Raw genomic sequence first — 144179 nt, 5'->3', positions numbered from 1 at the left:
TCCAGCTTCTTCGTACTGGAGGGCGAATGGAGGGCCACCTCACTGTGCCATGCCAGCCTTTCACGGCAGTCTTGGCCAGCTGTAGGGTAAACCATGTTCACTAGTGGCTACCCCTGGAGGGTCTTCAAGCTGAGACCATTGTATGGAGCAGAAAAAGAATCCCTTTTCTGGGGGAGTGGGAGGAAGAAAGACAAAGGCTTTTGTTCACATGAAACTTCATCATCCACTCAAAACCCAGCAGATTCTGCCTGAAGAGAACACGGAGAACAGCCATTTCTATGAAAAATACAGGGGGTGGGGTAAAACAAACCTTTTATTTGCCCTCAGGCCCATCCTTCTTGGAAGGGAAGTGGTAGTGGAGTCATGCTTGATGATTTTAAGAGTTAATACATTCCCTGGAGTCTTGGTTTCTCCTGATTCAGTGGCCAATGGCACCTAGCTCCACATTTGTTTCCAGAGAAGTTCCTTCACTACTCATGGCTCAAAGCCCAATCTCAGCTGAAGCACACCAAGGGAAACATCAGTCATGACTTGACACAGTGGAAGAAGAGAAAGATAGAAGCATGGAAAAGGAGTCTGCCAACATGAGGATGAACCAAAGACTAGGAAAAAAAGTTGATGAGCAATAAGGCAGCTGCCGGGCCTTCCCCTACCTCCTGCTTCACCATCACCACCTTTTGGGGAGCCACCTTCCACACTCTCTCTCCAGCCCATACTGGGACCTACGCTCCTCTTTCCCAGGCAGCTAGGGCCTGCCCAAAAGCCAGGCTCAGACCTTGGTCCTTCAGTGAGGGCCTTTCTCCAGTGAGGGCCTGTGGCCACCTCAGATGAAGGATGAAAAGGAGCTGCTAGAAGTAACTGGGATAGCCCAGGGAAAGGATAAGGTCACAGGAGATCATACATGGGACCCTAACATAAGTATCCATGAAGACCTCATGAAGGTCCTGGGTGCTCTGCTGGTGCTCACTCAAATATCCAACTTCACATGACACACGAGCTCTAATGCTGCTCTGCCTCTTACATCATTTACTCACATATTCTGCTAAATCTCACTGAATTGCATTAACTCTTTACTGTCCTCATGCTGGGAAGAAGTGGGGAGAGCACACGAAACTTGAAACCTTTGCCTCTGTTCTCATCTTCCTGTTCCTCTTTGAAGCCAAACATAAAATTTTTTAGCTCTTTCGAAGATAAACAAAGAAAACTGGTTTCCTAGCAACAGAAATTGCTGCAGAGTTCTCTGAAGTCTCTCCTGGGTGTTTTCAAGGCTTTGCCCGTTTTCTAACATCTGACTAAAAGTACTCACATCATGTTATCATGATTTGTTCAAACAAGGACAAACCTATATTGCTTTTCAGCACTGAAGATGGGGTAACACATGGAGTTAAAAGACTTCATATTCATATATTCCTTCAAAAAAATAGCATAGAATTTCCTTTCAAAATTGCAGAAAAAAAAACAAGTAGATACCATATATCTGGAAGGCACAAGCAGCTTTATTTCATTGAAGCATAGCGTACTACCATGATCTACAAAACCAAGCATGCTCTATTTCAAAACACAAACCTAGCAATACCTTGAATTACTGAACAGATAATTTTCCAAATTGATGAAACTCCATTCCAGGTGTATCATTACAGATATACTGTTGTCATTGTCATGAAAAAAAAAAAAAAAAAAAAAAAAAAAAAAAAAAGCTGACTAGGACTGTCTGAAGGAAGAAAAGAATTAAATAGAAGTATTTTATTTGACCTGCTTCAGATGCTTTATGACCTTTGAATACAACATATTTAAACATATTGGGGGATATAAAATTTTGATTTTTGCAAAATAGTGCTGTCTTGAGGATTTAACTGCCAGGAGATGCCACTGAGATTAAGTGCTTAGTAACACTAAAATAAAATGAAGAGAACCTGTGCAGTTATATTAATCAAAGTAATAAAAGGAGGTAAGGTGTATTCCTTAACGTATCTGTAGGCCACTTCTCGTCAAAAGTTGCAAAGGACACTCCAGAAATGGCCATTACAGGATGTAATTAGCCTTTTCAAAAAAAAAAAAAAAAAAAAAAAAAGTAAATCAATTTTAGAATAAGAAACTAAAGTGTCTATGAATCTTCTCTAGTATGGAAATAAGATACCCATACTTTTTTTTTTTTACTGGAATTATATGTGCATATGTGCATAACATATGCACAAAGAAATATTTGCACACTTCCTGTTTTAAGGACATCTTTGTTTCCCCACCTTTTGATTATTTAATATCAAGAAAAAGCAAACAATTATATAACTCACAGATAAAAGATAGAAGCAACTGCAAGTTTTATTTTCCTTCGGGGAAACAAAATGTGTGGAATCACAGGGGAAAAAAACAGAGAACAGGAAAAAATTTTGCAAAGGTATACGACCGTGACACAATTACTTATTGAGCATGAAGTTTTGGTCCCTTATTCCAAGGGAAAACGTAACAGGACTAGAAAAAATAGACAATAGGAATAAATAGAGGTATAACAGGTTTTTCATATAAACAGCAGGTAAGAAGGCCCATCTTCTACTAGACATCACTATAAGAAGTTCATAAGAAAATTACAGGCTGTTTTCTTCATAACACATTCAAAAATACAGCTTACTCTACATATTAAAACTAGAGGTTGCAAAACCATCTCTCACTACTTCTGTCATTTGTCATTCTGAAAGGTTCCCCTGAGTATTCAGATAAAAGCCATCCACCAGGACTAGACTACTCCAGTCACCTCATCAGATACAAATTCCTAAGACCCTCCTTTATTGCACCCATCTTTAAGATTTCTATGAATCTTCCTTGAATTGCCCTATATATCAGCTGACATTGTTATAGACTTTTATAATTACATTAGAGTAGTTAAGAGTGAATTGGTGGCCTCGCAAGCTGTTTTCAATTAGCAGTTGTCAGGTACAAAGACATTTAACCCAAATAAGCTCCACCAGAAGTAAATATTTACCAGCTGGTTGTAGCTGCACATAGTACCAAATCTGAAGCTTGAAGAAGAAACAGAGATTATGCTGTTTGGCCATTCTCAGTGTCATCTCCTTCAGAGGAATTGCTCATGCTTATGTTTTTGAAGTCACTGCACTAGTTTTATATCCAACTTCATAGTTATGATTGCCCTTATCTACCACACTGTGCAGCTAGGACATGGATCCCATCTGCTTGGTTACTCACTATCTAATTAGAAAACTGTAAGCGAGAGTGATCCCAGAGTTTCTGTCTTTATGATTAAGAAACATGTCTGGCAAAGTTCAATGTTTTGTAAGGCTTGGCCTGATTGAACAGCTAAAAGCTTATTAAATGAAATAAAAAGAGCTTGTCACTCACTGGCAGCTATACCAGTCTGGCCTCTTTTCTATAAAATCACAGTACCATAAGCTGTCTTTAATTATGTATTCACGTTCACTATTTGTTATACAGGGAAGAACAGTTTCTTGCTGACCACAGTTAAACTGGCCATAAAGTTTTATTCATGAGTCATAGAAATAACAAATTTTTACCTAAAATGCTGCATAGTGTTTGCCTTAAAAATTCATGATGCAAATGTGGCACATTTATGTTAACACTAAGTTAACATAACTTAGTTAACACTAAGACCCAGTTCAGAACAATTCTGTTGTGTTTTCCACAGAATAGGCAATTCAAATTCCCTTCATTACAATTCATTGACTCAGCTGCCGACAATGAAACTAAATCCACTTTGTTCAAACAGTATTAAGCCATACTGGCAAATTGACACCTGGCATTAAAGTGTGCTGTGCAAAAGTCTGGCTGTCCATTTCACTTATCAAGTAGAAATTTGTCACAAAACAAAGAGAAGTGCTTCTAGGATCTTCTTAAATAATGATGGAAGGGGGAGGGGAGGATGGCCAAAAGTTGCCTCTGATCCAGACAAGTGTTTAATTTCCTTTTTGAATTTTTTTTTCTAATTTCTTTGTATGGAATGTAGATATCTTTCTTCTTAAAAAAAAAAAATAAAAATAAAAATAAAATAATAGTAGAAAACTAATATCTTGCTCTTTATAAATGTGTACATAGAACAGCATTTCAATAAAATTGTTTCCTTAAGGAAGGAAGGCAAGGAGAACTCACTCAAAATCATGCAACAATATCAACTCATATTTGCTAATGCTCCTAGTCAACATGAAAACATTTTTGGACAATAAAATATTTGAACAAAACCATTTCACATGGCTTTGGGTATCAGCACAGTAGCAAATTCTTGGTCTATCTCTGACTATGATGTATCCAACATATTTTTCTATTTTTGCAAGATTTTTCACCATTTGCACAATTTACACCATTTGTACAATTCACTTCAAAATATTCTGCTGTTATTTTCAGGAAATAAAGAAATACAGTCACATCTTAGTAAGATGAGACTGCTTTCTTTTCTTATTTTTATAATACATAGATACCTATGAGGAGACTGGTTAAGTCAGCTGCAACACAAACAAGAAGAATAAATTAAAATAGGAAATACAGAGAATAACTAAGTAAGGAAAGCCATACAATATCTTAATTTTACAGGTAGTAAACTGAGTCCCTTCAGTTGAAATACTTGAGACTCAGTCTGTGTCTGAGCTGTTACTTGAAATAAGTGAATACAATAAAGGCCCAGACAGGTAAAATGTATAATGGTGTTCTGAAAGCAAGATTAGCAATCTAGACTTATATGCCTGCTGTCGTGCTGCTATGAGTATTTTATACTTGCAATTTGACTGTTTAAAATACCACATTACAATGTTTTTTTGATACCTTTTTGAAGAGCAGTAATCAATATTTTTTTCATGCTGTATACCAACAATATTGCTGTCTCTGAAGTCCCACACATTGGTTATGCTTGCAAAATGGAAAGAGACATGATGTGAATGCTGAGAGCAACTCATCTAATCAGAAGAAAAAAGTAGCTTGCATTCATATAAACTCCTGCAAAGCCATGCCACATTTTCAATTTTTTTTTACCCTGCATTAACATTTCATGGAAAGGCAGCACAAAGATAGAAAGCAAACAAACAAACAAAACAAACAAACACAGTGATTCTTGAAACAAAACAAACAAAACAAACAAACAAAACAAATGTAGTGATTCTTGAATAAAAAATGTTATTAATTGTTATAAATGGAAAATACTAAGACAAAAAGTTAACATTATTCAATACAAATTCTGAACTTAATGTTTTAAGTGGCTTAGAAAGCAGGCAAAAGGTACACATTCCAATGTGTACATTTATGTAATATATGTTTACTGATAATATGTTGTATTTGTATTTATAGAAATAGCCACAACTTAAAAGAAGGAAATAATAAAAATACTTTAAAAAAAAAAAAACATGTTTTAGAAAGAAAAATGTGTAATATCTACTATATTGTTATTTTGATCCCTATTTAAAATTTTAGACAGAAACCATAGAAGTTTTATATTGTTCCATGGGAGACAATTTTGTGGCTTGCTAGAGGCATATACATATTAATACCTTATCATTAACACCATCAGTGGCTGTTGAGATCAATACTGAGCACTTCTGGGAAGCCCCCTAATCTTTGATGGCAAATGTGTGTCCCCTGACCCTTCCTCTGTAGAAGTCATATTTCCCTCTAGCCTGGAAGTGTACAGCTGAAGATAAACAATTATAATTTCTAAATCCTACTTTCCCTTTGATCATAATCTTCTGTATCCCAAGAACCTTGAAAATATACTGTATATACTACATGAAGAAAATTAGTCAAGGTAAGAGCAAAAATTTAAAAAGAAATAAAGAAAGAGAAAAAAAAAAAAAAAAAAGAGAGAGAGAGAGAGAGAGAGAGAGAGAGAGAGAAAGAGAAAGAGAAAGAGAAAGAGAAAGAGAAAGAGAAAGAGAAAGAGAAAGAGAAAGAGAAAGAGAAAGAGAAAGAGAAAGAGAAAGAGAAAGAGAAAGAGAAAGAGAAAGAAAGAAATGTAAGTCTGAGTATAAGTTGCAGTCTGAGTATAAGTTGCAGAGTGGTTTCCATGAGCATGTTTGCTGTACATCAATCTAGCTGAATGAATCTGGCTGGTAGCAGAATCACATTGAGCAATTGCACTTGCGCAAAGGAAAAGGGGGCATAAAATTTGGCTTTTGGCCACTTACCTAACAATTATTTAGCATAGATTTCTGATGTCATTTCAAGGCACTGCCCACCTGCTTCTTATCAGGTGAGTTACAAAACCAAAGAAATTCATAATTTTTATATTAAAGTACCTAACATCTAGTTCTACTTATTCACTCCGAATCATGTGGTATTTATGTCAACCCCACACAAGCAGACAGTCTTTCAGCCTTCTAGACCACTCAGAAAATATGCTAGTATTTTTGGGAATCTTTACAGAATGATACCATAGATTGCATTCCCTTCTCTACTGCAATAGGACACACACATGCAATGAAGTTACTGAAGAGCCTTCAGCTCTTTACAGATGAATAAAAGTCTTCACATTAAACTCAACAGACATATTGATTCTTCTTTGTTTTACTTTCCTGACACTTTGTAATTTTGCCGAGAATGCATGTCATCCATGCATTCCAGACAAAATTACAAGTGTCAACTGTAATAAGCAACAGTAAACACACTCAAGCAAATTCTTCTCTGATTTTAAAGCTAATGAAGAAAAAAAGACAGAGGAAAAAATGTCACAAAGTCAATATTCCATATCCTTGTATTCTTGGTGGGTAGCATACTGAATTTAGCTTTCAGTGGCATATTATGACATCTTGTCATTCATTTTTTTACTTCCATATCATAAGAAAAAAATATATATTGGCACCTAGAAAGGTGCAAATTGATTTATTTTTTTTTTTTAAACATGGAAAATGTCATATTTTTAATGCATCTTCAGCATCTTCAGAAAGAAGGGATAGAATAACTGGAAACTAAGAGAATGGACAATAAGCTGCTTCTTTTTGCTAGGGTTGTTACAATTTAGTTTGATAATGAGAGCTAGTTTTTCTTTTGTTTTCTTTTCTTTTTTTCTTTTTTTTTTGTTCACTTTAGACAGGTACATTGTAACCTCCTTCAAAGTTTTTATTAGGTAGCCTATTATTCCCTTGAAATAAACTGTACTGTATGCATTATTCATTAGGGATAACAAATCTTCACAGTAGCCACATAGGCTGCAGTATCGCAGAACTGCTTAAAATTCTGTAACTTCCTTTTCCATTTCTGTTGAATTCAGGTCTGGCCTAATCTCCATGTATAATGCTATATCTCTAGCTATTTCAGATATTTCAATGCTGAATGAAATGTGTATTCTTTACTTTATAAGTGCTGAATAAAGTACCCTAATTTTTATTTATCAAATGCTTGTAGTTCACTCTATGTATGATAGTTTCTTTTCTCTTTCTGTTACTGATGTATACATGTCTACTTCCAAAAGCACTGTAAGTCTAAATACAATATTTTAGTGATATTCTCTTCTCCTAAAGTTCTTTTTTTTTTTTTTTTTCTCATTAAGACTACACCTATATGTTTCCCTCATAGTTTCCTAACCAGCTCATATATTATACTCTATGAAAGGAACACGCGTGAAAAAAAAAAAAAAAAAAAAAAAAAAAAAAGACAGAAAATGAAAAAAATCCTTTCATATGACAAATTATATTGAAAATGATGCAGATAGTGAACTAATAAGTCAAGTAGCTTTCTTGGGTCTTCTGATTTCTCTCTCTAACCTCTACATGTTTCATCTAAACAATGTAATGTAAGAACAGTCAAAAACAGTATAGTTCAGCAGAAAGGCCACCGCAGAGTGGCACAAACCTTAACCCTGTTCATGACTGCACTATTGACCTTCCATGAGTCACTTTTATTTTCTATTCTACTCCCTTCATCTAGTGCTTTTTTGCATCATTTCTGCTTAGTGCATAAATAAGAACATCCAGACTGTTGCTTTCTAGCAACAGTCTAGTTACAAACACTAGCAAAATCCTCATCATACCAACAAACTCCAGAAACTAAAAAGAAAGTCATTAAAAAAAAAAAAAAAAAAAAAAAGCTTTTTTTACCTCCAGTCACTCACCTCATATATCTTGCTCTTCATTTCCCCTCTTACTTTTTTTGTCACCGTCTATTTTCTGACACTACTCCCAGTTCAGCTTTAGTAAAGACGTATAGAATTCTGGAAAATCAGAAGTATAGACGTTTAGAAAAGAATGAGAAAATAACTTGATATTACAGAATGAGAAAGAACTCATTATTACAGCCCTGGTGATTTACACCCCTGCAATCTTTCAAACTAGAGTATCTTTGCTACATTAACTGCTGCTGTAGTCCTGTGCAATTTTTCTGCCACTTTTGAAGCCAAATATACTACCACGAATTGTCCCAACTGAAAGTGTCCTTCTTTACTTGACTAGCTTTTACATAAATTATGAGACATAGAAGTTCAAAACATGTCTTCTGTAATATTGTTTTTCTATTTTTATCTCTGTTTCTTTTTGATCTCTGGGTGAAGAAAAGCTTTTTTTTTTTTTTTTTATTTAAAGAATTCAGATTCTAACTGGTACCACTATGTAAAAGAAGATCATAAGATTTTCACTTAACCTATATTTTATTCAGAGAGATGGAGGACTATCTATAGCTTAGATTATGGGACTAGAATATGAGCTCTTGAACTGACACAAATGTTTAGTATTTATATTCTGCAGAGGATAAATTTTCACATTAAATATACAGACACTCATACTGAATGTCATTAGGGATTAGCATAATATTTCTGTTAGCAATAGTAGCTTATTTAACTGAGCTACACAGTGTAGTCAAGTGCAAAGCAATGTGATGGTGAGAATGAGCTTAAAGCTCATTTTCAGAATGGGTTAAGGAGGGAGAACGACCACTTTCAGAGCAACAATTTTTACCTTAACTACTTTATTTTCAATAAAAAGTACCTGTTTGTAACTACTTGCCCTCCCTTCTATATTCCAGGCTTTTCTCCCTTTCTCTCTGATGCTCCTCACTGCAGATTCTTCACCAAATAATATGTAAGAAACTAAAATTCTGCACTAGAGTCGAGGAAAAATTAAAATGTTGTATTTTAGGGTACTTGATGGTGAAAAACAGCCATCTGTGTGTCAGATATACTTTTTTCAATGTTATGTAACTCTCAAACAACAAATACAGTATTTTATGTTATTACTATTGTTATTTGCTATTGCTACTGCAACTGAACAATTAGGGGAAAATATCCCTTTCTTAAACACTTCAGTATTAATTCTATATCCACGATTTCCATGGTTGTTAAGTATGTTTTGTTTTGTTTTTTTTTTTTCAATCCAATCCCACTCCTTACATTTCCAATAAATGTATGAATGTTATATGAGCAGTGGAGATTAATTTTACACAGAGGATCAGAGAAGGAGACTGTCTTTGATGTTCAGAAAGATGTTGTGACTTTGGTAGAAAGCATAAAAATCAATGTATCTTTTGTGAGCAATGGAGTTTCATTTGGAAAGATGTTTCCACAAGGAAGATCTGGTGTTCCTTGCATATTTTCAAAAAAATGCTGCTATCTCTATTTTTTTTTTGGTTTGAATCAGTCGTCATTCTTATTATAAAAGCATGTTTACCTGAGAAAGGCCAAGACTGATAAGTTGAATACAGGAGAGAGGAAAAGAAACAAATTAATCAAGGGAGCCAGGACACAAATTGATCTGTCTTTAACAGATAGCTCTAAGGTGGAAAATTCTTTTTGATCTCTGCCTCAATTTTACTCTAAATCATATAGAGAAAAACCTAGAGACTTCATACTGCTTTGTAACCCTATGTAAATACAGTTGAAGCGATGGAGAGTTGTTCCATGTGATAAAATACTGACAATAGTATTTCTCTATTTGGATATGCAATTATATATGCATATAACTATTACACTACAGATATATTTTTCAGATAAACTTACTAATTCATAGTTGGAGGAAAGGAAGCAAAATATGCACAAAAGGAAAGAAGATGAAATATTCCGGGTTGAAATTTGCTTCAGGTAAGTGCAACATGGAACAGGCTGCCCAGGGAAGTGGTGGAGTCACCATCCCTGGAAGTCTTCAAAAGACGTTTAGATGTAGAGCTTAGGGATATGGTTTAGTGGAGGGCTGTTAGCATTAGGTTGGAGGTTGGACTCGATGACCTTGAGGTCTCTTCCAACCTAGGAAATTCTGTGATTCTGTGAATATGAATTATTTTAGTTAAATAATGATAGAGAAAACAAAAACAAAAAATTTAGATGTCAGTAGTACCCATGAAAAATTAATATTTAGTGACAAAACATAATGAATTGATACAGCACATAGACCCCACTATGCCATATAGATTTTGTGTCAAATTAAGTCAAATCAGAAGGAGGGTGAATATGAATAAATATTCTAGATTCCCAGTTCATGGATACGGATTTCAATTATTTTGCAAGTTCACTGCAGCATAATACATCCAAGCTGGTCTTCCTTGCCTGAGCAGCAATTTCTGATTACAGCAGACAGAATATCAGAATTTCCATTATGTTGGGAACAGAACAGGAAGGACGGGAGAAATTGTTTGATTTTGTAGCAGAAAAAAGTTTGAAATTTCCTGATGAGCAGAAGATTCATTTGATGTAACTGAGCACCATTTGCTACATTTTCAACAAAACTGAGCTTGTCAGTAGCTGTCCCCCTGGTTCCTTCCATACTCAAGAATATCCTCATGTTGGTAGCTGAAAGTCATTATCAAGATGACTGCACCGATGGGCTGAGGTCAACTGCATGAAGTTTAACAAGGCCAAGTGCCGGGTCCTGCACCTGGGGTGCAATAACCCCAAGCAGAGCTACAGGCTGGGAGAGGAATGGTTGGAAAGCTGCCAGGCAGAGAAGGACCTGGGAGTGATGGTGGATAGTCAGCTGGATATGAGCCAGCAGTGTGCTCAGGTGGCCAAGAAGGCCAACGGCATCCTGGCTTGTATCAGGAACAGCGTGACCAGCAGGGCTAGGGAGGTGATCGTCCCCCTGTACTCAGCTCTGGTGAGGCCGCACCTCGAGTACTGTGTTCAGTTTTGGGCCCCTCGCTACAAGAAGGACATGGAGGTGCTTGAGCGGGTGCAGAGAAGGGCGACAAAGCTGGTGAGGGATCTGGAGAACAAGTCCTACGAGGAGCGGCTGAGGGAGCTGGGCTTGTTCAGCCTGGAGAAGAGGAGGCTCAGGGGTGACCTTATCGCTCTTTTTAGGTACCTCAAGGGAGGCTGTAGCGAGGTGGGGGTTGGCCTGTTCTCCCACGTGCCTGGTGACAGGACGAGGGGGAATGGGCTTAAGTTGAGCCAGGGGAGTTTTAGGGTAGATGTTAGGAAGAACTTCTTCACTGAAAGGGTTGTGAGGCACTGGAACAGGCTGCCCAGGGAAGTGGTGGAGTCACCATCCCTGGAAGTCTTCAAAAGACGCTTAGATGTAGAGCTTAGGGATATGGTTTAGTGGAGGGCTGTTAGCGTTAGGTTGGAGGTTGGACTCGATGACCTTGAGGTCTCTTCCAACCTAGAAAATTCTGTGATTCTGTGAAGATTCCCCAACAATTAACATTATTTATCCCATGAATGGATGACCAGTCAGAATCATTTGCCATATTATTTCACACAGAAAAGTTTTGTTCTCTTTCTTCCAATGTTGATGATCACATGACCTCATGCACAGATTTTCACAACAAACAGGAAAAGTCCATCTCCTTTACTTGCACTACTTACTTTACCAGTAGTTCAGGTCCTCAGAAAGCCTTTTTCTCATAATTTCCTTTCCCTGTTCCATCCTATGAATTATTATTAAGCTTTATGACTATTGCCTTCACATTGAAAGATATTCTGAAGACACTATCATCTGCCTTATCATTCGTTGCATGTTTTTCTAGTGAAGAGCATTATGCTGAGGCAGTCTGTCATCACAGCAATTCTCTCAACACCACTGCTTTAAATATCTCAGCTGGCACAACAGGAGTGTCCACCACCATTGTGTATCTCATCATCTTAGCAACAGGAGTTCCTACCATGACAATAGACCCTTTGATGTTTGAACATTCTTCCCCATATAGTTTTCTCAGATATTTTTACTGAATAATCTTCTGTAAAATTACTAGTCTGCTGAGGGCTCATTATTCTTCTATCTAATATATTATGAACATGCATAGATTTACAAATCCTTATCACCTAGTCCAAAACTTAGCAAAGATTTTTCTCTAAGACCTCGTCTGTGTTCCCACAAACATTCTGTTGATAAATTTAGATAAAATTTTAACAACAAAAAGTAAAGTAGATAAGAATCAATTTTTCCTCTGAAGCCTAAAAGATGTCTAAGAAAATTTAATAAAAATATTCAATTGATACTTTCTGTTTGACACAATAATAAATATATTTATGTATTTTGCATACTAGCTGTACATTTTTATTAAGTGCCCTATGGCTATAGCTTTGATCCACATTCTTTATATATATTTTGTTTGTTTGTTTGTTTGTTTCCAGATTACTGTAAGTTAAACAAAAAAGTGAGGTTTGGCACACATAAAAATAATTAGCTCTTGCAAAATGTTTGCCCCAAAAAAACACATTATACTGGAATCAGAGATATTCTTTATTTAATGCTAAAACCATTTGTCACTTTTTTGATAACTTTTTTTTTTTTTTTTCAGGAAGAAACAATAACCATATCTTAATCCTAGGAAATCCAAGGAAATTGTGTTATTGTATGTAACAAAAAACATTACTTGCATTTTTCCTTTCACAGTAACATTTATTTTTCACATAGACAAACTAATCCTGTTTGAAGTTCATAAAATGGCTAAGAGATGTTGAGCAAATGTACAATTATTTAATCAAAAAAAAAAAAAAAAAAAAAAAAAGCCTTATTTTTCAAAATAAAGGCACCTCTGAATATTTCCCAATCATTGTATTGGGAGTCAGATTACAAAATGTGAACTGGCATTCAATATTGCCAATTGCAAGACTGAGCAATAGCTTCTATTCAGCCCATGTGACTCATGAATAAACATGGATTGACTTAGAAAAAACACCAGCTCCAGGGTGTTTAAACCTTATTAAATAAAAACCTTAATTAGATCAGAAACATCTGTGATACCAGAACAAAAAGGCACCTTTACACTGAATTCATTTTTTAATAGGAGTGATTGAATTTTTCATTGTTGAGTAAGACATTTTGAAATGTCATAATTTCTCATAGAGTCAAAATTCTTAGTAGAACAATATTGCAACTTCACCAGAGAAATCGCTGTTCTATGTATCTCAGTTCTAGGTGTTGATGTTGAGCACAGGTCACTGAGATCAGTGTGTTGCCAATATTTCTTCTTTAAGTATACATATTAAGTACAGCCCTTGTAAGTATATAAATCTCTTTTTTTCTTTCTTTCTCTCCAGCATTAATTACGTTTCACTTCTCAACAGAGAACTTCATATAATACTTTGGAGGACACTAACCTCCAGAAATGGCTAAGAATTATGAACCTCTGAAGAGTGAAGGTACCTTCCTGACTCAAGGAACAGTGTACCTTACTTTCTGCAAGGTGCAAGATTAAGTAAGCCATACTTGTTGCCATTTTAGTATGTAATTTGCCATTTAGTGTGAATCTTTGGCCAATACACCTAACATTCCAAAGGACTGTTTCTTGGAATTTTTCCAACTGACAAAATGGCTAATAGTTTAATTTAAATATTGCATCATCTAACTTATATTATAACCTATTCAAAATCTATCATGCCTAAGCTTCTCTGTAAGTCTTCTGGCTCATAATTATCTTGATCTTGAGAATTCAACTAAAAGCAGCCAGGTCTGAAAATTATAGCTTATTGTACCAGAAAATAATTTTGGTAATATCCATTAAATTTCTAATATTTATATATTGGAGAAAATAAAAATAAAAATCATGAACCAGTCACAAAAAAATATCTTTATTACATCCTCATATTCATGAGGGATATAAATTTCTGTTTTCAAGAACTGTGTACAATATTTAAAAAAATCTTATTTTTCTAAGATCAGGATTCCTTCTAGAAGGGATAATTAAGATTGAAGACCATATTGAAAAAATGATTTAACACTCCTAAGCATTTGTAGAATTTCATTAATTTTCTTATTGTTTTCTTTTAATTTTTTTTTTTATTATTTGTTGGTTTTCCTCATATTATCATTTGTTTCATCTCATCCAAAGCTGTTTTTACTCTATCCATGAATGCCTTAAAGAAGGCTAACAGTCTTGAAATGCTGATATACAGAACTTGAGTATTTAGTTTTTCTGTATTCCAAAGTGGTTAGAAAAAAATAAATATATCAAAGTATTCCAAAGTATGTTTTTAAATACATGATAACATAAGTCTTTATATATATATACACATATATATATTATTTTAGATGAGTTTATGGAAGAGCAAACTAGCTTTGCTTTCTAACTTTCGTTAAGATATATGATTTTTACAGCCCTAACAGGGTTTATCTGAGCAGTACCACAATGACATCTTGTGGCTACTTTAAGCTAATATTGCAGTGTTTTATATGGTGAAAATTTCAACTGAATTTCCTAGAAATCTTCCTTGCATAAATAATAATAATAATAATAATATTAAAAAAAAAAAAAAAAAAGTAAAACTTGGCAAAGAGTCTGTACAAACCATCTGCCTATGACAGCAGGTCCTGGTCCATCTAATTCATGAGCAACCATTCCAGCTCTCCAATTTTTCTAACAGTGACTAATTAACTTTTAACTTTTTAAGACTAATTAACTTTTCACATAAACCACCTTCTGTGAAAGTGGCACTACACTGAGTGAGTGATGGCTGACTGAGATAGCTGATAGATGAGTATAAACCTGCAACATTTTTAAAAGAATTGTAGATAAATGGAAACTTAACATGAGAGAGTGATTTACAAAGTTGGGACAAAAATAATGCCTTGCACAATCTTTGGAAAGTTCCTCCATTTTATTCTTTCTGTGTTTTGAGATATACGACTGCTATGCTCTTCAGCTGTTTGCACTTTTTAGTTTTCTGACAGTCCTCAGATATTTGATCAGGTATCCATTCTCATTCACTTTCCTTTCTGCATATATGAATTGCAATAAATATGTTGGTTTATGTTTTAACCTAGAGATATAGACTGAATGTTGACATTTGTATGACTATGTTTTCTGATGAGAAATTTATCTGACTCCTCATACATATTTCACTCCATTTCTATATCTTCAGTGGCTTCTAACTTTCAAGTGAACAATTTCAGTGACAGTTGCATTTTTTTCCACAAAAATTCACTTGCTAATAATTTGAGAAAAGCATAGTGGCCATGCAGTTAACTTAGTTTTCTCAATTTATTATTGCTAAAATATGGTAGCCCATAAGTCAAGAAATGAGAAGGCACACACAGATCTTTTTACAGCAGATTACAATTACAGTATTGCTTGTTCATTTATGTAAACTAACATCCAAAACAGAATGAGAGTAGAGCAATTTTGTCCAACTCTACACTGGGAGATGCCTTAGATATCCGCTGGCACCCTTCACCAAAACACCTGAAATTCTGCTACTGTATATGCCAGAAGGTGCCACTTTCTTGGCAGAGGTAGGAATCCAGTTGCCTCAGGCACTTTGAAATTCAGGAAATGAACAGTGTCACACCTCAGTTCCCTAAGGAAAATGAACCAATATGCATGCTTGGTACACTGACATACAGCAAGAAATTCATTTCAAATTGCCTGATTAGGCAGAAAAAGGCCACATTTGCAGAAGAGCCTAATGCAAATTTTGCAAACTAGACATGTGCAACCCACCTCTAGACATAAACAATCACAGGCAGGTCTTGACAGCAATTGTGCATATGTTTTGGGTTGCTGGACAATAGATTGTTACTGGCTGTAGACTGGCAGGTAACATCAATCAACTCATCAGAAGCTCATGTCTCTCCCAGACATGCTTCTCACAAGGTCTGGCTAAAAAACGCAGACAGTTCTGGACTTAGGTCCCCGCTCAGGACACCAGAACAGGACCAAGGGAGCCAGTACAGTGATGTTGACGTGATAAAAGTTACAAGAGAGATTTAGATGAAGGCGTGGTTTGGGATCCATTGCAGTCAAGAATAACAGGAATGAGGAGCCGGGAAAGAGCATGGAATTGGATTATTGTCACTGTTAGAGAGGGTGACTAGCATCATGTACACAAACTCCAAGACAAATTGCATTTCACTATATCTTATCAACCTTTTCCTCACTAAGAATTAAAAAAAAAAAAAAAAAAAAAAAGGAGAGAGAGAAAAAAATAAAAAGATAAAACAATGGGATTATCCTAGCCACCAAGTCATTTCTACAGTGGAAAGCATTAAAGCATTCTTTCTGTGCTTCCTGTTGAATCTAGACAGAAGTGCAGCAGAAGTGCAGCCAGGAATATGAGAGTCACAGGCCTAAGCATGATGACCTTAGACACCTCTACAGCACTTACCTGAGAAGACAGAAAAATAGAGCCCATTTCTGCATTTCTAATGTTTGTTCACATTAGATTTTTGTTTTGTTTTGTTTTGTTTTGTTTTTTGTTTTGTTTTTTAATTTTAGTTAGATAGAATCATGTATAATCCTAAGATCATAAACAGAACACAGCTTGAACTCTGTTTCAACCCTTGACAAGATTTCTTACAAAACAGAAATTTCTGTTATTTTCAAAATCATTATATCCTCCCTAGGAGGCCTCCCTATATTCTAGAATTCAGGTCCTCTCTCCAGCCTTAAAACAGGCAAGTCCTTTTAAAGCAGTCCTGTATCTGTTCATTGTAATGGATGTCCTATCCAAGTCCTATTCAACTCATTTCAATATTTCATTGATGGGACAATCTAGGCTTCTGCAGAGGTTCAAAATATCACTGCCCCAGAACCACATCACCTATGGGAAACTGTTTATTTTCTATATGTTCCTTCTAATCTTTTGAGCGCAAACTATAAATGCCATACTAGGACAGAATGGCCCCTCTTCACTACCCAGGTGTTTGATATCATAATCTAAAGTGAACCTTTAAAAGAAAAATTGAATAACATTAAACTTTATTGCTTCTGTAAATTGTCCTGTAGTGCGCGAACTATCCCTTTATTACTTTCTTGCTTACAACTAAATTGCACTTCTCTGTTGTATCAAAGTTAATGAACCAATAGAGTTAATGGAAGTGCTACGAGCTAATAAAAGTTTTATTAAGTTATGTGTGCAATTAAATAGCTTTAATTAATGTGTTTGTCTTACTGTTAATAAAAGTACTCTGCCATCTACACTGAAGGGTAAGAATTGCTGAGATTGTATAATAACGTATCTTTTTAGTAATAGAAATTCTCCAATATAGACCATGTTTCAGAGGATCAAGAGCAATACTTTCAAAAGCGAGCATGTAAGCTAAAACAAGGCCTGAAAAATGCGTGTACTTTTTACTGGAGCCATGTTATTGATTCAGTCTTGAGTATGTAATTTATAAACAGCTTCAATAACACTAATGAGAAGGATATTTATTGGCCCCAAAACTTATGGAAGTATGCAATGGACACATGCAGTGTTACATGGAAAAGTATATAAAAACAAATGTAATATGTGTATCTATATGGCCTTAATTAAACGTGGTGCTGGTTTTGACTGGAATTTGAGTATCTTCTTAGCATCCAGATAAGAAGCATAAAACCAGTAGAAATGGCATGATAGAGACATGATAATACAGGCTCGTAATTAGATGAGGAAATAGATGTAGGAAATGAAATGTCCTTGATTTAGGATCCATAGCTCAGATCCAGGATGCTGGGTGTCTGGTTAAATGGTCACCAGTACACACACCAGTCAGTACACTTCTTACCTATTCTGATGTCCTACTGCAAAATAGTGGATGGCAACAGTCAGGCAGAGTTTAGCTGTCAAAACACTCTGACCTTCTGAGAAGTCAAAATTAGAGCCGACCCAGGAGCAAATAAATTTAGCCAATAGGTTTGTATTCTTCCCAAGGTAGTCCTCAACTTGGAGACTCTGAGTCTGAAGTCAAACTCACATCTTATTTAAATTACTTTATTTCATTAATCAAGGTTTGGAAACCTTAAGAATCCAGGTCTGCTTAAGAATCCAGGTTGCCTTTTCTCTGTTAATTTCTTGCTCCCTCCATTACTTGGCTAAGTTACCACCAAGTAGCAAGACAGGAAGAAATAAAAGACAGAGAACATCAAAACATTTTGTGTGTGTGTGTGTGTGTTTGTTTGTTTTTAGATTTTAGCTGAGGTAGCTGAGATCTTTTTAGCTAGGTAGCTGAGATCTGTGAACAGAAACACAGCAGGTTAGTAGCATCAAGAGCTGAAATAATGAACTCAGAACTGGTTTTAACAAATAGAAGAAGCCTCGAGTAAGCTGGCACAGGTGATGTGCTCATGAATTTCATGGAAGAACACAGGGAGTGACTACAATTACTTCCCTTAGCAAAAAAAGAGGACTAGTGTGTGGCCTTCGTTTTAGATAAATGTCTGTACCAGTTGAATGGATCAACTGGGTGTGTAAATGGCCTTCCCTGTGTTAAAAAAAAAAAAAAAATAGGTGTGAGTGTCTTCATGAGATAGGCAGGCTAGCAAGGGAGAAACATATAAGTGTCTTAGCCCAACAAAGTGAATAAGAACTGAGCAACCAACAAAATTAACTTAGAAGAAGACTAGGGGCTTGACCTGTCTTCAACCTATGTATTCCTCCCAACTGATCAGGATGTCTAGTGTTGTGACAGTGAGCAGAGATTGGTAATAGAAAACAAGCTTTTATTGTGATACAATTTCTATATTGTGCTTGTACTGTTTTTTCAATACATTGCTGTATTCTGCTAATTCAAAATCCTTTGTGGAGTCAAACAACTTTGATTAAGTAAATTGAGTATTAAAGCATTAATCCCTCCATGTGTGGAAAATCTAACAGAATCACAGCAGAGGGTATTGGGCCCTGATATAACCTGGCATGGTTATGTAGAAATCATTGAAATTGGATGTACGTGTGCTTAGCTTGCAAGCAAGCAAATGTATGCAAGCCTCTTCTTTACTTGATTGAGGCATATTCAGTATTTCTTCCATGTCTAGATGGTGTGTAAATACAGCACATAGTTAAATTAACAAGATTTATTAGGGCTTGGGTCCTAATACCATGCATTTTCTACTTCCTGTATAATTACATCTATCTCTTGATCAAGCCAATGCTTATCTTACTCTTTAATAAACAAAAGCTTTTAAAGTCTCTTTCAAATATGTAAGTGGACCCGCTCTGAAATCTTTTGTGTCCCTTTTGAAATAAGATTACTACACAAATGTAATAACTAGGCACAACATTCTAGTAAGAGAATTCATTAAACCATGAATATGTAAAATCTTTTATTCCTATTATACTGAGTTCATAATTTCCTTAGTTCTGATTAACATGTTGTTTTTTTTTTTTTTTGGTTTTGTTTGTTTGTTTGTTTTGCATTTAATTTTCTCTCATATTATTCTGCAACAGCCATTCTTATTTGGATTCAGCATTACAAGATGAATTTATAAGGCAACATGTTTTTCCATAATTAGAAAACTAGAAAGTTAGAATTTAAATCTAGGGTAATATAACATTAGACAAAGGAAGCATAAGATCAGTTTTAAGTCTAACAAAGTAGAAAGTATTGACCCATGCTTACTAACCCTTAGGATTAAGTTATTCAAGTTATTAAAAGAAGTCTGTCATATATTATACCTCACTTTGAAAAGATAGTGTTTTCATGACTATTTTATTTGAATCCCTGATTGAATTGAAATATCTATTCCATAAATTTTGCAGAGTACAAACTATAACCTGAATCCTGTAAAAAGCAAACCTTGATAAGAAACATCACTTCATCCCCACCTTGTGGAAATCTTCTGCATACACTATTTTTAGTATAAAAATGAATTTCTTGACATGATCTAAACCATGTCAATAATGTATCTGTAATATTTAGTATATTCAAATAAATCCTCTTAAATTTGTCCTATTATGGACTTTACAGATCCAAAAGTGAATTCTTAGTTAGATGAGCCTAAGCTCATCACCAAAATCACCAAACGAGGGGATAAGAGGTGAGGAGGGGAGATGACAGCAGATCAAAATTCATACCCACATTATTGAATGGAAAGCTAAATCTGAAACACAGCTACTAAGAGTTGAAATGTAGTGAATAGATATCATAGGATATCTACCACTATATTTCTGAGCATTAATCCTATCCATACTCAAAACAATTCAGTGAAGCACTGAGTATCTCATTTAAGTGGAAAGAGACATGGATAAATAATAATAAAAAAAAATAAAAATAAAAAAATCAACAACAAAAAACTTACCTTGATCTGAAGATAAGAGAACAGCTGTGTAAAACTTGTTTAACTGACAGTTCCCCTGTAAAATCCTCATCTCCTGTTTCTCTTCTGGCACTGAAAATGCGCTTTTCCTCTGATATTGGAAATGAAGGCAGAAAAGGAGACCTAGAGAGATCCCTGCATCCCTAAAGGGATCACTGCATTCAGTTCTTTGCTATCATTAAAAATAAATAAATAAAATAAAATAAATAAAAGAAGCAACCAGATTTTCAATGTGTAAATTCAGCTTTCACCTCAATCAGAATGCAATCTTAAGTGCAAAACATATAAACTGGCTTCCTGCAGGATGTTTTAATTAATATTTTTGAATAAGGAAATTAAATTTTTATTTGATGTGTTTCAATGTGTCTCAAAGCTTGACAAATGGTGTTGGGTGCAGGCCTGATGACAAAAAGAACTTTAGAAGCTTAGGGCAGCAGTAGTCCTGCATTGCATCAGAATGCCAGTAATCAACCTTGTTTGGGTTTTTGGTTTCTGTACTAGAACTCTTATGGATGTTTGTTTGTTTGTTTTGTTTTTGTAATAGAACTTAATTAAACTATCCTTATCTCAACCTATGAGTTCTTTACTTCTTCCCCTCTTCATCTAGGGAGGGGGAGTGAGAGTGCAGTTGTGGTGTTTAGCTGCCTAGAACAGTAAAACCACCACAATTCTCATTCATGTGAGGCACAGCAAAATAATTTATCGAATTAACAAAACATTTCAGTTTCAGAAATAGAAGGTAATAAAAATACAAAAGGATGTGTTCACACAATACAGAAATCAATACACTTTTAGGGTTTTCTCTCTTTCTCAACATATTCATTTCATTTACACACACAGTAATATTTCTGCATTTTACTAAGTTCTGACAGCCACTTCCCTCCACTTATTTTAGTATCCTCCAGCTAATTTGAGTAAACCATTAAAGGATGGGCCAGAAAAACCTGTATGACACTAAGCAATCTTTCATAACTTTGTTTGCTATCATGTAGCATTCTCAGGCCAGCATATTTTTGTGTTTTGTGCTTATTGCTAAACAAATATAGGATTAAAAAAAAAAAAAAAAAAAAGCATAAAAAAAGCATTCCTGAGAGCTGGAAACTTGTGTAAAAGAAGATGCAGCAAACAGAAGGAAACTAGGAGATAAGACTAGATAACAAGAAAAGCTGTGGACACTTTACCACCTACATTAGTCAGAGAATCCCACCATTTGAATGAAATATTCCAGTCAGGGAACATACGATTCTTATCACCCCAAATAATTATAAAAACATGAAATAGAGAGTCAGATTAGGACAACTAGAATGATTAGATAACAAAACAAGCAGATATTAGAAGAAAAATATTTGTGCTGCCTTGTCTTTCACCTCTTATCACAGAAATTTCTCAAGTGAATTTAGAAGGTTTTGAAAATAGCCAAAAAATATATTAATAATAATAATAATAATAATAACAACAACAACAACAATAACTGGATAAGCTTTTTGAAAGCTGGACAAGCTGTGTGTTTCTTGGGAGATCAGATTGTCCTGCCTGGGCAGTGTTGTAAGCAAATTCATTTGCCATAAAGGATATATCTTGCTGGTAATGTGAAAATATAACACCTTCTGAACCTGAAAGCAGGCATTTGCACTATTTTTAATTTCCTTGGTTTTGTTGGGCTAATCTTTTCCATTATGACCACTATTTTTGTAAAGAAAAGTAATTAGCAAGTGGTACCAGCCTAATCAGACAGTCTGCATAGCCCTTAGTGTTCAGTGGTACATTAGTAGGTTTTGGAAATGTGAATACTCAGTCTCTATAAGACTTTTTCAATTTCTGAAGTCATGGGGTAAAAATGCAAACTACAGGAGACTGATTAAACAATAGTATCAAGTAAATTTGCATTCTTAAGGAAAGAACTTGCTTGTTTTATTTGCTCTAATTATAAACTGTATAAATTCTTAATACTCTACCCATCTTTTCTAGAACACAACAAAGAAATTCCACATATATGTGGTGGTTTTACTCAGGTAAAGGAGCCAAGCTCCACCACAACTACTCTCTCACTCCCCCTCTCCTCAAAGAGGAAGAGGGAGAAAATACAACACAGAGAACTCAAGGTTTGAGATGTGAAAGGTTTAATTAAAGGGAAAGGGAATGGGGAGAAAAAGAAACAAAAGAAACAGTAAGTCCACACGGAAACACAGAGAGAAGGGAAAAAAATATTCTCTACTTCCCATCAACAAGCGATGTTTGGCCACGTCCTGGGAAGCAGGGCCTCAAAACGCATCGTGGTTGTTCAGGAGGAACAGCCCCCTCCCCCATGAGAGCCCCCCTTTTTATTGCTGAGTGTGACATCAGGTGTTATCCCTTTGGTTGGTTTAGGTCAGCTGCCCTGGCAATGTCCCCTCTCCATCACTTGCCCACCCCCAGCCTGCCGGCTCTTGGGGGCTTGGAAGGAGTCCTGATGCTGTGCCAGCACTATGCAGCAATAGACACAACACTGGAGTGATATCAGTGCTGTTTCAGCTATGAGGGCAGAGCACAGCACTGTGTGGGCTGCTGCAGGGAAAAGGTGACTCCAGCTCAGACAGACCCAACACAATATAAAACCTTTTGCTGCTTGTTATAATTCTGGTCTTATAAATAAATTTGAAATTCTTATTTCATTCCATTCACCACTTCTATGTGATCCTCTTACATGGTGTCAATGACTGAGTCACTTTGCAGTGACTCACAGAGTCCTAGATCTTTCAGCTTTCTTTTAGCTTTGTATTTCTTTTAGATATTCCCAGACGTCGTACTGTCAAGGGATACTTATTATCTCTAAAAATGAACTCTTTATTTCTTACTTGTAAATTGTCCACAGCTTTTTTCTCTCAGGACTTGTATCTGGGATCTACAAACACTGCTAAATAGTTTCACATCTCATCTAAACTTCTTCTTCCATGTGTTGTACCCCCCCCCCCCCCCATCTCCCACTTATTCAGCTCTGCCCTCCAGTCTCCTATTAGAATGTGATTATCACCTCCTTGGCTATCCACTCCATCCCTTCTTCCTGGCATGACTTGTCCCTGCCCTTATTCTCAAGGCTCCCTGCTACACTGCATCAATTTCTGATTCATTTTCATCCCTTTAAGGCCTTTAGTTTTTTTTACCCTGCCATCTTTCATTTTGTCTTGTCTTTCCATTGTTTTTTTTTTTTGTTTGTTTTGGTTTGTTTTGGTTTTTAAACACATCCTCTTTATCCTAGTAGCAATACCCATTTGCCATTTTCCCATTTTTCCCTCATTTAATTTGCACATCAATTCATCTACCCCAATTCATCAGAATTGTTTGCTTTCCACCAGCTCCTGTCTCTCTCTGGCATAGGCCTACACAAATCATCAAAACATCAACATCACGCATCACGTATGGAAGCACTGGTGGTTATGTGGCAGCTAAGGAGAGATACTGTCACCATCAGCATAAGTATTAACATGTGGAAAGTGCAATGAACCAGAGGGGAAAAAAAAAAAAAAAAGAAAGAAAAAAGAAAAAGAAAAAAAAAAAAAAAAAGCTCAGATAAGTATATTTTAAAATTAAGTGCCGACAGTCCCTTTATCTGCATTTAAGCTCAGTTCCAGGTCTCTTTCCAGACTACAGAGACTGACAGAAGTAACATTGAGAGGAGAGCAGGAAGATGTTTCACACATTTTTTATGACATTAATGTCAGACTTTCACAGCTAACATGCTTTAAACTCTGCCAACATTTCCACTTTAACTAGAAATCCAACTGGAGATATTTTGCCATTTAAGTTTATGTAGTCCTTTATTCTGGTGCCTTATCCTGTACATAGAAGGCTGACTTTCTTTGCAGCCAGTTTTTAATTACCTTTAAGATAAAATGTTTGCCAAGAAGCCTATGTCTAACAAACTTCAGAAAGGAAATCCAGGGTTCAGGAACCCAGGCAGGATTCCTTCTCATCTCACATTCACTGATTTCTCTCCCTAGCTATCTTTTCTGCTTAAACTATACAGATCCAAATTCTGTACTGCAGTCCTGCTGCTCTGCTTCATGTGCTCCTATTCCAATAACTTCTTTTCTCTAATATAAGGTACCTAAACTTCAGCCTTTTTGCCTCTTTCTTTTTGCTTGTATGAATTGCCATGTGCTGCTCTCAGGAAAACTCCTCTTCCCTGTGCTCTGTGCATGAAAATTATGTTAAGGAGTTTATCTTTGGACTTGTGTTTATTTCATAGTGTAACTTTTCCTTTCAGTTCTGGCCTTTAGGCTTCATTATAAAACCTTAAAAATACAGCCCCATCACATTTGCTGGAAGAATGTATGCCTGAGTCTGGTGAAATAGGACTTCTGAGAGGGAAAACAGCTCCAGGCATATCACTAAGATATTACCTCTTATATTTAGGATTTGTGTGCAAAAGGAAGCAAACAGTATAGCAGACCTGGTTCTAACATGCAGGCAGATAATGGGATAATGTGCTGTACATCAAACTCCACCTAGATGGAGAGAGGAGATCTGTATCCCAAGTTTTCTTGGTTACCGTGTTCTAGTTAAACTAGCTCAAATACATAAGGTTGTGTGTTTCTTGGCTTAGGCTGGGCTTGCTATAAGAAAATACTTAACATTAATAAATAAATAAATAAATAAATAAATAAATTAATTAATTAATTAAACCCCTTACTACTCCTTTGTCTCTGTAGTTTTTGATCAAGCATTTAGTCTCCAAATAACGCTCCTACCTCTGGAAAATTCTGAAGTATTAGAATGCTTATACACCTAAATTTAGGTGTTCGTATATAAGCAAAATTTTAAGATCTCATTTAGAGATTAGAAGCCAGTTAGATCTTAGGCTCAACTCAGCATCTAAACATATGTATATGAGATGATGCCTTAGAATATGCATAGGGCTGGCAGTTGTCTCAACAGATTTGGCACAAAACCTGCAGAAAGCTTATGCCTTTCTGCACTGGCAACTGGAGGCCAAGTGGGATATCCTAGAACTCCTCAATAAATACCTATGGTTAGGCAATTGAATTGAGTAATATCAATAGCTGATGGAACTTGCAGTGTTACAACTGGCAAATTCCTGGGCATTATCTTTCACTGTTCTGAACTGCTTAATAGACTCCACATGATAGATGGGAACTTAGGCACTAAATAGAGCACATCCAGACCCCCATGCATAAGGATGCATGTAGTTGTCATATTGTGGATCTGAATCCCACTCTTATCTCACTTAATAGCAATACATTTGAATAATTTCAAACAATATTTTTGTTCTAGCCTAGAAGTTTCTTCCTGGAAGTAACTGTTCACTGTTAAACTGAACTAGGGAAAAGCTAAGAAAATTACATGTTTGGCAAGACATTCCGCTAAATTATTTATTTTATTTGCAAAGGTTTTTCTCCTCTTTCCAAAATGTTATTCTGATGATGATTTAATTTCTGAAAAGCTTCCCTTTACTTGAAAATAACATAGGTGAACTGAATTCATGTGTTTGTTGTTTTTGTTGTTGTTTTTTAGTATTTTTTCTTGATATTAAATTTAATTAAAATTTTCCATTTCAGTCACTAAGTATGCCTTTACAAAGGTACCAGACCATGAAGGGTTAAGGTTCTCATCTGCCCTAAAGAGCAACCCTTTATTAATAACCCTCAATTATTATTTTAGTAATTAATTTTGTTCATATTTGTAATAGTCATAACCACTAATGAAAATTTTATTACTTCATATCTGTACTTTAATCATCTGTTAAGGGGAAATGTTCTATCAAGAGCAGTGCTATATATGCAATGTATGTACACGCTGTTCCACTGCCTGGGATCCTGTGAGAGCTGGAAGAGCCACAGATGGGTTTGCTTTTGTTGTCTTGACAAAGAGCCCAGACTAGAGGGCTGAGCCAGAGACAGCAGCAGCAAGGTTGGCTCTACAGCCTTTCCTGTGCTGAGAAGCCAGAGCCAAAACACTGGGGATCAAAAGATGTAAGAGTCAATTACCTAAATCTAGTAACTTAGTGTCATTGCGCATGTTTTAGCATAACTGATACCCTTCACAGTGCTAACAGGTGGAAGATATATCCTGTCTGAAACCCTATCTAGAGTGGCAGCTGAAGACCAGAAGAGAGAGCCTAGGGCATCCAAAATGACCATAGGCATCATCTGGTCTAGTCCCCTTAATGTTTCAGGTTCTAGTTATAACTCAACTTGTTTTTGAACAACTGTTTGACTACCTAGCTGTCGAGGTAACATGTAATTAACTTCCATGTCTGTGAAGGTAACACCACTTACTGCAATTCTTATGAAGCAGAGTTTTCTCATGGGATGTCACAATCCCATCACTTGTGAACCAACCACACCCACTGCTTCAAGTGAGTCTAGATTTTTGATTGTTGTTTTAATAGAAAATAGGGTTAGATAAAATAGTGGATAGTGCCACACATTGATTTAAAGTAAATGTATGTTTATTCCAGAAAGTGATAAAATAATTTTTCAAAAGCTAGCATCCTTGCTTCCCATCAGCTAACATAAGTAATTATCATAAATACCGTTTTTTTATAAAATTTACCTGCAATATTTAGAAAAAAGAAAAAAAAAAAAAAACACATATAAATTAATACTTTTTTTATTTTCAGATAATTTTCCTGCAACAATAACTATTAACAATTGTTATTTTTAAAGTAGGTGGGAAAAAAATTGCTAAAAAATAATAATTAAAAAAAGTAGAATAATAAGAAATGACAAGAAGTGAAGTTCACCACTGAAACTCTTTTATAATTCATTTCCTGAAAATTTACCAATTATGACTAAGACTTAAGGATAATTCTACCTATATACTTGTAGAAAGAAATACTGTTTTGACAGTTATTCCAAATTCCAAATATACAGAACTAGAAAAGGAATAGATTAGAATAATCTACTGAAAGTCATTATTCCAAGTCATACTCTGAAAGTGACTAAATCTTCAAGTAAACACAGCTTTCTGCTTTAGGTGTTTTCTTCCACCAGGTGTCAGTATTTTACAAATTTTATTGAGATTTAACAGTCTCCCATTTAGCCTCCTCATTATCATTAAGTTGCAAAATATTACCTTACATGGATAATCTCCTTGTGCTGCTTTTTCTATGTAAATCATATGTAAATTTAGTATTGAATAAGCATGAAGATCAAAGACTTTACCTACAATAGTGTCTTTTATTGCTTTTACTGGAACACTCATCTGTCATAAGGACAAAAAAATAAATATATGAATTCCATAACATTTTTACTGCTTTTAAGGAATTAATTGATGGTTATTTAACTTACATCAAACAGAGTGATCATCAAGGGAGAAACTGCCTGAATTTCATAGGAAGGTTGTTTAAACAGCATACACAAGCCAGCTGCACCGAACACTGACATGTAGCTCAGAACAAACTGTCTAGAATTTCTGTACTGCCACTGTACTTTTACTTGATTGCATCCACTTTTGTGTAAATTAAATCATTTAGGTGAAAGATTCACTTTGAACTTCGGACACCTGAAAATTGTAATGCTTTAAAAGGAAATGGTAAGCACATTTAGTTAGATTTCTCAGAACAAATTCCTTGAAAGAAATAGACCTGAGATTCTTGATTTTTCAAAAATGTCATGTAGAAAAAAAAAAATCTATTTCAAAAATAATCAAAAATGGTTTTAAATGATGAGAAACTTCAGTATCAAACAAATGGAATCCCACTGAAAAAGTCTCCCTACAACCTAGAATAAATTAAATCAGGTCAGTATATGAAATCAGAACTGCAACTGTCAAAATGAAAAATATAAAATAAGGGAAGATACCTTCTTGCAGGAAAATGAGATTTCTGACATCATATTTTCAAGGCAATATAGTCTTTTATTCTGGTTGAACATGGTCTTTGCTTCATAATGAAGAAGAATAATCTTCAAAACATTTAAACATACAAAATGAATTGTAATATGAGGTTATGTATTTTTTGTGTATTTTTTTCTGAAAACAAATTTGTTTTCACACAGAAGACTCTCTATAATTTATTTATTTATTCATTATTTTTTAGGAAAAATTATTTTAGGAAAAATAATTCATTATTTTTTTAAGAAAGAGCATGACTACAAAGAATGGATGACTGTGGAGTTAAACCTCCTGGGAAAATCTATACTGCTGAATTTAACAATAATTTTACTGCAACATTTTATTTGCACACAGTCTCAAGTTCTGGACCATAAACAATCAAACTGTCTGCATGTCTATTCATAAATACCTGTTTTACAGATCTGGCCCATATCCTAGTCCAGGAGCTGAGTAGAGTTGTTTATCAAGAACTAAACCCTGTAAAGAGATTAACACAGATAAAAACCTCTCCATGAAACACAAAGAAACCTTAGGTAAGAGGAGATGACTTTCACGAAGTTTGATGGCTCCTTCGATGCATATGGTTCTCTATTCTATTTTAATGAAAGGAAATAGAAATGGATGTATGAATCTGTGTATTTATTGTTAAAATGCAAAAATATCATCTCCTACACAATTTATCAAAACATTACAACGTGTGTAATTCCTGAACACTGTTATCCAGTTCTGTATTTTAAACGGGGAGATTTTCTTCTTTTTTTTTTTTTTTTGCCTTTTATATAAGTATTTTTCTGAGATAAAACAATGAATATCTACTACTATTCACTTAATTGTCACTTAATATATCACTATACTGTATCTTATATCTTGTGGTATAAACTCACGTTGTTACTTTCAACTAGCGTATTTTTTTTCATGAAAAAAAGTTTTGTTGTTTTGATTATCAGTTGCTTTGTCCCAGTGTAACTCTCCACCCAGTTTTATGAAAATAATCTATTTTCAAATCAAACAAAATCATACCTAATAATGACCTAATAATGTTAGAAAGAAAAGCAACAATAAATCTTGAGTACTGTTTGAAAATTATTGCATAGCACAGATTTGTATAGTACCTAAGGTTTCTCTATTCCCCTCCTTCCTGACTTTCCCATGTTTTTACCTTAAGAATACTGAAGGACGATAGAAATTCCTTTAAGAGGCTCAGCTTTTTCTCCTTAGTTAACAGGTTCTCCATAGCATTCACAGGGTAACAACCTTACCATACTGAGCATATTCCCCAAATCTAAACAGTCAGAATAAGAACATTCAGGAAAAAAATATGATGAATAATTATGGCAGGGTCTTAACTGGGCACAGCTTCACATTTGCTCAGTCGGGTAACATCAGTCTTGATACCATTTTCAGGTACCTGGGGCAGACCTTACTTGCACAAATGAAGGTGACAGACAGGCACAGCAATGGTTTGCCTGAGGACAGTGATGGTTTGGTGAAGGAGCTACCAGGAAAAGGACTGGACATAAGTAAGCATGAAGTTCCAGCACCCAGGGTTACCCCCCAGAGACTGTGAGGGAAGGGGAAGAACAGCATTTAGCTGGTTAAATTAAGACAGAAAAAAAAAATTATGCTCATGCACATACACATTAAATTCTGGGAGAAATCCTAAGTAGTGGCATGCTTAACATAACTGTCAGGTGGTTTGGAAGAGCTAAAGGGGAAAAAAAAGAAAAAAGAAAAAAGAAAAAAAGAAAAAAAAAAAAAAAAGCATGAAGGATGAAGGTCTAGAGGCCTGCTGTTAGCAGAAATCAAATCAAGCTGAATAGACCCACAGAGAGCCAAAGCTGCTATTATTTTTATAGATGATCATATCATTTGCACAAATATCTGATGATTATAATAGAGTAAATGCTATTTTTAATAAGAAAAAAAGTTCACTTTATCATTGAATTTTCTATGGCAATAGAAACGGCGGGTCTTCAGTGATGAAACTGGTTGCTGCTCACCACCCATAACACAAAGAGATCAAGAATGATAAAGATAAGACAAATTCAAACTAGGAACTACGAAAAGAGAACCACGCTACCCAAAAGACTGAGAAGTCCAAAACAAACATCATTGTAAAACAGAAATGAATACTCCTTCTGAGAGGGAGGAATGTGTCCATGCAGCTGCAGGAATAACAATCCTCAATGATGAATCCAGAAACTGAAGTCCAGAAATAACCTTCCTCTCATTTAAGAACTGTCTGATTTATTACCTGTTAACATTTAATTTTTTTTTAACATGTATGAGAACTTTCCTATGGATAATTAATATTAAAATACTTTTGACAAGAAACCATGTGAAAATGATGTTTAAATAAATTGGGAATTAATCAGACTGTTGATATCCACATGGTTGTTGACATCTTCAAGGGACTCCAATAGGTTTGTTAATAGACTTCAATTTATAAAAAAAAAAAAAAAAAAAAAAAAAAAACATGCTTTATTTTCTCAGGTACCTGATTTATTCAGGTACCCATTAATTTTACCCATTTTTTGCTGTAGTTTCTAGAAAAAAATGAAACAAACAAACAAACAAACTGATAACTGACCACTGGTTAATTGCATACTAAAAACAAATCAAACAGACATGTTTTATCAGACAATGTATTGTGTATCTATGTAAATTATATGAATACGTAATCACTTAACTTTTAACTATTACACTGCGAAAATCCTAATATTTGTTTTTCAGCAAATGATATAAAAAACAGACTTCCCAGACTGCTGACCCTGAAATTCTGACTTTATTCATGTCTGTTCAGAAAATGGACCCTTGCCACAGTGCGAGCAGGATTATGTCTGTGCAGTAGTAGCCCTCTTCTGCATCATGCACTGATCTGCTTTAAATGACACAAGCTCTACCTGCTTGTTTCATGTTGCTGCACATGCAACACATCTGCTATGCCATCACATTATTCATGCTGGGAAGGAAAACCAAGAGCACACCACAGGGGAAACCATGGCCACACCACCAGCTACTTGGTCCTACTGTGACAATTAAAACTACAACTTGCAGCTACAGGTTTCTCTCAGCCATCTGTTCTTTTAAGGATAAATATGCATTATATCTTTTATGGATAAATATGTACATTCAAATCTGTGGGATAAGGCTAGAGGTTTTTTTTGTTTTTGTTTTTGTTTTGCTTGTGTTTTTTTGTTTGTTTGTTTCTTTTCTTTTTGCCTTTTTTTTTTTTTGAGGGGGTGGGGAGTCATTCATCATTTCTATTTTTGCTAACATGAAATTAGCAAATTTCAGTGTCTCTTGTTTTTAACTATATAGACAAACTACATGATACATTGCAAGGCTGGCTTAAAAATCACCATTCTCTCCATGCTTGTTATGGACATTCATCCCTGCATCTGCGGTGAATTTCATCATTGCCAAAATCATGATGATGTAGATTTCTGTGACTTTGCTGAAAACAGAAACACTGATATGATCCTGTTGATATATAAAATACCTTGGAAGGTATTCTTCCCTTCTGGGAAGGGAAGGGAAGGGAAGGGAAGGGAAGGGAAGGGAAGGGAAGGGAAGGGAAGGGAAGGGAAGGGAAGGGAAGGGAAGGGAAGGGAAGGGAAGGTGATAGGGATAGAGATAAACAGGTGGGAAGGTTTTGTAACTCAAGCAGTTTTTGCATCTATTTTTTAACATGCTATTAGCACTATTGATTATCCATCAATAGTGCTAATAATCAATAGTGCTAGTATGTTAATAATTGATTAGCGATGGTACTAATAACACTAATGGCAAACTATGATGAAAATAAGAAACTGAGGACCTAGGGTTGGGAAATTCTTAAACTGGAGCCTTCATTGAAGTGCATCCTTTTCTGCAGCAAATAAAATATAATAAATCAAATAAAATATTACTGTACCAAACATTTATCTACAATTGATTTCCTCATTTCTGAAAAGCACAATAGTCACAGTTTGACTAAGCACAGAAGTGTCTATAGAAATCAAGATCCACGAAACCTACCACAAGATAAGTTAGCCTTAGCTGCCAGGAAGCAGAAAAGAGTTTGGAATAAAACAAATATGTGTACACTTTGAAGTGAATCAGTTATGACTGATGTGCTGTGTTATGGGAAGCTCTGCTGCTTCCTTGGCCTGTGCTACTGATGAAAAATTGCTATTATGGAACACGCTCTCATCAAGAGCACAAAAAGAGCTAAATAACAGCTAGTTTAATGAGAAGTAAACACATTTGGGATTTATATCATAATTACTTTTCCTTGTTATCATGTTAATTGACACAGACAGAGACAACATTTTCTTAACCATTTAAATTACATTACATGCACGCAAGTAATGCAGAATTGTTATCAAGGTTATAAAGTATTAGCCACTGTAACTTCCAGGTACCAGTATCTTCAGTACTCTCCATGTTGATGCCAGACCAACTTCTTGTAAGCTGTTCCAAATGAGACCTCAGTAATGCCAATCTTGTGCACTTCTCATGACTAACAGGTTAAAATTACAACAAGTATGCCAGTGCAACCTTACTCTTCCTAGACTATGGTATTCTGCTCTTTTATATATACATATATTTACTCTCTTATTCTTAGTATATATAATTTCTGATCCTAAATGTTCTTTAAGACATTTGAAGAAATTTACACATTGGGAACGGTCAGGAATTTTAATGAAGTACCCATATTACCTATAACTGAATTTCACATCATGGGAAAGTTGCATATTTTACTTTTACTGTATGTGATTAGACAGAGGTACAGTCCAGAGAGAATTTAGAGTCAAGAAAGGTATGAAAATATCACTCTTGGTTTTGGATTTTCTTCCATTGAAATTATTATTTTTTTAATCATAAATTTGACAAAGACATGTTCTATAACACATGCAACATCTCCAGATTATTTTTTCTAATTTTATTTTTTGCTCTCATAATTTCTGCCAGAGGATCTATATCCTGCAACATCTGAAAGTGGACTGTACAAAAAATATATACAACTGAGAATACTGTTCCACTATAGCAAGGGCAACAGAAGGAACTGGCTTCTTCCACTTCTGCTTACAGTGATTCGGTAAGTATAGGCAAAGAAAAAAATTACACAACACGAACAATTAATAAGTACACAAAGTACACAAGTGTGTTTATTACATTTTTGCAAGCACTTTGTTCTACATTTCAAAAACGCCACCATCAAGCTGTTGGCACATTTATGTACAAAACAGATTAATTGTAATGCCTGCTACAAAGCATTCTTTGTGAAAATACAAACTCTAATACCAGAGAAGAGCCAAAAGCATTAACATCATTACATGAATTTAAAAGACATAGTTTTAAAAATCAGCACAAACGTTTTAAGACACAAAACTGAAACACTACAATATAGAATCCAAAAGAGAGGTTCCTAATATTTTTTGCAGAACTGTAATACTGGTACTGCACATTATCAGAAAACTGTTGACCCCAGTTGACAAAAAAAAAAAAAAAAAAAAAAAAAAAAGAAAAAATATATAATAAAAAAAAAGAAAAAAAAATCAATCAACTAATACTACTTATTGCATTATCATGCCACAAATAACTATAGTATTACCCTCCACTTACTACAAGAATTGTTAAAAATTACTGATGATGCATGACTAGTAATAGTACAAAGAAGAGTTTTACTCAAGAAATTTTATTAGAAATGCACTTACACTGAGAGAGAATTCACAATGGTCCAATAAGTGCACAAAACTACCTAAGATTTTTAACACTGACAAAAATGTCTTGTCAGGCTACATCACTTTAAAAGACACTTTACAGCATTCTTGTAGCATTAGAAATAGGCCAAAAAATAAAAAAAAAATAATAAAAAAAAAATCCACCAAATTTGGTCCAATAATACAGATTTTGTTTAAATAGGGGTTTTTGTTTCGTTTTTGATACAGGTAATTCTTTCAAATTAAGATGACCTATCTTTCTGATACCATTTTCCTATCAAAATAAATGTTCAAATATATTACTACACTTTCAAATAATAAGCTCTGTAGTGGTCTTTCACCTTACTTTAACATAATACAGGTAAACAAATATGTGTAGGAAAGCTAGAAGCCAAGCTATAACATTTATGGAAGTATTCTTTAATATATCTTGTACAGTTCAGACAGGTGCAATCCATTTAAATTTTTAAAGCAGGTAAAAAGACTTCTGACTCCTACGGTCACTGTATTTTTGATATATTACTTTCATAAATGTAGCTAAGCAGTAATTTCTCACATCATCACATGAACAGCTCCAATTTAGCATAACCATCATTGAATTAATTAAAGAGAGATCATTCTGTAAAAAACTATGGATAACTATATCACTTAATTAACAATTGTCTATATACCATAACTCTTTAACAGGTAACCGTGGTATTGAATTCCTTCAAAAGGCAAGTGGCCATGCATTGTTAGCACCACGGTCTGCATGCTCACAATACAAACAGGAATTATCACCCATGGAACTTGGAACAAGAGAATATTCTTTAAAAACATCAATAATAATACCATGTTAACAAAGATAAGAAGCACTTTTTTCTTTTTTTTTTTCTTTTTTTTGTCTTTTTCCTTTTTTTTTCAATTTTTTACCCACTATTACAAATTTAGAAATTGCACCTTTGATTGTTTAAAACTTTCTTAGGACCTTCATTCACGTTGATCAGGGTCCACCTGGCAAGATTTCCAAATATAAAGGAAAGTCATTAGTGTTTTCTTTATATATTGTGCATCATGTACAATGGTCCCTTTGAAGTATACCTGTAGTTAAAGTAGTTATTGAACTCAAAACTAAAAAGTATAAAAAGCTATCTTTTTTTTTTCAAAAACATATAAGAAACAATGCAAAAGGTGTTATGCATAACACATACAAAGTGATTAAAAAAATCAAACACATATTTGTATTTGACAGTAGTTTAGTATCCTTCATCTAGCAGTACTAATTAGCTTAAAAGGATTCAGGAAAGGCTATTTAGGAGCTCTGTGGTAGAGAATGGTCACACAAAGTAAGAACTAATTAAGAAACCAAGTGCTAGACAACCAAGAATTGTATATGGGTGATATGTCACCCAGACTATCTTTTGTGAGAAGCACTTTCAATTGTTTTTAAAATGGTTGAATGACCTTTAGTTAAACAACAAAGCATTCACATGTTAGAAAGTAAGAGAATGTTTCTTTTATGTGTAAGCATTGAGCCTCTCTTTAGAGCGAGTAGAATGAATATCATGAAGCTCTTGCTCTTCCTTTGACTTAATATCCTCATATTTTTGCATTCTGCAAGCATCTTTCACATAGGCCCAGTTGGCAGACAAGACCATGAGATAATGGACCTGTAAGAAAGGTAACATGGAGTTAGGCACCAACAAACTTAGTCAGAATACATGTTCATGCTTCAAAAACTAGAGGATCGAGTTTGGGATTTTATCAGAAGGGAGGCATTGCTAAGTCAAGACCTACTAGTACAGCAATATGACACAAAGTTCAACCCTGAGGTTTGTTAATCTTAGCTCATTTAATCAATGCTCAAATAATCAATGCTCAAATAATCAATGTTAATTACTTAGCTCATAGCTGAGTTACTGTTAGTGTGACTAGCAGTTGGTAGCAATGAGTGTAAAAATTTAAAAGAATTGAAATTCAACAAATTTCACCAACTTAGTAAGTCTGTAAATCTATGTGGAAAAATGCATTCTGGTAATTTCTTTCAGAGCTTTACCTACTTAATTACTATTTGTTAAAGCAGTTGCTTAAGACTGAAACTTGCCATAGATACTCTGCAGCCTTATGACTACATAACCAATATAATTATGGAGATATCTGCATTTTTCTTAAAGTTAGCATTGCCTTTCCATTTAGCCACAATTTCTTTCTTCCACCTATAGCTCTAGTTATTTCATCAACCTTTATTTATTTATGTATTTATTTATTTTTACGGGGAGTTTTCCAAGTGTTCCATCCAAAAACTAAATACAAAAAGATCTGAAAAGAAAGGGAAAACTTCCCCTTCTTATAGTGGGTATTGGAGATTGGATCTGACTTGCTTGCAGCCATCACAAATCACTAGATGAGCTACAATGATATATCCACGAAAATCTTGGTTTATTTATACTAGCAAACAGGGAGGACAGGATGTCTATGAATACTTTTCAGGATTAAACACCAGTTAAAGGATATTGGCAATTATGTCACATCAATAAATGTTTTCACTCAGCTTTGAGTAAATTTAATCTGAGAGTTAGTGAAAGGTGTTTTAGCAGTAGAAAAACTACATTGTGCTCTTGTTTTCCATTACAAATAGAGGATGTAAAATAGCCAATTCCTTTTGAGATGGAGCTTAGTTGTTTTAAAAATCACACAGTATGGATGTCAGAGCTTAATGACCTGATGATGTCCAGTCTTTTGAACAGTGGCAATTAATAAACAAATGAGTGAAAAATTCTAACACAAAGTCACTAAAAAGGCTGAAGCTGTGGTCTCCAAGGAACTGCTGCCAAAAATACTTTTTTTGATGTTTCTCCTTCAGAAGCTATCTGCATTCAGTCCCTTTTGTAGTTTTCTTAGTCTTCACAGCTGTGGCTGTCTACAGTTTAAATCTACAGTTTAAATCTACTCCAGCTATCTGTTTGAGCAGCAAGCTGCTCTCCTGTTCTTCATTTGACACCTATCCGAGGAAAATGATCTGAGTTGCAGTGTCATAAAATAGAAACAACTGTTCAGAGAATCTGTCCTCTAGGGAAAAAAAAAAAAAAAAAAAAAAAAAAAAAAAAAAAGGTACACATATCAGTATTTCTGTGTATCCTTCAAAGCTTCTTAATATCTATAGAACAATACAAGCAGCAAAACGTGACAATAGTGCAAGTGCTGGAGATGGTAGTGTACGCTGTGTTTCTGGTCATCATTTAGTGCACAGGAAAAAGAAATGCTTTGTATCAAGCTAAACTATTGAACTATTGCAAAAGTTATCACCATGACTAGTATCTGGGTTCTAAATCAAACGAGAGACACTGTTGTCAAATCCCCATTAAGATGAATGAAGTCCTTACCTTACCCACTGCTACTTCCCCTCCTCCCTCCCCAGTAAAACTCTTGACAAAATTCCAAAACTCAAAGAAACAGGCTGGTAACCCTAATCATTTTGTATTCTCAGAGAATTACAATTTGCAACGGATGAAAACAGATGCTATTTTTTTGAGGGCAAGATTTCAACTGAAAATAAAATATGAACCTCGCAAAAATAACATCTAAGTACACAGATGAGAATTCTAGAAGTGGAGGGTATCTGAGCAGTGCACTTACATCGTCCTGACTTTTTAAAATATATAAACCAGAAAACTTTGCAGCTTAAGATTATGATGAAAATGGCATGTAGGCCCCATGTGGGGAAAAATTCTTGTAGACTCAAAATATTTGGTAATATCCCAGTATGAGTCAAATTTAAAACTAATGTCTTGTATTTTCACTTGGCATTTTTCTTAAAAAAAAATTAAAAAAAAAAAAAAAAAACACAAGTACATTGAAAGTACATTGACCATTGATCAAAACTCCCATTTTGTTGGAGTTGTTGGAAACAACTATCTTAGCCTATATAATAATGACAATCTCAAATACATATTTATGATATAATTACCTATATATTAAAGAACCCCACCACTTTTTTTTTTTTTTTTTTTTTTTTTTTTTTTTTTATTTAACACCAAGTTCCTAGATAACATTATCACACAAAGGAGGTCATCTCTAAGTGGCTGTCTAATTGCATTTCACACTTCCCTGACCTGACTAGCCTGAAGCTAGCGGGGCCCTGTCAAGGCTTATTCAAATTGAAGCAGGGCAGCTTCCACACTCTGCCTCGGGATGTTCAATTACAGACATACAAAAGACAACGCAGGGTCCTTCCATATTCTATGAAATGTTCCTGCTTAGACTTCTTCCTGAAGATAAGGTATGCTTCAACTTTTCAAATCTGTAGAATTTGCACCCAGTCTAGGAAGGGTTTGTTTGTGTTTTTCCTTTTTTTTTTTTTCCTTTTTTTTTTTTTTTTTAGGGTTGCGTTGGGTTGGCTTGGGTTTTTGTTTTGCTTTGTTTCTTCCTTTCCTCAGCAGGGCAAAAGTCTGAAGAACTTCTTTTCCCCTTACCTGCAGTTAATATCTTTCAAAAGAACACAGTTACACCTGGAGGGGAGGAACTAGCCCACTTATACATTTCCCTGCTTCTTTTTTCAGGATAATTGATCACCTCTTCAGAGAACCTCTAGAGGACATAACTAAACTCAGTTTATGTGGAATTTTAGGCAGAAGAATACTGCTCAGATACAAACTTTCCCTTCCTTGAGAAGGAAAAATGTATATGTTATAATTCAGTTTTGGTGTAGTGGTGTAGTATATCACAGGTGGGATACTTGATAGCCAAGCAACCCTTTGGGATGGCAGTGTTTACGTTTAAACAACTCTAAACCGTCTGGTTTCTATCTGGCACAACATTGAGAACAATAAAACTAATATGCATTACTTCAATGATCATTTGTGTATCCTGTTATTTCTATTCAGACACAAGTAAAAATAGTAATGTTCATAATCATACATAACCCAAATTTAGTATAGTTCAAAATCCTGACTAACTTTTCTGTGCTTAAGACTCACATATAGCACCTACAACATAAAGAACACTTTTAAGGATTTTTTCATGTCCTGCTGAAGTCTAAGAATGATAATTTTTCAAAGTAAAATATTTGACATTTTCCTTCTCTGCAAAATCAAGTTTCCCCTGCCATATAATCTTGAAAGTATGAATTTTTCTATACTTCAACTAATTTATAGACCAATTCTCTTTTTGAACCTAAAATAGCATTCTCTCTTGGAGACTAAACAGGTCTCCAATTAACTGTCCAAAAAAAAAAATAAATAAATAAATCAACATTCCTATACAAACCTGAGACCAAAAAGGTTTAAAGTAATAGCTATGCAAAAATTGTTACTTATAACTAAATGTCTTTGCAAATTCTAACAATTTTTTGGTTGTTTTTGCAATAAGCATTTTCTAATATGTTGTATTTTAAAAATACAGACTAATGAAAAGTATCTTGCTGATAGATGGTCTTAATGTGTATGAGCAAACTGATTTCTTTGGTAAATTTTATGACGTCTATATCTCCAGAACTGATGATAGAGTGAAGTATATCAATGTAATGACCAAATGTCATTTAAAAGACATAAAATGGTGATTTTACCATTTCAGTTATTCAGCAGTTTCATAGATGGTGCAGTATTACTGCTGGTTGATAACAGATACAAAATGCTTACTACTTCAGTCAGATGGGCTGTTCTTGTTTAAAGAAAATGTCTGTAAGAAATATTTTCAAGTTGCAATAAATTCACGCGCTTTCCTTTTGTAAAGGACAGGTATTTTAATTTCAATTTTCTGTTAAGAAATCTCATTAAAATTCACAGACATGGAGACTTGCTACTTTTGTGAATATATACAAAGACACTAAACTAACTTCATCAACTTAATATATTCGTGTTTATTTTTGCAATAGCACATACAGGGAAGGACTTTGTTTCTCCAGTGACTTAAATGGCCTCTGCACACTTTGTTCCTTACCCTAGCCACCTGTTGACACCTTCTGCTGATTTGAGCACAGGATCTTTCTCCTTGCTATATGAGGCATTTAGGACACAAAATACATTCAGCTGCTTGTTGTGATTTAGACTGGTGGGCAGCCATTTGCTCACTCCCCTCCAGATAGAGGGGGAAGAGAACTGTGGGGAAAGGGAGGATAGTAACCATGGGTTGAGGTGAGAATAGCTTAAAGAAAAAGAAATGAAAGCAATAATAATAATAATAATAATAATAATAATAATAATAATAATAATAATAATAATAATAATAATAATAATAATAATAATAATAATAATAATAATTTTATTATATATTTTATTTTTAATTAATTTTAATTTTAATTAATATTTTATTTTTTAAATATTTTTTAAAAAGAAAGAAATGATGCACAGTGCAATTTCTCACCACCTGCTGACCAATGCTCAGCCAGTCCACTGAGCAAGAGCAGCCCCCCTGCTAACATCTCCAGCTGTTATTGCTGAGCATGCCACCACATGGTGTGGGACATCACTTTGGGCAGCTGGGGCCAGCTGCCCTGGCTGCATCTCCTTCCAGTTCCTGGTGCTGGCAGGGCAGCATGATGAGCTGGAAAGGCCTTGGCTTTGTGCAAGCACTGCTGTGCAATAACTAAAACCACTAGTGTGTCATCACCACTATTTTAATCAAAAATCCAAAACACAACATCATATAAGCTACTAGGAAGGAAATTAATTCTGTCGCAGCTGAAACCAGGACACTGCCCTAAATTACTTCTTTTGAGAAATTAAACTTCCCTTAAAGAAAGGGAACCTGTTAATACCTGCTTGTCCAACTAGATTCTGAGCTCTCCCTTTTGTTTTGTCCCGTCTTTTGGCTACCATAGAGGGTGAAGCACACTGCCCAATCTATAGAAGCGGTCTTGTTTTAAAATTATGACCATTGAAAAGTAGAATGTGCTAGTCTTTACTTTGAGCGTCAAAAACAAGGTAACAAATTCATGAACAAATAAAAATACTTACAACACAGCTTCAAACATAACGAAGGGTAAAAAGACATAAATCTTGCTAAACAAGCATTTATCAGTATTTGAACTTTACTAGCATTTGAACTTTACTAGCACTTATGTCCTTAACTTATATTTCTTCTTCTTAACTTGTATTTCTGTTGAACTCATCAGAGTGTTATCATGCTTGCTCTGTGCAGTCACAGAATCCAATAAAAAGCATATTTGGATAGGGGTAACCCTTAAAAATATGATAATAGATGGGAGCCATCAAAATGAATTCCTAGTGGATCAGTGCTTGGTGTAGCACATCTAAGGTATTTTTGATATGGTACTGTGAGCTTTTTTAAAGCTTTATTGAAAGTATCATGTATTTGAACTTACATGGCTCAATGTACATACTAAACTTGTTTCTATTGAAGGAAGGTATATTCAGTTCGTTTTCACTGAAAATCTTTTGGTAGCTGAACTGATTCAAAAATCTTATTTGAAATACATAATTGTTATCTGAACAAATTAGCATTTAATAATTACTAGTGAATAAAGTTCAAAACAATAATGCAGCACCAGAGAAATAATATTTTCTTGGACATGTTTTCATAATACTAATATATATATTACAATCATTACTATTTAGTCTTCATTTTCTTCAGCTGGAAGAAGAAAAAAAAAAAAACAGATTTAGGAAACTTGATGAAATTATTAGTATAAAGCACTATTACAGAATCACAGAATTATCTAGGTTGGAAGAGACCTCAAGATCATCGAGTCCAACCTCTGACATAACACTAACAAGTCCTCCACTAAACCATGACGCTAAGTTCAACATCTAAACATCTTTTAAAGACCTCCAGGGATGGTGACTCCACCACTTCCCTGGGCAGCCCATTCCAATGCCTCACAACCCTCTCAGTAAAGAAGTTCTTCCTAATATCCAACCTAAAACACCCCTGGCACAACTGTCACCAGGCACATGGGAGAATAGACCGACCCCCACCTCTCTACAGCCTCTAATGTACTTATAAAGAGTGATAAGGTTGCCCCTGAGCCTCCTTTTCTCCAGGCTGAACAAACCCAGCTCCCTCAGTCACTCCTCGTAGGACTTGTTCTCCAGATCCCTCACCAGCTTGGTCACCCTTCTCTGGACTCTTTCAAGCACCTCCATGTCCTTCTTGTAGCGAGGGGCCCAAAACTGAACACAGTACTCGAGGTGCGGCCTCACCAGAGCCGAGTAGAGGGGGACAATCACTTCCCTAGCCCTGCTGGCCACACTGCTTCTTATGCAAGCCAGGATGCCATTGGCCTTCTTGGCCACCTGAGCACACTGCTGGCTCACATTCAGCTGACTATCCACCAATACTCCCAGGTCCTTCTCCGCCTGGCAGCTTTCCAACCACTCATCTCCCAGCCTGTAGCTCTGCTTGGGGTTATTGCGCCCCAGGTGCAGGACCCAGCACTTGGCCTTGTTGAACTTCATACAGCTGATCTCAGCCCATCGGTGCAGCCTATCCAGATCCTCCTGCAGAGCCTTCCTACCCTTGAGAAGATCAACACACGCACCTAACTTGGTGTCATCTGAGAACTTACTGAGGTGCACTCGATCCCCTCATCCAGATCATCGATAAAGATATTAAAGAGGACCAGCCCCAGTACTGAGCCCTGCGGAATGCCACTAGTGACCGGCCTCCAGCTGGATTTGACTCCATTCACCACGACTCTTTGGGCCCACCTATCCAGCCAGTTTTTAACCCAATGAAGCATACGCCAGTCCAAACCACGAGCAGCCAGTTTCTTGAGGAGAATGCTGTGGGAAATAATGTCAAAAGCCTTGCTGAAGTCAAGGTAGAACACATCCACAGCCTTTCCCTCATCCAGCAAGTGTGTCACTTTGTCATAGAAGGAGATCAGGTTCGTCAAGCAGGACCTGCCTTTCCTAAACCCATGCTGACTGGGCCTGATCATCTGGTTTCCCTGTAAGTGCTGCATGATGACACTCAAGATAATCTGCTCCATGAGTTTCCCTGGCACTGAGGTCAAACTCACAGGCCTATAGTTTCCCAGATCTGCCCTCCGGACCTTCTTGTAGATGGGCGTCACATTTGCTAGCCGCCATTCGACTGGGACCTCCCCCAAGAGCCAGGACCATTGATAAATGATAGAAAGAAGCTTGTCCAGCTCCTCCACGAGTTCTCTCAGTATCCTCGGGTGGATCCCATCCAGCCCCACCAACCTGCATACATCCAAGTGCCGTAGCAGGTTGCCAAACATTTCTTCATAGGTAGTGAGGGCCACATTCTGCTCCCCATCCCCTTCCACCAGGGAATGGGGATGGGGAGCATTACCCTTCAGGGTAATGTGTATCCAGAGAGCAACTGGTTTTGCTGCTAAAGACTGAGGCAAAGAAGGCATTAAGCACCTCTGCTTTCTCCTCATCTTTCATAACTAAGTTCCCCCCTGCATCCAATAAAGGCTGGAGATTCTCCTTAGTCCTCCATTTTGCATTAATATAATTGTAAAAACATTTTTTTTGTTGTCTTTGACGGCAGTCACCAGATTGAGCTCCAGACGAGCTTTGGCCTTTCTAATTTTGTTCCTGCACTGCCCCATAACATCCTTATAGACCTCCCGAGTGGCCTGCCCTCTTTTCCAAAGATTGTAAGCCCTCTTTTTCCTTCTAAGCTCAAGCCACAACTCTCTGTTCAGCCAGGCCAGTCTTCTTCCCCGTCAGCTCATCTTTGGGCACGTGGGGACAGACCACTCCTGCACCATTAAGATTTCCTTCTTGAACAGCGCCCAGCCTTCCTGGACTCCTCTGCCCTTCAGAACCGCCTCCCAAGGGACTCTACCAACCAGTGTCCTGAACAGTTCAAAGTTGGCCCTCCAGAAGTCCAATACAGCGGATTTACTGGTCCCCTTCCTGGCTTCTCCAAGAATGGAGAACTCTACCATTTCATGGTCACTCTGCCCAAGACAGTTTCCAACTACCACATCTCCCACCAGTCCTTCTCTGTTTGTGAAGAAAAGGTCTAGAAGGGCACCTCCCCTGGTAGGGAGGTGCCAGCTGTGTCAGGAAGCTATCTTCCACGCTCTCCAGAAACCTCCTAGACTGCTTTCTCTGGGCTGTGTTGTGCTTCCAGGGTATATCTGGGAAGTTGAAGTCCCCCACAAGAAAAAGCACTGATGATTTCACAACTTTTGTCAGCTGCCTGTAGAACTCCTCATCAGTCTCCTCATCCTGATTTCGCAGTCTATAACAGACCCCCCACCAGGATGCTAGCCTTGTTGGCCTTCCCGCTGATCCTAACCCATAGGGACTCAACCTTATCATTCCCAGCCTCAACTTCCATGACATCAAAACTCTCTCTGATATAGAGAGCCACACCACCACCCCTTCCATGCTGCCTGTCCCTTCTGAAGAGCCTATAGCCAGGCATTGCAGCACTCCAGTCATGAGAGTGGTCCCACCACATTTCTGTGATGGCAACCAAGTCGTAGCCTGCCTGCCGCACGATGGCTTCCAGCTCCTCCTGTTTGTTACCCATGCTGCGTGCATTAGTGTAGATGCACTTCAGTTGGGCCACTGCCTTCTCTCCCAGCCTTGCCATTGTTACCCCTGGCACAGCTCTAACAAGCCTTGTTTCAGCCCCGTCCCCCTTCACACCTAGTTTAAAGTCCTCTCAATGAGCCCTGCCAGCTCCTGGCCCAGGATCAGTTTTCCCCTTAGAGATAGGGACCCGTCTGTGGCCATCAGGCTGGGTGCCAAGTAAAGCGCCCCATGGTCAAAAAAAACAAAATTTCTGTGTTGGCACCAGCCTCTGAGCCATGTCTTTATCAGGTGGGCTTTCCGTGTCCTCTCTGTACCCCTCCCTGCCACCGTAGGGATGGACGAAAACACCACCTGTAATCCCGCTCCATCCACTAACTGTCCCAGTCCCATTTTGATGGGACTTTAACGTCCCATTTGATGGTCTTCAGGCTTCTCTTTTCAATGTCATCACTGCCAGCCTGGACTATTAAAAGAGGATAATAGTCAGAGGGGAGAACCAGGTTGGGAAGCTTTCTGGCAATGTCCCTGACCCTGGCCCCAGGGAGGCAGCAGACTTCCCTACGGGTAGGGTCAGGCCAACAAATAGGTCCCTCTGTTCCCCTGAGAAGGGAGTCGCCCACAACAATCACCCTTCTTTCTGTCCTGGTGGAGGCAGTACTGAGGTGTGGAGTTTACTTCCTCGCCGTAGGCATCCTCCTGGGAAGACTTTCTACCTCTTCCTCAGCTACTGGTCTTCTCAACCTCCAGGGCCTCAAACCTGTTGCGTAAGGGCACCTGGGAAGGTGGGGCTGGTGGGGGAGGGCATCACCTGCAATGTTGAGCAGGGACCTGTTTCCATTCTTCCTCAACTCCTAGGCCCCCTGCCTCTGCCCAACAGCAACAGGGCAGGGGGTCCACCCCCATTTGGGGTGTCTCACCTCGATACCTCTCCTTGAGGCCCTGCAGGGAGTCGCTCCACCAGTCTATCTCCCGCTCACACTCCCTGATATCCCTCAACCTCTCGACTTCCTCCTTGAGTTCTGCCACGAGGCGTACCAGGTCATCCACCTGCTCACACCTCACGCACACAGTCTCTTTGCCCCCCACAGGTGGTAGCAACAGGCTCAGGCACTCCCTGCACCCGGAGACCTGAACTGCAACAGTTTTGAGCAGGCAGTCGGTCTGGGTGTGTACAGACTTCCTGGAGAGCACACTGTGCCTGGTGTACACCACTGCAGCTGAGTTAGCAGTAGACCGCCATTAGAGGAGGTGTTCGTATGGGCGGGGGGGAGCGCTTTGCCCTTCCTGCTCACCCTGCCTGCGCAAACTGCTGCGCCTCACCCTTCTGCCACACCACGCCCTGTTTGCCCATCCTGGTCGCCATGCTGCTGGTCACTCGCGCTCCCTATGGGCAGCTTATGAACAGCCGGGGAGGGGGCGCTGCTGGCTCCACCTACGCCTCCTTCTTGCCTCGTTCACCCCTCTCATGAGGGCTGCCGGGTCCTGGCGGCTCCCTCCAGTGGGCTCTGTGCCGGAAAAGTTAGCCCTGTCTGTCTGATCCCCCACTCCGCTGCAGAACGTGTCTGTCCCAGAGCCAATAGCCTCACCAAGTCGCTCATTACACTATTGTACATATTATTTATGATTTGAAACAAACAACCACAACAACAAATTTTTAAAAATATGTATTCTTCCTTCAGCTCTCTCTGCTTTGTTTTCAGGGTGTCATGTAACATTGAAAATACGGCAGGGAAAGCCAAAAAAAATCAGTAATGCAACAGGAATACTAGCTTCATTGAATATTTTCTGGCTGTCTCTTTTTATACATGTAATTCTAGGGAGAACAAAAAATGTATGGCTTTAGGGTTCAGTGAAAAAATATCAATAGCAATAGGAACAGCAATCACCACCACTAAAGGTTCTCTTACGAAATGCATCAGTGCAGAGTAATAGTACTTTTTCCTTCCATGTACCAACATGTACCGTAGCAACCTAGACCATACAGTACCGACTCTAAAATTATCTTGATGTTTGGGCTTACAAAGCAGACAAAGACTGTTAGTTTTACCCTACTGATGATGTGTTGTTGCGCTAGTAATTCTTGCTCAGGTGTTGGGAATTGGCATACAGGCCGTGGACATGAGTCTGTGGAACAATTGTTCGATCTGAGCTTGCCTTAAGCAACCAGGAGTAGGCCTTAGAAAATCTTATGGCCTGCTGTAGCTGAGCAAACCAAGCTACCAGAATAACTATGAGAAGCTCCCACGACAATGATTCCCACATCACCCAATTGAGGAATGCAGAAAAATACTGTTACCAGCAGCTGGCTTCAAGGACAAGATCTACGTGACTGCTAATCACAAGGGGGTTGTTTTCTTGACTGCTAATCACAAGGGGGGTTGTTTTCTTGTAGGTGGGGATGTTTTCTTCTAGTTGTTTGTCTGAGTGCTTTTGACCAATAATCTTGTGTGAAAACACTATCCACCCCTGTTAAGTTCACTATAAAAGTTAGGCTATTCGGGCAATAAAATGGAGCATGATCTGACTCTGCTGGTGTCTGTCGTGCTTTTGGCTGTGTGTCCTCTAACAATCAGGGCACTAGCTCACAGACTTTTTTTCTCACTGTAATATTCTCATTGGCAAGAGTGTTGTCAAATCCAAGGCAATCTTTGTTATAAAATGGCAGAAATTAGTCCTGAAAGAAAAGATGACACATTCACATGCATGTACATTACAGATAAAAGGACCCTGCTCTTAAAATAACAGCATGGTAATCCTATGAATACCCAGAAAGTATAGATCATATAAGGATATTATTATGGTCATGAGAGAGACACAGGGTTTCAGACACTTGTTTGAATACAACAAAAGAGAGGTAAAAATTCTTAGGTACTTGACAGTGTTTTGTATTGAAAGAGGTAGTCATGGTATTCTACTTCAAAGGGAATCCAACAATATAAATTAAAAAATAAAAAATAAAATATAAGAGGTAGTATTGAATTACAAAAATATATTATACTAATAGCAGGTAAATTGAGTAACTGATACTAAGCAATAATCAGAATGTATTAGTGATTCAGATGACAAAGGAAATAAGTGGTTTTGGGAAGCTTACCATAGCAATGACTGCTGCTCCAGCTCCAGCAAGTGCCACAATGAACAAGTGGAATGTCATGTTTAGCTGCAAAAGGAAGGAACTTTTATGGTGGTAACATTAAACGAAAACTGAACAAAAAGTCTGAATAACGTAGAGCAAATAACTACCTTCCTGCTACTACATAAATAATGATTGCTAATACTTTTTCCAAAAGATTGACATTACTACATGACATTGTACACATGCCTGTGTTGTTACAATACTCATATCAAGGAAAAAATGTCATAGAACATTTTAAGAATATATTATTCAAAAATAAACAGAGCCACTTTAAAAAAAAAAAAATATTTTTGCAGTACTATAGTTTCTTTAGTGGCAGTGACATCCACTAAAGCCACAGTTCAGTCATTGTAGTTTTCTAGCCTCATATACTGATTTAATTCCCTCCCAATTTTTCCAGTAAAATTTGTGCACGGTGCTTTAATAGAAACCAATTTACTTAAGTAATCAAAGTTGACCACCTTCCCCATCCCATCTCAAACTAAATAATTACATCTCTTTTTCATTTCAGTGATCTGGTTTACTCAGAAGTCAACATAGTGACTGTTGACTGAACAGCCAGGGTTACATAGATGCTTTTGGTATAAAAGAAGGCTTATTGTGTAACTTCATGCTAGGAATATTTATTCAGAGTAAGACCCAGTGAAACATTTAGTGAAGCACCTTCTGACTTCAGAGGGATTGAGATTTTAATTTCTCCTTTTGTTTTATATAGGCATTATTTTGTCTGTCCTATCTTCATCCTGATCATATGAAAACAAAACCAAAAAACCCTGCTGCAATGAAATGGGAGGCCTTTGCCTAAAGGATAAACTACAAAGAAAAATGTATGAGGAGTTATTATCCTAACACACTGCAAAATTTGGTCAAATCCATTTGAAAACATTATTCTCTTGTCACAACAGTAATCAAGATCTTCAAATAGAGATTCCATATATAGACCTCTTCATTGTGCAGCAAGTGCATTAGCTTTCAAAAACATCACAGTAAAAATATACATGACAATGGAATTCTTAAAAAAAAAAAAAAAAAGATATTTAGAAAACTAATGGCTGGAGAAACAACACTGAACAAATCCAGTACATAGTAAAAGAGCAGGAGAAGTACTTGATGACTATATTTTCCACTGGGAATTTTTTATCGTTCTAGGAAGAACTGGAATATAAAAAGTGAGAAGACATATATATCAGTTATTTCCTATACAGGTTTGACAAAAGCATCATCACATTTACTCACCTCATTAGAGTCACACATCTTGATAAAACTTTCTGATGTGGTGCAAACCTTCTTTTCCTCTCCAATTGTGACAATACCTGGAGCAGAATAGATATTCACGGTATTTAGTGTTCCTAGCGCATAGCTTTCTTGGCTTTGAAGTAGGTTGCTAAGAAATACAAATTCCTGGCTCCTATACAGAAATTATTTAACAACATGAAATTTTCCTAAAATCAGTCATCATAAAATTAACACATCAACTATTTAGTAAAAGCTTATTAAGAAACATGTAGGCAATAATTTCTTGGCCAATAATAATAATAATAAAAAAAAAAAAAAAAAAAAAAGCACCTTTATTCCTTTATTCTAGATTTTAATCAGCACAATAATCAAAACACCAGAAAATAATCTGCAGCCAGTGTAAACACTTACCATGCCAGTATATTCATAAATATTCTCTACCCTCATGTTGGGAAATGTGCTGTATATTGTATTCAGATGCGTTGATCTTGTACAAAGCTTCATTCAAAAGTTATATAAAAAAAACAGCACTACCCAAACACATACTTTATTTTAATAACAGTTTCTATCAGATAGAATAAACAGAATTTATACTGCTTACTTCAGCTAATGTCCATGTACAAAATCAAAGCATGAAGAAAAATTGCTGTAACTGGTCAATCATGAAATACGGTATTTTTATTTCTTGTTAGGGATGAGCAAATTTTACACTGAATTTATAGGAAACAGATATAGTCACAGAACTTACATTTTACATGTAAGTATACATATGTTCATTTTCAATAAAATTAGTTTTTAAAAAATAGCAAAACAAAAGCTCAGAGAGAAGTACAAATACTTTTGATGAGATCTGTGCAGACAATTACTTTTTCACCTGTCATATCGGGGTGCAGGAGGGGGCAGGCAAATATAAATAAATCTAAAAAATTCCTCAAGAAAACATCAAGAAAATAATAATTTTGAACTATTTTGTTTCAGGGTAAGTGAAATATTCAGCATGAACCAAACTCCTTCATTCTTATGTAATCCAGTAGTTTTATATCTTGAGAGCAATTAAAAACATACCACACATTTATATTAGGTGAAGGAAAAAAAGGAACGAGACTCACAGACGTGTCCGACAAGAATAAGATTCAACAAAGCTTTGTGGGCTGAGAAACCATCAAGACCAGAGTATCTAGACTTAAGTCAGTCTTGTGGCGGAACAGAACTGAGTTATCATCACCACCCCAAGAATTCTCAGACTTTTTAAGATTCCAAACCCCCTTTTGTCCAAATTCCCCATCCTTCACAAACACATGAATGCCTATATTGCAAATTTTTTTTTAAACTCCGTAGCTCATCCTGTAGCCCCACTTTCTTCCTCCAGTAGCATCACAGAGAGTTACTATATGTATTGTTCTGTATATTCATCAGGCCTGAAAATGCAGTGACTGATATAATGCCTTGATTTGTGGGTAAAATGGTAGAAACAAGCATTTTGGAAAAATTGAAGCGGATCATTTCAGATACATGGAAATAAAACAACATGACATTTTCTATTGTGAAATCTTGCACGTACCATACTGGCGAAGATCCAAGCAGAGATTAGCTCCATCCACTAAAGTGGCATTTCGGCAAATGGTCCACAGATTGAAGTACATGTAAACAGGCAGAGAAGTGAAAGCCGTAACGCCAAGCCAGGCCAACATAAAGATGTATGTCAGCATAATAAACTGTAGAAAAAGAGGGAAAAACAAAACTAGTGGTAAGTCAAAATTTAACTGACACAATTAAAAAAAAAATAAATCACAAAGAAAAAAAAAAAGGCATTTCTGATTGTTTTCATCTTTTTCTTTGTTTACATTATGGTTTGGGTCTGATAATCAAATCATGACGTGATCAAAGTGAATGACAGAGCACTAACGTGATGTTTCTGAAGAACAAAGCAGTGATACTTCCAGAAATGCAAGCTTATTCCACATCTTGTCATTCTTGGGTCTATGATTGATGCAAAGCACCACACCTAAAGTACTGACAGTATTGCATGCTTTGTGAAGCATAACTTTACATCTCTCCCATCATTACTTCTTTAAGACGAGACTACTGTGATTGGTTTTACTGCAATCTTTCATGATACAAAATAATGAAATAATGAAATACTATACACTGTGCTTGTTTTCACTATTAAAATCTGTGTCTTAACAAAAATGAGTCATCCATGGATATCACAGAATCTCACTAGCATTGAATCAGTGAGACCATCTATTTGTCACTTTGTTACTATATTTAGACATATGTGGGAAAGAAAGAAATACAAGAGAATTAGTCACAGTGAACAAACTAGGGTGCTTACTGCTGTTAGTAAGGAATACATTAAATGATACGCTTTGTAACACATATTCTCCAAAGGCTACACATTTTCTTTTTTTAGCCCTGAGCCTCCAGAGTATAGCAATCTGCATGTATCTGCCTGTAGGAAGCATTGAACTCTCTTTGCCTTCTGGGCTGGTAGTTGCTGGCATACCCTGCCTCTGTAAATGTGTAAGCATGCTACATTACTACTCTGCTGCTAACCTGAGACAACTACCAGACACATTCATCAGTAACAAATTACCTTCTCATCTTATACTGTGGAAAGCATACGAAGATGCTACATGGTTAAACGTGGAAGGTAAGTCAACTTCTAAATGTTGAATCCAAATAGCACCAAGATTTGATGGCTTCAGAAATGCTGATGAATCTAAACAGACTGCTGAAACAAAAAAATCAGCACACTGACTTTTTTGTAACTGCTTGCCACAAAAAAACATTGACTCCGAGAATAGGAAATAAGGTCTATTTTTGAAAGCAGAATAAGCCAGTCCACAATCTGCTTAAAAATAAACTTTAAGCAGTAAATAAAGGGAAAATACAAACCACTTTGTATTTCTGTCTAAGGCAAGATCTCTCACATCAGGTGAGAAAGGGAAAAGCCTAATATAAATGCAGATTTTAGTTACTGAAACCAAATAATTTCAGATGCAAAGTGCTGTAAACAGTAGTGAAAATCATTAGAAGCATAGTTTGTCCATCTGGACCTGTTCAGGCAAAACAACCCAAAGCAACAAAAGGTTTGAATTTTAGGTGAGGAAGTTTTATTACTTTGATGATATGGGATGGGCATTGTCAAGCATTATTAAAGAGACCTTAATTTGATTTATCTTAACTCACTTCCAAAGAATATTAACTAAAAGCCATTTTAATTCTGAGGAAGTGTATTTACCTAGGGTTTTAATGTAGTTTAATTAATCCATTTCCAAATTTGATTCAGATTAATTTTCTTGATTGTCCCTAGGTAGATGAGACTTTCAGCAGTAGTTTGAAAAGCTAGTGAATTTACAGCACTAAAAGTAACTATCAGAAGGATGCAAGAAAGTAAATTGTGAAGGTGAATAAAGAAGAGAAGCATTTTTTCTTCTCTCCATGTTACAGCTGATGAGCCAACATCTGGTTCAACCCAGACACTCATTTCCAAGTAATTACTTGGAAAATTACTTGGAAATATAGATTCACGTATAGATTCACTTGGAAATATAGATTCACTTAAGGGCTATGAATTCTCAACTGAAATGTTATGTCTGATCTTAATTTATTATCAAGCTAAAGAGTTGCATATAGCTTTTCTAAAGTAGAAGCAACAAATAAGAAAGAATGTTCTCCATGTGTTCTCAGAACAAACTATAAATTCTCAGTTTACTATTTTATGTTCTCAGTTTACTGTTTTCTAGCAGTAATTTAAAGGTAAAGACAGCTTCCTCAGTTCATATGCTATGAGTTTGTCAAAAGCAGGTAAATCTAAGGCCTTATTTTTGAGCCTTTTTCTGAAATTTTGGAATAACATTTAAGAAATTTAGTACAGTACTTAGTGTAGAACTTGTATGATGATTTAACAAACAGAAATAAATCCTTTATATTAGTTATATTACTGAATCGTTATTCCTGTTTATAAGACTAGGATCCACACAAGTTCAGGAATCTTCCCAGTCTGTGATTACCACCAAAAGGAGTAAAAAGATCAAGCTTAATATGAAAGTAACAATTCCAGTTTAATATTGGTAGTTCTCTCTATCTCTCCATAGTCTAGAACAGGAAGAAAAATCTGTACTGACATAATGCAAAGCACTACTATAACAAAGAGGAAAAAACAGGGCTCATTAGCCTTAAAAGAAAAAAAAAAAAAAAAAAAAAAAAAAGAACACTTCCCTGGGGCATAGAATAAGAACAACAGAAATCTGTCAGATGATCACTGCTGGGAGTCACAGGAACTGCCTACTTAGAATTGCATGCTTGTTTATTTTCCTTTAAAAATATGAGTCTTTGGTTTAGTGGCTCAGAAAAAGGGGATCAAATGTTGGTTTAATTTAAAAAAAAAAATTACAAAAAAAAGAACTTCATTTACTTCATTTTTCCCTCCTTTAGCCATTTTACTAATGAGATGGTGGCCAATTATGCACTTAATTCCATGTCATAATAAAATAAAGAAATTTCCTTATTTTCACATATCTAAAGTGCAAAACTCCATATTAAATCTATTGAAAGTTAATATCTTTCCCTGGAAGCTGCTACTACTGCTATCAGTGAAGCAATAATTAGTGAAGCAATGCTATCAGTGATCTGGGCAATAACACATTTTCTGTTCTAGAACACTTTCTGCTGTAGTAGCAGTAAAATACAAAAGGTTTACCTTGCACAAGTTATTATATTCTAGCAACAGGAGAAGTTAGCTTATAAATTCTTGTTATAGTTGAATGAAATTGTGAATATTTTTGTTTAAAAATCACAGGTGACGGACAAAAACATATATATTTTTTAATAATTTCCTTCTTAATCTACTCTCTTTGCTCCAGAAGGCATATGAGAAATACTTCAGGAGCCTGTTCATTCTAGGAATTAAATTCAGAACTCAGTCTCTGAGATTCATAGGGATCATTCTCCTTTGAAGCAGCATTCTAACATGTGACAAGCCAAAGACTCATGAAATAGCAGTACGTTATCTTTAAGAGGTACCACAGTTTGTTCTTTTCTACTCTGTGTATTTTATTTGTAGTGAAAATGACTTTCTCTGGTCAGCTCAGTTTTCACTGTAAGAAGCCAAACACACAAAATAAAGTGGAAACAATGGCGAAATTCATTTTACAAACAAGAATAACTGAAGTAGATAATCACGCTAATGAAACAAATCTTTACCCTTTGAAGCAGTTATTCTTGTATCACCTTCACGGCTGGTAAAACCCTCCCACCAGGTTTTACAAGCTTTCCATTGCTAATAACAGCTTACGTCAAAGCAAGCAAGTCATCAACCCTTTTGGAAATATTTTATTATAAAACCTCCACAGATAAGTGGAGATTTCATAGTACATTCTGAAATGATATGTATACTGCACAACTTTCATGGCAGTCACAGCTGGGTGGAATCCTGTTTCCACCAAAAACATTAACAAAACCCTGTCAGTTTTAATAACCTGATTTCAGGTACTCCTTTCTTTTTAAAATCTATGGATAATAGATATGCCCATGAAAAGCATATTGATTGACTTTCTAATACTGTCTTATTTTAGTTTTGTTAAAAATATTTTAATACTCCCTAAAGAAACATTTTATGATTGCTTCAGTCACTATGGAGACAGAGATTACAAAATGTTTAAAAATTCTGTTACTACAAAGAGATGGATTGAAATGCAAACAAAGTAAACTTCAGTTGTTACTCTAGACATTTTACTGTATGAAGACATTGCTGCTCACTACAAAATAAATGTATCGATCTATATATACAGAAACATAGCAACAAATTCAGAAGTGCCTGAAAAATTGCTCAACTCTAAAAACCTGTTACTGTGTAATTTTATCTGTTGCAAACCACTCAGTACTAACGTTTATACTTGCTCTTAATTTAGTCATACTCGTTTTATATGAACTCCCTGACATGAGCTCTAAACCCAAAGAGTTGTGAAAAGATGGATGCCTTGCTGTGTTTATATCTCGTTTAGATTTATTATCTACTGTGATACACCTATAAAATGTTCTTGTTTATTTTCAGCTTGATGATCTAAGATGTTCCTTCCAAAACTCTTCAAAGGCTTAGAAATTCTCTTCTGCAGTTTGCAGATGGCAAACCATAAGCATTATCAGAAGATCTTTTCAATTTCTTTCTAAATTGCTCTGTCTCTCTAATGTCACACTTGCATTCAATCATCTATAGGTTTGACTTCAATGCTAATAAAAACCTAATTATACAGATATCTTTAAACTCACTGATATATCAATGTTTAAGATGTTACAGATCGTTGTTTGTCATCCTAGCCATCCTCCCTTGGCATTCAAACACTTTCTTCTTAAGAAATCTAAATATGTTTAAGGACTGTTAAGGAGCTTACAACCAAATGGACTCCCCTAGTATTCTTCATTCTGTGCTAACTCGCATTTCCTATATTCATGCCTCATGCCTCATTCCTGAATAGAAGTAAAAGATGAAACACGAATATTTCCACTTGTCTCATTTTACATATAATGCTACTGGAATAAAGAGACTGATGTTTTGATAGTACTGCTAAATGTGCTATAAATCACGGAACATACACACTTGCAAAGTCTTTTCTGCTTGTTCTAGAATATCACACTCACTACTCCTAATACGCACTTGTTGGTCTTTTATTATTGCCTCTACAAAACATGTTCATCTTCTCTATCTCTGACATGTTATATTCCTAGGCAAAGCTCCAAGATTCTTGTTGAAACATGGTTACATTTCATGCTATGTTATTACTCTTGTGTAGTTGATTCTTCTTGGCTGGCATTCAAGTCAATTGTTTCAAGAAGGGAAAAAGAAAAAGAAGAAAAAAAAAAAAAAGCCAGTAATATTGCAATATTAGTCCAAATTTCTTTTAATAGAGGGGCAGACTGTAACAGCCAAAATAACTTCTCAGGTTTGCTTAATTGCAGTTCATTTACATAGTAAAGAGTTGACAATATGACATTCTCTAGATTGTTAAAATCTGTTACCAGAAAATAATCAAATCCTTGAAATTTAAACTTTTGAAGTATGCATTTAATGGGACTGTTTTTTAAACACTTATGTTTCATAAATATTTTAAATGGATGAAAAACTGATCATGATAAAATTAAAGTCAATTATCACCATTACTTTCCTCTTTTTGGCTGCATGCATTTTTTTTCTATAATTCCTTTAAATTCCTTCCCTTAAAGGTTAAAATATTCCAGACATGATGTCTGATTCTTTTAAATGAGTTAGTAGCCTATAAAAATATTTACATTTCTAGTGTACTCTGAATTGATTTACTGGTAGAAGTGGGGGAGAAAAATTACACAGCTGCATCACAAATATAAAAAGAAGATTTTCTAACAATTTCTTTCATGTTATTGAAATTTTGCTTTGTAAATAAACATAACTACATAACCATGAGAATGCACTCAGTTTTAAAAAGATCAATCTGCAATGATGGATGACTAGGTTTTCCCTGAAGATTTTATGATTTATCCCTGTGCTACTTTCTTGTAAACAATATATTTGATTTTATTATTTCTGAAATTTCTTTATTATGTTGATGGTTTTGTAGCATTACGCTACTTAAAAATTTTAGCATTAGCTAAAATGACATTAAACATGTCATTTTTTGTAGTCTGATAGATTTCTGAAGTCCTACATAGAGCATTGGACCTTATCTGCTGTTTAACAACAGCAGAATTTCCTGTCTAGTTTTGCAGTCTTCCAGATAGGATTTTATTTCTAACACAGTGATGGTTTCAAAACACTTCTTTCTCATAGTTTGTTTGACATTTGTAATTACTTTTTCTCAAAATGTGTATGCTTACATTTTCACATTCTCAAAGTTTTCCTCTTCTTTTTCTTCTTTTCAGTGATCAGCTTGAGACTGGAGAAGCCTATCAGAGAATCAAGGACTATGGAGCTTCCCTTTTTTTGTTGCCTGGCTTCCCAAGCAGTGAAAGTCAGTGACTGAGCTTTTAATCAGCCAGAAGATTCTAAAAGTGTGACCATTCACACTTTTGAGAAGTATTACCTTCCTGAGACTGCAGGATCTTTTTATTGCTGCTCATGCTACTAAGATTTTATTCATAACCACAGTATGATGGAACTTATTAGTTGATGTTTAGAAATTGTTAAAGCTCTTCAGATGAAAGAAGTATATTGTTAAAAATACTTCGTGTTGCTGACTTGGCCTAACCAGCTTAACCTGAATGCTAATCATTACACATTACTAAAAGGATACAAGCAGTGAGGGAATAAATTTAGTCCACAAAATACTACAGGTTACCCCCTTCTTCCTTTTCTGGGACAGCAGGCGCAGAAAACATTTCTCAGTTATTACCAAGAAAATACACCTATAAATTTATGAGACACCAATAGCAAGATGCAGTTCATATGAAGAACAAAAAGCTGAATATGGTTTTGGCAGATTTTGGTGATAGAAGTTTTCTGTGGGAGAACTGAGAAACAAACAGGCCAGAAAGCACAGAGAGTTTATAAAGAATGCACCTTCGACCACTGAAGTGTGAATTTATGATAATGCCACTGACATTCACATGTTTAAAGAACTATAAAAAGAGTTAGATGTCTACATGGAGTGAAAAAGACAAAGGCAGCCAGGTGAGAACAAGGTTCAGTGATGATCATCTAATGAAGTATTCAAGTTAAAACTGAGAAAGATGATCTAAACCTGGGGAAAATAAAACTAACAGCTTGACTAATTTTTGATGTCTCATAATGGAAAGACAGAGCCTGTGCAGAAAGGTTAACAGGTACCACAGTCAAGCAGACTTTGGAAACATATGACTGCACGTTTTCAGGAAACAGTTCCATTAACAAAAATTGCTTATTGACTGGGCTTACATGCCAAGGAAAAATGCTGTCCTCAAAGTGAAAGATGTACTTAGAGCACAGTTTAATGCTAAAACAATTTTGTCCAGTTTATCACCAACAATACAAATTCTGTCAGCGAGCAACAAGCACAAGAGAATCGGACAAGCTGCTAGCAAGGCATGTTATGATGCCTCAGACACTCTATTGAAGGAAACAATGAAGCCTACAGGCAATAAATGATCTCTGTTATGATCAAACAAAATTATGATTTTAAGTGTGATATCCCTGACTGTGAAAAACTGGAAATATAAAATAAATAAAAAATAACCATTAAAAAAAAAAAAAAAAAAAAAAACAGATTACAGAAATAAGACAGACTGAAGCCATCTATAAACATAAAACAATTTTTGGAGCTCATTGCAGAAGATTTCTACAAAGTATGTCAGACAGAGAAATAAAAAGAAAAAACTTACATTCACTGTTCTTTTTAAGAAATCATATCTGTATTAACAAAGAAGTTGGAAAAGTAATGGCATAAAAATGAGAGAGACACTTAATAACCACTCAGCCTTGTCCTGAATTATTGCTAGGGCTTTTCCTTCCTATTTCAAGAATAAACACAGAAGATTACAAGGAAGCCAGTCTTCTAAAGAAATTATAACACTGTTCTAGTATCCAGAACTAACAAGGCTTCCAGAAAACATAAAACCATCAATACATTTTATTTTTACTATTTCTAGAAGTGTTTAGATAGCAAGCATTATTTACCTAAACTTAAATTAGAGGGTTAAAGTGGGATATATCCTACCAAAATTCAGACAGTAGACTGAAGTGCTTAATTTAAAAGAACTAACTGATAAGAATTAAAGGCCATTATCTTTGCTGAAAAAAAAATAATATATATATATATATATAGTCACTTGCAAAAAGAAAAAAAAGGGGGGGGGGTCATTTAGCTTTAAACTAAAACAGGATAGATTTAGATAAGACATTAGGAAAAAAAAAAATTTACTCTAAGGGTGGTGAGGCACTGGTACAGGTTGCACAGAGAAGTTGGAGATGCCCCATTCTGGAAGGTTCCCTGGCCTTCAAGGTCAGGTTGGATGGGGCTTTGAGCAACTTGGTCTAGTGGAAGGTGTCTCTGCTCATGGCAGGGTGGTCTTTAAGGTCCCTTCCAACCCAAATCATTCTATGATTCTATAACTACTGAAGAAGCATAGGCCCTTATCTTTGCAACCTCAGAGGCATTCCAAGTGAGGGGGGATACATCTGTGTCGTAACATATTCCCTCTGAAAATGACTTTTCTGCTACTTTCTGGATCATTTGTGACAATAATTTGTGATTTTGGTTTTGAACTATGCAATTTGAAAGGTCAGGTCAACATATGAAGCTCACCTTATCCATTTCTTGTCAGTGGCTGAGCTATTTAAAGCATTCATTAGCATCTATGTGAATAGGAGTTTTTGTTGTTGTTGTTGTTAAATGCTTTCCATAATGAAGACTGGATTAAGGGAGTTCAGACCCAAAAATATATCTGCTTTATTAGAGAGAGCTTTTCTATTGCTATAAATGAAGGAGCATTCTGTATGAAGAAGCATTCTGCATCAGATACAGTAGTATTCAATCAGAAGGAAGATGCAGCTGTCTGACAAGTCGGTATTTTGCCATGAGAATACCCAGATATGGTATCTGATTTTGAGATATGAGCTTCATTTCTAGCATTCAGAAATGATGCAACTGTTCTGGGTGGGAAAACCAGCTGAGCCTGCACTGAAATGTATTCCTTCTGTTACACAAAGAATCAAATGTCAATATGGTGCAGTTTCACTGCCTCTAGAATAACTTGTCTGGTTAGGACAAGATGAAATGACACATTCACATCCCTCAGAGGTATTTTTTCAAAACGTTTGTGAATCTCTCATGGTTTTCCTTGCAAAGCAAAATCTGTAAATATTTCAGAAATTTCAAATTTTAGTTTAAACACTTGAAAAACATGGACAAAAAAGCACACAGACATTTAGGTAGCCAATATAATTTTCAATGGCAGAAAAATCTCTTTCACACATTTAAATACAAGGTTCCTAAACACTAATATACAGAAGATAGTACTAGTGAGTGCAACTCACAAGATTAAACATCTTTATATGGAGACTTAATGTACATCTTTTGAAAGCTAAGATACAAATATATATATATATATATATATATATATATATAAATAAAAAGTAGAAATACAACTGCTCGGATGAAACTTTAACCCAACATTTTTGACGATATAAAAAGAAATGCTTTCAAATTTCAAAACATTACATTTTTATAACATAAATTCTGACAATTCTGGAAGGGCATGATAATAAACTCTATTATTAGTATTGTTATTGTTATTATAGCATGCTGTCCAGTGTACCTTAACACCCAGAGCTAGCTGGGTGTTTTAACCATTTATCTTTCATCAGAATATATGATGTAATGATACTGATGTTTTTTGCAGAAATATCTAGGTCCAACAGCTACCAAGTGTCCAGGCCTCTCACCTGAGATGCAGAATACTCAAACACAAAAAAAAAAAAAAAAAAAAAAAAAATTGTAATAACTTACCTGATATTCTACAGGCCCACCTGGAGATCTTAAAATAATCCCAGACCCAAATAGTCAGCCATTTCACTTTGAGAAACCTTTGTTTAAGTTCAAATTAGAATTTTTTGAATGAAGTTTTCCAGGGTCATAAGTCAATAGTATCTTCAAACCAGAGATAATATAGGAGGAAATAATAGGCTGTTTCTCACTTAAAAACAAAACAAAACTTGATGACAGGACTCAACTTGTCCTAAAGAGGAATGGGCAAGATTTCTAAACTAAAAGTGAAAATATTAGTAAGAAAAATATTTCTTGCCTACTACAGATGAAGGCATTATAAACTTTTGTTTGTGGCCCAACAAGCTTATATTGCTGAGAATGCATTTTCCTAATCAGATGTTAGAATTAATTTATTCCTAAGTAACTATAGTTACTTTCTGATTAACCAGTATAGAGAGCACTTCTAATACTCTATTATCCATTGCTATGATTCTTCATAGCAATGTGCTGCTACCACTGAAGTATCAGAAAATGTTAAAGAAATAAAAATGAATTACATCACAATGCACTACAAACATACAAATCATGATGAAATTGTTGTAAGTACAAAAGTTGTCTTATCCACTTACCCAGGCACTGACACATCTGCCACAAGTGGTGATTTTGAAATCCCCATAGAGATCCTTGATGGCACCAGTTGTAAAGAATCCCTCCACCATCAGCAAAATGCCATATACAAAGAATGCAGCTGCTACACCATATATCACATACTTGAAGATGTCAATCCTGTATAGGAACAGCAAAAGTTATTTATCTGCGTAACTGTTTAAAGCTGACTCTGAAATTTCAGGGTGAATTAATCAGATTCTAAGCAGCAACATTTCTACTCTGGAGTCAGCCTAAGCACTGATTTCCTATAATAACAGCTGAAGCTGAGGGCAGGAGTGAGCTTTGGAATAAAATAGCATTGATAGAAAAAAAAAATGGGACATTTAATTTAAAAAGTTAAAAAATGATTTGTGTAGGTTAGAGACCAATTTGTCAGAATAATTTGAAAAAAATATATATTTTTCATCAGATAAAGTGGCAAAGTTAAAACAAAAGAAAAAGGAAACAAGTACCTGGAACATCCCTTGAGTCACACAGTGCACCTAGCACTGAGGTTTGACTTCATTATAGACAAGGTATTTTGTCACAGTCTTCAATAAATCTTACTATGTGTACAGGTAGTTCTCAAGTTGCAATGCCAATCACTGCTATCTTCTCCTCATTATTATTTTTCTGCTTATTACCCAACAGACAAAGTGTCTGACACATAATAATGAAGTCTTTAAAAAAGATCCCTAACTTCAAACAAGAAACATTCTTCTCAAAATCAGTAAGGTCAGATCATCTGACATTCTCATACAATGAGGCTTTAAAAACATTATTTCACGGACCCAAAGGTCAAGAAATGGAAGAATGGCTCAGAGTATACCATTCAGAGCCCAGAAGTCTAAAGATATTAAAAAGAAAATTAATTGGGCTGTGCTGATTGTCCTGCCTAGCACTGTCCAGAAGTTCATGACTTCTACAAGGAGATGCTGCCTACTAAATGTTCTCTCATGACAAAGATTTGTGTAGAGATACTTGAAAGGACCTCTCTTCTCTAAGTGTATTTTCTAAGCTTGGAAAAAACCTGTGACCTTTGCCTTGGGTCACCAGTTTTCAATATTTCATGCTTGGATTTCTCTAAAAAACTAGCCAAGGTGAGTTTTTGGTTTATCCACATGATATGGCAGCAGTAATGTGCAGGCTTAAGGTGTTAGTAATTGCAGTCATATGGTCCAGGTCAAGATAAAACAGCTTATTTAAAAGTACAATGCAAAAAAAGCCAGAGACCTGCAAGATGAATTTTGACATGCTTCAAACAACTACCCAAACTGAGTTTCTCAAGACATAAAGATCAATATCTTTGCTGTTATGAAAAGAATTATTTAATAACAGTTCTTTAGAATCACACTTTTAATTGTCACCCAAAAGATACAGAGTCACAGAGTGGTTGAGGTTGACAGGTACCTCAGGATCTATCTAGTCCAAACCCCCTGCCAAACAGGGTCTCCTAGAGCACATTGCACAGGATCATGTCCAGACAGGTTTTGAATACCTTCAGAGAAAAAGACTCCACAATCTCTCTGGGCTGTTCCAGCACTCTCTCCCCCTCACAGTAAAGATATTTTTCCTCATATCAGATGGAACTTCCTCTGTTTCAGTTTGTGCCCTTTGTCTGTTATCTTGTTGCTGAGCACCTCTGAAAAAATCTGGCCCAATACTCTTGACACCCTCCCATAGCATATTGGTATACATTGATAAGAACCATTCTCAGTCTTCTCTTCTCCAGGCTAAACAGACCCAGCTCTCTTGGTCTTTTCTCATAAAAGAGATGCCCCAGTCCCCCGACTCATCTTCATAGTCCTCTGCTGGACCTTCTCTAGTCTCTATGTCTCTCTTGTACTGGAGAGCCCAAAAATGAATGCAGTACTCCAGGTGTGGCCTCACTGGGGCTGAGAAGAGGGCCAGGTCTCTCGACCTGCTGACAACACTCTTCCTAAAGCACCCCCGGAAACCAACGGCCATGGCCACAAGGGCACAGTGCTGGCTCATGGTTAACCTGCTGTCCACCAGAACTCCCAGGTCCTTCTCCACAGAGCTGCTTTCCAGCAGGTCAGCCCCCAATCTGTACTGGTTCATGGGCTTATTCCTCCCTAGGTGCTGGACCCTGTATTTGCCTTTGTTGAACTTCATGAGGCTGTTCTCTGACGAACTCTCCAGCCTGTCCAGGTCCCTCTCAATGGCAGCACATCCCTCTGGGGTATCAGCCACTCCTCCTAGTTTTGTATTATCAGCAAACTTGCCAATGGTGCACTCCGATTCTTCATCCAGGTAATTGATGAATAGATGGAACAAGACTGGACCAAGTACTGACTGCTGGGGGACACCACCAGCTACAGGCATTCCAACTACACTGGACTAGATCACAACCCTCTGAGCTCTGCCATCCAGCCAGTTCTCAATCTTCCTCACTGTCCACTCATGTAACCCATACTTCCTGAGCTTACATATGAGAATGTTGTGGGATACAGTAGTGAAAGCTTTGCTGAAGTCAAGGTAGAAAACATCCACTGCTCTCCCCTCATTCCATCATAGAGGCTATCAGGTTGGTTAAACATGATTTTCCCTTGATGAATCCATGCTGACTAGTCCTTCCTTTCCTTCACATGCTTAGAGGTGACATCCAGGATGAGCTGTTCCATCACCCTTCCAGGGATGGCTGATTGGATCCCCTTCCTTGCCTTTTTTGAAGACTGGAGTGGGACTGTTGTTTTTTGTTGTTTTGTTTTTACAGTTCTCAGGCACCCCTTCATGACCTTTCAAAGATGATGAAGAGTGGTTTAGCAATAATATCTGCCAGCTCCCTCAGCACTCATGGGTACATCCCATCAGTGACCATGGATTTGTGCACATCAAGTTTGCCTAAATGACCTCTAATCCAGTCCTCCTCAACTAAGGTAAAGTATTCCTTTCTCCAGAGTTTCTCTCTAGTCTGGGGTTCCTGAGGGCTGACCTTAGCAGCAAAGAGAACATTGAGCATCTCTGCTTTCTCTGTATCCTCCATCACTAGTGCAAGCCTCTTCCCTCCCCAACATTCAGCAGTGGGCCCACATTTTCTCTAGTATTCCTTTTACTACTGTATTGAGAGAGATAACTCTCAACACACAATTTACAGTAACAAGGCTGGACAGCCCATTAACATATCTTTGAATTTGAATGGTTTTCAAGAGATTCAAAGTCAGATTCAAGTTTTCAGTTGATATTTCAGATGTAGAAGTGTGACAACAGTTTCAATGAATGCATCTTAAGCTTGCTTTATTCTCATAAAAACTCAGTTAAACTTATGACCTAGCTGGCGAGGGGTGGGATGGAATGTATAATAAATGAATGCTGCTAGCATCTGTTTTAGCATTTTTCACAGGGCAATAACAGACAGGTTCTAGGAATAAGAAAGAATATGTTTTTTTCTTTTATTTCCCAATAACAAAGTCCTCTCAACTTCTTTCCACATCACTACATTTTATAGACAAGTGAAAACCAGGCTAAGTTGATATTTGTATGGAATAGATACAGAAACTATTCAAGATGGTGGAATAAATTTAGCAGTGTTGACAGTATTAGATGATGCAAAGATGATATTAATTCAGCTGGTATAACACTGTTTTAACAGTGAAATGATGTTTTGAGCCTATCTTCCCATTACTGACAAAAGTTAAGTTACCGTAGGAAACCAACAGCAACTTTATGACTATGCCGTAGGATCTCTTCCAACTCTTATATTATACTCCTTATAAAGCGTGACCTCCATCAGAGGCTGAAGTATGGGGGTTATGCCACAAACAGCTCCTCACAGACCTCAGCGTGCTCAGTGCTGTAGAAAATACAAGCCAACATTGCCTTAACAGGATTAAGGCTTTGGAGAAGTCCAGAGACTATTTCACAGTCCTTGCAACAGCTCTTTAAACCATCTGTGCTGAGCCTCCCACTGAGCTGCTCATAACAAAAAGAGTACCAAAAGATCTCTGCTTTTTCCTCAGCCTTATGTGCAACTAAAGGAATAACTTTCATTTAAGCCTTCTACAAGGAAAATATAATTAGCTACACACTAACTAAATATAGAAATCAATTTCTTCCTGATATACTCTCTACAGAGACAAGTAGGAAAATCTCCACTGATCAGGCTACACGAGATGAAACAGCCAGAATTACTGCAAGGAGAAAGGATCTCACATGATGTAAAGAGAAAAAAATAAATGACAGGAGTGAAATATTCACTCCACTACCTTTTAAGAAGTCAGATAGAATTGCATTGCAACATAACTATTAAGAATGCTATATTTAAAGAAAATATATTAAAACAGTAACAAGTTAATCACATATTAGTTTTGAAGACAGTGTTGGTATTAAAGTATTCTGCAGCATCTATATTAATGCTGCACATAAGTTCACATAAACTTTGATCTTCCAGTGAAATTATAATAGTTTATAAAATGTAATTCTTTGTGAATGAACTCAGGGAGATTAATTGCCATCTATGTTTTAGTAAAGCCCCAAATGCTGCAGATGCAGCACCAGAGTAACCAGGGAGGTAAAGGGCAGAATGAATGATGAACAGAAGCCAGTGGGTGAGATGGACAAGGGCAAAGCAGAAGGACAAGCACAGCTCACAATTGTGCAGGCTGGAGTGGAAGGAAAGAGGTATATAACAAGCAAAGAAAGAAGAGAAAAAATTATAGAGGTAAATTCTGTGCTTCTGATAGTATTGGAAAGACATACGTCAGGTGAATACTAAGGATACTCTGAGAAGAACAATAAGAAATCTTGCATACTTATTCACTAAATGCTGGAGTCCTGTGGTTATTAAATAATGATATATTTATTCCTCAACTGTAGTCACTGATGGCAGCCATAAGTGCTAATATCTTAATGAACAGGTTGTCACTGAGTACATAGTAGACTATCCCAGCAGAGACAAGTCAGAGGTGAGTAAAAACATTCTCAGAGAGATGAATGTGACAAATTTCCTACTGAGTATTTTTGTGGCACTTTGACAAATACAAGATTGAAAAAGATATCAGCAAGCAATAAGATTAATTGATGAGTGATCTTGTCTTTGAGTAGAAGACTTTTTTTGTGGAGAGTGCTAAAAAAAAATAGTTATTTTGTTGTTGAGACTCCTTCAATCAAATGAACACATAAGTAATTATTCCATCTTGTTATAAGTGCATTTCAATATTCAAAACTAGCTCCCGTTTACTATGTCTAGAAGTAATGTTTTGAGCTTGAGAAACTTATTGCTTCACTGGAGTAAATCAGTACCGCTCCACTATAATAAATGTGTTTACTACCCCAACAGATAAACCAAGAAGAACAGTTAACATTGACCTTTAATTCCAAAATGAATTACAATTTTAAGAACTCTGAAGTCTTTACAATATCCAGTCTAATCATGGTACATTTTCTACCCTCAGTGCTAAAGATTGGCGCTTAACTACTGCACACCACTATATACTTTTGTATCAAAATTATTTAATATTGTTTTCGAACAATCAACATATGATCTAGGGACATTTTTCTCTAATTTAGTTAAAATATGAACACATTCCAGACACTTATTTTCAATTAAGAGCAACAACAACCACTAAAATTGATCTATCACACGTGATTCTCATGCTGTCCAGAAAACCTTTTTATTTGAACAATATATGTGTACATTTCAGCTGGAATGTATCAGAGGTTTTGAATGGTCTAGCCCACCAGTATACCAGGTATTACTGTGGAAGCAGATTTTTAGCATTTAGAATTCTGCTTCATATTTCTCTTCCTGAATCTATAACAAATTCTCCAAATATAGATAATGTCATTCAAATTCCACAGGTGCATGTAATTGACACCAAACTGTATGTATACTCAGTGAATGCAAGTACATTCAGACAATTATACATATTTTCAATATAATAATTTTAAAATAAGAAAAGTACCAAAGCTATCAAAGACACTAAAAAACTAGTTAAATTATCACAATAAAATTTCTAATTTAACATTGCAGCTTTTTTTATAGCTGGAATAGACAGTTTAGAAAGATAAGTACTGATTGTAATTATCACCACTAGTGTCAGTCAGTTTTCCTATTTTTTATTATTATTTTTTCCCATCACAAGGAACTTTAATCTTCACACCTAGAATGCGCACTAATCTCTGTTACTCTGTAAGAAAGAAAACTGGCCTTTGTGATGATCCTTTTGCCCCCAGACACACTGATCCTAAAAGGCTGAGAGACTGAGATAGCAACCTGCTTCCTCAGGCTATCTCCAGCTTTTAGAATCAGTTTTGCAAATGTGTTTTTTGAAAATAGAAAAGATATAAAGAGTATTTATTTTTATTTAAGGAAGAAATAACATTCACTAAAAAGAAAACAGGTTGAGTAGTATGTCTTCTAGTTCTGTATTTCTGGAAGAACTTCTGCATAATATCATATGCAAATTTGCTCAAAGATAAAGCACATTGTTAGGACTATATAAGGAAGAGACCATAATTTTAGAATATGCAAGACACTTGCATTCTGCAAATGTCAAGTTTTGTTATTTTACTCTGAATAGCAGCCATGTGCCACTGTTTTTAACAGATTAATTTGTGAATATATGTTGTATGTGTACAACTCAGGGTAGAATTCTGCATTCCTTTACAAAGTCATTCTACTCTAAAATTTTGTTGGTTGCTTCCTTCATAGGAAATGGATAGTTGAGCTGAGATTTCAAGGAACACTTCCAAAAGCAGCAGGATTCACAGCCTAATGGAAGAGGAGTAAGAGCAGCACAAACCATATTTCTGCCCTTTGAATACTGTAATGTTCTTGGAACAAGAAAGGATCTTTAAATGTTTATTTAAGAATTCAAATGAACACTAACTGTTTGAGACTAAAACACAAAGTCTTGACTATAACGTGGATTAGAATGGGTGTCAAAGTTGTTTCTGATAATCTAGGCTTGTTCCATCTTCTCACCTCTAGCAAAACTACTTGGAAAAAATTTTAAAGATGATTACTACAGAGGAAATCTGGAACCCTCTTTGCCTGAAGAAGGACAAAAATAGATTGGAATCAGTGCACAGCAACATGCAGACTTCCAGAAGAATTGAATATGATTCTATGATTATATGGTGTTGTACACTGTGGATATTGAATTTCCATTCAACTTTCCATAGGAACTAGCACAAAAAGACATAGCAAATCCTAACACAGGATTTCTGTTTCATTATTACAAATGTAAACTTGGAGTCATGTGCAGTAAATAGTAATAGGATAAAACCAATAACTTGATACTAAAACTCTAGATTGGCATGGTAATGGTTAATTCTACTCTTTTCAAATCTTTTGCACAAAGACCAGTTGTCTTAGTTTTTCATGGCACATAAAGGATATAGCAATATGCACATGTCCTGGTTTCAGTTAGAACAGAGTTAGTATATACATAGGTATATACATTTTCCATTTTATGTCTGTAAGATTAATTGGATAAAGTAAATTAGGACTAAATGGAAATAAAATTGCTTTAAAAAGTCATATGGAGATGAACTACCTGCTCAGAAAGGCCTATTGCAAATGCTTCAAATCACAGGCACACAGTGATAACAGTCAATCTAAATTCAAGTCAACCAAGTAAAAAATCTGCTTAACAAAAATTAAATAATACATCTGACTGCTTAAAGCAGTGGACTGTATTGGCACCGATGAAGACTAAAACATTCTTTATGTATTCTCTGCTGCTATTAACATGTGCTGCTAAGAATTCCGTTATTCAACTGTTTGATGAAATGAGAAGTGCATTTTTTCAGGTACCTTCCAAATACCACACTTTACTTACATAGCTACTGATTTTGCTTTTAACAGAACATTAGGCTACACAATATAGATGCATATGTAGCAAACATTACTTTTAATCACTGTATAATCTTGAGATGGTCATATTCTGAAGTGCTGGTGTGTTTTGTCATATTTGGAACATCTACTAATTGATACCAGATCTGGACTGCTATGTTTTGCATCTAACCCTTAATATGCTGTTTTACTTTCTACATGTGACTGAACTATTCCAGGGAAATAGTGTCCTCCTAAGTAAAGTAAACTGCATTCTTTTGAATGGAAAATGCAACCTTCAATGATATTGTGCTCTCATTGGTGGTTCCAAATTATAACAAACTAACAAGGTACATAGGTCAAAGATAGGCCTTCCTTCCAGAAACAATTACATTCTCCTACACACAGTCAGAATCCAGACACAAGACCTCACACAGTGCTGTTAGTGGTAATTCTTATCAGCCTTATTAACATTTTTACTGCTGACCTGAGTGAAGGTCAACCTTCAGCCTTTCAGCAGTAGGGATTATGAGCTCACCCCCACTAATGTTTTGGCTCAGAAATGGATTTTTTTTTTTCCTTTTTACTGTGAGTCCCTCAGATGTCCCCACTTCTTGGGATATGATTTTCATTGTGTTTTAGAGTGTACAGTATAGACTCCTTTGCAATGAAACTAAATAGGATATATGCTCCAGGAGTGCTCCTTCTGAACTCCAGCTGCTAATGGATGTTCAGTGCATTGTATCAGACATGACTTCATCCAAAATAAATGAAATGAATATAGTACAAACAAGACATTAGCACCAAGCATGGTCTACCCATCAGTTTCTGTAGGGCTGATACTACTTACAACTCCATTATGTAGATATAATATACATATATATGAATAAATACAATATATACATAAATATAATATAAATATATAATATATACATATATTATATATAACAAGCTTATAATAAATTTAAGCACTGGATTTTTGTAACAGAACAAACATGTATAGGGAAAAACAGTATTACTGCATGCTAAATAGATGACTAAAACAGAAATATCATATGATCTAATGCAAATATTTATAAACATATTTCATATTAGCTAATCTTTACTGCAGATCTCTCTGTAATATTTTTCACAGTATTCCATTAATATTAAAGCAATATTAATGACAAAAAGACTACTTTTAGTGGTACCAATATTTAACTTGTGATAACTGCAAAACCAACACAAACAAAGAGAAGATCAGAATAGTATTCCTTCATCTACCTGAAAAAACACTGTTTTCAAACAGTAAGGGGTAGATATAAAAGCTTCCATGAGTGCTCTTATTCTTCCTCAAATCAAAACATCTGCAAACACTATTTTACTAGGTAATATCCTTTTAATAAACCATGACTATACACCAGCTAGTCATTAACAACCATCAAACCTGGACACTTCGACAACCAAATCTGGGGCTTCTGCATTTTGAAAAGAAGGAAATTTTTAGCCGTAAGAAGATGGCTCCTGTGGAGTATCTATAGCAGTTCCAATAGTGAGAATAGCGAATACAAATTTACATATAGTAACTTCATTTAGTATACTGTTTGGTATTGCACCTTTAAAAGGAAGTGAATTTACAATGACCTGAATTAGTTCTACTTGTAGTAGGAAAATGTTGCTAATGATACTGTCAGGAAGGTTTCTTCATTTTCTACTCTAAGAGCATGATTCCCTTGTTTCATGGCCTATATATCACAAACATGACAGATGGCACCAGCTGGCCCTGTACACTAAAAAGAAAGAGCTGTGAAAAGTTGCTATTGGGATATACAACAAACATACCTTGTGCTGCTTATTGCCTAAAACTATCTTCTGAAATTTGCTCCAAACACCAGAAAAACATGACAATTGAGTTCATACAATATAGTTTTGGACAATTGTCCATCAATTTCTCCTGACTTTGGAATCTTATCTAAGTCAGCTATTAAGTGAACCTAGCATCCATTACTTCACAGATACATTGTTCAATGCAGTTTATTAAGCCAGCAGAGAAATGACCGAACACCACATCTGCCTGAAGCAGATTTTCCAGTTTCCGTGAAGCCTACAGAGTTGTTAAATTCCAGAGCGGGCAACATAAACCATTGACCTTAGAGTTAAAATATTATAAAGGCAGTTTTAAGGGTAAATTGAACCACCATATTTATGTTCTTAGAATCCCTCTGAATTACAAGGAGCTAAAATATCCACTCTACTTTCACTTGAAGGAATTTGCATCCCAAACACAGCTTATGACTTCTGTATTTTAATTCCCTGAACTTCTTCAGTTGGAGGAAAAAAAAATAAAAAAAGAGGAAAAAAAAAATAATGTATCCCCTAAAAAAGTTATCAAGTTGGTAGTGAAGAAGTCTGAGAATGAAGTTTCACAAAAATGATTCAGAAACCAATGAAGTGATGTAACAGAAGGTAGTCCTTATCAAAAGTCCACTCACTGACAATTCAAAGTGTTTTGATTGTTTTGGTTTTCAGTAAACATCCAATTTATTAAAGGTCCACACATTTAGAAATGACTGTAAAGAGTGAAGATCTACGCTCAGCTCTGTGATTTTTGAAGATATTCTCTATCTGTAAGGACTACCTGTTTGTACAATATGTACATGTATTTTAATACTTCTGATTTCTCTTAATTTCCAAGAGTTTAGAATATTTGATTTACCCATACCACTTTGAAGAATTTCAAATCAGTCTGTAATCCAGTACTCTGAGACAAAATTCTTTTACAAAATCCTTGTTACTTTTTAGAACCTATTGGTTTTAGAACCATATTATAGACCAGGACTGTTTTTTTTTTGTCTGTTTTCCAAACAAGTGTTCAAAAGGGAGTTCATTACTGTAACCCATTGCTATAAAAGCACTATTTCTACCCTACCTAGCATCTCTGCAGGATGTTTCCAGTATCTTAAAATATTAACAATGATTACTCCATAATTTAACTTGGGAAATCATCAACTTGAGGAAATCAGTTTAACTGTCTGGTATTTAAGGAATTTTAAAACCACCTGGAAACCCACTCTTAATCTTTCAAAATTATGAATATGTGCTACTCATTAATATTTTCAAAGCAAATATGAAATGCAGCTGATATGTACAACCTGACTGAGGGTTCATGAATCTAGAAGGAAAAAACATGTATGCTCTGCTGAGCTAGTGCTCAGACTGCCTCTTTTGCCTCACAGAGCTGCTGCTATTGGCTGAAGCCTCAAGGGCAGGTCCCTCCAAGGGGACTTGAAGGCCTCATTATAGGTTTTTAATTAATTCCACCCTCCCCAAGCATCAGAATACTATGTGGGATGGGGGCCATGAGCTGCTTCTCATGGGGCTGGTAGGGCAGGATTGTGGCCAAGGCCCATCCCCGCACCCCTGCTGGGGGCAGCCCTAGTCCCATCACCAAGTGTCCCTGTGAGGCACCAAGGGAGGTGTTGAAATGGGTAGGGTACAGGGAGGCTGGGCCCTCATGGCCCTGACACTGAGTTTTTGCTGCTGTTACTGTGACACTGACCTTTCTGAATGCTTTGTTGTACTTTGGCTTTTCTTTCCAGGCACATAAAGTGTGCTTCAGACATCCTTTGTTTATTCTCTAGAGAGAAGCTCCATTCTCTATAGGGGTCTGCTCCTTCTTTTAAATTGCAATGAGTAACTATATTGACAAAGATAAAGGATGCTTTGTGAGCTGTTATTGAGCTCAGAACAAACACAGTTGTGGTCACAGCTAAAAAAGCCCTTATCTCTTACCACCTGCACAAATAGTTCTCAGATATGGATTGATTTTTATACTGAATGACATTTGAAATCCACCATGCTAATAAATATATATAGACAGCAACCATTAGCATGATGAAACAGAATCTAACACGCTTCGCTCCACTGCAGCATTTCTCTCGCACGTTTATCACTGAGGGACGGGCTTCAGGTCAGCCTGACACAGTTCAGAGCAGCAGAAACATTAAGAGACGAAATGGCTTACATAACCTAAGTGTAATTTAGTATCACAACCTGTTAGATCTTTTTATTCTTATTATTTGTAAACAGAAAAAAAAAAATAATAATGTTGCTTTTCCATTTAAGTATGCATAGTTTTAAGAATGTAGAAACTGCACCACTTGTTTCTACTTTTCTGCCTTTCAAAAGAATAGAGTTACTGCAGGGCTTTTGCATTGCCAACTGTTAATCAATAGTTATGACAAAATACCAAGCACTGCATCACCCTACAGTATTATTTATAAAGCAGAGTACTATCTGTTTAAGCCGGTAAAAATTTGACAATTGCATATTTCCTAGAGCTTATCCAGTTACCAACAATGGCTCATCTGCTTTTAAAAATATTACCTTCTCCTCCCTTTAAGACATAATTTTAGAGATATCTTTCACAAATGAATAAACTGATCTTTTGATCCTAGTATATCTTTCAAATAAATATTTTGTTTTAGTAAGTCTTTAAGTAAACAAATGGACAAACCAAAAAGCTCCTGGAAATGCCAAAAAACTAAATGACAAGAAAAAAAAAATCACCTTTACGCTCTCTTAATCATTTCCAGTGAAATTTGAACAATATCTCCAGTTTGATATTTTCTTTATTTGATAGAGGGAAGCTACAAAACTTTCTGTAAAGAGAAAGCATCAATTTGTGGCTGTTCTGCACTAATGGCTTCCTAGGGACTAATAAAATAAGTTAGAGCCTAGTAAGAAGATTGATCTTTCATTCAGGATAACAATGAACCTTAGCTGCCAAGTCAAGTCAGACCCATTATTTTAAATGACAAGTCAAAAAGCTCAAAGCAGAAGTCACATATTTCCCATCAACCTAATATATTATCATACAAGAACATTTAAATTCCTCAGTCCTAGACAGAAGAAATTTGCATGTGGTGAAGCAGTCATGTACTTATTTAGTAAATTCCTCCTTCTGGCTACTAGTTCCACAAATATTGCTAGGGTTCACAAAGAAGCTTTGGGAAGGATGTTGACATAGCACTGCACAAGTCAAGAGATTTCAGATTCATGAAATGTGATACATCATGAAAACAGTGGAACCAGGTCAGACTGTACACCTCTCTTATTCAATTTCCTATCTCAAACAACAGATATAAAAGAGTAAGAACTGGCAAGACAATAGGATAATTCCACATTGCTCTTTCAGCATCTGGGACTTCCTGAGCTGGATAAGTCTATATGCCATTAGAAACTGTCAATGGATTTTTTTTCCAAGATTATCCATTATTTCCAAGATTTCCCTTGAAACCATATAAGATTTTGGCATCCACAGTATCCAGTTAGTTCCACAGGTCTGCTATACAATTGAAAAAACATCACTCCTTCTGCCTTTTGATCCTGACACCTGCTAGTTTCCTCTGATACCTCCTACTTCTTGTACTGGAAAAGAGACAATATATCCTTACTTCCTTCAGGACATTTACAGACCTCTTATTCACCTTTTCTCTAGCTCTAGTGTAATTAATGTTTAACCATATAGCCTCTATTACAGAACTCTAATCATTCTTTTTTGCTTTCTGTGGTGTATCAAAGTTGGGGGGACAAGAACTGTGCACAGTATTCAGGATATGGATGAAAGGATATGGATTTATACCATACATTTACCATTATAAAATTCTGTTTCTCTATGACTTTCCCAGTAATTCTTGTATTTGATTTGATTTTTGACAACAGCTAAGCCCTGAGATTACATGGAAGTATCCATTGCAAGATATCAATGTTTTGATGGATGATCAAATCACTTCTCCAAAAAACATATAAGGAAAATGCTTACAAAAGTGTGGGTAGGATTCTTCCACTTTAGTTAGGAATACTAGCAGCCAGATAGGAATTTGGATTTCAATTACCCAGGAAAATCACATTTGAGTGAGACAATAAGATTATAATGTTTAGAGTAAACTTCTTTATTAAATGCTATTAATTTACTTAAGTGAAGGAGACTCCCAAAAAAAGTAACATTGAAAATTTTTCACAAAGGCCTTCCATAAATAAGTTTTAAGAGTAGAAAAGCATGAAAGCTTCAAAATAGATGAATTCTAGGAAAACCAGAGGCAACAAAAGTTTGACACTACAAGCAGTAAGGTTCTGCACAACACTTCAGTTACTTCCCTGTTGCATTTATTCCCAGAACTGATCTGTTACTTGTTATACACACCTGCTTCATTTGCTTGGACTGCAGAGTAGAAAATTTTACACATTTCAGCAAATAATTATCACAGGATAAAAACAAACATGTTGTATGGAACAGGCCTGTCAATATGTGAAGTACTCTTAGTATTAAATGATAGTAAATTGCATTAAAAATTGCTTGTAATTAGCAAAAAAAAAAAAAAAAAAAAAAATCAGCTCTATCAAAACTTCATCTGAGCTTATCCAACATTAAATAATTCTTTCTACAATGTTCATTACAACAAAATTTCTTGAGTTAAATTTATATGCCACATGGAATTTTTCATCAGTTTTCACAGAAAATGAAAAAAATAAAATAAAGTATTAACTTACATGGTAAAGACATCAATAACATCTCCTGCAACTCTTGTCATCTCAAAGTAGGTTTGCAGAATGTTGACAGTTCCTGAAAGTGCTTCATGTCCACAACCACAGAACAGCGCAACGCCAGCATACAGCAAGATGGTAGCAATCAAAGATGCATAGGGAATACCTCCCAGGCATTTGATGCAACATTCAAAGCACCCTACATGAAAAGAAAGTTGTACGTTAACATAACAAGTAAGGAAAAAAAAATAAAGAAAAAGAAAATAAAAAAACTTTTTCTTTTGAGAACTGCTTCTGTAAAGTGAAGAGAGATTTGATCAGATATAATAATCCATCATTTCAGAAAAATCTGTGAGAGGACAAATGTTAATTGAACTTCTGAGTTTTCTCAGTTGATACTTGACCTATTAAATGTAGAAGGCCAGCTGATTAACATGAAATTTTAAATAGTGAATTCCTTGTACAGTTTCATGCTTTTTCTCAGAGCAGATTAGTGTCAGTTCCAGGTTATTCCAATATTCACAATACAGCTGTTAGATTACTGAGGAGGTTCCTCAATAATAGGGAACCACAGAGAGTATCCTATCCAATTCCTTCCATCGCCATAGATTTACTCCATGTTTTTCATTTGCACATACCGACAACAGAATTTCTCCACCCCATAGCACCATTTTGAGGGTGTAACCAAGTGTTCACTTGCTGGAATACCTCACAATAATAGATGAAGATATGCACTCAAAAGGCACAGATTAAGAAACAGTTGTAGAAACTGAACTTTCTTGCCACTTATTTACCTTACTAAGTGAGGGCAATTGCTCTTGATTTATACCAGGACAACCCTTCCTCCAGCCATTGATCTCTAAACTGATGCTTAGTTCCACAACAAACCCTCTCCCCAGCATGCATGCTCAAGTTTCTGGCACTACTTTGCCTAGTTTGACAAGCAGCTTCACAAATGCAAAATCTCTACCAAATCTCTCCAGTTCCTTAACAACTTTTACATCCTGTAGAGCCCTTCTTATTACCTTCTGGAAGGACAGAAAAGACAAAAAGGAACCTGTGGCAGAGGTAGAGCAGACAGAATTAAGTAAACACTCGTTTATCATTTATCTAGTTCTTCCACAGGCCTACTGGCTACTTACTTAATGAGTAATTCTAGAGTTTGCAGTGTTGTCAAACCAACACAAAACTAAAGAAAAGCAATGAATCTTACAAACCAGATTTTAAAATGGATATCACGTATCATTCATAAACCACAAAAGGTAATGAGCTGTAGGTAACATTTGCTCCAATTCTTTTCTTTAAGCTGTTCAGAATGTGAAAATAGCTGTTTAATAACAGAACAAAAGAAATGCTGTTTTAACTAGCAAAATGCTTTTGAACCACCAGTACAGAATGTGACTCAGCTGTACCATGTATGTATATGTCTGTATGACAGTGACAGCCATTCAGAGCTCTGAACACCATATTCACAAGGTAGCTACAACACACAGAAATAATTGCTAGAAAAGATTTTTAAAATTGTATAGGGTTTTGATGCTTGTTTTCCTCTGGAAATAGAGGCACCAGTACTTTCAAACTTTTTACTCTGCAAAATGAGCCTATTTAACCTCATACAGTTCAGCATTTATACTTACTATTCTTAAATTTACCAATATTTTTCCTCAGGCAAAAATCTAGATCTGCTGGGACTATGTATTTCTACACAAATGATAGGAAGTAATTCAAAGTACCATTCTTCTTTGGTACTTGAAACAGGAAGAACTGCATTGATCTTTTTTTTTTTTATGTCATTACACAGAGAAAATGTAATAGTTTTTGACAAGACAAGGAATTTTATTTTAAGTGGATAATGTTGAACTCCAAATACTGGCTATTTTTAGCTACCAAAATTAATGTTTCATCGCATACATCCATTATCCAGTCAGAGAAGATCTCATAGGCAGCTACCTCAGCTCCTCTCAGTAGAATCTTTACTGTCTATTATTAGTAACACTCTTGGTATAGGTATATAAAATTCTGTTTTAAAAGGCTTGTAAAGTGTTCTTTACACAGTCTTTGTCTAGACAAATCTGTGTACTATGCTTACACTTTTTGTGTGTATGTGTGCAAGTATTCTAACGTACCTCCAAGTGCACCAGCCAAACTTAATTTGACCTCATCTGTTTATGTGATCTTTTTTCTACATTAAGGAAAGAAATGATTCAGACCTTGAGCAGAAGCAGAAGCTGTGATTGTGATTTGCTAATTATCCACACAAATCGCATCATCACAATCATTTACCTTCTTGTGCTTGAGTGATATGTGAACTTTTTCTCCTTAGTGCAGGATATATAACCGACAAATAATTTTCTTTCTATTTCTAATTCTTCTAAATTTTCTTTTATGTTTGCAAAACCTCCTTGTGAAAGTGCCAACAATAGTTAAAAGGGAAAAATGTATTGGAAAGCATTTTTTTTCTATGGGAAAACAGTAGCACAGTCATCACCACAACCTTCAAAGAATTACTTTGCAAACGAATTTAAGACTACCTTTTTAATTCTAAGTGCATGTATAGATTGTGACATTATTTCTGTTCACTATTATTTTCATTGAAAAGTGTGTGAAACTGTAGGTTATAGAGCATTTTAATAGTGCAATTAGTACAAAACAAACCAAACAAACAAACCAATGCACTCCCTCAACTCATATTGATAGTCTCTTGTTCTGAGTCATGGATAACAATGGCAGCTAAAACCTAACAAGGGCAACAGACTTTGTAATTTTTGTACACTACTTAAAATTAGCTATAATTTCATCCAGAACTGTCCCTTGTTTTTATTAACTATTCAAACTTCCAGTTACAATTACACATTGGAAAAAAAAAAAAAAAAAAAAAAAAAAAAAAAGCTTTTGCTAGAGAAAAAAACCCAGACCAGTAAGATCATTAATAATCTATCACAGTATCACAGTACATTCTATATCAGAAGTATAAATTAGAATTGCATTTTCATCAGATGCCTTCAACATATTTGTTCAATTATATTCAAGGTAATTAAATCTCAAATGGATTGCTTAAATGGGTTCCAAATAATTCAGTTTTAATGCACAGTGGTACTAATATGAAATATGCTTCCCAGTCAAAAAGAAGAAATATTATTTCAAGAAGCCCACAATAGAATAACTGTGCTGTTCAAACAACTATATTTAGCAAATCCACCTGTCAGAGAGATCTATAATTTCTATGTTACCACCATCTGATATAACAAACTTCCAAAGACAAATTAAAGATGTATAATTGGGCTAAAAGATATTTAAAAGACAGTTTTCAACTAATATTAAAGACACACCTAAATTTAGTAAACATGGTTTTAATTCCTACCAAGCACACAGCATGGCAATTTACACAGCAAGCAATAAAAGGTACTTTCTTTCTCCTAGATTAGGAGTGACATATATGCCATTACTTCTCCCAGAGATAACAAACATGTTTCTGTTGTGTTCCATCCTCCTGAACTATACTGAAATCTGAAAAAAAAATGACTGCCTCTCTTCCTGGGAAACTGATACAGATTTGGATATGGGTAATATATATACATAGTTCTATCATAATTTTCAACATGGAATAGAAATAAATTTATATATATATATATATATTTATACATACACACACGTTGAATTGAATATATCTACAAAAGTAAATAGGGATTAACAAGTACATACTGAGCCCCCCACCTCTCAACCCCCTCCCAGAGGACTGTGTTCAGCTCTGGGGCCCCTGACACAAGAAGGACATGGAAGTATTAGAATGAGTTCAGAGGAGAGCCACAAAGATGATCAAGGGGCTGGAGAACCTCTCCTGCAAAAACAGGCTGATAGAGTTGGGGTCATACAGCCTGGAGAAGAGAAGACTCCAGGGAGACCTTAGAGCAGCCTTCCAGTACCTAAAGGGGGCCTTACAGGAAGGCTGGAGAGGGACACTGTCACGGAGGGTAGTGGTGGGACAAAGGGTAATGGCTTTAAACTGAAAAGAAGGTAGATTTAGATTAGGTACTCTGTCACACTAGCCTGTACTCCTTCATCAGGCAAGATTTTTCAAGAATAAATACCTTGTTGGCTTTCTCTGTGGCACCAAAATACTCTGATAAAGTATCCTAAAAAATGATGAGAATTACTAGATACCAAAATGTCAACAAAAGAGAAGGCTACATGATTTGCCCTTCTTAGCAGAACACAGATCTAAGCTATTGTGATAGCAGAGAATCAATGATTTGGCAGTAGAGGTTCATCATGAGTCATGACCAAAGGCCTAGATTTCATGTAGTGAAGATGCATTTGAAGGTTTAGCTGGGTAACATCACAAAGAGCCACTCTCTGCACCTCTTCTACTACACAAGTCTTGGCAACATGGGAAAGCTGTCTTGAATTGACTGGAACTACATGTTTAAAGCAAAATGCCTTATCAACCTTGCTAGTCAAACTGAAATTTAGCCTTTCTTTTCATCACTTTTTTTTTTCATATTATTTGACAGGTAAATGATCATCCTACATGCTGTATGCTTCCTTTAAGGTACTAGTGCCACCTTTCCCAACCCTGTCATTTGTAATTGTAACAAAGAACTTAAATAAGTGAAAGCTCCTGGCTGCACATCTCACAGCTTGTCAAGGAAATTGGCTCAGTTACCACTTAGGTGCCTACACAAACCTCCATTTGGTAAGGTATTGAGAATGTGCTTGACTGTAAACATGTGGCCTGTCTCATAAACTTAAAATCAAATTAACACTATAACTTCAATAAAAGACAGAATAGGAGACAAATATCTGACAGATATCAGAATAGGAGACAGACAGATATATATCACAACTATGTCCAAATAGAATGACCTCATCCTTGAATAAATTGTTCTTTCTAGTAATCACCTATGAAAACACTTAAAGTCCACAAATATAAGTGACAATAAACAGTACTAGTTTGTAAGTGTTTTTATGCCAATGACTTTTTTTTTCTTTCTTTTTAAACTTATTGGAATGACAAGCCCCTATAAAATACTTCCCATCTCCTTGTCCTTTTATCCAACTGCCACCATCTTTGCTGCTTTTCCTTAAGCCTATTTATATTATTTGACAGTTGTATTATACAAGTAGCTGCAAAATCTAATAAGAATGAGAACCTGGCTGCTCTATATAAAGAATAATTATAAAAGTGGACACAAACTGGACATTTCCTAACATATTTAACACACTAGGACACTTCCATTATTACCAGGTACTTACCAGCTAATGAAAACTGTTGTGTAGCTCAGAGCTCACCTATGATCTGAACTGTGCTTTGAAATTGTCTTGTTTCTATTTTTCAGAGAAGGAACAGGAGTGACTCCCATTCTTTATTCAGTGCCTGGAGTTGTAATGGAAAAAATTGAGGCCTAAAAAAAACTAACCTTAATTTTGTTTTTCCAAAATATCAAAATCAAGTCTCTGCCTCTGTTTCCTTCCAGCTTTTTCAGGCAGCCAGCTCAAGTTTTAATAATGCCTTGAAGACTACAGGCAATTTCAGTGGTGGCTCTATGGTAGACTTTTTGCTTGAGGGACAATATGTATTTGAATGATGGAATGGTTCTAGAATGATACTGTTTTATAGTGACAATATTAATGATGTTGAAATCACAGCTCAACAGAATTTATTCTTAATGTTGACTGCTGATGGTTTAGCAGAATGGCGTAGGGATCTGTACATGCTTCAGAATATTTTTTTCTTTTTTTCATTATTTTTTTTATACCTGGACAAATGCATTTTGCAGTGTGAACTAATGCAAAATTTCCAGAGAAAGTACTAATTCAAATTTTTGATGCAAATACATATAAAAACATATTCACTCACACCTTTGAATTAATCTATGAACATAAATGAAGACTCATATTTATGGGACACTGACAATTGTGACAATATACAAAAAACTGGGTTTTAATTAGCTGTTATATACTCTTCAGTACATTAGGTTTATTGCTGTTTAATGAGTCAAATCTTAATCTAACAGTTCATAAGCATTAAAGTTATGGACACAGAGCAGTCCCCTCCTGAAACACAAGCCCATAGGGTATAACATGCTCAATCTTTGTTATTTTTAAAAAATACTACTGCTTGAGCTAACACACAATTGTCAGCTTCAAAATCACTCTAAAGCTAAAGGGAATGAAGGAAAGTAATTCCCTAAAATACGATACAAACAATTTGGTCCAATTTTCACACTAACAAAGTTTCACACTAACAAAATATAGCAATTAAAATGCTTTGCCCATTACATTTACTTTTTATATCATGTAATTTAGATTTGTGTGGTGAATAAATTGGTTATTAATAAATAAGTTAAAAACTTGTTATATGTATCAGTAATGCATAGATGATGACTGAAACTATTGTAGATGCCTATAACCATGTTTTTGATCTGCTGGAAACAATAACGATTTGTAAGAGAACTGATTTTATATAACATTAAGAATTGTATTCTCATTATAAAGTGAATGGCAATGTTATGGAACACAAAACTAGAAAATAAGTATTCTTTTCATCCCTCTCACTTAGAGTTCATAGAACTAATTCCACCTCCTCATCCCTGAACAAAGGTATTTCTCCCAAATGGAAAACTACTATGTAGCATGTACTGAAATGTGTGATTCTGCACTATTTTTTCCTCATTCACAAACAGGCTGAGTTCCACTGGGCTTTAAGCAACTTTTTTTTTTTTTTTTTTTTAGCTCATTATCCAAATCTTGCAATCCAGAGAACATTCTTCCATGAATTTTCTGTGCATTCATCTGTTTAAGTAGAACATTATATAAACTTTCAGTGGTATTCATAAATTACAACTTTTAGAGAAGGTAACATCCCCTTTCTTTCAGGTGGTGGAACAGAGGAACAAATAGGGTAATTAGCAAATAACTTTTCATGGTAGTCCTCATGATAGTATCATAGAATGGCTCTGAGTTGGAAGGGACCTTAAAGATCATCTAACTCCAACCACGCTGCCATAGGAAGGGATGCCACCCACTAGATCAGGTTGGCTAAGGCCCCATCCAGCCTGTCCAGGTATGGGGATAGCTTGAATATGATTTTTCAGAGTACTTACATTTATATAAGACCTTTATGTGATCAAAGCACACTTTACTGATGTCATTTACAGTTGTACATGCTTAACATTCAGAAATAATGAAAATGCAATTAGAGGATTTGTGAATACTTTGTTCTCAGCAGCTGTTCAGGACATAGAGGAAATAAGTATATAAGGACAATATCAAATATTCAGCTGCTTTAAATGATCTCTAATTCTTTATAAACTTTTCCACTACTAAATCTGATAGTGCACGTAGGTTTTGCAGTTGTTAGCTGATAGCAGTGAAATGCTGCATCTCTGAAATACTGAGCTCTTGGATGTGGTAGTGAGTGAAAATTTCTTTCATCTGGCATCACATAGACCTTGCTTTTTATTCCACATCATGTGCAATTTCTGATCCTATATCCTCCTATTTTCCATTGTTCTTATCTCAAAATCGTCTTTTTGACTTTATCTGCTCCCTTTACCTGCAGACTGTCTCCACCCTACTTTCATCCCTTTGAACACATATTTGCCTGAGAAACAACCATAACAGATAATCGTGCTCATTCTCTGCAAAGCTGAGAGAGAGCAGGATCATCTGCTCTGTGGGATGAGTGGTGGAAATGCAGCTTCATCTCCCTCTTCTCCCCCCAGCCTTTGTTCTACCTACCTAATTCCATCACTCCTCTCCAAGGCATTGAGATACTCCTCAATGAAACGTGCACACACAGTTTGTATTTATTATCCAAAAGGACAGAATAATGTCAACTAAAACAGAAAAAAAAAAAAAAAAAAAAAAAAGTAGAAATAAAAAATAGAAAGCTCCTGTCTGAAATTTTGAATATTCTGAACATTTAGGTCTGGCAATAAAACTATAGTCTTTTAATGGAAGCATTAGGTAACTTTATATATGACTGTCATTTCAACACCTCAAGAAAAAAAATAAATAAATAAATAAAAAGATGAAGGAATAGACAATGATGGGACAGACAAATGTCAACCTTCTGTGTTGTCTGAATAATCCAGTCATGACCTGACCAGTTTTAAGGACAACAGTTCCATAAAACTAATGAATGCCATCTTGTCTATTTTTCAGAGTAAGTATGTGAAAATGTGTGAAACTTTGAATGTGTGTTACAGTCCTCTATATGACAAATAATTCTTTAATCCCATTTAACACAAACTTTTGAATCTATCAATAAACAGTTTTGCAGACAAATAAAACACAGAAATCAAAGTGTAATTAATTTAGAATAAACAATTTAAAGGTATGATTTACTCAATACAAATTTATCCATTCACTTTTTTTCAGTTATAACAACTATAACCATACAGGTCATAACCAAAGTCTCTAATGATCATATTAACCTCAAAAAAAAATCACTTGAATTGAGTCATTATTGACCAATTCCTCTACCAAGATCTTGAAATAAGTTATGTACTTCTTTTGAACAAAAACATCTGTAGTAGCCAGACATCCATTGGCTTCAAAACAGACCATACATATAAAACCTAAGCCAGATCTCACTAGAGTTAGACAACATCTATTACTGACTCCAGCAGGAACAGTAATTTCAGCAAGTACTCAGTGAAGGGACAATTTTTAAAGAGTAAGAGTATGAAAATCTGTATCAAGGAAAATGACCCTAGATGCATAAGCTCTCATTTACCATGTATCTCCTGTTCCACTGATGTGCTATACAGCATATTTACTCTGTAGATCTTCACAGTTATTCCACTGCTATGGGACGCTCTCTAATCTCATTTTTCACAGCCAAACATACCTACCTTCCTGTAAATTATTTCACTGAAGTAGTTCCAGAAAAAGAAATGAAGCAAAAATCAAGACAGTATAACATATGCAAAATAAAACCAGGGATATAATGAAGCAAATATTAGGACTTGAGCAGTGGCAGTCTTAAATTCTGTTAATAATGTGTAATATCGGTATTAGATTTCCCTTATTTAAAACATTTTCATTTTTTTTTAAGTTTTTATTTATTTATTTGTAAACCAAAGAAAATTTCCAGGTAGTGTGCCAGTCTGCCTTTGAGGTACAGATGACTTTTGCTTATTCTCTCAAAAGGTTTGAGCTTAAAAGATTTCTAATGTACTATATCATCCTATCAAACACACTGGTGATTTAAAATAAGGTCACTACAGAAAGTGAACAGCTGCTTTAGGAATACATAGCTGTTATCACCCATAGAAAAAATAACAGACATTTCTCTTTCTTACAGCAGTGATTTTTACCTAACATTGTTTTTGCAAGTCCCACGGTGAATAAGGTCAACCATTACTTGATGAGTATTACATTTGTATTATCTACATTTTATAAGTCTACTTATTCAGAAATCACAAACTGAATAATGTGAACTCCTATTTAAAATATAATTTTAATATTATGTATAGTTTAATTAAAGCATACAAATGAAACAGAAACTTTAAAATTTAAAAAATCAATGGCATATATATGTATACATATTTCCTGAAAAGGCTAAATGTTTAGTGGAAAGGAAAATATATAATTCTCTAACCTAAAATTAAAAATGTATAAGTCACTATGTAAAAACAATTTTAAAAGAAAAAAAAAAAAAAAAAAAAACTTCAAGTGTTACTGAGATCATGTATTACAGTCTCTTCAACACCATTCTAATAGCAGTATATTTTACTACTGGAAAATTTTTCTGGAAAATTAAAAAAAAAAAAGTTAAAAGGTCAACAGAAAGAAATGTTTGAAAAAAATAAAAAGATAAGCATATTTGAAAAAAAAAACTTAATGTTAAAGATATATATCTGTTACTATCGTACTTACCTGTAAGTATCTACATAATTTAAATTGTATTTTTAACAAAGAGAATGTGTGTCTTTTATGCTGTAGCATTTTTGTGCTCTAATGAAACTAAGTAACCCAAAATACTACCTGGTGAAGAGAGGATATAAAAGTTTAATCACAGGAAAAACTTTTTAATTATTTTTTAAAGACTCAAACAATATTTTAATTTATTAATTCCATAGATTTTTTCTAACTAATATTAATCAGGCAACAGTTATATAACTTTGTCAAATTCTCCATGCCAACTCAATTACTTCGTATTTTACAGATTGTTTATTTATGTATTTCTTCTACAAAGAGTACTGCCATTTTACCATTGATGATAAACAGAATATATTTTTATCAGGACTTCCTCTGCGGCAGTCCTTTTAGCTTCATTTTTTCCTCCTTATTTCTTTTTCAGCTTTTTCTATGGCTAACCTCTTCACCTACTGTTCATGTCAATTTTTTTAAAACTTCCATATGAAACTCTTCCATTAAAATGCATTATTTATAATTAGTAATTAAACTGCCTTTATATTTAATAACAAAGCAGAGGCATAGTGCTCATAATACCACAGGATTCTTATAAAATGCAAAGGTCAAATTCTGTCCTTAACTGACTTTGGTGTTTTGACTTAGGTAAACATTTATGCAAAATGTGGCCCTTAATTTACTGATCTGTATTTTTTTTCACTGTAAATACAGAAGAAAAGGAAAGAAGCCAAGTTCTGCATTCTTGTTCCTTAAAGTAATGGATAGAAACTGTAAAATCCTATGCAGATTTGGTGCAAACACTCTTGAAAAATCTGTTCATAAAAGGTCACAGTACAGTCACTGCTGTTCAAGGAAAAATAGCAAGAAGACTTACAATTGTTAGGTCTAGATTTGGGAACACAAGGATGAATCCTACCTCCAGGGATTACGAGTATGCCTCTTCATTACTGCAGGCACACACCTTTTGTGGGAATGGGAAACTCATTGTGCACAAGAACAGAACTATGTTGCACTGCCTGCAGTGTGCCAAGAGGATACAGTCAGGGCACCCACATTTGCAAATGGAAGAATGCAAATGGAAGTCTTTTCTGCCTAATATCATCCCCACACACCAAAAGTAGACAATATCTTGACTGCCTCTCGACATTATTTTTTTTAAAGTGAGGGGATATTCATAATGCCATACAGTCTGGCAAGAAGGAGTTCTGTCCATATTTAATGATATTTTAATACCTTCCCCCACCCTCTAACACTCCAGAAAATATTAAAAAAAAAAAAAAAAAAAAAAAAAGTTTGAAGGGAAAAATATGATGTTAAGATATTTTTCAGACCTTTTGTCTTTCAGGACATAAAAATTTTATATGAGGCGTACAACTCCTGTTCTCCTGTTCCTTTTATTTTAAGACACTGAGAAAACACTATGGGAACAGTTTTGGGGACATTATGAAAATATGTATTATTGGTTTTCTCTGATGATTTCTAAAACAAAGTATTAAAATTAAGATAACCTTGCTACTTTGCCTCTTCCATTACCTGTTCTGTGTGAAGATACTTAAAGAGTACTGAACTTCTCATTTGTAATTACACACATTAGCTGGATCTCAGAAAAGCTTGTTCTAGTTTACTTGCTAATACTTGGACTCCATCTTCCATGAATGGGCAACACAGAACAGAGCCCTAAACTTCACATTGGGAGGTACTTAAGAAGTTGGAAGAGGGCTTTCTGGCAAATAAAATCCTATACACATGGGAAATGAAACAGAATTTGTAAAAATCTTTCTTATTAAATTTATCGGTGCCATTGTCATTCATGCTATTTCAGAACACAACTTATTATTTTTCTTCATTTTGCTAACACCTACAAACATATTTCCCAGGACAGGCAACTCCTTCTTTCTCATGCTCTGCAGTCAAATTCTTATCCCTTTAGCTAAAGAGAAATGGTTGCAAGTGGAAGGAAACAAATAAAATCAGGTCTCATTTTATAAATGACATACAAAGCTAAGCCCCAGATGCAATGAAAAAGCAGAGACTGTGGTCAAGCAGGGCAACAATACAACATCTGAAATTTAGTCCTCATCTTCTCCAATGATGAAAAGCATTTTCTCCTTTGAAAAGAGCTAATAGTTTTCAGCATGTTAGATGTCACCTTCAAGAAATTGCTGGTAAGTCAACTATCAGTATTTTGTCGATTTGTCTAGGGAATGGTTCTTTAAAGGTAACATAGTCTTGAATTTTCAGTGAACTGTAGTTATTCTGATTAGATATCAACAACACTGAGAGCATACCAACAAGCAGAATACTAAATATGCATAAGAGAAAAAGAAAAGTTAATGGCATTCATGTTCTGACTGACAGTTTACAACAAGACATCTTAGAAGACAACAGTACACACATTTTCTACTTTTTTTCTTTTTTTTTTTTTTTGAAACACTGTTGATTTGACAATTTATATTGTATGAACAGGAAATATATTTATATTTTATAATATATTTTATAATATATTTATATTGTATCCAACATTGAAAGCTGCAAATGTCTGTTTGCTAAGATACACAAAACACAAGCAAATTGCAAACAGCTCATGCTTTAAGTGTTATGATAAAGAATATTTGAATTGTACATTCTTTGCTGATAACAATGACTTTCAGTGACTTACAAGTTTGTTTCCACAGTTTACTAAAGACAATGTCTTTTTCATTACAGACAGCCAAATCTAAGAGCACCTGAGTGCTGAAGAATGCCTGCAAGTTCTCTCCAAAGTCAGTGATCTCTCTCCCTAAGCAAGGATTTCAGATTTGTATGTGCTGCAGGCAAACATCACCAGGGAGTACTATGAAAAGTGCTCTAACTGCTATTGTAACAAGTGGAATTGACTATAATTCCACATGCTGCAGATAAATATCATCGGAAATTTTCAAAATTATGCTCAGATCACTGCTAGTCATTCCACTGCATTTTTATAAAAATTAGAATCTGATATTCAATTTTATTTTAATTCAGGGAGCATATCCAGTAAGTTACATGCAGTAGCAGAAAGGTTTTTGCAAATTGCTTTTCAATCATGCATTAATTGGAATTGGGCTAGGTTACAGCCACAAGCACACAGGGAACAAGAATTCAGCTGCCTCCAGGGATTTCATCAGTTTCCTGACCTAGCAGAATTCACGCAAAGAGATGATGAGGAAAAAAAAAGTCAATTTGTGGTAAACGATTCCATCACTGAACACCCAGAGCAGAGTCACTTTTTGAATAGCTACACAATTCCTGGTGGGCAAGTCTCAGCATGGCTGCAGAACATATGGTCAGGGAGGCAGCTATATATGTACAGAATTTTTAAAGGGAAAATATTTAGAGAAAAAAAAATGCTACAAGTTTACCTTAAAAATAACATCCCAGATAAAGTCTCCAAACAGACACTACCAACTAGTTTCCATGCTGAACACACAAACACATAGGGAAGCTGGAAGCAATATATTTCATCGTTACATAATTTCTCACATGCCTTTGCTTATCCTTGTTTCAACATTTCATGCCAGGAGGTTTATACAGTTAAAGATACAAAGAAAAAAAAAATATATATATATATATAAACATATATGTATATTTGCTTTTCTGTATATGAAAAACCACCAAATTTTTTTCATCAGACTTTGAAATCTGAAAATTTAGGCCACTAGCAGTGGACTCAGCTATATGCCCAATTATTTACAATTATGGGAAAATAATTTTGTGTCCGTTGTTTTATTTTGTTTTTAAAGACAGGTTCATGAAAATCAGATTTTTAATAAACAGTCAAAATATGCTGAGTAGGGTAAGATATTGTAAATGATGTTTTTTTCCTTAAAGAGTCAGTGATGACTGTGTCACAAAACATTTAGCAGAAATAAATGTGTATGTATATGTATATATATATATAATGTAGAAGTCATGAACTACCCAAAGTGCAATCACCACTCTAGGAAGGATCTTGTGAAGTGACTAAGTCCATTCTCAGATCCTCTAGGATAACTTGTGACAGTTATTTACCTTATATGTTCTTCTTTTTTACTCTAGTACTCTGGAGTTTACCTATTTTTGTGTGTGTGTGTGTGGTTTTTGTTTTGTTTTGTTTTTTTCCCAGAGAGCATGATAGCAAAAATTCATATTTGTTTTGTGACCCACAAGCACATGCAAATTAACAGAACTCTGTTATTCTAGTCAGTTGCTTAATGTATTTGCATGGTCAGTAGTGCTGCCTTGCATTTGACATTGCTGAATTTTCCATATCATTTAAAATTTATTTTGACAAATTCAATAAATCTAAGTTTGTTCTCCATCATCCTGCCAGTCTGGTATTAATTTTGGTATTTTCTAAATATATCAGAAAACATCTGTATCAGAAAACATCTGTGCAAAGGTGAAGGAATGCTATAAAGATAAAATATCTACTATTTTGTATGCAAGGGATCAGAGATGGTTGCAATCTAAATAAATAGAAAATAGTATAGTACAGAATTAAACTCATCACATATTTATCATCCTCAAGTGTATGATAGACATGGAACTGCACAGCCTGAGAATGTTCTCTATTGATACAGTGTAGGTATTTTTTATTATATGTTCAGTTCTCAAGCATAGATTTCCTAGCAGGCCTCACACATTTACATGTGTTATGTTTTGCATTAATGAAGAATTTTGTCGGTTTACACTATATGTAATTAAAACAATGTTGACAAAGTCCAGATATTCAAAAACTGTACATCTTAAGAGAACAGAACTAGTAAATGTTATTTGTAACAAAGAAAAGAACTCTAATGCAATTAGGAAACAAAAAACAAAACAAAACAAACAAAAAAAAAAAACAACAATAACAACAAAAAAAAACACGATTCAATCAGTGTTGTTAAGGTTGGAGGAATTGTTGTAAAGTGAATTTTAGTGATACTTTTAGTGATACTTTAAGATTCCTGTCCAGACAAACTCATCAGCACATAAATGATTTAAATAAGTAATTAAGTAGGCAAAGTATTACAATATTTAAAACTTGCAGAACCCAGACAAGTTAATGAAGTAGTACATTCATGTATAATTTGCCATCCTTCCCTATTCCCCCACTATCCTAAGCATTAGGCTTGTCTTTCTATGGAGCTGGATCAAAGCTGCTTTTTTTATTTTTATTTTTTTTTTGCTCATCTGCCAAGGTTGCAGAATGATGTGGAATAAATGAACACCTGCTCTTGAAAAGGAAGCTATCTGAAATGCCAGGCTTTGGCATGATCATTGTAGAATGTGCATTATCACCCAGAAAATCTGTTACAATGGCCAGTTGCCAAAACATTTGTTCCCAATGAAGCACAGGTCAAAATTGCTGTCAATAATCTGTCTTTATAAGACAAAGAATCAAGTAGAAACCAGCCAAAGTGAGTGCATATACATTTGTGCAAATAAATTAATAGAAAGATCTGAGATCCTTCACTCCTACTAACACTAAACAGATAGGAAATAGTGTATTTTCATTGATACACCGAGTAATGATTATGTCAGAACTGAGTCATGAGTTCATTATTCTCCTTGGGGAAGGAAAAAATGAAACTACTTTATTAAAAAATAAAAATAAAAAATAAAGGAAACAACCTAACAACCTTTGATAGCAAAAAAAAAGTGGTACAACATCTCCCTTAATTTGCAGTTAAAAATATGTATATAAAAAAAAAATGTATATAAAGTTTAGTTTAATTACCTGCTCTGTTTTGAGACATGCAGTCTTCCTTGTCTGTTCTGATACCCCATGTGTGTAGCACTTTGTTAAAGATTAGTGCGGGATAAGCTGTAAGATTTCAAAGCTTTCTGGCTTTCTTAATTCAGACAAAATGAGTTCTTACACTCTATCATTTCCTGATAGAGCACTGGCAAATAACTTCAGGAATCTTAGGAATTATATTTGCAAGTATATTTGAATTCAAAAGCTACTTCTGCAACGATGAACAGTGGTCTAGCAACTTTTATTAAAATCATACTTCTAAAGTAATGTTTTGAATGTCAGAAACTACTTAAACTTAATGGGGACATATACTTTGAGTCAATAACTAATTTATGGTTCTCAAAAGCTATGTTTTTTTAGTATACAATGACTTTAAAGCCACATACCATGTATGCTTAGAAGTCTTATATTTAATGGCTTGGATTATTCATTCAAGCAGATTAACTTAGTCAAATATATCAAAAATTTAATATAAGAACTTTTTTATCTATGGATGTTTATTCAGAAAATAATTGTGCATCTCATAGCACTCCATATTTATATTTATTTTGATCATAGTAATGGTCAAAATAAATTGACCTTACAAAAATATTGAAAACATTCCTAATGGAAACTTTAACAATAAGTAGAGCAAAACCAGGTATCCCTAAGGAACAATTTACAAAGCAACTTTCAAAGAGTAAAGGGAAAGACAAATTTTGGTATACTTATTATCAAAATTATCAATATTCAGCTAAGGGATTCATTAGGCAAGTGTAACAGATTCATGCTAACAGGATGATACTTTGTATTAACAGGGAAATTATTTTCATGGATCATTATCAAATTTCTTCTGACTTAGTATTTGTTTAAAGATAGAGTCTGCTCTGTCAGCATCTTTCAGAAATCTAGTTGTCTTGGAAGTTTGCAAAGAATACAACTTTCCAGGACCTATTTGGCATCCATAAATGTGATACAGAATCTTAAATTTTATTTTGAAGACATCAAAAGGATAAGCATTTTTCTCCCTGTTTTAAAAAGAACAGTATTAAATAAAACAGTAACTTTATTCTAAAGATGATAACAGTAACTTCTCTTCCTTAACTGAAGAAAAAAGACAGTTAAGGGTTTTTGGTTTTGATCTTGATAAAAGCATTTGCTGTATTCAAGATTAAGTGATGAGCTGGCTTAGCTGAGCATTATTTCCAGTCTTCAGCCAATGGTCTGACACTAATGCTTTAGCAAAATTCCACCAACTTTTTTTTTCCTGATACCATTATCTCTGTGTATTGGGTTGAATCTGAGAGCTCCTTATCTACTGATTTTTTTTCCACAAAACGTCTATGTCTTGATGACTGTAAAACCAGGTCATTGCAGAGTTTGGCTAAGTGTAAGACACATCATTGACATCGTTGTCATATAAACCTCTGGTAGTCTATACAAAACTTTAAAGAGAGCATAAAGACATGTACAAGAAAAGAACCTGAATGACAGTCCATCTCCATCATTTCGGGGGGGGGGGGGGGGGGGAGAGAAGTATGAGTGTGCTCTCCTACAAATAAAGGAGCTTATTATAAATGTTAGTGTTTGTCAGATTTGTTTGCTATATTAATTATTTCCTTCCCTTAATCTCTTTCCTTTCCTTCCCTTAATAGTCGACATACTATTTGTCTTGGGACAATTAATTACACGTCTTCTACCACAGAAGTAGAACACTACATTTCTCACTGACCATCAAAAATCAGTATGATAGATGTTGATTTCACAGATAATAGCTTAAAGGTATCTCAGGGCTTCCAATTGAGCAATTAGCTCAAACTCTAACCCTTATGGATTCCTAGTTGTGGCAATCTTGCTTCTTACTTGTAAATCTGATTTCATTCTAACCTCTATACTATCATTATATCAAACTTTAGTTTTGAATATTTTTTCTTTAATTTTGTTCTTGTTCAAAGGATTTAACAGCTTTACCATTCAAAACAGTTCTATTGGTCATAGCATGGACTACACAGCTATGTCTGAGTAGATGGGTTTTTTTGCTTTCTCAGCTATGGCAGCTATAAAAGCAAAGAGGTTCCTGGCACTTCACAAACTGTGAAGAGCAGATTTTGTACTAGCTTTTTACTTTTTCACACAGTTAAAAGAACCATAGTGACCTACCAAGCTTGTATGGGTTATAGGTTATTTTCAGTGCTAGCATTCTGATGATGCAGAGTTGTAAAGCTCTACTAGATGTCATGAGAAAGGTATAAAAGGAGTAAAATATGCTGATTCTCTCTTTACTCCCTAACCCTGAAGGGAACAACAGAACTGTCTGGAACATCTACACTAAGTATAGTAATATTTGGGATGTGGAGATTTTCACTCTATCATAAGATAGAAGATGAGAAAGAATACACCTCCAGAAGCCATCTAGACCATTTCCTGATTAAATAAGTCAATAAACAAGTTTTCATGTTTAAAACAATTTCTGTAAGCATGCAAATATTTCGTTGTCAGCATTTCTACATCCACTAATTTAAGGATGTTCCTGGTGTGAAAAATTGAATGTCCAAGATCTTACAAATCAACAATGAAATACAACATTTGTGGAAACTAATAACAAACACACACCTTGAAATTCAAGAAAATATTTTCATGTGAATGTTTTCATGGATATTTATACATCTAGAACAGTTAAATAACTGTTTCTTCATCACAGATGAACATAACAGTGACACACCTTCCTGATTTTAAAATGGTAAAGAATGTTCTGTAGGAATACAACTTCTTAACTTTAGATAAGCAAGAATTAAGATAATTCTTTGAAGGTCAATGTTATTCTATCACTCTTTGCTAGTATGTCAGTATTACAACAAAAATACATGAAGGCTTTGAATGTACTTTGGAGAGTAACAGAATGGAAAGCTCTTGTGTTTTTCTCAGCTGAAATGTTATAAATAAACAACCTCCTGACACCTAAATTCTAGATACGTCAAAGCTCTCCTTCTGCATTAGATGCCATTTAAGATTTTTGTTTTCATTAGCACTACTATGAATCTATTACATTCAGTGAGGTAACACAGATAAAAGATTTCATTGATACATTTAGTTTATCCGAATCTCCTAATCTATCAGTATGTCTCTTTTTCTCTATCGGAACTGAGAGAGATCTTCACAATGGCCTTCTCAAGTTTGCAAAGCTGGAAGAAAAAAACCAACCAACCAAACAAACAAACAAAAACAAACATATCCTATTAGATGATATAAGCACTACTCTGTCCTGTAAGATACAGGATGTAACAACTGAAATTTTAGCACTAGTTTTGCCTGCAAAAAGTACACATTAAATGCAAGGCAAGATCTGGAACCTACATTCATTTCCAGAAGGTCACAGAGTGCAGATATTTTCACTTGCACAGTCCAATGAAATGGGGCAGTGGAAGAGCTGTTTTATTAAGGTCTCTACAGCTGCAACCTAGAAAGAAAAAGGCTTTAATAGACAGGAGAATTCTGTTCCAGCTGTTCACTCACTTACAGGGAAATCTGCTAGCAGAATAATGTGAAAATGCTTTGAAAAATGCTGAATGAGAACTCCTAAACATCTATTGTTAGGAGAGAAATAATTCTTCAAGAGGAAGGGATAATGTGGGTTGGATTTTTGCAAGTTGGCAATATGCACATTTCAGTAATTTACTGTCCTTCTAGGAAGTTTAGAACTCTATCAAGCCTATAGTATGTATAGAGTACAGAAGGCTTATTTGTATTTCAGGGTATTTAAATAATATAAAATAAAAATAATTCTTTAGCAGGAGAAGTACAAACTAGAAAAAAAAATAATGTATATTTCTGGAAGCTGAAGACTTCAGGCTGCACTCTGTAAAATATAATAAATCACAATGCTACCTACTTTACTGCAAATACACTGCAGAACTTAAGTAAACAGTTCCTGAAGAGTCAGAAAAACCTCTAGGTATTTTCTCAACTGTCAGGAACACTGCAGTATTTCAAACTTCAGATATTTTAGTTTGAGGATATTTAAACAGCTTTTGCTGCAAAATCCATTCACTTATCAGACTCCTTCATTCTCTACCCACCTCTTCTTGGACATTCTCTTCAATCATTTCTATCTAAACTCATTGAATGCTCAGAGTTACAACAGCCAGTTTGATTTTTGTTATACTGATGGAAACTGGCATCCAACACAACCAGAATACTTTGTTACCAGATGCTTTAATGTCCTTCACTGCATCAAGTCACCAAATCATTCACATATCTAGCATCAATATATTTCTGCAACTAGCTTTTTCATGGAAATACAGCTTTAAAGAAACTTCAAAAATATCCAGTAATAATCCCAGATACTGCTATAACTTTCCCTGAATATGTTTGTTCCTTGCTTGTGCCTATCTGATATGCAGGGTATCCAAGGAAATCTGTAGAAAACAAAATCCCTCAACCCAAAATAAACCTCCCAAAGTGTTCATAAAGATTTGTGTTCACTAGGAACCTTCAGAAATAGTGGCAATGAGGAAGAACAAAATTGAAATCAACATACTTGGTTGTGTTTGTTTTTTTTTTTTTAATTCAGGAGTTGGCCTAGTAATGGTGGTAGTTTTATTATCATGCATAAAAAAACCTGAACAGTCATGATGTTTACAAAAATTACTCATGATAATATGCATGCAAATTCAATTGTCTTCGCAAATAGCAAGCTATGATGGAAACCCTGAAAACAGAATCTGTTTTTTATATCCAGCATTAATGAGAAAAAAAAAAAAAAAGAAATATTAGAAACTTAATTCTGTACTATACTGATATTGTAATCAATTTATGAAATATAAATTCCATAGAAAAACATTCAAGTTTTTATTCATATCAGTGAAGGCAGAAGACAAGACAAGCATCAGACTTTTAGTCAGTGTTCACTAACCTAGGCATAGTTTGGAAGAATTCTGGTTAATCATTAATAAATAAATAAATAAATAAATAAATAAATGATTTTTTCATGCTCATTTATTGAAATGCATCATCCTCTAATGCTTGATATATAAAAAATCAAAAGCAGTAGATACTCCTCTTTATACATAATTACTTAATGGCTAAATTCATGGACAAGCTGCAAGTAACACAGCTTTATGCCTGAAATTATTTGACCGGATTCATTTCAGCTGCCACTGGGGATATGACCAGAATATTAATTCTCTCTAACACAACCTACTTGTATGAATTTTTCCTGTAGGAGTACTTTTTCTTAAAAATTAGAATTCGGAAGTGTATTATAGAACAGTGGTAAAATAAATAAACAAACAAAATTTAAAATAGTAATAAAAAAAAAAAAGGTTTATAAATAAACAAGAGATTGCTAATTGACTGCCAAAAATGGTGGCAAAGATCCTTATACACTCACTCGATGTCAGTAGGCTTTTCTGCGTAATTCTTTGGACATCAGATATCTTTTTAATGCACCAAAGCATCTATAAAAAGGTTATAAATGCACATTGTCAAATACACAAGCATGTGCAGTTATAAGATACAAAGGATATTTGTACCTTACAAAGACTGTATCTGAGATAAATGCAGATTGGTAACTCTCAATGGAAGACATTGATATACAAACAGTATTTTATTAAATATTCATATTTCTCATGTAACATGAAAAGAGAAACTGCAACATTTTATTTCCAAGCACATTTTTGCACTTATAAGAAACTAGAAAAAATAGTCTTAATTGTTTTGATTATCATTACAAAATATGTAAATGTTTTCTTGCTTCATCAACTACCATTTAACAAGGTGAAAAAAGAAGAAAAAAAAATCTTACAGTTTGATAACATTGTGAACTGTCCTACCCATATATTCTAGGGCCAGAGGTGTGTGAACATTTGTATTTCTTCACTAAGGTGCTTCATAGTTCCAAGATTATACAATGTGTATACAACACTTCCTTCTCACTGCAGGCTCTGCAGGATTACAAGTCTGCCTACTCCAGCTTAGTTCCCCTTGAGGGAAACACAGACTTCTAGCAAGTCACTGCTCTACATTCAGTGTTCCTTTCTGGGACACGGGGACCATACACATGCATCCATCACTTAACTCTTCACCCATCATATTTTGTATTTATCCTTCTGTATGCTGGACATGCTGTTCAGAAGGGTACTGAGATTTGTTTTGATCTATAGGCAAAAGGTGAGTGTATGGCCAACACCACACCACCCTGACCATGACATAAGCAGAGAACCCTGAGGGAGGTTGCACCATGAAACTCTAGGGAAAAATGTGGGGCAGTGGTTCAGCAATCAGTGTGAGTCTAGGCCAGACTGCAGGTGGTACTATCTTAGCAGTACCAGTACCAGTCCTAGGTGGAAAAAAAATAATAATAAAAAAATCCTTCTGCTTAAACTGAACACTAACAGGTGGCACATAATTGGGTGTATCTGTGTGGGAGGGGTCAATGTCCAAAACTGAATTTTTGAACTATTAGGCAGAAGCTTGCAACTTGCCAGCTGTTGTCAGTACCAGCTGATTGTAAATTTTGATAACACCTGGACTAAAAGTGGCATGTCCCAAATCCTCCAGTGTTTACACATATGAGACTATCACAAATTAGGAGGCTGATCCCACGCACAATGGCTGCTTAGATTGGGAAATCTGGGGTCCTGGGATTGTGGGTAGAAAAGGAGGTCAAAAAGAAAAAGGAAGTCTGGAAAAGATGAAGATTCTGGCTGAAGGAAAGATCCTGGAAATAGGAGAAGATACAGGAGATCAGCAAACTGGATGAAGGCAAATGCTGGGGTACTTTCAGGGTCCTCAGTCTATGATGCCCAATATATACATGTGCAGGCAACACAGACACTAGCACAACTTTCTGCCCAACCATGATGGGCCAGCAGCAACCTTTGAATAAGGAACTTGAGATTTACTGAAAATTGTGCTGGGAGGTGGTGGGATGGACTTCACTGGGTGGACACATTACTGAGCGAGAGTGTGAGATAATAAAGCATGGGAAAAACTCTAGTCCTGCTGTTTCTTAAATAAATCCTGGTACTCAGATCCACTATGAGCTGTCTTTATACCAGTAACATGTATTCATATATCAATTTCAAGAAACACAAGTATAAATCTATGGATGTTTTTTTTAAATGCAAGTAATTTCAAAAACACAAAGCATGTACTCTGATATGAATTACAAATGGACATAACCAGAACTGTAAAATGACATAAAATAAAGGGTTTTTCATAGGGTTTTTCTGCCTTACCAACTAGGGAATTCTGCTAAAGTAAATATTGAGATGCATTTTAGTCCCATAATATATTAATTATACTTTCCTTACCAATTTTCCCTTTATATACACATTTCATCCTGAAACAAGACAAAAACAAGAGAAATTCAGGGAAAAAATAAAATCCAAGCCTTATCAGGATTCTAGTCAGGTAAACAATTGCTGCTCTGCCCTCCTGCTCCTCATTTGCAGATTTTCACAGCTGCAGGAGCTTAGAAGAGCACAGGAATTCACAATGTACAACCAGAGTATACTGAAAGCCTTCTGGAAAAAACTAGCTCAGGCTTCCTGAGATCATGGTCAGGAAAGATATTTTTATTTCCAGTGATTTTGGCTACTAGGAGGAAGATATTTCTGGTACTACAATTGACATTGCTTTCAAGGCTGGTGATTAATGGTGTTCAAAATGTCTAAATGGCTTCTGACTAATCTGGGGACAGTGACATCTATATCTCAGATGGACGCTTTTCTTTCTACTGCATATCTACAGGCACTTGAAACAAACAGCAACAACAAAACCAAACACAAGCAACCAACAAAAAATAACTCTCTTCAAACAGAAGAAACAGACAAATTCATATTTCATAGAAATTTCATTATTTCATATAAATAATGTGCTTACTTTGGGGAATACTTTTACTGGATGAGCCTGGGGACAAAATGTATGCCAGCTAAGAGCTGGTAGATATCAATCTGTTCACTTTACTTTTTATTCTGATCAGTCATCACTGTCTCATTCAGCTCAAACAACAGCAAATATAATAGGGACTTATGACAGCAGGTATCTGAAATGATGGGCTTTGTTAAAATCCATGTGCAATAGATGCCTTGCCCACCTCTAAATGCCTGCATAGCTGACCCTTTAAAATGTTCCTTGAAAAGCGTAACTAATGTCACACCCAAAAACACAGATAGAGCCATGTATTACTCGAATACAGAATTAAATATCAAAGACACAATATTTAAATAAAGTATCACAGTTGCATCATGCATCATTATATTATACTATATAAGCTCACTGTCACAAGAATCTCATTTCAATTCCAAAGACCTTCAGTTTCAATGCACATCAGAATTTGTGAAATCCAGCATGTACTGGATTTGTAATAAAATATGAGTGAGTGACACTCTCACTGCAATTAAAATAACTTTCTCATTGCCTTTAGATGATTTAGATGGAGCAAACTTACCACAATTAAGATTATAAAAGATTGTGAGCACCATCTAAACATACAGAGAAGTGTTTGGTTAAAAACCAGTTTATAAATTCTGACCTAAAAGCCTGGACCAAGATTAATTTTGCTTAGGTCTACAAAAAAACAAACAAACAAACAAACAAATAAACAAAAAACACTTTGGTCAAACTCTTCCATGTTGTGAACCTTCAACAAAATGAACAGATTAGTTTGTTAGTTCCTTTGTTCATTTTGAGTGAAAGGCAAATCTGCCTCTGAGAATAGAGGTAAATTTTCAGAAGCAAAGTTTCATTTCTAGGTCTCACACTAAGATTCAGTTTAATCAGTAAGGTGATATGGGCAATCATATTTGCCAGCCCTTTTCCAGAAACCTGCTGTGCTGTGTTTGTACCCCTGTGGCTAGTGCTTAGTTTCCATGTCGTTCTGAATAAGCTCGGACTGCCTACAAAATCAGTGGTAGGTATCTTGAATCTCTTGGGAAGGATGCAGGGCACCCTTTTGTCAATGTCAGCCCTGTGAGGCTGGTGGCTTCCTGGACATATGTGCATGGCAGAGAAGTCCACCCAATCCAGTAAACAGCAGACCTTTGTAAAGAGAAATTTCAATCAAATACCAGAGAGCCAGTTCAGGATGCATTTTCAAGGGCACATATTACAGAAAGGCAACTATTTTGTCCTTGAGGCATCCCTGGAGGCCCCTCTGCATGAGAAGTGTACACCAGCTAAGGGAGAGTGTTGATGCATCCACTGTGCCGCGATTCCATGTTCTCAACAGATGACAGACGTGATTAAGAGAGCCAACAGTGATGCATTATAATGTTGGACTAGGCTGGAAACTCATTCTGCCTTGCATAAAGCTTATTTAAATGGAAGTTGCAAGATTTATTTATTTTTCCCCACAAAAGACCACCTGAAACCATAAACAGTCCACAGTAGCATTTCAGTATATACAAAGTTTAAGCTATTAGATACACACACAGCATAATCTACCTGAGGTTGCCTGCATCGTCCATATCTACCTAACTTAAACTTGAGTTTGCTCCCATCAAATTTCTTCATCACAAATCATTGGAATCGGATAGCATTTCAACTCAACTTTAACTCTTGCAAAACATTAGGAGAGTGTCAGGAATGTATAGGTATCTTTGACTTCCCCATTCAGCAATTAATCTCTCTCAAAAAGATATTTTTTCTGATCTGCCAAGTGAGAAAAAAAAGGGAGGGGAGGGGGGAGTACAAATACTCATATCTCATGATCTTTGTATAGTTACAAGGCAAGCAAGAAAGTAAAGGCTTACTTTCAAGGTGTCTTACAAAAACTCATGCCAAAAAGCCTTCTAGAACAAAAAATACATAGCAGAGAGGAATTACAGTTCCATTTCAAATTACTCACAAAAATAATGTTCCATTGGAAAATCTGTTCCATTAAGGGGAGGAAAGAGATAATATATGCATGAGGTAGTGATGTAAAAACTGTCAGCATGCTCTCTTACAGAGCACTAATGATCTTTCTAAATACATATGTTTAACCCACTGCACGTCACCTTCTATTTTATGTCCCATGTTTTCAAATTATTTTATGATTTAAAATTATTTTATGAATAATAAAATATAAAATGTATGTATTCATATTACTCTGTGCGTGTAAAGTCAAGGTCTTGCCTACCCAAAATGCAATGTACAGCCATGTGCCCAGGCACCAGGACCTTCTGTTCAGCAAATCCACTGACCAATGACTTCGGGCACTTAGCATTCACACATGACTTAGATTGCCCACTGCAATCTAAATGCTGATGCCTTCTGGGGACATACCAAAACAGGGAGGGTATACAAATTCCCTCCTGTGACAATGCTACTGGCAGTAAGTTTTTCACTAGTGGAGGGAGTTTTTCACCAAAGGAAGAATTTGGGAAAGCAACTCAAACTTCTTTTCATGTTAAATGGCAACTGTCTCCTCCTGAAGGAAACACATGAAAGAATTTCAGGAAAAAAAAGATTAAATCAGTCAAAATCCCTGAGAAGACTTGAAAGTGATTGGCTATAAAATCTAAACACTTCAAGAAATAAAAATGCATGGAAAAAAAGCCAAAACATCTGCTAACAGTCAGGAGGGAAACAAAGCAAGTTGAAGAATGAAGAGGAAGAGTCATATGTACCATTACAGTAATAGATTAAGAGCAATTTTTGTTATGATTCTGTACACAAGCATTTTTTCTGCCTGTTTTAAGTTTGTATAAATAAATGCTTATACTTGCCTTTTTATTTACTTTGGTTTGAGTAAAATATGATTTCAGGGAATAGATAATAGCAAGGAAATTCACACAAAAGAGTTTGGATATAAGCTTATAAGCTTGATATTGGAAAACCTTAATATATCCCTCATATCCGCAGCACATCCTCCACAGTATCAATTAGGTAACAATGCAGGTCCCCACTGGAGCTGCACAGGCCATGTAAAAGCTGATATAGCAGTGGTCAAAAGTAAAAGAGACTTGAGTAAGGTTTGAGACACACTGGCATTCAATAAAATGCTCAGATAAATCCTTGAATCTCAAGTATAACAGAAACAGAATGGGGGTAAAGGGTAAGCGGTCCACAAACCACTGCAATGAGTTGAACTACACAGAAGGTCACTACCACAGGTTTTCCAGCAATGAATTACAGAATTTGTGTCTTCTGAACGTCAGCATGCCATATCCAGAATAAGAGAAAGCATATTGTAAGTTAATAATATAACTAACAAAAAATAGACTAACTTGGTTCAAATTGTATTTCTTCAAGACTTTCCCGTTTTCTCAATTTCTGCTGGTTTCCAGTAGTTTGGAACTGGAAGGTGAATACTGGCATATTAAAAAAAAAAAATTCTCAGTCCTTTCTATTAGAAAAATTAAAATAAAATAAAATAAAATAAAATAAAATAAAATAAAATAAAATAAAATAAAATAAAATAAAATAAAAAGGAAGAAGAAAAAATAATAAAGAAATCTGAGGTAAGATGTAATACATGACTGTTAATAAAAGCATATCCTGAACTCTTGCTCTGCAACAAGCTTTTAGAGCAATTCACTCAAATAACATGTCAGGAAACAAGGTGTGGAAAATGAAACCCATGAAACCCTGCATCTCCCAAAATAAAACCAAAAGCACATCTTTCACTCACATGTAAAAGCTTTTTCTTTTTTAATTTTAAGAGTTATCATCCCTGTGGGAGTTGGTGGAGAAAAGAGAGAGAAAAGGGAGAGAAAATTCAAGACCAAATTTTGTTTCAATTTTCCACAAGAAAAAGACAACGCAAAATTCAAGTGATTAACACCTTAGGATTTGGCTCTCATCCTTTTCTTTTTAAACAGCATTAATCTTACCTATTTAATATCAGTTCTAATTTCTCTTTATCTCTTCATAATTAACTAAAAGCTTTTATTTCCCTTACCTTTCCCCTTACCATTTCACTAAAATGAATTCATTTTGCTTTTATGCTCTCCTGATATTTTTTTCTTTTCCAGTTTAACTCATGCTGATATTATTTTTATTGTTACTTGGTTGCTTCCCTTTTCTTTCAGGAGCTATTTTTTTCTCAGCCTTACATCTTTAACAGTGTATCATGAAGGCACTTGGCTTTTTTCCTGTTTCTTTCATTCTGTTCACTTAGAGATGTGATCAGTCATGCCTTAACCAGTGTGCTTTTTAAGACTGCTCAACTGTGTTCCATTTTGGCAGAATTTTCTTTCTCATTTTTCACTTTACTAACTGAATTCCTCATTGCCTTTCATATTTGCTTCCCAGATTCTATATGTGACTATTTGCTATTATAGCAATTGCTTTTAGGTTGAATCCAAGATGACTGTAAAAGCTAAGAGATGTCCTAATTTCATGTTGTTTAAGTAATCCATAAGAATTTATTTTATGATCATTTTCAATAGTTTGCCTATTATTTACATATTTTGTAATCAAATTTTCCTGTGAAGTTTAATCTCCCCTTCCCCTCTCGAGTATTGTAACTTAAAATAAAGAAAGAGTAAAAAAACAAATGTTCAATCATACTACAAATACTCAGTCCTACTACCATATGCTGAGAACATGATGTCATAAACTTAAAACACGATATAAAAATAACAATTCAAAGAAATTTGACAACAATTTAAATAGTATGTAAATAAAGGAAAGGTTTGTTTAAAAAAAATAAAAACAAAAGAATTCAATTTCTGCTTCACAAACTACTTTTGTAGAATTTCTCTGTTTCTGATAGCACCATTACTGTGCTTGGCACTTTACAGATGTCTTTGAAAATGAGGTCACTGCCTTGAAGAGCTTATAATTAAAACCCCTGTGAGTTATATACTGAGTAAGTGAGGGTAGAGCATCTATCTGCCTGTGAGCTACACAGACAGCATTATTCGGTGTTACATATTACATATTTATATTACTTTGGGTTCCAGGTTTTGTGTTATCTGGCGTGAACATAAAAACAAGTAAATCATTGAAGATTTAAGAAACCATTCTAGTCAGGTTACCGTTTTCTCATTTGCTTTTTCATAGATGTAAGCAAAATGAATGGGTTACCAAGACAACCATTTGTAAAAATCAGATTGTCAAAACCTGTTAGGAAAGAAGAACTCTATAAAATGAGCCTTTGGCTAAAAGAAGTCAGCTGATATGATGTAACTCTCAAATTATTTCACAATTTCATTTAAAGCTACTTCAAGTATGCGAGTGCTGACCATTATCACAGTCCACAACTGTCATTCTCCAAATTATTAGCACTGAAAGTAAATAGTCCAAACTCTAGGGAATTTATAAAATCACAGCAGTTCAGCTATTCCTTTTTCCTTCCCACTCTTCTTCAATACTAATTTTCAGTGCTGAGCACCACAACTGAAAGCATGCTTTTGCAGAGCTAGAAGAAAAAAAAAGGTTACAATTTTCCCAGCCAGAAAGCTGAACTGAAGAGATTGTTTAGTATTCATAATATCACTTCTTCTCCTTCCTTACCCTGTCCAGGCAGCTAGGGACTTAGATCGTGTATATGTAAGCCAAAGAGAATAGGCTGAGAAATATAAAGGGCTTGCAATTTTGTCATCCTATTTTTGCTTGTCTTTTTAAAATTTTCACATCTAAAATCAGCATAAAGTTGTAACTTGCCGATACTATAAATTTGGAATCAGTATTGCTATCAATAAATAGAATGATGTACTGAGATCATCACAAACTAAATATCCAAGGGAATATATGGCATTTTTTATTTTTATTTATTTTTTGATGCTAGTTCATGACGCTGACCTCTTTTAAATGTAAATGTTTTATACATCATTTTAAATGTAAATGTTTTATACATCATTTGATGTATAAAAACACAGAAATACACACACATACATACAGAGCTTTAAAATTATGTGCTTCTTATCTTACAATGCTCAGAAGATGTTCTCCTTTAAAAATATATTTCGGCTTAACTATAGGATCTGAAACATTCTGGAATTTCTTTTGGTAGTATTTGTGGAGTCTCTTGAAAACACTAAGAGCTCCAGATGGAAGAATTTTTTGAAAAGCTTGATTCAAAAGACTTCTGAATTTTGGCAGATAAATGCTGCATATGTTGTGTGGAGGTGATCTCCTGTGGGGGACAGGAAGATGATCTCTTAATGCACATTCACCAACTGTCATAAGGCTGAAAAGAACATGCCTGTATTGTATGAAGATACTTATCAAAATTTCCAGCCCCTGTTTTTCAGTGCAAAAGCTGAAAGAAATCCTAAAAATGAACTGTCTTATTCTTAAGAGGATGTATTAAACATGCTGTTAAGCCTATACACTGTTTAAAAAAATAAAAAAGGTCTTTTTTACCCCATATTTTTCTCTTTCTCTCTAATAAAATAAAATAAAATAAAATAAAATAAAATAAAATAAAATAAAATAAAATAAAATAATACACTTCCAGCAGTGTGTTGTTTTACTAGGTGAAACAAAATCTAAGCATGCCAACATCACATGCAACAATGCAGTTGGGATTTTCAGCCTACGTGAAGGTAGTGACAATTCTAAACTAAAAGTAAAATAAGCAAACCAAATAACCTCGGACAAAAAATAAAAATAAAAAATAAAAATCTGTTTAAACATGTGTAGTACACTAAACCCTCTACCTAAAAGTTTTACCAATTTAAATATGTGTAATCCTTTAAAAGCATTTAGAAATCTGTGTGTAAACCTGTAAAAATTTCACAGTAAAAAACATCATAATTTCCTGTGGGACATTTCTATTGCAGTAATACACAGAACTCCCATTAGGACAAAACCAGATTTCAGTCTGATTCAATTGTGCCACTTCTAGATGATACACACAGATTTCCCTCCTTACCCAATAGGTCAAATCTTTAGTCAATAGGTCAAACCTCTATACCAGGATTCAGTGGCACAGCATATAAAACTGTTTTGGAAAACATTAATAAATGTGGTTTTACTTAGAAGCCACTGTATGCTCTTAGAGGATGCAGAAGTAGGAACCCTATAGCACATGTGGATCTCACTGCTCACAAAGAGACATTATTAGTCCCCAGATGGCCATCTAACTCTTAATAGTGTCCTGTAAACTCTTTCAGTATAGTCACCAAACCCTTTCCTGTTCAGCAGAGCTATACACGAAATTGGTAAATAGCTTTTGAAAAACTAAAATCATTTAATAGAGCCACCCCCACTGCAGACTTTTTATTATCACAGGTTTTTTGCTCTGCATCATCACCTTTTGAATTCATTCTGAATTCTTTGGTTTTCATTACTTCTGTAGGCTTCTGTTAGCTATTTCCCCAGGTACCCATTTCACATCTCCTGTAAGAATAAAATGCCTTTCTCATAAGTGGTCCTATGTGAAAGCCAGTTAAGTGAAAATACTGTTTTTAAGATACTTGGATTCAATATGCAGCTTTTGTTACTTGCTTTTCTTTCAGAGCACTGAGGAAAAAAACAATGGGTACTGCATGTACCCAAACTCATCTCAAAATCAAGAGCATACAAATGACCTTGAAGCAACGGCTTATGCTCCACAGAGAGAATAAACCTGATGCCTCAGGCCATTAAATGAAGCTTATACCTTACCAATTCTCTCTTAGCAAGAAACTGTACTCACAGTACAGAACCAAAACATGCAAAATTTGGAGAGTTCTTATACAGCAACTCAGTCACTGAGCAAATTTCCAGAGAAATCCATAAACTCATTACAACAAACAGCCTTACTGCCTCCTTTGCATATCACTATTTCATGCAGTATAAAGCAGACAGAAGAAAGAAAGAAAAAAAAAAAAAAAAAAAAAGCTTCAATCATCAACTTTCTGTTTAAATTCAAAACTTCTAGAGTCCAATTAGTATAACTTGTTGTTGATAAACACACTATTCCAGCATATATTGTATCTCCTATGAACATGAAGAGCATAGAAAACAGAAAAATAGGTACCTGTCATAAAAGCTTCCTCTAAGTCTCCGTAAAGTTAACATATGGAAAGAAGTCTCATTGAGAGGAATTATACCGCACATACAGAAAATTGATTATCCATTATTGTAATAGTAAATTAAATTAACAAATTATTCCCAAAATTCAGAATAAACATTTTTCATACATGAATTTTATTTTTCTCAATTTGAGTTACAATGCACGTATAGCACATTAAAGAAAGTGTTCAAAGTGAACATCCCTGAAGAATGAATGAAGATCCCCAAAGAGGTTCAGTAGCTTTATCACCTTTGGTCTATTATTATCCTGAAATTCATTGTGAAATAAGCCTGGTCAGCGTGCCTATAAGGAAATGTGCAATAAACCAGTTTGAAAATAGAAGCTGTCAATAACTGCCAATTGTACTTGAAACATGAGGCTATGGGGAAGATCCAACAGAAGATACAAGGTATTCACTCCAACACAGATTTAAAATCCATATATTTGAAAATTTCCAGGCAGCTTTAAAAGATGGTGTCATCTAAACCAGGCTCAGCTGCTGTCTTGGTTTCCAACACAGCCAAGATGACTCAGGGAGATCCATCATGGACCATAACATGTGGCAAAGAAAACAATGTCCCCAAAAGACAAACTTTGGGAACTACTTCTCTAAAGGCTACAATCCAGTACAATAAGGACCTATGTTGCAATAAAGGTTTTCCTACAAATCTCAATATCCTAAACTTTTGACACCCAGTGTGTGAAAAGTGACCACTATGAAAGATATTGTTTGTACAGGAAGGTTGAAGCAACCTGAAATATATAGTTCAATGAAATATTTTCTTCCACAACTTCATTTTAATATTTACAAGGCTAAAGTAGTATTACCATAAATAAATAAATAAATAAATGCATAAAACTTTTATGAAAAATCAAGATCATTCAACAACTAGGCATACTAGGCATATGACACCTTTACTAAATACATCCAAAAAAAAAAAAAAAAATGAATCTTAAGTCTCTTACCTATACAAATGCTCAGACATATTTAACTAAAGCAAGAATGTTATTTTCTGAGTGAAAATCATGTACCTTTAGAAAGATTCAAAGGAAACAAAATGCAATTTCCTTAAACAACATATGCCAAGATTATTTTTCAAAGGGCAAGTGCCTTTAGTTATTTGGCAATAAAATTTCATTGCCATGCAGTTCATTTCTAAAGCACTTGAGGCAATTTACAAATTGCTTATAAACATGAGGTATATCCCAATTATTGTTTATGTTAAAGTTATTAAAATAGAACCTGAAATAAACCCCTTTCCCCCAAAGGTTTTAGATCAGAATATCCACTTTTTAAACACTAAATTCTGGATTATTTGCACAGAAATCAAAGTAAACCTTTTTATTCAAGATAATTTTATGAATGTCCATGTTTAGTTCAGGCCAGAGGCCCTATGGCATGACCTCTACAACCTGCTGTTGGCACCTGTTTCCAAAATAAACATTTTGGAAACAAGGTAAGGGTTTTCTGGTCTTTCCTTTCCCTAGTTTTCTATGCTTTGTGCAAGGTAATGGAAATCTCACTAGTGCAGTCCTGCCCCTTTTCACCTCTGTCCTCTCTGTTAACTCTCTCCAGCCAAACAGTGTGTTTGTAAACACAGTTCAGAAGAATTTGTCCATAATTTGTCCATAAGAATGAGTTTAAAATTAATGGCATTCGTACAAAATCACTACATTGATTTGACTGGACCATTCTGCCTACATAGCTTAGAATGCTGTTAGATATAGGAGAAAGAGGCAACAGTTTCTATAGCAACAAAACTACGGCTGGAGCACATCTTGCTAATGCCATTCCTCTATTTGCTGACAATGCAGAGCACTGTTATGTGGTTAAGTAACAAGAAGAAATAGCAACAAAAGAAATATTTTTAAATTTTACTGTTTCTAAGCTATGAATATATTAAATAGTAGGTCTGAAGTCTTTTCTTCTGAGCAATTTACACTTATCATAAATGAAATTCAAGTGTCAGAAAACTGGTACTCCCTGAGAATTGGCCACTTTTCAGCACCAGCCACCTAATATCCGTTCTTCTAATTTTCAAAATATGATCAAATTAATGGCAATTAATATCACAAACACAAAGCTTTAAGAGCTGTAACTAGCTAATATGTACCTCAAAGACACTGTCTTAATATTTATTAAAGGAATAGAATATTCTAATACATAGAAATATGAAGCTTTTCCAGAAAAAGCTAAATAAAAAATAAGTTAAAGTTTAAAAGCACGTGTGCAAAGACTTCCAAATTATTTTAAAACAGCTTACTACATTAACACAGGTATTGCAGCTTATTGAAATAAACATTTACATCCATGTGTTGGTCATACATGCATTTGTACTTTGCCTTATCATCTCTTCCTCTTACATACAAATCAGTGCCTCATTAAGAGCTGACTCTTTACTTCTGATATACTATATTACAACTAGGAAAGAGAGAGTTACTGCCACTAAATATCTTAAATAGACATCAAAATAAGTTTGGTAATAGCAAATATATTTAAATAAGTATAATAGTCCATGGCATTCTTCAAGGATATATTCTTCAAATCAACCAGTTTTTTGCTGCAGTCAGCTAATTGATAACAACTTTGATACCAATAACAAATTGATAACAAGCTGAGTAAATAATAATGTAGTGTCTTATTTTACAAGCAATATCAGTGAGAAAGTAGTGCAAACTGTACACCCTAGGAGAATTTTAGAATTACAAGTTACTCACTATGTATTATTTATGATTTAGGGCTAAAAGTAAATTTAAATTAAAAAAAAAAAAATTGCTAAAATAATACGGTACAATAAGGCTTTTTTTTTTTTTTTTAAATAGTACTTCTGGAAGTATTGGACAACAAGAAACAAACATGCACTCGTACTTTTATTGCTGTTTGTACTTGGATTTTATGTCTACATCTGTGTCTTTTCTGAGCTTATTGTTTAAGCAGGAAAAAAAATAAAAAATTGTTTCCCAACTTCAAAACAAGGTATAAAACCAGCACATCTTAGATATTACTCAGTTGTTAAGTGCTGGCAAAAGCCTTTTTTTGTTTTAGTAATGACTACATTTTAGTTCAGAAAGAAACTGTTCCACATAGGTTGAAAATGTAACCTTCATTAGACAGATCTCCCAGCCTTGGGGTCCTGGCACATAATCTAGCAATGATTTTATGTATTTTTTTTTTAGTTTTAATTTCCGAGATGATGGTTTTCCAATACAAACACCTATCTAAAACATGAAACTGCAGCAGTAACAAAACCATAAAATAGGCAAGGTAAAAGGAAGTGATATTGTTATACAAGCTGCAAGGAGAAAAATCTTGGATGGAACACAACAATTAAGAAAGGGAGAGAAATGGTGGAGATGTTACTACGCTGTAATGTCTTTATCAGAGAACATGTGTACTATGTGGTCTCTGTCCCAATAACTGTTATTACAGGAATGCTGTACACAAGACGACAGTTTATCAAGAACACTTGCCCAACACTTTTTAAGACCTTTTAACCTGGTTGCTTTAAAAAGCTCAGAGATATTTTTAAATGGTATACTCACTGGTTAGTAATTATCTGTGGAAAGCAGAGAAAACCAAGAAAATAATCTGAATACTTGAAAATACAGCTTGGACTTTTATGCTTAGGTTAGTTAAACATCCAGACATAATTTCATCTGCTGGTGAAAAAATAAAATAAAATAAACAAACATGGGGAATTGTATACTTTTCAGCTAAAATATACTGTACTTTTTTCATCTAAAAAACATTTTGACTTGTTGAAGCTGGCCTCTCTGAAGATGGCCAGAATATGAGCAAGTTTTGCAATCTGAACTCCATTAGTAAAATCCAGAGAGAAGCACAGACAGTGTTGTTTCCTGGAATACCACTGAACAGCGAAATTCCCTATCACCTACTATTGTGTATTTTAGGAACTGCTTACACACTTATAAGATATAAAACGTGTAAAGCTTCTTAATCAAGAAGGCATACTTAAGCTATATTAAAGCACTGAACAGATTAATTTCCAAAATTCAAAGCTACCATGATGCAAAACCTTGAAAGCCACAATAACGGTATCCAAGTCTTTTTAGAAAGACAGAAGATCTTAATTTTAAGGCCATGTATCTGTTCTGTTGGAATGCAAATGCGAATCTAGGTATGCTTGTCTGTATCTTGGTGAATTCATGTATCTTTAAGAAAGTACAAAAATACTTTCTATATTCTAAATGACTTTTATTTTCTGTGGCAAATGTTTAGTTGTAGTAATGATAATTCAATTGTATGTAACAAGGCAAGAAAATGACTTTTTTGCATATTAACTAGTAGTTAATTTCAAAAGAAAAATGAAAAAAATCATGTCAAGTCTTTTTTCATATAACTCATTCAAAGTGGGTATTTATCATAACATTTGGCATACAGACAGTGACTCAGCTACTTGAGAGCACAAAAGAGGTGAATCCAGATGCAGCTGAAAAAAAAATAGTGGGATTTAGACTAATTAGCACAGTTCAGAAAACCAAATTTTGGATTGGTTCCAAAGAGAGTCAGATGTGAAAAAATCTCTCTGGGATGCCTTAATTTAGTTTATGTATAGCTTATTCAGATACTGACCCTAGGAACATTACAAAGATGGGCTTTAAAAAATAAAAATAAATAAGTGTCCTCGAATAAAATATCCTCTTTATTAGCCTACAGACAGCCTTTCCTTCAAGGGCAAAGTATGAATACATTGACTATTCTACCTACTGCTTTTCATCCTGGAAATCTCTGAGATGGGCAACATCAGAGTAGTACAAGAGTGCTACTAGAAGAGGAGTATTACTATTCAATTGCAATTTGGTGTTTTCATCCTCTTTAGACAAGAACTATATATGCTATAACATTTAGTGTCCTAGCACGACATGGTAATCACAGCTGAGTTAATTACTGATATGTTCATCTCTATCATCTGTGAAGTGAAAGACAGATTATTTAGACCTATCTTTTTCACATGCTAAGAATTCATGCCTGGGGTGGGGAGTTCAACATAATTTATTCAGGTCACTTAATTAACATTGGCACACCATCCAGTCAGGATGCTAATAATATATTCTAAAATTCATAGACTCATATAAAAGGTGATTCTAGCAAATAATCACTAGTGAGTACTGCATTAATAATAATAATAATAATAATAATAATAATAATAATAATAATAATAATAATACCTGCCAGATGACCAAAAATGTTCTATGTGTGTTTAAAAGAGGTGACCAAGAACACAACCAACAACTAGGACAGCAGCTGCATAGCACCAGTGGTGGTATTTACAAAGACAAGTCTTCTTTTTGGGTCTCAGAAGAATCGGTGTAAGGATTATTGACACGAACAAAACATGAAGAGGTAGCTCTTAAAGAGTAAGCCATAAATGCAAATTGATTTGGTCTTGAATGAGCTGCTGCCCATACACTTCTGATATCTATGCAAAATAGGAGCTTTACCATATGCTAATGCAGATAGAATACCAGACATGCTAATGCAGAGGAAGAGCAGACTAGCACTTGACTTTACGGTTCAAATTAAATAGATAGGGTTTAAATGGATTATATCACAAGTACCTTGTGCATACAGAATGCCTTCAAAACCTCCCTAGAAAATCAAGACAAGTGTGAAGCAACTTTAAGGTAAAAAAATACTTTATTTTACTAGTAAGCCCTAAAGAGTTAATCCAGATAAATATATTCAATAATTTATCAGGCCAGCATTTCAAATATCAATAAACATAGAATGCACATGCTGAGCAACTTCGTGTTACTTCTGAAATTTTTAGTAAGTGCTGCATACCTAAAAAATTTAACATGTAGTGTTTTGAAAGTGATAAGTACATCACTGTCTGCTGTAAGTAACTACTACATATATGTATATCAAACCACAACTCATAGAAAAACAATATTTGATTATTTGATTATGAGATCCACACAAAGCACCAGCACTTGATAAATAGATAGAATGGACATCCCAATCAAAAGCTGAAATAAATGTCTAACGCTAATATACATGCACTAAATGTTTGCTTTATTGTCATTAAAATGGCAGGCTGATAGGTTCATCACAAGACAAGCCTGTCATCATCACTGTTAACTACAAGATTTCTAGGAGGATGACAGTGGATAAACAGAGTTAATTGGGAAAGACAAATGTTAGGTACCTGTAACTAACAATTTCATAAACATTATTTTGTTTTTGTATTTTGTGCTTATTGACAGTATTAACAGGAAAAACAACTTGAAGAACTGTATTTGGTTCTTCCTCTGGAAGTACAAACCAGCAGTGTCACCATAACATGCAGTTTTGTAATGGCAAGCACAAGAGAAGTGTCAGTTGTCAAAAAGACAATCCAAGCTTCTTAGGAAAAAAAAAAAAAAAAGATGCAAACCCGGAAGTCAGTAAGACATCTCACCAAGCAGCACGCAAGCACATCAATCTACATGTCAATATGTCTATCACAGCTCTGCACTGCGAGCACATTTACAGAGAATTAAATTGAATCATATACTTGGATGAAAAATACTGAATACCAAGTACTAAAAATACTTAAGAAAAAGAAATCGATATAATTATGGAGAGAGTTCCAGGTCCAGATTGCAGTTGGACAACCACAGTATTTTTGAGCAGTTATTACTATTTCCACGTGTACTGGCCAAATTAAAAAAAAAAAAAAAAAAAAAAAAAAAAAGAGCTACCAAGTATCTCTATTAGCCAGCTTCAGACTAATTTAAGTCTAGGTCCACAGCTTGATTATGTCCAAAGCTTAAGGTGCCTTGTGGTTTTTTAAGTTAGTAAAGAAAAGCAGAAATCCAAGTTAAATTAGTAAAGAAAAGGAGAGATCTCTGTCTTAGATCAGTAGCATGGCTCTCACCAGAGGCTCTCCTATTAAGGCTGGATTAAGGAACAGTTTGGGGACTTTCATATTCTGATGCAGCAGAAATTAAATCACCAAAGAGAGTGCAATGGTGGACTCTACAGGAGGTGAAGGGCAATATGCTTTTCTGCACTAGCTTCTTGTATCAGTTGACACTTAGGTCAAGAAAATGAAACTCAGAAATGAATTTTATATGAAGAAAAAAAAATAAAATTCCACCACGCTAGCTACTGTCCTGAATAAATTCCTGAGAAACTTATCTGCTTTGGCAGCCCAGCTCAATAAAGCATGCCAGTAAACATAACACCACTGCAACGCTAACGCTGGATGAACAAATTAACCAGTGAAGGAATTAAAATTACAGATTACTCAACAGTTTGGGAGAGGCACAGTCATATACTTGCATAACTTTGGCTCAAACCATTGAAACCTAAGTAGATCTAACCAGTTAAATAATATTGAATGTATTTGGAGCAATCTTATCGGTATTTATCTTACATTCTTGTAAATTTTCATGTAATAACATAAAATATAAGTATATACAAGACTGGTTCTTAATCCACTTTTGATCGTTTCTAGTAGTTTTTTGTTTGCTTAAAAGGCCAACTTCTAGGCAGACTTTACTGATCCCTGTTTTATTTACACAAACATTTAATAACAGCAACATATATACAAATGAAGCAAAGCAATATACATATACATAGCCTAATTTTGAAGGGTATGTGTGATTTGAAGGTGATTTAAAGTATTTTTATTATCATGACATTTCTACAATCTTCTATATTAAAACTAACTCTATAACATTTAATGATGGAAAACTAAAATATTTTGAAAATTTGTGAAGGTTGCAAAGATACAACTAGCAAATAACTGAGGACACCCAGATTGTGCACAGAATCAAGCCTTTATTTCCAGCTATCAAAGTTCACTGCAGCCAGCTGCTTCTTGCAGCATGCTTACATCAGCAAATTCAGATAATGCTAGAACAAGGAGAAAAACTTGTAATGAAGTATTGCATAGAACAGAGGTGCAACTACTCACTACAACTGAAGTTAATAAGAAATCTGGACATAATAATGACAGTCACAACTACTGTTGATTATGCTGGTATTATAGCAGATACTGCTTTTGCACAGTTTGTTTACAGATTTACAGGTGTGTGTATATGTGCGTGTGTATATATATATATACACACACAGCCTGGCAGCCACCCTAGGCACATAAAGGATTGTTACTCTGATTTAGTATTTCTCTTGCTACTTTAGGCTAAGGTATGAATAAGTTGTCTTCAGTGCATATTAAATCTTTCTGCACTTGGAAAGAATTGTTCTATGCAATCATAATAATGTATTTTTTACTGGCAAACTAAGCACCTTCAGTTCAATTAGCATAAAGTACTGCTTCATATTTTATGGACAGTCAGTAAAATTAGGCTTTATTTTTACTATTACTGATTAAAATAATGATCAATTGTGATCAGTGTAGCTGAACTTCTCCAGACAGACAGAAAATAAATTCTGACCACAGGAAAGTCATAAACAGTGGTATGAACCCCAGTGAGGACTACATTGGAATGAACTAGCTACTCAGACCATAAGAAGACTGGTAAGTATAGCTGTAATAGTAATCATTTAAAAACAAACAAACAAAAAAATATTTAAGTTATTTTCCTTTTTCCATGTTGGTTTGCTTTCTTTGAAAGCTCAATATGAGTTATTTTGGATGTTAACAAAGCCATTTTCTTCCAGTCTCCTCATCCTATTTAATACCAGTCACCAAAAAAAAAGAAGCTTAAAGTGATTTGGAATGCATTTACATAAAAAGAAAAGAGATAGAAAATGACAGAACAAACAACAATTTAAACTTTACAGAACTTTGTTACTTTATCACATTTCACAGAATTATTCAAGCCTCATTTATGAATACTTCATTTAACAATGAGCTATAAATAAAACAACTTCATATGGAAGATGTCAGAAAAAATGTTTTTCAGTTTCCTTTGTTATGTCTCACTCGTTATATGAGCTTTGTTTTTCCCCCAGCATATTCATCTTAAAATATCTTCCATTAACTCCTATGAACTACTACTTTTATTTTTCTACATCTCAAAGGAAAAAATACATTAAATATTAAAATGCCTAATATTTGCATGGGGAAAGTGTCAACAAGATGAGTACATATTTCATGTACAGTATCATTTAAGATTTAAGCTGTTTAGGCAAGAGTTTATGTTTTATTATATATTTGGCCAGATTGAAAGTGCTTTAATAATATATACAAAATGCACCCATTAAGGTCTTGAGTGCTTTGTCCAGTGTATTCTAATGTGATGGAAAAGACTGAAACTAGGTGTGCATGCTAATTGAACCCCATTGTAAAGATTTTAAAAGAGTAACGACCACAGAAGCTGAGTATCTGAGAGTAATTAGCTGTATTTTTAGAGGGCTTCACATTCATCGTATTACATTTCCAAAAAACAAAACAACAAAACACAATCCTCAAGACACAGTTATTATGATACACAGTGACTACTATTTCTACATTACAAATGAACTTGACAGATTATTTTGTTTTAGATACACCTAGACATACGTCCAAAGTGAACCTTGGTATCTCATCTCTTTTACATTACCCCTGAAATCCTCAGAAGATACAGTTTCCCTACAGAGGGCTAGGGCAAGAATTACAAGCATCAGAAGTGGGATATCACCATCGGAGAGCCCAGCACAATAAGCAAACTCTGAAATTCTTATTTCAATAAATTAATTTAGGGAGAGCTTATTTAAAACATGCATGAAAACACTAGGCTTCATAATAATGCTCTCTACAGCTCCATACTCTTTTTTTATTTATTTAATCCACTGAATCTACATACAGTCCTTTTCAGTAGAATCCAACATCAGCAGAGATGGAAGGAGTCCCATTGTAAGCTGACCTACAGCTAGATTGTTAGAACATACTCAGGGACAGGGAACATGCGGGTGAGAAAGACACGTCAAGCACATTCTGTAGCCATTAACTTAGCACTCCCCATCCCAAATGTATTTTTGGATCACACTTCACAGGCTAAAACCTGTAAGTGAGCACAGGCAAAGCAACATCCTGCACACAGATGAACTGCATAAAGATGTGAAACCTGCTAAGCTAGTTACTGGCAGTTCCACCTCTAGGATGTCTCTAATGCAGCTTAAATATTTTGGTACATACAGATTTTAGAAGCCTCCAGGATTAGGCAAAACTTTGTGAGCTTTACTGAGAAGTTTAAAATGCACATAACCTAAATTCTAACTCCATTTGGATGGGTCCTGAATTGTCCACGTGTTTTACATGAACAACTGCAAGAGATTGAGCTGAGAACCTGAAAATACAGAGCTACTGTCCACCATAGCCACATGAACCACTGCCACAGATACCACTCTGTGGACAAGCACCTTGGAGCCTTTGGAGAAGATGGAGAAGGAAAAGAATAAATCAAACGGTTTTAAATCTTCTTGTTGGTATTAGATAGCTTATATTCACACATTTGCATAGAGTAGAAATAGCTTTCATTTATCCTAAATCATAGATATGCTTTAAAATTAGTCTGTTTGGAAGTCAAAGATGCAAACACTTGATGTAAACCACTGAGGAGCAGAGTTGAGTAACTTGTGGAAGAAAATGTCAAGATTTACAACTAATATATTTGTGGTTTAAAGCTGCATACATGCAAATGTATTTCTACTTTCATATGAACTGTGACAAAATTATGGTCAAAACCCAGCATCTGTATTTCAGAAAGCTATCTCAAAATGAAAAACTACTCTTCCTCTTATTCCATTCATATTTTTTACTTCATTTTTAATTCTGTCCTGCTACAGAAGCGAAATGAAAAGAGGAACTTCAAGTTTCCAAGAAAACTTGAAAAATAGAAGACTACTGTAGGATATGTTCCAATAATATATCTACCGTGAAAATGGGAAATGAGGAGACAGATGATTACTGGCTTTCCATTAACTTCAGTAATATCTCAAAATACAGAAAAATGTAAAGAGACCCTGTGATATTTAAATCCATTAGGCTATGGTCTCTTTCCCCAAGAATACAGCAGAAGTTATATCTAACACTTTCAAAACCACCAATCCAACTAAACATAACTGGAAAATATACTGTAAGAAGTCCTGCCTTATGGGATCTCAGGCTCTACGGGGAAAAAGGGTCTTCACATCTCTTCTAGAGTGCCTTAAATTTCTTTCTGGTTTAACTTTCACTTCCAGTAGGCTATTTAACAGACATTACAACCAGCCCCAGGAGAAAAAATAATAATAATAAAATAATATTTAACAAAAAATATAATTTTAATTTCAAAATACCTTTTTTTTTTTCTGAAAAATGAATGCATTATTTTAAATATACAGCAAATCACTCATCAAAATTGAAAGTGCTAGGATTTTTAGGCTTATTTTGTTTGGGGGCCTTGGCATTTTTATTGAATGAGAAAGTTATTTTCCTTAACCTCTTAAAGATATCCTTGTCCCTAAGACACTTTGCTAATTGGGACCTGGCATCACCTTCATGTATGCTCACTGTTGTCCATCTGTTAAAACAAGATATTCAGTGAGTACTGAATATACATCTTGCTACAGGTACTAGCCATCTCTAAATATGCTAACTGAAGGAGGACAATGTATCACTACAGGTGAACAAGATCAAATTCCCAAATCTTCTGTAAATCAAAAGTTCATTTTGGAAGTACATAATGCATTGGAAGTTATGAAGCTACAAACAGGAAATAAAAGGGAGAGAAGCTGTGAGATTTAAGACTGTGCCGTATGTCCTGTGCTATCCTGTGGACCCACTTGAACATAAATTCCTTAAGCACAGCCTCCAGAAATCTGAGGCCCTCCTGCAAACAACTGGAATTGTGGCTTGTTTTATTTACTGACCCTGTCGTTTTTGCAGCTCTGTCCCTCCCATTCTTTAACTTGTTCCAATGAAATACAATGTACTCATGCCTTAAAGAAATTCAAAGCACTGCAGAGGCATATTATTTAAGGTCTCCCTACATAATAGTGGGGGAAAAAAAAAAAAAATGCTAGTCAAAAGCTGAAAATGTTTCTAGAAAAGATTTCCGCCCACTTATTCAAAGAATACTTAATTATTTCAAATGACATGGAGTTCCTCCAAACATGCACCCAAAATGAATGAGAAGAATGTTCTTTGATCTTTTGACTAAGGAAAACAAATAGACCAGTTAATATGTGTATACTGGCCTTTTTATACGGGTATAAAAATGCTTATATATTGTGTTTATACTTTTTTTTTTTTTAATTAAAAAGTTTTTAATAGCCTAGGTAATAATTAGGCAATAAAGGTGAAAGGTTAAAATAGACAATTTAACTACTTTAGAAACTGTAATAATGTTAAAAAAATAAAAAAAAGAATCTGAATGCCCCGTTCTTCTCCCTAAACCTTTTTATTACTAAAAAAAAAAAAAAAAAAATCAACTAATTTTAAAATTATTTTATTAAAAGGTGGGTTTATTTAACTATGCAGAGCAAGAACCAAGTCAGACAGAGATAGTTTCTGAGAAAATAAAAGAGAGAGAACCTAAAAAAAAGTATTGAGAGGACCAAAACTTGTTAACTCCACATTCTTCCCCCTTTTGCCTAAAGTATATGCAGAGCATGAAGTGGCATTGCACCAGTGGCATTGACTTGGTGTTCATCCACCCTCAGTTCTTAAGTTTTATAAATATCTTTCTCACTCTCAATTTTCAGATATTTTGAATTGGAGCTTACCCACTTCTTCTTCTTGGCAGTCCAGTGTGCTCTTTGTTTATAAGCATGGATGTTTTGAAATATTTTAAAACCCCTCTAAAATCCCCAGTAGTTTCAACTTTTGTTTATATAAAACAGGGTTCCAAACTGTATTTTTTATGCTAGTTCCAAAACATCTGCAGGTGTGAAGGGTCGAGAATGCTGGTTACCTCTTCAGCAAAAATAAGTGATATTGGATAAGCTGATAGGAAAAGGAAGCACTGCGAAGGTGACAAGAGTTACATGCTCTGTAAGGTCCAGACATGCAACATTACCACACTGTAGTTCCCAGTGGTTTGGACTAGCTGATTTATGTAAAAGGTATAGGAAAGCCTGGGTCCGTATGTCAGTAGTAATGGTAAAATAGAGCTGCAAGCTGCTGCTACTGTAACCAGTGCAAAACTGATAGTGGCAATTCCTTTTTATTTTTTTAAATAAACAAGTAAGAAAAAATAAAAATAAAAATATATAACTACAGAACCTGATATGTCCCTCAGCTTAGTACAATACTTTTAAGTTGATTTTACCAATGCCTGTCAAATTAACAGTAATACCCTCTCCTCCAGTTACCAGCAACTTGACTGAAGCAGATGAACACATAGTCCATGGAGCAATGTCATTAACAAAGCCAGCTTCCTGTAGATGCGAGAGTTTAATTGATGCCTTGAATTGGTCAAGAGAAAGATTTCAATCTCCATTCAATTACAAACCTTCTTCCGCTTCCATTCACAGCCCTTCTCTTGCAAAGTATTTTAGTGGTAATATTCAAGTTTAATCTTCAACTGTAGAAATCAGTTAATTTGGTCAGCTGTGAACTTATGGATGTTGAAATCAGTTTCCTCTGTACTTGAACTACTTTTAGGAAACTGGCATGAATTCAATTATTGCCAATTGCTTTTGAATGTTGGATGCCTTGTTTAAATTAACTTATATTAAAGATTACGATAAATGGCAGTTCTTTCTTCTCTGGGCTTTTCTAGCTAAATCAAAATATTCAGCTTATAGTATTAATATAAATGCTAATAATAAATAGAAAGTGCTAGCAACTTATATTCCCTTTGCAGAATTTTGCAATTTTCTACCCATTTGAGAAAAGTGACTAAAACAGCAATGAACAACACTACTAACTCTCATCTTCACTTGCAAGTGAAGATGCTTAACTTATGGAGAAATAAGCATCTCCGGTACAAAAAAGACAAGTATCTCTTTTCCAGAGGAGTCCAGAGGAGGGCCACAAAGATGATACAGGCCCTGGAGCATCCTCCCTATGAAGAAAGGCTGAGAGACCTGGGTCTGTTCAGCCTCGAGAAAAGACTGTGAGGGAATCTTATTAATGTTTATAAATACCTGAAGTGTGGGAGATAGAGGGATATAGCCAACCTCTTTTCAGTGGTTTGTGGGGACAGGACAAGGGGCAATGGCCACAAAATGGAGCACAGGAAGTTCCGCATCAACGTGCAAAAGAACTTCTTCACGGTGAGAGTTATGGAGCACTGGAACTGGCTGCCCAAGGAGGTTATGGAGTCTCCTCCTCTGGAGATATTCAAGGCCTGTCTGGACACCTACCCAGGCAATCTGCTCTAAGGAACCTGCTTTGGCAGGGGGGTTGGACCCAATGGATCTCTTGAGGTCCCTTCCAACCCCGACAATTCTGTGATTCTGTGATCTGCCCTATGCAGTTTAAGAGCATTTCCCATACATTCCTGCCCATTAAGGTTCTAAACTGGTACAAGAGACTCTGAAAATAATGACAAACCTGTAATTTTCAGGAAGGTAAGTATTTTATCTATTATGGTTCTGAAATATTCAACTAATTTCAGATATGTTGCTGGGACAGAGGATTCCTCTTCAGTAAGATACGAAGGAATTTCTCTCCTTGCTTGAGATTTTTGGAGCCACAGATTCCAAACCTATTTCAGTTAAGCAAAGATACTGCATAGCTCCCCTGTCTTTATTTTTCACCATGCAGACACGTAGCATCCACCTTGTGCTGCCTCTTACTAAAGGTGGCTTTACACAAGTGATTTTTACTTAACTGGTGTTTTAGCTGCTGTCTCTAAGGATATCAAGAACACGCTACTACAAACACTGAAGATGAAACCAGTCCTAGCTTTATGGCGTGTTTTCAGTTTTATTCTGGAATACCATTTCAATAGCATATATTGATGTAAACATAAGAAGGGAAGGATAAACACGCGCACGGCCTGACAGACGGACGGACCCGCCACCCGCGCGCATGCGCGGCGGGGCGCTGCGGTTGCCGCGGCAACGGGCGGGCGAGGAGGGCCCGGCCGCAGCGCCCTGACCCAGTTTCGGCCCGGCTCGGCCCGGCCCTTGCAGCGGGTGGGGACGACAGTACTGGGGCCTCAAAAACTGCACAAATACTGCGCCTTGAATTCACATTTCAAAACGATATATGGTTAGCGGGTTAGCTACGTGTTCCCTATGGTGTGCTGCACCTTCACAGGCACGTTACCACAGACGTGTTCAGGCTTCAGCTTTAAAGCTTCCCCCATCGTTTCCCTGTTGCCTTCTGCTACTTCCATTCTCCGCATCCAGATTGTTCAATTTAAATAATTTGCTTTATGAAACTGGCAACCATCAAGAGAAACAAATGTACATAATGGCATATTGCCAAATGCAAAGATACATATTTAATATATATTTACCTACATTCTTTAGTTTCTTAGCAATATTGCCCCGGCACTTTAAATGAAAATCAGCAATTTCTTGTTTTGTTTTGGAGGCATTTAATTCCGTATAGTAACTGGTGGCATCTGAGGAGCCGTGCAGAGAGCAAAACAGAGCTGCAGCCTTCTGCAGTCTCTGTAGAGAATGCTATTTTTTAAACCACTGAGGGTTTATTTACATATTTATTCCTAATATTTTGCATATACATCTTAGTTGCCTGACAACATGAACGCATACTGCAGCAATCTGATGTTACCACAATTACATAATCTTCCTGCAGCACTAATAGTTCAGTTAGTTGACATAGACGGCGAGCCACTCACAATCCTTTCACTTCCAGCCACCTTTCTTTCAATCCAACACTAGTGAGCATTTAGTCCTTCCTCTGTGCTTCTGACTTCCTTTCTTTCTTTTTTTTTTTTTTTTCCTCCAGAATTAAATCCGCACTGTTATATCTTGAAAATCCTCCCTAGGCCCATGCTACTATGCCATGCAAAATTAAGACATGGGCTCTCCTTTCTGGCTTCCAGTAGGATTATTTTTGTCTACAGTCTTGCCTTGTTCCTAACACAGCATATTCATCTCCATATTTGCTGTTCAGAACATCAAATTATTATTATAGTGCTTTATAACATTATACACATTAATAGTTTACACAACATATATTTTATCAAACCCATAACCTCTCATTCTTCACAGATATTCCACACCAGCAATACAGATACATACCTATGTTAATTTGCTATTCCCATGCCTTTCGCCCGCTTCTTTATGCTCAACTTCTCTCAGAATTAGGGACTTCCATCATTCTGCCAATATTTTCCATGGTAAAACACTTGAGTTTATTTAGTCGTTTTTCTAAATCAATTATTTAGGATGAAACTGTTTATGTAGGGTATCCCTCTAGGCTAAAGTCTTTAAAGTTTCAGCCAAAAAATCTCCCGCTATTCCAAAGAGTGAAGTTAAAGGAAAACACGTTAATTTGCCCTCAGGGTGGGAAACCTAGCAAGCTTTTCATTCAAAACTTTAGGATTTCCTTTAGGCTTTACAGGAGGGACTTGAAAATAGCAATAGGACAGACTTAATTTATTCTTTGAAGCATTCCTAAATATCGCCTTGGAATTGGTCCATGAAATTTGTGGTACACACACACACAAATATCCAGCAGTGATTTGCTGTGTCTGTGCAAATTCTGTCAGAAGTCCAATCCATGTCAGATGGGGCACAGCATGGTTTCTCCTGCATCTCTGCAAAACTGGGCACTGGAAGAATTACCTGAACTGACTGCATCATGTTCAAAGCCTGTGGTGCCCTGGTAAAGAGGGAGTATCTTCTAATTTATATTAAAAAAAAAAAAAAAATCAATCACCATGATTTCCAATTCTTGTTGATTTGGTAAGAATTTGTGCAGCACAGTCTGCTATCCTTGACTGCATGTGAAGCTTCTACATATTTCCATAAGATCACCTTACTTTAATTTGCCATTGACTAAAAGCTAGTACCTTGGTTTCCCTTCAACATATCTCTAAATGAGAATCATTGTGAGAGAATGATTTCAGAATTTTTGATTGCCTTCATGGAAACAAAGCTTCACAAATTTTGCTTGGCATTGATGTTCACAGAAGCACTTGGGAAGGGAAGAAAGTACTACAGCTTTCTTTCCACTTCTGAAACCCCATGTAGAAGGGAAAACCAGACTCTGTCTGCTTTCACTGTTAAGTAGCTTTCTCCTCTCCCCTATGCAACTCTGACCCGTCTTCCTAGTTAGCAGCTCAGGGAGAATTCCCAGCAGATCCCAATCCAATGCCTCCAATCTCCATGAGAAACCACAGAAAATACATTCACCAGTAACAAATGCTTTCTGACACTGTGCTGCATTTCCCAAAGCCAAAGGCTGAGGGCAGTAAAAATGAGATAATTTACGCTTTTGTACTAGAGGAACACTTTATGATTAATTGCACATGCTGCACTCAGCTTTTGGCAAATATCACCAAAGAACAGCTTTATCATTGGACTATGTTTAAGACTTATTGCTCAAAGCAAAGCAATGTTTTTATAAAAATTAATGTGCACATCCTACACAGCACTACAAGGTAACTAGTGATACAGGGCCAAGAGTTCATGGGAACTCTTCAGCTAGAAGCAGACGTAGCATTTTCTCTCTCTCTTCTGTTGTTGCCCAGGGAAAATGCTAAAGTCCTCAAGGCTTCCTCTCTGGCTAAAGTCACAGTGCCAGTGCCGCCCCCGACACAGCTTTGCACAGATTCAGTGTAACTGCTACAGAAACGCCTTCTAGCTGAAGAGGGATTCTGGCTTTCTTCTTTCAGCTTTGTGCTTTGATAGCAAATAGCAAGAGTAAAATATCATGCAGATATCCTATTACATCCCCTAGACACAGAATAAAAGACAAGAGACCCTCTAATTTAATGGCTCTATTTTTACATTAAACACTTCTAAGCCATCTATTTATGTCAGAAACTCCAGCAGCTCCCTCTCAACCATATAACACCATACAACCCTGGCAGTCTCTGAGCTGTCAGACATGCTTCATTTTCCAGTGGCTGCAAGTGTTGAAGGTCTTCACTGAACAGATATAATGACCTAACGTTATATGCTCAGTATCTATCCACCCACTGCATTTTACAACTCCCACAGACACACAGCCTCTGAGTAGATCTGTTATTACCTGCTTTAGGAGCCAGAAAGTCCATGTCTCAGTGAAAGGAACAAGTGAAGGACAGCTCTCACCCAAGCAGCAGCAGCAGGGTCACAAGCTTTGCTGTTGTAGACTAATTATCTGTGTAAGACTACATTAATTGCCATAAACTGTAAAGATACCAGGGCTCCATATCCCATATCCCCAAAGTGGATGCTGAATACTTAAAACATTTTTTTTAATTGAAAATGAAAGAAAAGTTTGCTTGCTTGTACTCTTTGTTTTCTGATTCCTGAGCCTTCAGAACCCATCTGCTTCATAATGTCATAAATGTAGAAAACATCTTGAAAATAAGACTGATATTTGCATTTAATCCTTATTACTTGGAAATTTTGAAAACTTAAGCAGCCATGCCATACAACTCCAGGCAGCAGCCACCTTGTGTGCTGCATAGCTGCTCAAAATTTCCTCATGATGGAAGTCCTATTCACTCTGGTTTTTTGTTCTCAAGTGGCAATGAATAATGGCAATCATTTCTTTCTTCCAGATTAGCTCACCCCCAGACCTACTTGGCTTTGCTCAACAGTAGAGCATGGGAAAGCTGTGATCACTTTCCATTTTCCTCTCTCCTAATTTAATTTGGCAAGAAATACCAACAATCAATTGTGCTCTATGCATGCTGCTAGTAGAGAAAGACTTATTGGTCTCTTCGATATCACAACTCTGAAACACCTAACGCTTGGGTCACAAGAAAGGCGGGTACTCTACAAAATGCACTTTTTCCTCCAAATATTTTTTAAAGTTGTATTCATCGTCGTTTATAGAACTTAGTTGGTACCACAGAATCTAGAAAAAAAAAAAAATATTCTGCAAAAATTTGTGCACGCTGCTTTTCTGGCAACTGCAGTATTTACAAAATGGTATACAATAGTTACTGCATACCTAGTACAACTTAACATGTACTATGACTCAAGAGATGTGTCACCAAGTAATTTTATCACCAATGAGGTACAGAATATTTCCTTTAATGAAAAAAATGTATTAGTAAACAGAAATCCAGGCCATGACACGTAATAAACATGTAGTCACCTCTAAACAATTTTAGATAACAATCTGTGTGTAAAATAAGTCAGGACATTAATGTAATTCCTGTCCCACATAGTATGAAATCTGTCAGAGAAATAGAAAAAAAAAATAGGGCCTAATAGTACTAGTTGTATAGTACTAGTAAGTACTATTTGGATCTACTAAACCACAGTTTCTCCTTGTTGATAGATATGAACAAAGTCTCACAAAATACTGAAATCCCCAAAACCTCAAAATTACGAGGCATAAGACAAAGGGTTGTGGGTTTTGTTGTTGTTGTTGTTGTTTTTCTGCTATTTCTCTCAGAGCAGATAAGAAACCCTTCCCAGATCTTTATTAGCAAGTACATTTTCTGTCTCTTTTGAACAGAGCCTTCATCTCATCTCATCTCATCTCATCTCATCTCATCTCATCTCATCTCCCAACTACCAATTAAACTCTGTTGCCTACCATCACATACAGCCACCTTTCTTCCTCATTTTCCATCCTCCTTCCTGCATATCCCCTTCAGCTGCTTTCTCTCTGTGATCTCCAGATCATTCATGAGAAGCTCCAGCTAAGCCACCCCCACTGTGCCTCAGCCGGAAACAACCTGTCTTTAAACTTGCTATCCAGTGAGTGTGCAAAGCTGCTACTCTCTAGAAAGCATTGCCTTCAGAGAACAGAAATGAGGAGGTTCAACCTCAGCTATATTACACCTGTTCCACAGCCCTGTTAAATATGGTAACTTTCATGGATGGGGCCCTTAGCTTCATATAAGGCATTTGAGGAAATGAGGGGTGCATCCTTGCTTAGTTTTGACATAGCCAGGAAAATTTATTTCACGTTTATATATTACTGGTTGGGAGACAGAAGGTGCATGAAAAATAAAATTGCCATGACTTCCCACTCACCTAGCATATCTAGGTGAAAGACCGCAGGCCCATATTACATTTCTATTCTGAAAACCTTTTGCTACTTCATATATACCTCTGCTCAGAAAAGCATTCTTGGTTTGTTTGTTTTTTGTTTTTTTTTTTTTTTTATGACTAAGCCAATCTGCTGTATATTTACTGCCCTTTTCTGCAAAGTATGTATCTCTCAGGAATGGCAGTGTTTACTTATGGACAAATAACAGTTTGTGTGTGTCAAAATATAAAGACAAAACTTACAGCAGGAAAAATAAATAAATAAATAAATAATAATAATAAAACTCTCAGCCTTCCCAAGAAACTGCCATAAGATTAGATAGAATTTCTAAGAGAATTGTGTTTTTCCAAAATTTTTGAATTACGAAAAGTAATTCAAATTACACAAGTCTGTAGGTTTGTGTCAAAATTATATAAAATTCATGCAAAGCTTTCCTTTGAGTTCTTGAGGAAAAAAAATGGAAATACTTGGAAAAACAATTTTTCCACTTGCTTTCTCCTTTTGCCACTCCCATTCTCCTCCTTCACATTTCTAGCAGAATCAAGTACTTAGTTGTACAGTATTTCAGGGTACTGACATTTAAAGGCCACTCCAATTTATGTGTTACAAAACCTCCTTTTTAGACCCCTTAAGGAAATGTTTATTATCTCTGTAATCTAAGATGTCTAAGATGTTGAACATATAGCAAAACAAAATGTATCGATAAAGAAAAAAGCTGACTTTGCAGAAAGGAGACAATTCCACAAGATTATCAACAAGTATTTGTATTTGCTGACGAATAACATGCTGATGAATATCACTTAACTCAAAATATCACATAACTCAAAATGATCTAGCATGACCAAATAACTTACTTGTGGTTCTACTGTTTGTGAGCAATGAATCATTCCAAGTTCACAACTTTAAAAGCTTCCTTTTGCTTGCTTTTGGTAATCTGCCTTTGAGGCATAGCAATTTCTTCATGTTTTCTTGTGATTTACAGGATTTAAACAGGCCACATCCTTCTACTGTCACCAGAATACTAATTCAAAGAGCTCATCCTGAAAGTGATTGGATCAACTTTAAGGTAGTCATTACAAGCAGTGGCAAATATGCCAATATATTATGACTAGTCTACATTCAGATATTGGATTATAATAAAAACTCTGCCATTCACTTCTTTTGTTTGTTTGTTTTTCCTAAAATTTACCTCCCCATCATGCAAGGAAACAAATGCTTATGGACTAAATAAAATTACAAATGTAGGAAATTCACAGTCCTCATCAAACAGCAGAAGGAGAAGAATTCTAATTCCTTCTGCGAAAATCACAGCAGGAAGCCACTTCCCACTGACACTCTAAGACAGTTGACCAGCAGAAACAGTCATAAAGCTGTCCCCCTCCCTTCTCTCCCACTTGAAAGATGTACCTTTAAAAAGCATTTTTGTTTTCCAGAGCATAAGGAAATAGAGTTGAGACAGGACTCACATACACAGTCCTCACATACACATCTGGGATGTGGCACATGAATTGGTGACTTAGTGGACTGACTGGTTAGCATTATTGTTAATACTCTCCAGCAAGTTTCCTCAGCTTTTATTATTCTTGACTGGATGTTGAAACAAAGTTCCATCCTCTTTTCCCTCATACTAGAGATCCTAATTTCAGAGACCTAATTTCTACTGTTTCCTTTGTAATAAATCCTACTTTCTTATTTCTGTGTTTAGGGAAATTGATAATAGTTTGACATTGTTTTCAGTCATTCTGTTCTTGACACTTACTGTATGCAATCAGACCCCAAGGAAGGTAGAATTGCTTGTCACTGTTGTACAGTGTCTTAGCTGCAAAGGCTAGGTCCATCACGTGCTTTGGCCCTAAAATTGAATTAAAATCCAAAACCCTGAGAACTACACTTATCACAAACAAACAAAAACAGTATTTCAAGTTATTTGGAAGCATAAGTATAGGACATATGCACTTAACCAGCATGGTCAAAACTTTTGCATAATGTGTCCCGTGGATGGAATAAGGTACATACATAAGTTTAAGAACAACTTTTCCTTTGAAGTCTTGAAGTGCACACTTGAACTGCAGAAATTTGCCTTTAAAATGCAATTGCCAAGATTTTCTTCGTATCATGTGACTTCAAGAGCTGCTATTTAAGAGTACTTCAGACTTACAACAAAACGAGGGGCAGGACATGCAGGAGGCTGCTTATTTCAATGCTTAATCTAGGCATACATCTTGTTAGACAGCAGTGTTAAAGAAAGATGTATAAACAACCTTTAAACAAGGTAGCTTAAAGAACAAAAACAAATCTTGCTCTAACACTACAGAGCTCAACACAGTATATCCACTAAGATAAATTAGATGGTGGTATTGTTTTGGGTTCTGGGTGGAGGCTGCCGTCATGGCGGCCTGATAGGGCACTCATCCTGTGCCCAGCTGGGGAAGATGCTTAGAGTCCCTTCTGGTGAGGGCAGTATGTCAAATGGATTTACCTACTTTCTTTGAATACAAGAAACAGTCTATTGAAGATATTTCTAATGAGTTAGGTCTGCTAATCTCCTTCAGTCTGAAATTTTCTTTGTATTTGAGGTTAAGTTCAATCATGCTGTTAATAGAGGTATGTTTTCAGCTGAAAAGACAAAACAAACTTGTCCATCATTAGACAAAAACGTGATCACCTTTGTAAAGAGAAAAATATTCTTGAGAAAATGCATTATTTAAACAAACTAGCAAGCAACATGGGCCAGTTTGTCACCATTAGGCACGCATCAGTTCCATGAAATGAGCAAAAAGATACACTGATCATATTTGTTCTGGACTTTTCATATCACATGTCTATTATCACTAAGAAATGAAGTTCTACTGAAAGGGACTGAAGTTACAACTTTCTGAACTGTTCCTTCTTTTGGCATACTGAACAGACATCCGCCATATGTATATCACACCATTCTGCTTAGATTATGTCTCTGCTAAAAATCAAGGTCTATCACTCTTCATTTTAACGACACATATGCCATGTGCATAATGATTGCAACTCCTTTAGTTTTGTTCAATTGAATACAATATTTGGTTAGAAACTCTAAAGTGGGACAGTCCAGACAAGATACTTCAATTACCCTTTATTTCACATTTAATACAAAAAGAACACTAATTAATGGCTGTACTTTTTTTAAAACAAATCAGTAAGTATTCCCTTGCATACTTTATCTTTCTGTAGTATGTAGAGGCCTCAACTAAAATGAGAGTCCCACTGTAGAAGTGGGAAGACTATGACCTACTAACGCAATAAGCAAATCATAGAAGAGGTGGAAGAAAAAAAAAAAAAAAAAGTTCTGTTTATTTTTGACAGGTGGGAAACAAAGGCACAGTGAGATTTTTTTCAAAGACACAATTTTGTAGTAATTCCTATAGGTCAAATTGAAGAATGCAGAACATACATAAGCCATAATCCATACAAACAAAATCTTTCATATCTTGATCCAGTATCTTAACATTTTGTGAAATTTCTTAGGACACCATTATCTCTAAAACAGTAATGTGTAAGTTACTAGCTTACTTTTTAATCCAATAATACAATTTTTGATTGTATTATTGTATCACTACTGCAATGATTTCATTCAGTGAGTATTATCAAGCACGCTGGAAATTATTGCTGTGATGTTTTTAATAGTTTACTCTTACTGAGGTTTCACACTTTGGACAAGCTGCCAGACCTTGAACTGATGTCAGGAGCACAGGGCCCAACAGAAAATGGCCACTGATATTCTGGGCCACAGGATTCTTTTTGTCCTGCTACAGGTGAGTGAGGTAGATTTCAGTCATTTCCAAGTTGCGCAGTTTACCAGCTTCTGCATTATCCTAAAGTTTCATTTAAAGCTATTTTTCATTCATATTTGCCATTAATAAGAATAGGATTAAAGAATCAGAAAACAATATTTTAAACAAACTGTCCTAAGGTGTTATATTTTCCAGTACAAAAAAATAGCTCTGGAACTGTGAACTGTTTAGAGGTTTTCTTTAATAATATGGTTATCAGTTCTTTGAATATTCATACCTATTTTTGAACCTTCCTGCACTGCTAAGTAATAAGCAAGACCTGCTGACTATAAATGCTGAGCATCTCAGTTCCTTAGCTTGCAGATATTACACCATCACCACTGGAGGTAAAAAGGCCCAGCTGGTACCAGCTGCAAACACAACCCACCCCTTATAACTTTCTAAAATGTCAGACATGAGGGCAGATATTTATCCTCTACACATAAAAGCCCAGTTCTTCCTTTATTTAATACATTAGATTTATAATGGCTTTGTTGGAACATACAAGAAATATAGGGCTGGACATATTTTATTAACTATAGTCCTAAAACTGTACATTGACAGGAGTATTTGCCAAGCATTATGTCAGAGAAATCTAGTTTCAAACCATTGCAGATTATGGAATGAGAGCAGAAGAGGGAGAATGAATTAGTCATTTCCATTAAAACTATGAAGTAGAATTGCCTAGCAACCAAGAAAATTAATTCAGAGACTAAAATAAACACTGTGACACTGACAGAGCAACTGCTATTCTATCCCAACAACCATAAAGGCACTTAGAAAACAGACCACTGTTTCCTCCATTTTTCTTAACAGAAAAAAAAATAAATAAATAAAAAATAAAAAAAAAATAATAAAAATTAAGGACAGTAAGGCTGACTGTAGTAATTTAGTTTAATGACTGCTACTCTTATATTGGTTGTTACATCTGGACCACTGTGTAACTCATTGTCCCTGAAGGACTACAAAAAGCCTAGTAAAATTATCCCTTTAGAAATAAAACAATCACATTCTGTAGCAACTCTGAAGTCTATTGCCTTGGCAGGATATTAGATTAAAGGAATGATTACAGATCAGCTATTTTTGAGTGGCAGTACCTTCAGATCTCTAGTAGTAGACAGTCAGTCTTTCCAACTTTAAGTACCGAGTTTGTACACACTCAAAACAGATCAGGAATTATGAGGGCAAGAACAACCAAAAGAGAAAAATGAGATCCCAGAGGACATCACAAGATTTAGTAACTGCAGAATCTATGTCAAATCTAGTTGAGTCTACATTAAAAGGTAATAATAATAAAAATAAAACTATATGAGAAATAAATCAAGGAAGACAAGTAGGAATAACCGTAAGTTAAAAGAGAACTCCACAAACATGTACATAACTGCATTCCTCTCTCAGGAATAGAGAACAGAATATTTCAGCTCTCTGAACATCTGTAATATTCACAAAATACATCAACAGACAGCTACAGGTACTTTAAAATCTTTAAACCTGCATATTTCGGATGCATTCAGGAAAGGTAGTGGTGCTTGAGCTGGATTCTGAAAGTAACAAGGCTGTTAATAAATATTTAAGAAAATACGTGTTTTCATGTAGCATGGGGTATGACAGGTAATAATGGAAAGATATCTGTTGGAAGCACAGGCAGTACAGATGATGGTATGGGACGTGTGCCAAAATGAAGAAAAAAATTAACAGCAAAAGTCCCCCATGTGCAAACACGTCCACAAAACCGATAAAGGACCCCCAACGTACATAACAGGTTCCCCTGTGTCTTAAATATTTAATGACTGCAGCAGATGGGTTAGGCAAAAAACATATCTTGTCTGAACCATTAGCATAAACACAGCTGACCTGACAGGCCTACTCACCACTAGGTTATAATTACTCCAGTGTTTTCACTAGTGAACACTGTTCATAAACCTATAATAATTTTGAAAGATGACATCTTTGAGAAATGCCTCCATATTTTGTTGAACAGCTGCAATAAATTTCCTTTTATTTTCTGGCCTTGGCACTACACGCCCTGGGTGTGATTGTAGATACATGTTTTACTAAACTTTGGTTAGCTACATTGACAAGCATCTTTTGCTGATTAATTTTATCTGCATAAGAGAATGGTATTATAAAACTAGAAGTTTTATATTGCTATTTCTATAAATAGTTGAAATTTGTTATATTTTTTTCTTTTTAAGATTTTAATAGGACAGTTAATTAACATGGCAAAAAAAATAATCTCAAATATCCATTTTCTGTGTTCACATCAGACATTGATGTCAGAGTCCACTAATCAGAGACAACCACGTAACAGACACTCAATTCGGAAGGCTTTAAAATCAAAGATCTACTGCACTCTTCCCCGCAAAGCACAGGCAAACAACCAGCATGCTGCATCAGATCTGCATTGAAAGACCGAAAGTTTCACTTATAATGCATTACAGGATAATAAGAAGTATAACACCAGTTTTGCATGTGCTTGCACTAGCAGCATGAACTTTATGAAATTAAGCTCCCAGATAATCTTAGAAAGCAAACCATTCCCATATTACAGAAGAAAGGTAAAAAGAAGGTCACTAGCAGCCTGCCTTGGGCAGAATTCCATCTGCATGGTAAATTTGATAATCAGCTTGGCCTAAGTGTGTGAACAAGATACACCAGCAAAACATTTCAATATTGCTAGAAGGTCCATTTTACTCTGCCCGATAGTGTGTCCAACCTCTAGTAATTCAAAGGAAAAACATAAACAAAAATTAAACCAGCCAGAGAAAAAGAACAGCATTTCTTGGAACCTACAGATGGCCCCTGTAGACCTCAAAGCATATTAATTTACTGTAATACCATGCAAACAAGCAAAAAAAATATATATATATTAAAATCTCAAATTCCATTCAGCCTTCCTTCCAGTCTCCTCCCAGACCCCATTTAATTGCTTCACCATGTCCTCTCACAGATTTCCTGCCAAAAACCTGACAGCTACATGTAAATTACTCTGTGGCAACTTTAGGACCTAATCTTAAAACCATGCACATGCTTCATTTTTGCATAAGTGAATAATCTGCATAAAACCTATGGGATTACTGACAGTGCATGACAGCAAAAACATATATGTAAGCCTTAGGATCAGAGCCCTGGTTACTGATTTTCCAGATACTGAAGGTACTTAGGTCTATTATTTCAGTGGCATTACATTACACTAAAATCAAGAGCAATATATGAATCTACAATCAAATGGTACTAATTTTTACAACAGTGCTGGGTAGTGTGAATCAAAGTGGTCCTTAATATGTACTAGGACCATGAATTTTCTAGCAAAGGAAAAGTATTATGTAGCAAATGCAGTCAAGACAAAATGGAAGAAGCATTTTATGGCTTGAAAAGGAGCAGATCTCAAGCCAGTTATGAAGGAACACTTGGAAGACAAAAGATTGTTCCCTCTTCCAGTCTAGTTCAGCAATCTTGTTAGGCCACATGGTATTAAGATGCTTTTGAAGAGCATGACAACTACAAACAGAATCTGCAGAGGTTTATAACAAAATACAACCTATGAAGAGGAAAGATCATGGATATGCTTGTTTATTATTTTGAAAGAGTTTAAGAACGATCAGAATGACTGGTTGATCAGAGGTAGCCAATAACCTCTCAATGAGAAATCACAAGGCTGGGAAATCTCTGAAGACAAATGTACTGCTATATTGAAGCACCCCAACAAATAGGAAAAACAGTTTATAAATCAAACACGCTCAGACTATTTCACAAGAAAGTAAATCACTGTATTTGTACCACTGAGCTAGAAATGTAAGCTTCCTTTTCTATATATTGTGGAAAATCAGTAAGTCATGAATGCAAGCAAACCACATATAGTGGGAAGCATTTCCTGCTAAAGTTACTCTGTTTAAAAATCAATAATACACCATTCAATAATATAAATGAATATCTTTATGAACAACAGCAGCCAGTAGTCAGCGGTCCTTTTCTCAAGGCAATTTCAAACATTTACTTCCATCCTCATCTATGCATATTCTGTTACTATTTACATTAACTTAGCAAACTACTATCCCCATAAATTCAACATGTATGTGCTTGTTAATGGTATAACCCTTATTTAAACACTATCCTTTAAAAGTTTGTCAGTTCTTTTATGCCACATGCAGGATTCAAAATGGTATTATTTACCATTATTATTATCAGTAAAAATAACTATAAAGATCTGCTCAGGGAAGTCTGCTCAGTTAAAGGTTTTTCCACAATGGACCAATCCAATGGCCCAGTAGCAGCTACTACATCCCCTTTCTCCTACAGCATCTATCTGCCGTATTTAACATTGTACTCAGGTAAGGTCTAGAAGCATGGGTCTGTTCAAAATAGCTGTAGCACCTTCTGCTCAGTTGTTCCCTGCCTCCCTATTAAAAAGGGAGCATATCAGGTGTAAGCATCCCTGAGAAAAGACTCAACCTCCACAAAGAAAGAAAAACACCATCAGAAAGAAAATAAAAACACCCCAAACTGCAGATGCTTACTAATGTGAAATGTTAAAGAATATCCCTAAGAGTCAGGACTTAATTACTGACAGAACAGAAGAGAACTAGCAACAGTGCCAGATTTCCATAGCCTTTCCATAACCTCCAGTACAGTCTTGGAGGATTCACTCAGAGTAGCTGCAACAATGTCTTGCCCACCACAGTCCATATTCTCTTTGTTGTAACAGAGAAACTTATGACAGCATCCACTATGAACTTCTGCATGCAGATTCTAGCCTATAAATATTAAGTACAACAAAACCATCCAACATACTGTTGGTAACCTGCACTTTATAAAAGTAGAAGAGCTTTTGAAGGTGAAGGGTTGTCTGAGATGAGATTTCTAGTAGAAAATTAGAGAAGATGGAAAGCAAGTGATTTGGTAGGTGGAAGCAGAACATGACAAGATGTATGCATTAGCTATTTTGTTCTGGAAAGGCAAGAATCGGAGCACCTTGTCATCCAAATATTGGCATGAGGACCTGGCTCCGTTAGACTTCATATATCCCCTGAGATAGACCAGATCCATGTCACCACGATCTCATGATCTTCTGCTATTTCCCTCCAGTATAAAAATTTGGAAGCCTAAATTTTTAGCTACAGCCAAACATGTTCCAGTACAGCTCACTTAAGAGTTGTAAAGAGACACCAGACTCTTCCCATGGTAGATTTCTAAAGGCTTTTAAATTGATCTAAAAGTGTGCCGTCTGCTTGCTATTGCGTATAGCCTAACAGAGTCCGAGAAGATTTGGTGGAAAATCAGGGGGTGGCAAGTTTTAGTGATTTGCACACGAGAAGCTTAAGCTGATTCACCAGTAGTAGATGGTGCCACTACAGTGTGGAACCTCCCACACTGGCTACATCACCTTGCTAGGTGGGGTGTGCAGGCTGGCTTCCTTCCCCAGAGAATCTAGGCCAACAGGTCAACTGTGATCACATTACTGCAGAAGTTAAGTGATATACCCTCCTTTTCCAAGCAAGAAAGTCTTCCCTATCTCTCATAATTTTGAGTTAAGGTAAAAACAAATTTGCTCTCCCTCTTTTCCTTACCTGTGCATAAATTCAAAGTACTAAGACATTGCTTGCTGTTGCAATATTACTCATATATGCAGCTGCCATGAATGTAGCATGTTACAGGTTACTCTCAGAAGGAAAATACAAACAAGAAAACAAAAACTGTTAAGCTACACATGCTCTATTTTAAAAAGAAAATCTGAACTTATGCTTCTAATTTATTTTTTTTAAAACTTCTCAAATGATTCATTTACCAACATTAATCCACAAATGTCAATCTATTACTACTCTGATCAGAATGCTTGTGTTTGAGTTGTTTTGTACTAAAAATTAATGAATTTGATATATGATATCAACACCTTAACAGGTTTTTGGTTTTTTTTGTTTGTTTGTTTGTTTGTTCCTTCAAAGACAAAATGTAAAGATTTGGAAGCCATTTAAAAACACACCACATCAAAACACAAGTTCTGTGCATAAAGTGCCAGAATTCCCATTAAGGTCTTCTACACGTCTGGTCTGAAAGACTAAATGTATCTTTCATTCTTTCTAGTCAAATACTGTCTTCCAATCTTTCCATAGCATTTTCAAGCTTCTGAATCCCTTCAAAGGTGTTTCAAGTCATGCCTCTTTTTCCTTCCCTTTTTCCATCATACCACCTCACTTTAACCTCTACCAGCATAATTACCTCTTCTTCTTTCCCCACTGTGCCTTAATACAAAGCAATCCCTGCTTAATCACTTTGCTATGCTACTATACTGTCTTCCTTCATATTTCTCCATAATGTGTGATTTAATTCATAAATTACCTATGGAAAAATCACCCTGTTGCAGTTAGAGGAGTGGGATGTGAGCAGCTATGACTTGCTTAATAAAGATTAAAACTCCAGATCACCTAAGATTCTTGTACTTTATTATAACCGTCTCCTTCAGTCCCTCATGTAGTACTTGTTTTGATTTCTTCTGCGAACATGTAATACAAGACGCTGTAGGATTTCATTTTCATGCATTCCAGATGCTAAAAAGAAAAGGGTTCCAGAGAAACAGAAAAGCAGGACAGTAACCTCAAAGATCTTTGGTTTTGGTTTTGTTTATGAATAGGAAAAAGAAAAACAAAACATTCTTTGGGGTACAAATGGGAAGATACTAAGAAGTGAGGGATACTTATTGGAGCTGCAAATACTATACTTTGAGTTTTATTTATACTCCAGCAGTAGCACCTTCCTGCAAAGGTATATACCAAAACTGCAGCAAATGCACCTTCTGCTAAAAAGCCTGAAGTCACAAGTGCAGCAAATAGCTTCCCTCACACCCCAGTTAAAATGACAGATTTTTGCTAAAATTGATACTGACTTTAATAATTCATTTATTTCACTGATGTATTGTTATCACCACCAGGGAACAAAAAACAAAACTACTAGAAACCTCTACTATGTGAACCAAATGAAAATTCTTCAGAAACTGTTCAAGTGCAAATATCAGGAGTATTATAAATGCAAACAGAAAAATAAATTCTTGTACTCAGTAGTAGCTGATGATTTTCTACTTCCTACACCATATGAGACTTAACAGGAAAGACCAGATTCTCACCAGTTGCAGAAGACAGATTGAAAAATCACATTGGTAAAATTGTTTAAAGTGCTGATCAGAAATGAAGGCATAGTCAGAATATAAAATAAATAATTTTAGATATATCAATTCCATTTAGCGCCTAACCACCAAACTGAATCTAATTTATTTTTGCTATATGTGAAGATTTTTGTCATAATTAAATGCCGATTTTTTTCAGAGTAATTAGAAAAAGAGCATACTGGTTTTCCCCCAGTTGTGGTGCAAAATCGTGCAAAGTTTTGCACAGATTTATAGTACTATTTTGATACTGTATCTTTTAAACAATTGGTTTAAATTAGACATTTGGAATACATTTGACACTTTTTTCTAAACATTTGCATATCTTTCATATGAAAGAACTTTCTTCTAAAATAGCTTATTTATGAAGTTGACACATAAGTGTCAAAATTACCAAGAAGTCTTAAATTCTCACACACTGAAAGAAAGATTCATTTGAATACTTTTGCCCTGTAAGAATTCATAGAAAAGTACAATTAGGTCATATTAATGCTGGATTTTCATGTCTATGACTAGTATCACATTAAGTCAGTAAGAAATACTGTTTTCTGCTATTAAGAGAGACACTTCAATGTTAAAGATTAAATAAACAAGGAAGACTAAATTTATTTCCATCATTGATTATCTGTGGATAACAGCACAATTTATTGAATAACAACAGATATTCAAATTACAGCTCCTAACATAAGAATCTTAAGTAATGTATCCAGTAGTTATCACATTAAAGGAGAATAACGTACAATTTTAGAACAATTAATTCCAAATTCATATTGAATGATGTCATGGCATTTTTATTTAATAAAAATAATTGATTAACCACTAAGGAGTATTAATCAAGAAATATAATGAGTGACTTTGCCAGATGCTAAAATTTTCTTCCATATTTAACATTGATTAAGAAGGAAAATTACTCTGTTAGTGGCTTTGCAATTGTCAAGTGAGTATTTTATCTGACTCTTACCATACACACACATACATTTTTAAGAGCAGGTTAATAAATATGTTGAAAGTTAAGACCATGCTACTCTGAAGGAACCTGTAAAAATACAGCCTGAACACAAGCTTAGATCTTAAAACATATTCCCAAAGGAAAGAGAAATTGACCTCTGCCCATCAGGTTTTCTTCAAGAAGCAGTGCAAATCCACGTTTTGAATGAAAAACATCACCTGGCAAAATTCTTGTACTTGCTACTTATAAGACCAAATTAAATATATATATATATATAAAAGTTTCAAAATTACTTGTAAAACTGATTATAGTTCAGAGGTCCTAGAAGGCCAAACAGAGTGCTAATAACATAAGAATCTAACTGAAGATACAAGAGTGGCTCACACTTGTTTAGCATTTACATTACAGGATGGAAATTAACTCTTTGGTTTTATTTACAAATATAGGCACCCACAAAAATCAAAGTGCCAAATATTGTGATTTGTTCATTTTTGTTTTAACCTACTTAAGAGCAGTAGTCAAATGAAAAACTGGATGACAACTCTCTTTCAGAAGTAAAAAGATTTAAAAGACTAACTTGCAAAGGATGTCAGCAATGGTTTGACTATTTCTACTGTTATTTTATTTCTGAATAGGAAATAAAAGTCACTTTCAGCATGTTTATATTATCCTACTAATTCACTCCATATACCAGAGTAAAAGGAAGCAGTTAACCTCTTTCTCATGACTTTCTCATGAAACCTCTTTCTCATGACTTTCTCATGAAACAGAGTATGTGTGTACACACTAATGAGATAGCACCCTAGACTCCATGACATTCTTCTGAAACTGCTTAAAGCTCTCCTTCACTGGCATGCTGTGGACCAAACCAAAAGAGCTTTGGTAATAGACTGCAAATCCACTGAGATCACTAATTCAGACCAAATGCTAACTCACTAATTCTAGTATACAACCATTACCTGTCACAATAAGATTATGTACTTCTTCTCTATGCTACCAGTGTAACCTTTTCCATCTGTGTCAGGTATGCTACAGCCAAGAAAGCTAAAATAAAATCATCTCTTCCCTGTGCTTGCTGCTATGCAAACATAGATTCTCTGTCCATTCCCAATAGTTTATTTTATAAAGGAATTCAAACTACTAAAGTTATGGATGAGCCATAAAAAAGCATATTTGTTTTCAAGTGGTGTATATTTTGCTGTGCTATAGATTTTTTTTTCTCCTGAAATAGATATGTAGTGAGAATAACTCTAAACTCCACACTGCTAAGTGCCACACAATGCAAAAATTACAGTGCCTGCCCTCTGAAGTTTTCTATCATGGTGAATGACTGGGGTGGGGAACATCATTGCACTCAGTGCTTTCGTGGAGGGAGGACCTGTTCTGTAGGAGCTGGAGCTTTTTCCACATAGCATAGCTGACAGTTTGACGTCATTGTCTTTCAGACACTGGCAGTTGAGACCTACCACTAACACACATGCTAATTTATGCATGAGATTTTCAAAATTAGCATGCATCCCTAAAGACATGACTTAAACTTATGCTTCTAAGTCGACCTGATCATTTCTGAATAATAAGCCAGTCACCAAAATTACAGGCTTTAGTTATCTTGGATTATCCAGACAGCAAATTTGCAATCAAAGTTATAGTTCCTAGGCATGAAGCATAATGTCAGTGTTATGGAAATTGTTAACAAGTTGATATTTCTGAGATGTTGTGACTTTTTACTTTCTTAGAATATTTTAGCATTTTTAGCATATTGTAGCACACAGTTCATCCAGACTTTCTATGCACCTTCATTTCTTGGACAGCTACAGATAGCTGACTAGAAAATATATTTGAAACGTCCTCCCTGACCTGCACTGTCTTACAAACCAAAAAAAGTGATACCAACAAAGGAAAAAAAAAAAAAAAAAGTCCAATACTTTAAAGCAGAAGTATAAATACAGATTATACGTGGTTTAGATTTTAACAGTCTCACACATGAAAACTGCTGGACAACAGCATTATTTCAGCATTATTTCCATTTACCAAATGAAGGATACTGATGCAAAAAGAAACAACATTTTCCAAGGCCAATATAAGGAAATATTGGTGGAAAAAAAATAGGTCACTTTCTGATTTCTGATCCTTATTTGAACTGTATCATTTCCAGTAGTGCATTATTTACAGAAACAAGATGTGATACATTCCCCAGCTGACAATTTTACAAGTTAAAGCCATAAACAAATTGTAAGTGTTAAACGCTAGAATGTACAGAGATTGTGTAAGACAGAAAATCATTATTTGGAATCACTATGGTAAGAATTATGTTTTCACATATCAATATCTTATTGCATAACATACTGTAAAATAACAAGACTCCCGAAACTGCAAGGCTTTTATTAGAACTATCGTTATCATATTTATGAAATGCATCAAACTATTCACTTTCATCATGGCTGCTAGGAAGACGTAATGCTGTTCAGTGGGAGGTTCAAAACATCTGCTGTGAAGAGCACAGGAGTTGGTAAGCAGTGGCAATTTACACTCCCATTGATTTTGTAGGAAGCAGAGAAGGAAGAAAGAAACAAACAGTTCCACTCAAAATGGCAGAAGGATGAAAATCAGAACATAGGAATTAAAGTTCTTAGGGCACTATAGTCAGAAGAACTAGTCTGGAACTATACTAAAGATATCAGTAAAACACATAATAGATAGATTATGCTAAGTAAAAGCAGAAAACAGGCACTATGAGAGGGGAGTATCAAGTAGTCAACAGTCAACACTTTTCAAGTACAAAAGTTCAAACCTTAAAGGGATCCATGATTTCATGATCATCCCCTATACTTTGCTAAAATTCCAACATCTGCATTCAAGCATCCCCCCATATTTATTTCTCAGGAATTTTTCTTTTTGATCCTAAACCATACATTTTCTTCAAACTCTAAATACATTTTAAAAGTCATCAGAATCCAAAGTAGGAACACGACAGGTTGAAATGACAGGTTCACAAATATGGTGACAGCAACTAAGCAGTACCCCCTTCCACACCAGTAAGGAAGAAATATAATTTGTCAGCTCTTATCATTCTCTTGTCACTGTCCATGATGACAGCTGGGTACCAATAAAGGGGAAAAAAGGCGAAACACATGGCTTTGTAAATGGGAAGGGGGGTGGAGGGGAGGCAGAATAAGTAGTGTTAGCTGTTGTAATCACACTATTAATCACACCATTTTGCCTGGCTATTTGGTCATTCAACTGCTTACCATATGAACAATGAGGACACAGTTCATCAATAACATGTGCTTTTAATATACAAATTGATTCATTTTTTTTCTCTGATTTTTCCCCCCATTAAGATTTAGAAACTTTGCATTTCACAATGTTTATTCAGGCAATAACAATGAAACATTTTGATTCAGTGATCAAACAGTTGGATTTACTTGTTCTAAAGAGAAAAAAAAAAGTCTTTCAGACTTAAAAAAAAAAAAAAAAGCATTTCTTCAATTTCTAAATGAAAACCTAAGTAATTCAAACATGTAATGAAAGCACTGATTTTATATGCAGAAAAGTTTTATTTTCCCATTAAGTCTGCTATTTGCAAATAAAATTTAACCGAAGGAACTGCTGAAATCACCTGCAGATACTAATCTATTTATATATAAGTATGCATGCACCAAGGGTGCAGATTTACCCTTAGTGTTCTCTTTATATGTACCGTGCATCTATACAAAATTAAGAGCATAAACAATCCAAAGCTGTATTCTGTCTAAATGGGTCACTTATAATGAGAAAGCATGACATTTACATGTAGCAAGCAGATTGATCAGGGAGTAGAAAACAGAGTATGTCATCAGCTCAGAAAAATATGCCTTTGCAGGCAATTTATATTAACCACCTTGGTGAGTTCTTAAATCCTCCTCAGAAATGGAAATAAATGTAAAATGAAGAACATACATGATTTAATGTAGCAAATATTCATCAGGATTACCCTTTGTGCTTGCACTAAAGTGAAAGGAGAAAAAAAAAATCTTGATTCCTTTGACTGTAATGCTTCTTGTACAGAATAGCATTTAAGTATAGGGACATTATGAACACTGTTTTTCAGAGATTCACAAATTAATAAACAATCAGCAATAACCTTAAATTGCATCTTTAAGTGCTAACATCCCCTTGTGTTCAGTTATTATCAACTTGACTAGAAACCTTAGAACAGAAATGCTCTGAATGTGCTACGTACATCTTGCTAAAGCAATTTCAGCTGCAATGTGCAAAATGAAATTCAACAAGATCCAAATTTGCACAATGTAAATAGCAAAGCTGCTTCAACACATAGTAAAACAAAAGTGGAAAAAATGCAGAGAGAAATATCAGTACTGCCTAACTATATACAACATATATCCCATGTCTTTGTTCAGACTGGATTCTCATTCAAGGTGTAAATACTGGTTACATTGTTAGATATTCAACAGCAACTAGCTCCAAATATTGTGTGAGTAGCTCTCTCATAGTTCACACTAGGCTCCCTTGACCCAGCCAGACAAGCGTGAAAACATGAAATAAATGAAGGTTAACAAAGACTGGTCTGGCAGGCAGTCTGCACCAAATGCTTGCAAAATTATAAGTATAAATGTGAAATTTGATGTTTAGATCTGTTTAATATTAAATATAAGATGACAATCACTATATTAATGCTAGGTGCTACTGCAGAGAGATAAATGAACGTAAGTGATACAGGGGAAAAAAAAAAAAAGGCAACCTTTCCCCATCTGCCACATAAGGATATTCACTAACCTTACAGCATGCTGCTAAAGCAAACAAGGAACTGCAAAATAATTATCTCCTCACAAACAGAAAGCAATTTTATCACAATACCTTTCTGTGTTTGTCCCTCTTCCATATTCTCTTCCATGGCTACCTTTCTTCACTAGAAACAGCTACACAGAATTAATCAAAAGCTTCAGTCAGATGTAGGAAAAAGTGTGGATTTTTTTTTCCCTGGGAAGCTCCAACAGCAGAGGCTTAGGCAAGTCCTCAGAGCTTAGCTAAGGCTCCCTCACTCTCCTTGTTTGCTTGGAGACGGGCTGTCAAGTGTAATTTCATTCAAATTACTCTTCCGTGAAGATTATCAATTTTTCTTCTCAAAGCTGCCCATTGTGTACCACTGTAAGCAGGTATTCAAATGAACAGCCTGTGAATTTTGGGGGGAAATTTGGTCTGAGCCCTTATGGCAATGACACCGATTTGTAAACCTCACTTTGCATATAAAATGGAGAAAAGAGATTGAGGTTTGCATTGAAATCTGTGTTTTAAATTGGAAACAGACTGTACTGAGAACAGATGGAGGGGTGCCCTCTTAACGTGAAGCAGACCACCAACCCATAATTCCCCCTATTTGCTACAGAAGTGGGAAAGCCCAGATGCCTGTGGGTTCTTTATGCTGTATTACTTGTCTGTCTTTCTCTCTCTCTCTCTTTCTCCCTCCCTCCCTCTCCCCTCCCGTATCAGCACATTTAAGAATAATACGACTCTTCATTTCCCCCTTCTCACATATCGATATCATCTGGAA

General features: G+C 35.4%; 1 protein-coding gene across 1 annotated transcript; it reads right to left on the bottom strand.

Annotated features, from left to right (window-relative positions):
* Positions 1 to 35416: 35416 nt before the first annotated feature.
* Positions 35417 to 143601, bottom strand: GPM6A (glycoprotein M6A; the record flags this gene model as incomplete). Its single annotated transcript, XM_082758604.1, has 7 exons — positions 143486 to 143601; positions 75168 to 75360; positions 60820 to 60976; positions 50317 to 50470; positions 48756 to 48832; positions 47478 to 47543; positions 35417 to 35569 (listed from the first exon to the last, which is right to left on the bottom strand). Exons 1-7 carry the CDS (start codon positions 143520 to 143522, stop codon positions 35417 to 35419), a joined length of 837 nt encoding a protein of 278 aa, XP_082614730.1. The 5' UTR covers positions 143523 to 143601.
* Positions 143602 to 144179: the final 578 nt, after the last annotated feature.

This window comes from Aythya marila (genome assembly GCF_965140915.1).
Source record: "Aythya marila genome assembly, chromosome: 4".
NCBI classification, from domain to species: Eukaryota; Metazoa; Chordata; class Aves; order Anseriformes; family Anatidae; genus Aythya; species Aythya marila.
This window is presented reverse-complemented; position numbering and strand designations above follow the sequence as displayed.